This window comes from Liolophura sinensis, chromosome 5 (genome assembly GCF_032854445.1).
Source record: "Liolophura sinensis isolate JHLJ2023 chromosome 5, CUHK_Ljap_v2, whole genome shotgun sequence".
In the NCBI taxonomy this organism is placed as follows: domain Eukaryota; kingdom Metazoa; phylum Mollusca; class Polyplacophora; order Chitonida; family Chitonidae; genus Liolophura; species Liolophura sinensis.
Genome location: NC_088299.1, coordinates 13,106,661 through 13,250,839, shown reverse-complemented (window position 1 = coordinate 13,250,839; position 144,179 = coordinate 13,106,661). Strand labels below are relative to the sequence as shown.

General features: G+C 39.9%; 3 protein-coding genes across 3 annotated transcripts; 1 reads left to right on the top strand and 2 right to left on the bottom strand.

The window, feature by feature from the left end:
- The first annotated feature begins 35,548 nt into the window (after positions 1-35,548).
- LOC135465476 (tryptase-2-like) lies at positions 35,549-41,679 on the top strand. The gene is made up of 4 exons (XM_064742717.1): positions 35,549-35,633; positions 38,383-38,551; positions 40,252-40,400; positions 41,455-41,679. Exons 1-4 carry the CDS (start codon positions 35,598-35,600, stop codon positions 41,677-41,679), a joined length of 579 nt encoding a protein of 192 aa, XP_064598787.1. The 5' UTR covers positions 35,549-35,597.
- A 5,074-nt stretch (positions 41,680-46,753) lies between these two features.
- On the bottom strand, positions 46,754-60,772 carry LOC135465475 (aromatic-L-amino-acid decarboxylase-like). Its single transcript, XM_064742716.1, has 14 exons — positions 60,560-60,772; positions 58,428-58,541; positions 56,780-56,831; positions 56,062-56,126; positions 55,168-55,302; positions 54,161-54,271; positions 53,369-53,401; positions 52,834-52,995; positions 52,323-52,390; positions 50,262-50,332; positions 49,322-49,341; positions 48,964-49,062; positions 47,534-47,635; positions 46,754-47,227 (listed from the first exon to the last, which is right to left on the bottom strand). The coding sequence occupies exons 1-14, from the start codon at positions 60,758-60,760 to the stop codon at positions 46,754-46,756; spliced, it is 1,707 nt and encodes a 568-aa protein (XP_064598786.1). The 5' UTR covers positions 60,761-60,772.
- A 22,622-nt stretch (positions 60,773-83,394) lies between these two features.
- LOC135465474 (uncharacterized) lies at positions 83,395-127,041 on the bottom strand. The gene is made up of 13 exons (XM_064742715.1): positions 126,862-127,041; positions 111,136-111,258; positions 96,235-96,445; positions 95,054-95,266; positions 93,684-93,806; positions 92,358-92,564; positions 91,722-91,879; positions 90,541-90,671; positions 89,017-89,179; positions 88,227-88,431; positions 87,443-87,620; positions 86,465-86,654; positions 83,395-83,649 (listed from the first exon to the last, which is right to left on the bottom strand). Exons 1-13 carry the CDS (start codon positions 127,039-127,041, stop codon positions 83,395-83,397), a joined length of 2,337 nt encoding a protein of 778 aa, XP_064598785.1.
- Between the last annotated feature and the right edge of the window lie 17,138 nt (positions 127,042-144,179).

The window sequence follows — 144,179 nt, the reverse complement described above, 5'->3', positions numbered from 1 at the left end:
TCGTCTTCCAAAATATCTTGCCAAAGGGAGACTACTGATGTGGCAAGTCTGGACCAATCGTCGTTTATTTCCTGTTGTCTCGTGCGTATCGAAGCAACAAACACTTTCAAGCTGTTGATGCCGTCGTGAGTCAAAGCTCCATTAAATATTTTTGATAGTTCTAGTTTCGTCATATTGCCACCTTCCGTGTACACTACAGCCTTGTGGATTATTCCAGCGAAATAGCTCAGGACGGATTTTTCAATCAAATTCAAAGAGGCATTGAGCTTGAAAACGTTGTTTTGCATGTTGGCAATAATAACCACGGACTCCTTCCAATGCTGTCTAAATTTAGTCCTTCGACTTGAGATCACTTTTAACGGCCATTCCAGACTCTCGTACCAGTGAAACTTTGATAGCAGATATTCTTTTGACGACCTACTGACGGCTATTGACAATTGGTCCATTACGTCGTTGTCATAGTATCTCTCACCAAACGCCAATTGGCTCAGGTTAAGGTATTGCTCTAACTCGAATATTAGGGTGTCTAGAGTTTGTCCTGTGTCACCAAATATCTGAACATCCAGAGAGAAATTGTAGGCAGATTTCACCAGGTTTTTTGGCACAACAGCCTCGCCTTCGTCAAAAGAACGGTTATTATAGCGATATCGGAAACGCTGGGTCGCGTTTCCGTACGCATGCGCAAGCTCAGTGTAATTGTCCCTTGCCATTCTTGCAATGCGCAGTTTTTCGGAAATGGTGTTTACATTCAACAGATGCAGAGTTTCTCTGATACTGTCGTCAGGCCTCTGCGCCACCATGCGAATTCGGTTGGCTAGCTTTGAAGTAAACTCGAAAAAGTTTCCGACAACATGACCCATAGTTCTTTCCTCAATGGCGTCTCGGGCCCGCAGGAAATTTTTCCGCAGAACATATTCTTGGTAAGCAAAAATATCGTCTTTGATATCGTAATGCTTCTTCATTTCCTGAAATATTGTACCGAAATATGCGGCCAATTTTACGAGCAATGATCGCATTGTTACCAACAGCGCTTGTCTCAGCTCCGTGTAGGCTTGTTGTGTGATTTTGACGAAGGTTTTGGTCTCTGCCAGAAGGTCCTCCCTATATCTGTGAGATATCTCCATTGCCTTGGTAAATCGGCCACCCAAATCCTGAGACCAAGTACTCCTCTGGAATTTGTCTATCAGGAAATTCGATAGGGCTGCCTGCGAAATTTGCGGCTCAAACACAAGATAGGAACATGAGACAGGACAATCGCATCTGTCGGTAATAGAGGGGAATTCCTCTGAAATCAAGAAACAGACATTTCAACGCGATGTAATTTGTTACGCAATTTTCATCGCACTGATAATTTTCTTTCATTTACTAATTATAAATACAGGTTCAAAAATCATGCCTTTTGGTGCCGTATAAAACCACTGGACATACGAAAAATGTTTGTGTTTTCCCAGTATAATTCCCAGTATAACTGTAATCTATTCTTACTTCAAGGAAATTACAAATTACCAAAAACAGTCTTACATCCATGCTTATTTCACACAGTTATTGGCAAATAGCTTAAAACCTAGCGTTAATAGTTTACCGTTAGCCTGTTCCGAGCATTCAATATCTTGCTTTAGTGTGCAAACGGGAGGACTTTCTGAAATAACAAAAGACCGCAAAAATTTATAAGAGGTTTAGCGCATTTTCTCTTCAAGTTCTCAACCATAGAGCACGTCTATACATGTAACTTCCATTGCTTGGTCAGTTATATTATATACAGAATTTTTAGCATACACTGAACATGTACATGAAATCAACACTGTTTAGTATATATTTTGGTGAAATAAATGAAATGAAAATACATTATATGTTTAATTATTTCATGGGCGTCATTTTCAAGCCGTACTGAAGAATTTTCACTCAAGGCTGTCGGACTTATGGTTGGAGGAAAGGTGAGTGAGTGAGTGCTTGGGGTTTAACGTCGTACTCAATTGGAGGAAAGGCGGGGTGTCCTGGCGCAAAGCTGCAGCAATAATAGAAGTGGGTGGAGCTCATGGCAAAAAGGCTGATGTAAAACAACAATCAAGGAAAAAAATTAAATGAGCACATGGCTTTCAGCCGTGGATTTGAATAACCGTCCCGAAAATCAGAGTAAACATCAAGCCACCACATATGTAAGTAGACGTCACATCAAAGTCAGATGAGGTATATATGTGATGCCTACACTTTTCTCGTATTTGACACATTTTTTGAAACATCTGTATGGAATATTTCATTGACAAAAGTTAGGTTATGTTTCAATGGGCACTGGTGTCTGTTGAAAGAATATACAATGGTATATAAATGTGAACGAATGAGAACAGAGTTTGGTTGTTGATGAGGTGCCGTGATAAGCGTCCAAGCACACCCACTATCAGCTGCAACACCAATGCGGTCGCTGTGAGTTCAAGTCCAGCTCATGCTGGCTTCTTCTCCGGCCGTAAGTGGGAAGGTCCGCCAGCAACCTGCGGATGGTCGTCGGTTTTCCCCAGGGCTCTGCCTGGTTTCCTCCCACCATAATGCTGGCCGCCGTGTTATGGGTGAAATATTCTTGAGTACGACGTAAAAAACCAATCAAATAAATCAGCTGCAACAAGCGCCCTGCGTAACGTCCGTTGTAACATATAGTGAAGGAACACGTAACCATCCTCTTGACGTAGCATTATAAAACAAGTCGCAGGCCGTTTTACATGACATGCACTTGAATCTGGTTGGGCTGCAGTTCAAAATTTGTGCAGAAATGTGTGAGTCAGTTTGCATATATTTTTAGAGATTAAATCACAACTGAAGCTCGTCCTTCCCAAATTTCTTAGCGTTACAGATGGAACTGTTTTAAACATTCTCATTCAAGGTGCTGGATATTAAAAGCTACGTTGTATTTATATAGAATATATTAAAATATAATATATTGAATATTTTAATAGTTTCCGAGGAAAGATTAAAGATGACAAAATAACACGGCTAAACACACAGAGTGAAGCATGGTGTATAGTATCTAGTCGCGCGTAGCTTACCAGAATTGAAGGGCACATACGGTAGTCGGCAACCACACTGTTCGTGTATGTACTCAGATAGACATTCCAGCCAACATGCTGTTTTAGAGTAACTAGTGTAGTACTTCAACTTCCTTTCACCACATTCTCCGTAAGGACTGCCAAGGTTGTCCAGCTGAGAAATAGATGTTTTGTTTAGTATTAGCCGGTTTACACCTCAACAGGCTTGTAAACTAATCAAATGGGGGAACCTTTCCTGCCTAAAGTAATTCAAGTCTAAGTCCTGTAGTGGGTTGTTCATTCCTACCTTTGTTTTGGCGACTTGTGGGCAAACCGGTAACGTACTATGGTCAAGTACGTGTATATTACAAAAAAAAAAAAAAAAAAAAAAATAACTGCCAGTTCACCGTTACGCAGCAAAAGGTTCCTCATTGCGTACCAAATAGCCATGCTGTGGGCTCAGAATCTCCAGTCGGTTAAACCCATGGACTTACCGTAACAACTCATATGAGCAATTTATGCTGACTTAAGCCCTGACTGGCTAATGCTCTTACAGGACTTGCCAGATGTTCGAAATGCGGCTCTTCCGGGGTTGGGTTACTTTATGGTACCTGACACTTCTTATTGAAACACATGACATCATTGGTGTATATGCTGTATGACGTTAAAAAGAATGAAATGACTAATATAGAATTCAAGGTCAAACTCTGCATAACATTTCATGGAAATCCGCTCGTAACTTTTATAGTAAAGTTGCTGACAGACTTACTGACGGACAGACTGACAGACTGACGTGAAATGCATAACGAAATAAAAATAAATGAATAATGGAGCCATAAACCATGTATGCTTGCCACTTTGGCGTGTCAATGGTCACTGTTCCTAAACTCGTGATTATGGTCGTCCAGCGAATCTGTAATAGGAAACCCTACATACCCTTAGAACCTTGATGCCCATGAAGGTGTGAGATCCAGTGGAGACAGCCTGGCCGAGGTCCCTGACGAGGGGCGGGATGTGCAGATCATGGAGGAAGACTTTCATGCCCGCTCCGTCGTGAGGCCCCGGCATGTACTCGTACTGCTCAACATTCAGCGTCAGGCGTAGACCATGCACGGCACCTGTGTAGAACAACAATTGGGCCCAACCCATTTGACGTGAGAGAAATTCCTGGCCAGCTGTGATAATTTCCTCTCATGTTTCTGAGGCCTGCAGTGGCCTCCAGCATAAAGCGTTTTATTCTAACTGTTCATGTAGATGTTAAAATAGTAGTGAATTACACACCCTCTAGCACCATGTATTAAAGAGAATTAAGTACAACTAATATATATGCAGTGATGTCATTTGAGACACATTAGACGTCACTGGTCTAGAAGTACTCAAAATGATGTGTTGTCATCGCGTTTAACAAATAATCATGCTAATACTGAGGAACCTAATTTACACTTTCTCTTACAATGTTCCCGATAAGTTGTGCTGATGCAGTTGTTTCCAACTGAAGCTCATCACATCATTTTTCAACACACATCAAAGCCTATCCTCTGTCCACGCCAGAACAGAATGAAAGTATCAGAGTAAATAGCATCGTTGATTATGAATGCTAGATGACTCTTCTAATTTTGGTTGAACGGTTATAACGCCTAGTTGTTGGCCTATTTGGTCTTGTGACGTGCGCCATTCTTCACCGGTCAACCAGTGATTCAAGCTCTAGCTTCTTACCCCTCCCAAACACCCCCACCCCGGCTGCCATTCCGATGACAGACTCACCTGTACTGGACAAGTTAAGGCGGTCGGCTGGGGACGCCGTTGTAGGACCATTAAATGTAAAACACATGCCGTAATCCGTGATGTAAGATGTGAAGTTCTCCGGTCCACACGGTTGACCTGACCAGCGACAACTGCAGAACAATACGAATCATTCCATTTAATATATGATTTGAAAACTTTAACATTTACGAGAGCGACAGGGATTACGTAGATTTGCGGATAGAAAGCGGAGACAAGGTACGCCCCGACACCTCGTCAGGTAACTGGCGAATCTCCTGATTTAAACGTTTGCTGTGACGTCACGCCATTTTCTGCGCAGTTGATTATTTTTAAAGAATCCACACTTGTGAGTTAGTGGTTTGAGTGTTCAAGAGTGCCACCTGAGAGCGATTCGAGCAGCCCACAAACAGATAGCTTTAAAACATTCTAACATCCCACTGAGCTATCCGGATAGACGATATCACCGTATTCTTTAAGACAACTTTAAGCTTTTGTTGTGACGTCCATCCTTTGTTTAAAGGATCATAAAAATTTTATATATGAACGGTCCATTGGTTTCTGATCAATGTGAAATTTATTTTTTAACATTTTCATTCTTCGCCTTCACTTCAAATACTCCAACTGTTGCCAGTGTGAGAAACGGCAGAGTGACGTCATCAATTCTCTTAGGCACAAATACGAACAGCAAAACAGAGTTTGTACCAAGGCGAACTGGTGGGTCTAATTTGTAGCATTCTGATTACGAACATTTGGGATATCTCGAGGCATGGTTATGTCCACGTGACAAGGGTATAGTCTACTATCTGAGGTCCCCAGATTTTATGTCAGCTTAAATCAATTTAGATTTATTTTCCTGTAAAATTAATCTTAGACAGTCACTTTCCATTATCTTATACACCCAGTGTATACGTTACAGTTACCGTCTGGGGTTGAGGTATTCAAGCTAGATGATCACCCGTCAAGGCCGTCTTTTGTCATAGATGTCGAGCAGCGACCGAGGTGTACAAATGGCGAAGTAAGTCATTTTCAACAAAGGTTGCGCAACGTTTTTCCCCAGTCATATGACACAGTAGGACTGTTTTTACCTTTGACCACAAAGATTCCCAACTTGAAACTCCCCCAATCGTTTCACGTTAGTATGCATGTCGTGCACTGACTGCACTGATTGTTCTATAACTTATGGTTCGTGTATAAAGCTATTTTCAAACGTCACTTGGGACATCTGCCATCTGACAATGCTTAGCAGGGTTTCCTGTTGCACATATATTTCACTGATGCTGTAAATGGCAACTGTGTAAAACCAACTGATAAAATATCAGTTGTCAAATATAAATATCTGATAACAATAATTTGGACATACTCTACAATCATATCCTCTTTCCTGTGAGCGGCGGGAATCAAGAAGTCGTTTATCTTTGTGTCTGCCGCCCCATGGTCCCTCAATGCCCGCAGCTTCGTCTCTCTGTCATATCCACCGTACAGCTTCTCAATCAAACGGTAGTGCTTTAGCTCAGCAGCCTCGGTGGCCCTGCAGAATAAGAATGACTCACTGATTGACGGATTGATTGGTTAGTTGGCTGATGTATTTATTGAAGGGTTTATTAGCCGGTTAGCGGAGCAAATGACTGGTTTGTTCACTGATGCACGAATTTGCTTGTTTCTTAAGCAACCTACGGATGGTCGTCGGCTTCCCCCGGGCTCAGCCGGAGTACCTTCTATCAAAATCCCCCAGCGTCGCATACATGAATTATTCTTGAGTATAGGGTAAAACTCTAATCAAATAACTACATATTTATTGGATGATTGATTCAAACCAAAATGGTACTTTCCATTTTGATGGAGCTACAGATAGAAGACATAAAGTGACAGGTAGTGAGGGGAATGTCATCAAACCAAAATGGTACTTTCCATTTTGATGGAGCTACAGCTAGAAGACGTAAAGTGACAGGTAGTGAGGGGAATGTCATCAAACCAAAATGGTACTTTCCATTTTGATAGAGCTACAGCTGAAAGACGCAAAGCGACAGGTAGTGAGGTGTGTGTCATCAAACGAAAATGGTACTTCCCATTTTGATGGAGCTACAGATGGAAGACGTAAAGCGATAGGTAGTGAGGGGAATGTCATCAAACCAAAATGGTACTTTCCATTTTGATGAAGCTACAGATAGAAGACGTAAAGTGACAGGTAGTGAGGGGAATGTCATCAAACCAAAATGGTACTTTCCATTTTGATGGAGCTACAGCTAGAAGACGTAAAGTGACAGGTAGTGAGGGGAATGTCATCAAACCAAAATGGTACTTTCCATTTTGATAGAGCTACAGCTGAAACACGCATAGCGACAGGTAGTGAAGTGTGTGTCATCAAACCAAAATGGTACTTCCCATTTTGATGGAGCTACAGATGGAAGACGTAAAGCGACAGGTAGTGAGGGGAATGTCATCAAACCAAAATGGTACTTTCCATTTTGATGGAGCTACAGCTAGAAGACGTAAAGTGACAGGTAGTGAGGGGAATGTCATCAAACCAAAATGGTACTTTCCATTTTGATGGAGCTACAGCTGAAAGACGCAAAGCGACAGGTAGTGAGGTGTGTGTCATCAAACGAAAATGGCATTTCCCATTTTGATGGAGCTACAGATGGAAGACGTAAAGCGACAGGTAGTGAGGGGAATGTCATCAAACCAAAATGGTACTTTCCATTTTAATGGAGCTACAGCTAGAAGACGTAAAGTGACAGGTAGTGAGGGGAATGTCATCAAACCAAAATGGTACTTTCCATTTTGATGGAGCTACAGCTGAAAGACGCAAAGCGACAGGTAGTGAGGTGTGTGTCATCAAACGAAAATGGCATTTCCCATTTTGATGGAGCTACAGATGGAAGACGTAAAGCGACAGGTAGTGAGGGGAATGTCATCAAACCAAATGGGTTCTTCCCATTTTGATGGAGCTACAGCTAGAAGACGTAAAGTGACAGGTAGTGAGGGGAATGTCATCAAACCAAAATGGTACTTTCCATTTTGATAGAGCTACAGCTGAAAGACGCAAAGCGACAGGTAGTGAGGTGTGTGTCATCAAACGGATATGGTACTTCCCATTTTGATGGAGCTACAGATGGAAGACATAAAGCAACAGGTAGTGAGGGGAATGTCATCAAACCAAAATGGTACTTTCCATTTTGATGGAGCTACAGATAGAAGACATAAAGTGACAAGTAGTGAGGGGAATGTCATCAAACCAAAATGGCACTTCCCATTTTGATGGAGTTACAGCTGGAAGACGTAAAGCGACAGGTAGTGAGGTGAGTGTCATCAAACCAAAATGGTACTTCGCATTTTGATGGAGCTACAGATAGAAGACATAAAGTGACAAGTATTGAGGTGAGTGTCATCAAACCAAAAAGGGACTTTGCATTTTGAAGACACAAAGTGACAGGTAGTGAGGGGAATGTCATCAAACCAGAATGGCATTTCCCATTTTGATGGAGCTACAGATGGAAGAAGTAAAGTGACAAGTAGTGCGGCGAGTGTCCCGTGGAATACGTCAGCAAAGGTCGGTGAAGGTCACTGAGCTAACTGGACGATGAAAGTGTCGGTTTATTCTGATTGATGCTCTACGCCATACTCGCCATAATATTTAATTTTCTCGCCATAATATTTCGATCAGCTTGGCTGGTGGATTTGATTTCGTTTAATTGGAGTTTAATGGCGTGCTCACTTTTTCCCTTAAACAGCGAGAGCTGGGTTCTTACACGGCAACAACCTTATTGGTCTAGAGTCGGACAATCGCACCGAGCTAGCGCTTTAACCATCTGAGCCAGCGCTTTTATAATCTGAGTCATAATCTTAAAAGCAATCTCTTTAACCATCTGAACCAGCGCTTTAAACTTCTTGGGCAGGTTTTTAGTCATCCCAGCCATCCCTTTAAACATATTGCACTTTAACCATCTGAGCAAGTGAAGGTCAGTTGAGACCCATGGCCTACGTCCTTTGTTCACTTCGGTGATCATTTTTATAAAAACAGGCCTTGGAAGTTTCACACATCACGCCAATGCTTGTTAACATCAAAAAGCGCACCCTAGGTACAAGTACCGAAATTGTATCATTTGTTTCTGATTATCTATTTATAAACTTACATGGTGTTCTTCGCTTTACCCATCCTTAGGTCTGACTTGACGCTATTGAGGCTTTTTAAAGAAATGTCTGTTTACATTTAGAATGGGGGAAGTGGGCTTAATTATAACTCTCAAAGTCAACAACTATTAGTGATTGACACGCTTTATGACAAACGCATCTCTGTGCACTGGCGCTAACCAATAAACATTGGTATTTCTGCGTGCGCGAAAATTGTTACGCATCTGACATCTTCGGAGTCTCGTGTGCAGATGGCGTCAGGATATTCAGGGTCGATCAGAATTATTTGCCAACTGACCTTTTGTCTAATCTTTTGCGATAACTACATGCAGTTTAATCCGTCCAATTAACTTTTATAGGGTGATTAAACGTTTAGTGTTTACTAAGTCATGAAAAGTTCAATTTGCCCAATAACGAATGGAACCTATCTGTTATCAGGCAAGATAAAATCTATACGTTACGTGTATGGCATTCATTAAAGTAAATGTAGGGATGTCATGATCAAAACGGCCATACTGACTGTGCCATGCGTGTGGCTATTTACTTAGCAATGACACCCGTAATGTTCTACGTGCGCCATAAACCATCTGTAATGTTTGAGAACTGTTCTTGGTTATGTTTCGCGAAACTAACTGTAAAGCTAACGAGGACTGAACCATTATAAACATCGCCCCTCACAGCATGACCCGTCCGCCGAAGTCTTAGGAAGCATGTGTTACTAATCCCAAGGTAAATTAACTTCACGACCAAATGAGTTAACGTTCAACCACAGGAAAGTGACGCACTGCATAACCATCGAGACTACACACAGCTGGGCGCTCTCCCCGATGGACTACATTGGAGCTTCCTCAGCCAATCGCTTGTCAGAATATTCCGACTGAATACCATTGCAGGGAGGAGAGCGAATGTTAAAGGAAAAGACAACTGATAATATAACTCCAGTTATTTCAACAGAGGGATGAAAACAGAACTGAAAGGCGAGAGACATTTTCTTTCTGATCTGCTTAGTAACTTAGCAACTTTTAATCTAGAATTCTTACGAGACCATGGGAAGCCACATTTAAGAGCATCCGATAACACGATATCGCGTCACTCAAATTTCACGTTCATGCGACTAACAGGCAAAACAGTGTTCTGGTGACGTCAGCGGAAAGAGTGACTGCCTCTGCTTATTAAAATAACTCGTGTCTGATTGGTTAAAATTGATAACCATGGTGATGCTTTCGATTTCTCAATTTTCTCCATTGACAAACATAAAAAGGTATGTTTATAACATAATTAAAGCTAAGTTTATAATCTATGCCAACCTTTAAAATTTAAGACTGCTGGGCAGAACGTTTTGCTGTGTACCATGCTTGAGGTTGACATAAAGGTTCGGCAAGAATGACTCAAGGTGAATATTGCAATTCACACACGCCCGCGGATCATGCCATTTCCCTACTACACGACCCGAGTTATAAAACTGAGTTTACATATTTACCAAAAACCTGACTTGTCACTAATAAATTTCCTGCTAAAGTCACACCGATCTATTACGATTGATTAAATGTCATTAGTTATCGAGAAATAAATATAAAACTGCTGCGTAATTTATACAGTACTAAGGTCACAGCTGGGAATTTATGATTTCTTTTGCTTTGACCTGCTCTCTATGCTAAGGCACGCGTGACTATTCCTAGGCAATGATGGCTGTCCTTTTCCCTCTGACCTATGAGTACCCCTTTCTCATGAGCTTTCTGATGGTTCCTTAGCTACAATCCTGCTTGTTCCATTTGCTGTGGCCCAAGTGGCTATTAGTTTATCATTTGTTGTTAACTTTTATAATGATTTCTTTGCCACGACCCCGTTCCATTTGCTATGACTCGTACGTCTTAATTATATCGTACGGCTGTCCGTATGTGGCTGCTCAATTTGCCATGAACGTATGATTAGTCCTTATGGCTGTTTTCTTGCTATGATCCGATGACTGTTTCTTTTCCTGAGACCCGTACAATTGTTCTTGTAAGGGCCGTTATGTCAGTGACTGTTTCCTTGCTATGTCTTCTTATATCCCCAAGCCATATTGGTGTAAGGTTTCTCACATTACCAGCCGCTGCTCAAAGATGACTTATGAACAGTAATTCATCATGATTTATAATGTTACAGATCTTAAGAAGAACAGCACTCACTTGAATGAGTTTTGGTTACAGATAGTTATTGTAGGGAATGTCAGCGTCTCGTTGTAATTCACTCTGACGCTGGTAGCCATTGGTGAGCTGAGGAAGTGCAGCAGCCTATCACAGCATTGCCACGTCACCGCTGCGGTCCCACTTAGAACAGCTAAAATCCAGATCAACCTGTAAATACGAAAAAGAAAAGCCACCGTTTATGTTTCTCTTTTATTGGAATTTGACAGCACGTATCAGTCATTTGGTCATACGATTTTTCGAGTAGCAAAATGCCCCAGGAGAATCAGAAAAAATGGACTGAAAACATGATTGTTTTCTTTGACCACTGTATTTTTGTGGACGTAGATGAATCCGACTTTGCGTTAAAATGCTGATATTAGCTCATGTTTTGCTTCATTATTTTCGAAATGGTTCATCACTGAATTTGAATCATAATTTGATTAATAGTTGGGACGATTGCTTGTGCCTTTATTTGTGCATATTAAGTAGAAACGAACACATATCTGATTTACCAAACATAATGATCAGAAATATCTACAAAAGATGGCCCTTTAAAGGATTAAAAAACAAGTAGTAATGAAATCATCTAAAATAAAAATAGTCATTTTTATGCAACCTATCCACGAATGCACAAATAAGGCGGAATGGTATGGCCTTAACACTCTCCACTCTGATGTGGGAATATGGTAAAGTAAATTGTCATAGTCAGGTGTCTATTTTTCTCTGGTTTTACTATCAAAACATTGCCCTATGGCGTCATGGTTCGAATCCAGCTGTCACTTTTTGGCTGCGGTTTAGTTTAGACTGTTTGACAGGATCCTGGCGGCGGGCTTTTATTAACAATGGTTATAGTCGTTTTTTTTGTAAAATAAATAAATAAATGAATAAATAAATAAATAAATAAATAAATAAATATCAAGGCTTTATGCATCGTTCAGTGGTGCTAGTTGCTTTCAATAAATGGCCTCTGTAGGAACTTGACCTTGGTAACTGATATTTTTCACGCGAGGGACCAAGCTGTGATAGATCGCTTAAAATTCGACGTGTGATTTACAAATCTTTAATATCGTTTGTGTGGGCGGATATCCTTTTATGAAAACATATCGTCTCCATCATTATGTTTAGCCCGCGGTGGTTATGACGAAGGTACAAGTTACCACTGATAGTGAGACGCTTTCCCCTCCTACACACCACTTCCTCAGCGCTCTTGTGGGAGTCGTTAGTTTAATGAATGGTCTGCTGTGCTAAGTATACGAAGAAAACCTTCAACGCCGACAGCTTATCGGATACTCTGAGATTTCACATTAATCAACAATATAAACCCTGCCAAGATGCTATCGCCATGGATTGTGCTCGTTATATATGGGCCAGTGCGGGTGAGAGATTATGTGTTTCCTACGCTGGGCAATGGATTCTAACAGTTTTAGAGATAGTCTCTTTGCCATAGCGTGGAAGCTTTCTAACATTATGTATGCACCATGTGCATATATGAACCACATATTCGCATTCTTGGTAGTTCAAGAAATTGGTGGTTTGTTGGCCTACGTAAACAGACCTAAATTATGGAGGATAGCTTTCGTAATTTGTTCGTTGTTTGCTGGTTGCGAAATTTAGCATAATTACGACTACCTTCAACTGATATTAGTTAAACATCCTGAGTGACAAGTCTAGAGGAGGAACATGTTTATGAACCCAACATAACTTCTGTGCAGTTAAAATCATTTTGTACTTTCCTAGTTTTGCCCAGCATAATCAGTTAACTCCTTATTTTGAGCTTTGAGACAGAACTATCTTTGTATTTACCGCCCAGGATTTTCGCTAATGAATACGACAGCCATTATTGGGGTGCTCTCATTTCCGATTTACCATGGCATGAAATCATTTCGTATAGCACATTTTACTTCAGCTTAAATTCTTCAACAGAAGTGCCATCGATTAAAACCCTTTAATGAAATATGTCAAAAATAATGGAGGTTTTATGAATGTTGACTGAAGTGAGGAATGGCAAAGCACCAGCCATTTCTGGAATTAATGGTTTCGCTGTACCCGGAACGTGATGGTATCAAGCTTCCAGCAAAGATTTACGGCGAGCCATAACGTTTAAAATGCTCCTAATGTTTCGCTTGGGATTAATTTTAGCATGTCTTGAATTGCTTCAGGTGATTAGGCTTTAAACGGAATGCTGATGTTACATAGTTAATTTGAGACACACGTCCATCTGAGCTGCATTGTTGCGTTTTATTAATACTGTTGAATTTAAAAAAAATTATTAAGCAGTAAAAATCACATTTTGACATTAATAAAACAATCACCACTGTAAAGTTGTACATTAAATAAAAATTGAATGTTTCATAAAACAATGAAAAGTTTGACGAAAAGGTCATCGTAACCTCTTACACCTGTCTGTTAAGAACTTATAAAAGTGCATAGGAAATTAAACCACCAATTTAACGACTATCATTAATAACAATTCCTTACCTGTGTAACGTACATAATGTATAGTTGTTTAATATATTGCCTACAAATCATGGAGTAAAGGGAATGTAACGTTCATAATTTCAAAATTATATAAAGCTAGCATTTATTTATTGATTTATTTCATTAATTATTTATTTATCCGTTTGCTATTTAACGCGATGGCATCTCTATATTGGCGTCATAGCATCGATTATTGTGTATTTTAGTGAGTGCACATTTAATACCTACAGGGTCAGTTTGTTAAATTTATACTACCCAGCTTTTAAATGCTATTACTAAATAGCAAACAAGATATTACTTCAAAGTTTACCCAATACTGCAAAGGAGAAATTTTGACTTACCTTCTTAAGAAAGACCCTTTGGCAAAAATGAACCTTATGCCATGGAATGTTGTATACTGGGTGAAGTCGTGGAAATCGGACTTCAGTCGGGATGGCTTGGATTTTTTCGCGGACGGCCGTGTCAGGTTGCTTCCGTGACCGGAAACCGTGTGACCGTTGTCTGGAAACAGGAGATTTTGCATGCAAGGGAAGCTGTTGTCCGAAACATCAGGCGGTTTTCGTATACGTTCTGAAGCATCCATGGTTCTACACTCATACCCAAATTCTTTGTAATTAGCAGAAATATTAACAATCTCAAAGTTTTGTGAAAAAAAAATCAACAAAACAAACACAACCTAGAAGTCCCTCTCGCCGAATAATGTTTGAAATTTTACCAAAAGCTCGTGTGAATGGGACAAATTGAACAGCAGCCTGTCTTACACCAGGTGTTGAATGTTTATCCTACAGAACATTTGTACCGTCCATTCTGCTGCCCCGTGTACAAACCATGGCATAGCTTCAACCGACCAAAATGTCATCACATTTCACAAAAGTTTTCACAAACTTTTTCACAGAGAAATGAAAGTTTATACGTCTCACAGAACACTTGCAGCAGCGGCCATATTTATTCCAAACAGCACAGCCAAGGCTATCGACGAACCGTTCCGTTAGCCAGAGCTTCAAATTCTAACTCCCAACGGTACAAGCAAATGTGAACGGCTGTTCCCGCGAACGCGTATCCACATGTGTCTATAAACGTTCCGGTATTTCTTTGAGCATCGCAGCACTACATCCCTGTCATAATGATACAGCTTCTGGACTAGGTAGCTGCTGACCAGCGAGTTGTGCAGGATAGATCCCTATTATAAACACACTTGACCAGAAGCTCCTATGGGGCAGTTTCTAGCGGTTTGCCGTCTTAATGCGGTACTTCCCAAACGGCTGTAATTTGGTTCCGCACGAGTGTAGCTGTCCTCTACGGACGGGTTATATTGAGGTAAAAGCAAAACTGGATAGCAATATCCGGCGGTCCGACCAACAAATCTCTGCTAATATCGACTACGCTTAAGTGATAAACTGTCAAGAGGGAAGGTCAACTATAAAGCCAGCTAGCCCCATCACTGAGTAAAGTTAACAGTTTGTATCAGTGGTTGATCCCGTCAACAAGCTTATTTATGTTAAACTTCGTATCTGAGACAATAAAATAACGAATAATGCAAAACGGGTTTCATACTGCGACGTCGGGACACCCACTGACATATTACAATTATTGTTTTCACCCTGACCAACATTCAGTGGCAAAAGTAGGGTCAAAGAATGGCGACAGTTTGACACCTAAACAATCGAAATTGACCGCAGCAGTTGATAAAGCGAGATCACTGACTGTATAAAATAGACATGGCTGTACCCCATGTACTGGTATCCACAATAAAACAATTAGGTCAGCACTCGAGACAGGAATATTAATATACTGACCCGAAAGTTCCACACCCTGTACACTTTCCACAGGGTGCCGAGGGATTTCAGTTTCATCTTTAAAATTAGGACAGAATTTTCCTTACTGTCTGTGAAATATTTGGCTAAGTAAGAACGGTGTACTGGAGTTCTCAGTAATTGCATTAACTCGAAGCTCTTTATTTGGAAAGAACGGGCCCAGAAAATCTCCAAGCTTCATGCTACACATGGAGGAGAACTATCCTTTGGATTTCAGGAATTTAGTAATAGCTATAGATCGAGCTATTTAGGTATTGTGAGCATTTAACGAACAGTTAGAATACATTCCTGACTGAGGCTGGATGTGGTCATTGACCAACTATCACAAGGTCGCCGCCGTGGTTTTACTGTCCTTCATGTATTCTTTCATACTTTAATTTGGTCTCTCCCTAACTCGTGAGAGGGATGCTGTGTATCGTAAATGCAAGCAGTGTTTTACACACAGTTACATTTATTGCATAAATGCAATCATTTATGTAGCAAATTGCATGATTTTATTGCTGAAACGGAGTGATTTGAAGTTTTCAATGTACATGATCAACATTATAAAGCGGTCTTAATTATGTTAAATGCTACAATAATCTTAATTATGTGAATTATGTTACAATTAAGCATAAATAGTTTATTATCTGTTGCAAAGAGGTGTTCCTTATGCGTTTAAATTTTAAACATTTGCTTTTTTCAGTGTTGTAAGTGAATTAACTAAAAGCTTTTTATTTGGAAAGTGCGGGATAAGAAATCCGCAAGCTCTGATGATAACAAGTATACATGGCTAGTTAGCTATCTGAAGCATTTTCATGAACGGTTAGAATAAAACCTTAATTGAGGTAAATTAACAAGACACCGGTTAAATGTCGACCATTTGCCAACTACCACACTGTCGTCGACGCTATGGTTTTACTCTCCATGCTGTGGTCTTTCATATTTTAACCACAAGTCACGTGCAGTGGATGATGTGTATTGTGAGGTGTCACACCTGTTCAACTGCGTCAGAAAACTTGAATGATTACGTCACCGAGAAACAATGACGTCATTATAATGCATACACTCTACTTAAGCTGAACTTTGTTTAAGCCGTATGTCCTTTTTTTGCTTGTACAACTGGCCTTCACAGTAGAAATTTGCTACAGTACATTTGAGTGCATGTAAAAGTTTGTTTAGGTACCCGCTTCTAGAGGTCCGACATGCAGACACCGTCCTTCATGGTCGTTAAGTTGCTACTGCAGCGTTTGTAGTGGTGATGTTCTAACCAACACAGATCGTAAGGGTTGTCTAGCAGTGTTGGTTTACCATCATGCATAACTTACTGACAGCTGCAGTCAGGGACGTGCTGATGTTAAACCCCGCTCTCCCTCCCAACCCAACCACTGCGCCCGTCCATAAATGTTTCTTCTGTGAGAAACACAGGGATAATTCAATAACTGGGCACTTGTTTATTCATGGCATGTAGTCGTTAACGATATGTCGGGCTGCAGGGTTGTATACTCATGTTGTAGTATAACCGCAAGGCCCATGTAGGTGTCAGTAGGAAATTTCAGTAAGCTGACAGGAGGGTCTTAAGCAGAAGACCATCCAGGAATCCCAAACCAAAACAAACACCTTAGGGTACATGTCTCAATACAAGCTATCCCAGTTTATCCAAGGGAAGAAAAAAAACTGGAAGATTCCCAAAGTCTCGAATTGCAGACAGAAGGTGGAGAATTGGTTAGTGATAATGGTTTTGAAAAGTGACGCACGAACAGCAGTAACGGTCTTTTGATCAACGACAAGACGTGAGTATGACGTCACGGATCTGTGATCTCTGTGAAACTAATCATCACAATACATAACCCTTACAAACACTGGTCCGCACCCTTAAAAATAAATGTGAAATCCATTAATACAGACAACAGGGTTCTAAATGTTTGCCATACCAGAGACAGGAAGATACGGATAGATATGTTTCCGTAACGGGTTTTAACGGGTTTTCCGTAAAGGTTTTTGAATTTATCATTATTTGATAGCATGTTTCAAGCCGTGCTTTAGAATCTTTCACTAATATGACAGCAGTCGGGAATATATGTGGAGGAAACTGGAATACTCACCTTATTCTCCATCCCTTAAAGTCTTAAGTGTTTTTTAAAACATGTATTGCAATGAAATATACGAGTGTTCTTTCTTTTTGTTATCGATGGTATACATGGCGTGATAGTTATGCTATTAATTACTACTTAATGATGAAGAATGTAGTCTAGAATTTATCTGATGTTTCGTTTACCCATGAACCTAACCGACACCAAATGAATGGAACGCTAACATTCTTGACTTTGGCATTAACTACGAAAGATTACAGCATATAGGCGGTAAAACCAGAGCATAAAGCCGGTAAAACCAGAGCATATAGCCGGTAAAACCAGAGCATAAAGCCAGTAAAACCAGAGCATATAGCCGGTAAAACCAGTGCATATAGCCAGCATATAGCCAGTAAAACCAGAGCATACAGCCAGTAAAACCAGAGCATACAGCCAGTAAAACCAGAGCATACAGCCGGTAAAATCTATCGACAACTGTATATGATAGTTGGCAAATGGTCAAATGTAATCTCTCCAACTCCGTTTCAATAGTCTAGAATTGCTCAAAATGCCGTGTTGTTGTCAGATTTAATAAATATATACCTGAAAACGATGGTACATGGACCAAGAATCGCGGACTCTTAAATCACCGGCGGAATGTTGGTTGATGCAGGTGTGCAATACGCAAGACAACACCAATTTTATAGAATAAAAAGGGTCTGCTGCACTGAGTAATGATGTAGGTCATGCTAGGCATGATTTGGGCTACTCAAAAAAGAAAGCCATTCAGCTCTGAAAGTTAACGTAAAAATCAATAACACGACAGAAAAAATCTTCTCCAAAATACCAGCATAAAATGAAAGATATTCCTACCCACTTTTATTGAAAAACAAAAATTCATAACTGGTCTGAGCTCCACGGATTGTACACTAAGTATAATCGATACATATCATTAACAAAGGCTAAGTGCAAATAGCCGGACAGTGACAAAAGGCCACGAGAATATATCGATTACTTTAATAATATATACAAATCCCGTTTTCGTTGGCAAATATGAATGGCTACAGTTTCTAAATGGTGAACAGATCTAGGATCGCCTTCAACAGCGAACTGCCCTGGGTCAAATTTAATAACAACCCACCAGAGAATATTGGGAGTCAGGGCGATGGTTAACCTGCTAGTCGCTGGGCACATGATTGACAGCAGGGTAGGTCCATTGCCGTTATTTTCAAACACACTCTCTTTCATGTGAGAGTGCATGACCCGGCTATTGTTTCCAAAGTGAAATATGGGCCTGGCCGTTTTGCATTGTTTTCATGCTATTGTTTGCAAAATGGGACGGCAACACAGCATTCTGAGTTATTTTAGACCAGTGACTGAAGTAAATTTACTGCAGATTTTGTTTTACCTACATGAACTTCTGAAAGCGTATTTAAGTAATGGTGCAAAGGATATTCAGGTTGCTGCTGTATGCATTTTAGGTTAATATGTAAGCAACTACATTAATAGTTAGAATAAAAGCCCTGATTGCCAGCGACCTGCGGATGGTCGTGGGTTTCACCCGGGCTCTGCCCAGTTTCCACCCACCATAATGCTGGCCGCCGTGGTATAAGTGAAATATTCTTGAGTACGGCGTAAAACACCAATCAAATAAATAAATAAATAAATAAATAAGCCCTGATGTAAATTGACAAGAGGCCGTATTTCACAGGTTACGTGTGGCCTTTGTCTCCACTATTGATACAGTCCTTGTCAATATATGAGAGTATGATGAGAAATAGCCATTATAAGCATCACATCTGTTTATTGTCTATTTCTTTTAGAGAGTCGCCTATTTTCAACCAAGATTGCCTTTAGTCAGTGACACGTAACACCATAAGCTCAACACATTGACATGTTTGTAGTTCACATTATTGCACGGAAAATAAAGTTAGAGCACTTTTTCTAATTCATAATATTAAAGTCCATAATCTCCGTTTCGACGGCAAGAACCCATTGCCTCGAGTGACGTCATACTTATTAAAAAACCATTGGCATGCTGGATATTGGGCGGGGTTCAACATGTTTTGACGGAAGGCGACACCAGGTTCCTGACCTACTGTCGGTCTTACAGTAAGCCCTGTTTTTGTCTGTGCCATATTTGAAATTGTTTACACGTTTTAGTATAGTATAACCCTAATAAATGAAAATAATTTCATCTATTGTAGTAGATTGTCTTACGGCAGTATGGTTTTAAAGCTGGATGTTAGGAAATTGTAGTCTATTCGCTTAGAGTGTAGAGTAGGATGTGTTACTGCGTGAAGTTTGTTCTTAACGCATGTTGCTGCACCTATTGTAAAACAAATTACTCTCCACGCCCATACCCTAGCGTGCCACTGGTTTTTGAATAATTATGACGTCACCCGAGGCAATGAGTTTTTGGTGTCAAAACTAAGGTTATGGAGTTTAACATTATGAATTAGAAAATGTGTTCTAATTTGATTTTATTTGCAAGAATATGAACTTAGTGAGTATGACTGGTTTTACAGACAGCTGAATGTAGGCGACTCTCTAAGCAATAGACTCTAGCTGATATTGTACAATGCTACGTGTATAGAATAGCTTTGGAGTTGATGTACTGGCAGTGGATAGTATAGATTTTCTTTCAGGTCAACTGGAGGGAGCGGGAAGTGGCTAAATGGCTAAGTGGCTAAGGTGTTTCCCTTTCAATCTCTAAGACATGCAGATTGATTGTTCAATTCCGTCCTTGACAGGAAATTTGTTGACTCAGCGCTTTCACTGCTTATGTGATCTTGATGACAATAAGCTATCGCCATTTGCGCATTCTAACAGTCGTTGAAGACCATATATTTTTCACCAATATGATGTTAATATCTACACTTAACACGCGATAAAGTTCGTCAGTAACTTGCTGAAGGGCGGTGGTTAATTTACCCTAGGTACCCATGTTTACTTCACCCGTATGGGACTGACGGTCGAATTGTTGAGTCGTATGGGGTATGACTCAACAATCAAATAAATAAAGAAAAAATTTATCTCAAATAGTCAAGAGGGAAAGCGGTTCAGTTCCTCGCGTGACCAACGAAACAAATCTTCCATTCATTAGACGTGAACAGGAGCTCGTGGGCGAATATAAAAAGGTAGGAGCGACGAACAATAGTGTTTATTACTTTTAACTGAAAGTTTCGATTCTCTTTCTTAGTAGCTCAGTAAAGTTTTGCGGCTTTGAGCCGCACTCATCTACCGCTGTTCGTACGTAAAGGCTACATGAAACGCTTGGTTTTTATATCTTATTTATTTACTCATTTATTTATTTGATTGATGTTTCATGCCGTACTCAAGAATACTTCACTTATACGACGGCGGCCAGCATTATGTGTAGATCAAAACCAGGCAGAGCCCGAGGGAAATCTAAGGCCATCCGCAGGTTGCTGACAAACAGACTCTTCGTTTTATGGTACCTTTTCATGTATACTTTAAAGAAATACTGATAAATAATTGATAGCAGACAGATCGGAAAAATGATCTAGTAAACCAACATAACCAAGTATATATTAAGACGATGTCAGTGTCAACTCCTTTGTGTAATGCTTTACTGACCAACTGATGAGTGTCACAGGCCTACTATTATTAGACCTGATTAACAAAAGTACTCAAATAACAAAGGGACACTACATCACGAATTTAAATTATAAAAAGAACTGTATTTTTAAATAAAATTTGTGTAATTGAAGAAAAACAATCTGTGTTTTTTGATGGACTATATAGAAAGTTCCTCATCTTCCGACTTAAAAATAGCAATGTATATTGCCGATATTGTAACACATAAATAGATTTTTCCATAAACCACACTTTTTTCTGTCTATAAAGAGTAAGGATCACACAGAGCATTCCTTGTTTTCTACAGAAATCGGAAGATGAATCAAATTGTATACCGGTAATAAAATAGGTCACGTGTTTTATCGAAATAGATTTTTTACAGGTTACTATAAATCACAGTTTTACAAGCATATGTGAATGAAGCTACACTAAGTATCCATTAGATTGTTGTCCTGACTGAGTGTTTAATGCGTTGCTCGGGTTAAGAGTACGATAAACAGTTTCGTCCTGCGCACTGCACAGCTGTTACCAACATGAATCCACAGATTCTGAAAGGACTAGAGACCAGCACGCCGGTACTAACAGAACTGGTGTGCTATATCTATCCAGTTCACAACTCCGCTTTGTATTCGTGTTTTGTTTTTTTACCTACATATAGTAACCATTGCTCTTTGTGCACGTAACAGTAAAATGATTGATTTTTAACAAGTTTTTTGTCACACATTTTATGATAAGCTTATCAATAACTGGTTGAGACTCCCACACAAATTTCGGCCTTGATTTGTAAAAAAACCATGTATTTATGTAGTACGTGTACAATTTAAGGACTGAAATTGTGCTGATATAAAAATGCACCAAAACAATTATCCAGTGGGTAATTGGTAAGTAGCAGGTTTTGTTCACGCTAAAAATGAGTTCTATCCAGTTTCCCCGATGCTGGCCGCCGTCATATAAGTGAAATATTCTTGAGTACGGCGTAAAACACCAATCAAATAAATGAATAAATAAATAAATAAATAAATAAATAAATCAATAAATAAATAAATAAATAAATAAATAAATAAATAAATAAATAAATAAATTAATAAATAAATAAAAAATAAGAGAAAGGCCATTACAAAGTATACCTGAGAATACCTTCAATTCCTTTCTTAGATTCTCGATCTCGCTGTTCGACTGCGGCTTTAAATCAGGGGTTTTTCAGCTGCTGGTTCTCAGAAAGTTGCAGTGTTAACGGTCGGTGGTTTACTCGGGGTTTCCTTCACCCATAAACCTGAACACCATCGTAAAAGTGAGAAATGTCTCAGTTCGGTGTTGAACAACAATCGAGTAAAGAAATAAATGACGTTTAATAAAATGTAAACCGTAGAAATATTTATGACATAAGTATGATACATGTATCATATAAAATGCTATCAAGGTTCTGACATAAGCTTACTGTCTTTCTCCCTGGACAGTCATGACTTGGTATCAGTATGGTTGTAGCTTTATAACCTTTAGATACACGACATCTACCCTGAAGTCCGGAGAACCGAGATTAAACCGGGGTCTGCCATACCAAAGGCTTTAAAAATGGTACTTTTTAAAATAGCACTGAGAGGTTAGAACAAGGAAACACGACTGGTTGGTCCGGTGTCAGTATAATATAACTGGGTGGTCTCGTGTCTTCAGCTGTCTTCATAAGAAGACGCAGTATATGTACGCACATGTAATGACTCTTCGTCGTCATATGACTGAAACATTGGTAAGAACCCAAACATACGTACATACATACATACATACATACATACATACATACATACACACATACATACATCTAAATACGTTATTGTTCACAATCCTCAGGCCATGATAGAAATATACAACACATGTGAATCAAGAAGAAATCTGAAATGCCTTCACACAGACACATCATTTCCACTTATAACCGAAAGGCACGAAAGGACTTTCAGCACTGTCAGCATGCGTTCACATCACTTACTGATGCTTTGTCAACTGAAATTAGCCTAACTCAGCTTAAAAGTGATACAGCCTGTTTGAACGTGTATGTATTAAATGCTTTCCAGTCTTAAACAACAGCTTTGATTTGATGTTGTTTCCTATCAACTTTCTTAAAAGAGGTGTACATTTTGAAGTAATTTGTGTACTTATATTGGTTTTATTGTTGAGGAGATCCTTCGTTGCCATTGTACCCTCTACGAAATTTTGAAAAAAGGAGGAATTAAATTAATGCTGACATATTTCAAATGATGATCTGTTCATTGTGACAAACGTCATCTGTGTCCATCGCGGTGTAATTCAGTGTTTAGTGTAAGTAGCAAGATATATGATTGGTTAACACAATTGGTGCAGTTCACAAAGATGTCACAAGGCAGCGTCATGCGCATTTGCAACATGGTGACATGTTTCCACTGTATACAAATCTGCTTAAACACAGCATATGGTTTAACTAGCATTATATAGCGTACGAGCTTTAACCTAAGGGGAGATAATCTTAAGGGGGAGATAATCCATTCCTGTATTTGAATTGTCTAACTTGTTTTAATGGCTTATATAGCTAATCTTTGGAAAGGCTCAGAGATTAGCGCAACCAATGACGGCTTTGTTACCTGATTGCTATTAGGGATATTCGGTGTAGTGGGAACTCTAAAGCCCGCCAAATTTCAGTTGTTGGCGGGTAATAAGACGGACAGGACGTATTTAAACAATATTCTGGACTACCATAAGAACGTTCTATTAATTCAACTTCGGCTGGGAATTCAGTGAATCATCACAGGAGTTTTTAAGTAAGTCATGCTGCGAGCTCAACTGCCGAGGAAGTCTTCAAGTTCAAAGAAACGAGCCTCAGAAGTTAATTCTATCTCTGAGTTCTCAGTCCCGGTCCTTCCTTTTCGAAGAAAGAGGAGGAAGGAGTAAAACGAGTAGGGAAGAAACCTCGTCGATGTACCCCTACTGCTGCTACACAAGCTGAGGATGTTGGTGACACTGGTAACAGTGACACTGCGACCAGTTCATTTCAGACACCGATCGCCACGGCCACGGCGCCAGTCAGTGGCGGGAAGCAGCATACAGCCATGGCGGTGAACCCTGCCGCATCGTCGACAAATTAACCATTAACGGTTTCATCAACAGGTATTTGTCTTGGTCTTCTTTTCAGTAAGGCTGAGTACCTCAGTGCTAATCTGTTAAATAATCAGAACTTATTTTCTGGCAATTCTGTTGAGCCAAGCAACCAGTTGTGGTTTCAGGTTGGCTTAGACCTGGTGCCCGCTGCACTGCTGAGCCCAGCGCAGCATTGCGGTGATCCCCCGCTGAGCGGCTTGCACAACCCGCTTGATCAGTTTGAAGCCACAGGGTTTTGTCCTGCACTTGCATATCAGCCTCATCCGCAGGATAGTTCTTGTGACGCTTCAGATGCTCATTTACCTATCCAATTAAAGAAAAACATCTGGGGTGGGGAGTACGTGGATTTGGCACTCCTGTTAAAGACCGCCTGAATAAACAGGCTTGTTCTCTATCTTGAAGTGGGCAGCCAGGGGAGGCAGTACTTTTAAGGCCTAAAGCCCAGGTTAGGCAACTAGATTCAATTCATATGTGGACAAATGCTTTCTTGATATTTTCAAGTGTATACCTGGAGAGTCATCCTCAGAAAGTACGTCATCTGTTAAAATACATGAGTATAGTGCGGTCGCTTGCTGCTCGTATTGATGGCTTTGCCTGGCGGAGTTATGATGAGCAATTTGGGTTAAGAATGGCACAGAAGTCTGAGTCTTCGTGGGCAGTTATTGACGCAGAGCCCTGGCTGTTCTGTTTGCTACCCCGGGGAGGTTAAGTTTTTAGCTTATCTCCCGATTCGAAGACGGGATATCCGGGTTTTTTTATATCCGTGTTACTCATTAAATGAAAGCAGATTTTAGTATGTGGAAACAATTCCTGAACACCTGCAATGGCATTGGGCTGCTTCTGAATAACTACTGGCATGACACTGATGCCGTCGAACTCTTTACCGATTGGACTGGGGGGTTTGGTACGGGCACCTATTTTGGTTGTAGATGGGCATATGGAGCCTGGCCGCAATATTGGCTTGACACTAAACTGGTGAAAGATATAACATTTCTTGAACTCTTTCCGATTGTTGTATAGGTGACAATGGGGTGACAATTTGCAGAACAGCAGGATCCCATTTAGATCTGATAACAAGGCAGTTGTAGACACAGTTAATAAGCAGACTTCAAAGTCCATGCGGGTTTTGAAGTTAGTGCGTAACTTAGTGCTGGCTTGTCTAAAGCATAACATTTTATATGATTGGTTAACACAAGGGGTGCAGTTCACAAAGGTGTCACAAGGCAGCGTCATGCGCATTTGCAACATGGTGACATGTTTTCCACTGTATACAAATCTGCTTAAACACAGAATATGGTTTAACTAGCATTATACAGGTAAGCATATTCCAGGTGTGAATAACGGTATAGCGGACGGTATTTCACGTTTCAATGGATGCAGTTTCGGGAGTTGGCTCCTCATGCGGACTGACAACCAACCAACCCCAATACCGGAGTGGCTGTGGGCGCTTTGATGCGCGAAGCGGACTGGCTCTTAAGAGCGTCATATTCTCCGCAAACATGGAAGGCGTATGCTACAGGGGTCTCGTCATTGGAACAATTCAGACCTTCATTTGGGTACCTATTTGTTGGCTTGTGCCAATAAACCAATTAATACAGTTCGTGGCTCATTGTCTCAGGAGAAGGAAGGTGTGTAATGAATGTTTTTCTAAAACCGATCCGCTTCTGGAGGCGGTGGATCCAGGGTCAATCCTGGGTCGAGTCACACCTTAAAAGAGGAAGTTGTAACTTCCTCGCTTGGCGTTCAGCAGGAAGGGGATAGTGAATCGACTGGTTGACCCGTATCAATATAATGGATCGGGCCGGGCGACTCACTTGCCTTCGGTAAGTCGTCTCAGTGAAGCAGCACGAGATAAAAGAGCGGTGGAAATCCGTCCTGCAACAAGGAGTCACATTATATGTACTCTAAGCACTCCTTCGCTGGAAAAAAAAATGAAAAATTGAGTACGAACGTTAGACGTTAAAGTACGACGTTAAACCCCATGCACTCACTCACTCACCCTAAAACCGACCAAACTGGTCGTGGAACTACTCTTATTCTCAGGAAGAAAGTAAGTAACTCACTGTGCCCATTGATAGCTGTGCAAAGTTATTTGTCAGTTCGCCCATCCATTGGCTTTGGGCCTCTCGTTTGACGGTGGTTTTCACGGGCAATAGGTATCTGTAAAGGCACTGATGACGGTATGCTTGTCTGCGAAAACACCCAGTGAGCATTTGGGGTCTGCCAGAGTAATAACCCCGGGAACCGCTCTGTTGGAGTGTGTGCGTTGATTGTCTGTCTATGTAAAAAATCCAGAGGACGGTCGGTGCGCATAATCTAACTTATAAGGATCAGTTTGGTCTTTTGGTAATAATTTGAATTGTCCGCGCTCGTGTGGTCACCCGAGGTAGGGAATTCAAATGGGGAGTCCGCCGGAGTTAAACGACGCGGAATCCAGTAGGGCTGGCGCGTCAGGGCAATTTTTTCGACAGCTAGCAATAGCTTTTTGGTCTTACCCATGAAAGCCCAATGCCATCACAAACATGTTTATAAGTATACAGCAGTGGCCATTTTCTTCCATATCTGAAGTGTTTCGTGTTTTTTTTCTGTATTTAAACATGCAAGTTATCCGGATAAGTATCTGTAAATTACATTATTATCAGAGCCGATAAAGCAGACATGCGAATATTAGTTTTAGACCATTCAATAAAAAATCTTGATATTTATCCATATGGCTATGTTGCGGTGTATGACGAATGTCGACTTTCACCTTGAATCCACATAAATAAAGTCGGGATTTATCTTGCAAACAGACTTAACTATCTTGTAGTTCCACATATACTGTAGACCAATAACGGAGAGGCTTGCTTCTTGTTAGGCAATATTTGAAAACTAAGTCTAACACATCCACTGATTGGCTAACTACATGTGTACTGCAGTCAGTGATAGCTATGTCGAGGTCTGAGATAGTTCCACCAGTGGAAAGCTCGCATGTACATGTACTTGTGTGAAGACGATATTTGGAAGCAACAGGTTTTTGTCATTGGCTGATACCAAATCGACACTGCCATCACGCGATGCGAGATAAATGCTTTTATCTTTCTGGAATTAGCGAAAAGATTTGTTTCTTTCTGCTCATCCCGTAATTTCTAATTGTCTCAATATATTATAGCGTAAGGGTGATCTATACCATTCATGTTTGAAGCAAACTGGAATAGAGACCAGTTGTACGACTCTGACGTCATTTTATCGATGTCAACCGTTTTCCAGCTTAACAAGACGACGTCACTTTATAGACAGCACGACGATAAACTATAACTCTGTATACGTTGCGCTACAATCATTTGTTGACGTAACAATGACCCAAGGCCATTTTTCGCCACCTCACGGTATTAAAAAATATACCGCCTACCCAATAATACATCGAATTTATAATGCCGATATAATACGTTATAATTTCGCCGTTTTACCCAGTTAAATATACCTGTATTCTGTATGCTATATTCTTTAGCCCATTTAGTAGAGAAATTAAAGAAATGAGATGTACACAAGGCGTCAAAGATCCAACAAAACTCTGATGACGTCATATGGCAGCATTCTAAGAACAATGGATGAGGTCATAACCAATAACGTTGCTGAGACATGTACAGCAGCGATTCTAAACTGACGGGCATCAGCATCAAGTCACCCTTTCACCGCATCTCTCAACTTGACACTGACGACAGTGGCCACGTCTTCTTCTGACAACAAAACTCGCCAAGCATCGTTGCCAAGATCCGGTATGTCTGTCACTTTCAGAAGTTTAATAGTGTTGACAATTCTCAGCTATGACGACATACTTATGTGCTAAATGGGTCAGGGATTTTTATTCAACATAGCTCTTCGGATTAGTCTGATTCAGAATTTTATCTTTGACAGTATTCCTTTATATCCGTACTATATCTGTACAATCATCACGCAAAAGCAAATTAGAAAAACGTGGCGTGATACGTCAATCAAAACAGAACTGAATAAGGCAAATTGTCATGACAACAAAAGAAAGCTTACACGAAGAAAAATGTAACACTCTTAATATAGACATTATAGTGGAAGAAAACAAGACATAATCCAAACGGGTTAACCACCCTGACTGTGATGCCCTCATCTACTGGCTCAAAATATACCAATAAAGCACTGATACTAAATTAATTAATTATGTCAGCTATCATCAATCAGGTCGTAAATCGGTATAATACTGGCACAATATATACAGGAGAGACTCCATAGGAACATTGTGCTGGTAAAAGGCCGCCGCGCAAATACGGGTAATGTTGAATATATATATGCAAAATTTCGAATAATGGTGGATATTTTAGAGGATACAACGGAATCTTCGTTATGTTGCCATCCAAGCGTTTACCCGTATCCATGGTGACGTGCTGAAATCACACAAATATTTACAACATATACTGTTGTTACTAAATAGCCTACTGACATTCTTACAGGGAAGGAAAATGGCAAAATAGGGAAGTAAAAACTTACAAAACAGATAACAAAATTATTTGTTACAAGCTGGACAGATCTGAAGACGTCCTTGTGTGTAATTTGTAGGTGAATTGAAAGATGGTACATTTTAACGAGACTAACCTATATAAGAATGGAAGACTATAAATAGGATTATCTCCCGTTAATGTATTTCTCCTTTAAGAAAAAATAAATCATAATCTAGCTTTCGACGGTTTAACTGTGGATTTAAATCAGGAGATTTGTGAGGTGTATGGCAAATATGAAAGTAAAAATATAAAGATATAAATATAATAAATGTATTTTTCTTTCTCATTCCGAAGTTAATGACCATAGGATGTCAATCAAAGTGTAAATACATTAAAATTGTTTTGACTTCGCCCCATTAAACACCTTTTGAAGAAACAACACTTTCTTAACTCCAGGAGTTGACATTTCACTATCAGCATAGTGTTTATGAGCATTTCAGTGTAAAACCCTGTAGGACTGACAGCATTAGTGTTTCAACAGTTTGTAATGTTAAATATGGCCAACGACTCTTTTCTCTTTCATTTCAGATAAACTATGAACAACAATCACTATGTTCTCGTGACTCCAGAGTGGCCTAGGCCAAAAAACAAGTATGACGATCTAGAAGCCATTAAACAACGGGCTCGAGACCAGTACAGAGATCTTAAGGAGCATTATGACTGGTGGGTAAGAAGGCGACAAAATAGCAGTGGTAAAATGGTACATGAAAAATGTGTAGAGGAAGGCCGGTACTGTTGTCAGATATCACCAGAGCCTACGCCATCTCAGTGCAGTACTTCGCCCATTGGTAATCTACTGTCAAGACTGCCACTTCCGGTTTATTCAGGATCTCCGATCCCCGAGTACATCATTACGAGAAACGTGATTGGATCAGAGATGTCATGTGACGAACGACCATCGGCGCCGACTCCGCGCGGGACAGACAGGAACGAGCAGCCGCACAGTCAGAATTCTACAACGTCTAAAATTCCCAAACCCTCCCGAAAATCGAGAAGGACACCGCAGGCGGAAGGCCGAAAATGTATAATGCGAAGACATATACAAACATTTTGCCGATAAGGACGGGCCAAGAAAAAAACTGCATAACAGCATTTTTTGAAACTACATGTTACTGTTACTGCCACACCATCACATTACATCATGTACTTATACAATTTCAAATTTTTAAAAGTTTGTTGTTGTTCTTCTGTTGGTTGTGAGTATTATAAGGAGCATTCGCCTATTTCGTGTCATGCAATTCTCGTGCACTGATTGCAGACGATATTTAATGATAAGGTTCTTTTTTATTATAATATCAGACGCATTTTGATATGAAGATTTATAAAGCAACGCATTCCGGGTAAAGATTTCCAGACATGGTTTTTGCATCAGGTGTGGGGATACTATAAGCCTGTCTGTGTCCACAGAGCTCTTCTTATCTAGTAGACTCATCAAAATTTAAATCGGTTAGCAGGTTTTACTTATAAAACAGCTGTGGAAAGGTTTAAATATTTTACTGGAAGTGCCCACATTGTCGACTGTAACCGCGATCTGACGTTTCGGTGGTCAGTATATTCATAGATGGTATGGTCCAAAGAAAGATAATGTCGGTAACTTCCTTTCATTCACAAGAAAAAAGTAATTAACAATAAAATATTATCAAATTAGTGTTGACGGATTCATATCAAACTTAAATCAATACAAGTCAGCAAAAAATCAATAGTTTCCCGGAAAACAGTGCATTCATGTGTATGTTTCGTAGTCAATTAATAGTGGTATGTATGAAATTATCGAGTTACTAGCTACACAAAAGATACGAAAGACATGCCTGCAGTAAAGTATATTGGCCTCTCATTCTCAGCTGGTGCCGTAGCGCCCTTACCCAGAAATAGAGTCATCAGGTGGTCTGGACATTTAACATAAACATACAGATTTATGTTAAATGCTTTCCCCATGATGTTGGGGACCAATATGGTCATCAGTGACAAACTCAAAAATGATATACTGCAGTCTTGACAAAGGCTTTAAAATCTTTCCAGCTGAAACATTGCAAGAGAAACATTGTGAAACATTGCAAGAGAAGCCCATACAGCCATGTGTTTTGGACAACTGATGGACATGGGCTTTATTCAACGAAATACTTACCCATTTAAGACAAAAATTCCAATGCAGAACTGTTCCCACCGGGACAAGTCAGTAACTGCTTAAAACACTTCTTTCAGGCAATCAATATCCCCGTTGTAACGGGCTAAGAATTTTGGTTTCCTTGTTTGAAAATTGGATTGTTGCTTAATATGTTTAAATATTTCGACAACTTAAGAAATCACTTATTGGAATGGGCTATACACCTGCTAAATGCTCAATGCATGTAGCAAGTAGGTATGAACAATCAAACAGAAATCCAATCAGAAATGAATCCACAATCATTTAATCAATATATCAGTCAACCCACCAACCTCATCCATCCAACCTAACATACTAACCCTTAATCAATCAATCAAGTAGTCGGACTTCAGAATGTGGGGCTAGTGTTGAAAATAATATAGGTCCCATTTAGAAAATATAAGGCCTATCCAAGGGTATTCACATGGGGAATATATCAAGGGTTCCATTTTGATAATGTTTGTTTAGTGTAGAAAATGATATAGGCTATATTTGGGACACAAACTGATGGTTTACCATATGGAAATGGGTTACGAAAAAGGGTTCAGGCTTCATCGAGGTCAAACTAGCCATGAGGGTCCTGGTACAGTATCGGATGAAAACAGAGTGGAGCCACGAGGGCTCTGGTTCCGCCTCATCTGAGAACAAAGTGCCATGAGGGCTCTAGCTCCGCGTCAGACGAGAACAAATGGAGCCATGTCATGCGTCAGATGAGAAAAGACGTGGGGACATGAGGGCCCTGTTCCCACGTCATCTGAGAACAGAGTGGAGCCATGAGGGCCCTGTTCCCACGTCAGATGCGAATGTAGTGGAGTCATGAGGGCCCTCAAAGAACAGAATGGAGTCGTGTAGGTCATTGGTCCCGGGTCATCTGAGAACAGGGTGGAGATATGAAAGCCATGGTGTATGGCCGATTTGCCTACGTTATTCCATTGTGAGGCCTACAACCAATTGTTATCTAGGACTGGATGCAAAATGGGAAACTTTATTGGTTACCTTAAAATTGGGTTAATTTCCAATATATCTATGTACAATTTGCCATGTGCGTGCACATGTAGGATGTGATTTATAAGCATATATATAACTCGTAAATCATAAATCGCACAAATCATACAAACGTCGCTATAAACAACGAGATGCAAACAGTCGGTGTTCAAACGTATGCATAAAGATCACATTACAACATCATTTCTGAAAGAAAGGTAAAATAAAATAAACGAGTATCGAGATGCTATCTTTCAAATGTCGCCAATAATGGTAATAAAGCTTCTTAGCTGTTGGTTACAGCTTTCAGGTGATTTACGCACTGATAAGTCCTACGTATGGATGTTCTTATATGAATTCAGTGAAGAGAGAGGTCACAGTCGGCTATTGTCTGATTCCGGTGACACGGGTTTCCTATGGCAAGAACACCGTCCAGGATCTGTGACCAAGGATGTGCGTTTGTCAGAGATTGCTCGGTGCTTCTTGTGTTGCTAAGCTTTGCTCACTTTTACGGTAAGGTTTTATATTTCACCACTGTTTGAGAACAATTGTAACTGTAAATCAGATTAGATTATCAATCAGCTCTGTTGAGGGGAGAGGAATCACTGAATCAAGACGCAACCGGTAAATAAGAAAAATAAATTCTTTTTTTAGGAAAACTCTGAAATCTGTTCTGGACTTTCCAGAATGAGTGTGTATGTATGTATTCTTAAGGTTTTACGTCGTACCTAGCAATTTTTCAGTTATATGACGGGGAGTCATAAAGTGTGTGTACATATAATGTGCCTCCTTGTGGCAGGGCAGTCCGTGCCACCATTGTAGATTCCAGAATGAGTAAACTAGATTTAAAATAAGAACGTAACGAATACTTATATCAATGAAAACTCGTAGAAATATTATTTACACAGGAGTGAAATAAACAGCATTCTTTTCTATGGGAAAACCATCGCTGGCTAAGTCAGCCAACACGTTGTTCCCATCAAAACCAAGTAAACTCCTGGCCAATGAGGTCGCAGGCTCAAGTCCAGCGTTTGCTAGTTCAGATATTGTTTTAAGTCAGGAGGTTTGCCAGTTGGTGGGCAAGAGCATGGTTTGCTTCGGGCTCTACAGTTTGCTACATCGATAAACCTGACCCACGTCATATAAGTGAAAAATTAGTAATAACATTTTTAGTTCACGTAAACAAAATCAAATATGGACAGTGGAGGCTTAGGTAATTGTAGTAACTATTGATTGGTTTTAACTTCCCATGAGAGCCCAAAGCATTCAAAAATATGTACATGATATCCACGTTGTCAGTTTGATTCGATGTGGAACGTGGTTATTGCAGAAATTACTTTGGGGGACAGTTACCGACACGATGTTTTCATCAGTTCATCTTGATAAGTACCCCCATAATGGCCCAATCACGATACAATTTGTAAGACCAAAAGTATATCAAAAAACAACTTTTTATAGACCTCAGTGGAGGAGACGTTAGCCCATATATTAAACACAGCTCTGTTAGTCATGGGTTTTAACAAATGTTTTTAGCCGGCCAATTTCATTGGATATACCTGGTGTATAGCTTCAATTCCATACCCGGAAAGACTGATTGATTGAATAGGTTGGTAATCGGAATGAGCCACAGGGGGACAATTTCCAAATTGTTGCAAGGTTTCCCCATCTTTACTTCACATAGGTACAAAAACAGATGTACATGTATCAAATAAACCTTAATACTATCTACACATGTGGAAGTCTTTTGTACACAAGCACAAAATTAAGCGCATTTGGTAGGCCGCTACACATCATTTCGGTGTCCTCCACAGCAACAAGCCATCATAGCGGTCAGCTTTGCTGTTGATGACCAGGAATTCTCGTCCTAAAATCTCGCGTTGTCGTGCAATTCTTGTCAGAATGTTGCTTTCTGTACTCAGCACTTTCTTTCCAATCTTATGAGAAATAAGAAATGATAAATGTAACGTTAAGGGGGCTTGGTGAAACTGGGCCCAGGTCTGCTGGAAAAAACTGTGGATTTATCACTGACGCCGCGGTGATAACTTATCAGGGTAAATGTTTTAACTAAGGAACAGGCTATGTATACACAGCTGGGGCCTTTTCACAAAGCCCACGTAATGGTGACGTAATACCTACAATACTGGGGACGATTCCACAAAGCCTTTTCTTTAAGTCAAAATTCAACAATTCTGTACGAAGCTTAGTTTTTGGTACTTGAAAGGGAAATCTTGACACATTTGTCTTAAGATAACATTGATGAGGGGTAAAAAATTTTAATTTCTGTGTTAAAAACCTGTACGTGGGAAGGTCTACCAGCAACCTGCGGATGGTCGTGGGTTTCCCCAGGATTCTACCCGGATCCCTCCCACCCTCCCACCGTAATGCTGGCCACCGTCGTATAAGTGAAATATTTTTGAGTACGGCGTAAAACACCAATCAAATAAATAAATACATTTCTAAAACCCCAAAATTAGCTTTGAGATCGTATTTCCAATTTTGACTTAAGCCACAAATGGTTTTGTGGAATCGGCCCCTGGGGCTAGTTTCATGAAGCGCGCTTACCTAAGCAAGCACTTAAACCTCATGACAAAATATGTTGTAGAGATATGAAGCGCATATAGATAATTAGCCGACTAAGTACGCTTCATGAAGGTTACGTGTGATTTATAGGTTCGCATGGAACCAATTTATATAGAAAAGAATGTCCAGTGAACAGGCTATATATATATATATATATATATATATATATATATATATATATATATATATATATATATATATATATATATATATATATATATATATATATATATATATATATATATATATATATATATATATATCGGATATATAATGACCTTAACTGTTAGATAACATATTTTATTTTAACAATTATATTTGTTTATAAGTACGGAAAATGGTTGGTTTTTACGCCGTACTGAAGAATATTTCACTTATTCGATGGCAGCCAGCATTATGGTGGGAGGAAAATGGGCACAGCCTGGGGGAAACCCATTGCCATCCGCGGGTTAGTTAAAATTTATCAACATTTGTTTGTTTTGGACAGAACTGAAATCTTTTTGCTCACTGTTAGTACTCACCGCCCTGCACTGACCAGGTTGTTCAAAACTGTTTGAAGACTTCACCCCAGCTTTAATTAAGCTTTAAATCAAGCCTTCAGTTCGGTACTCAACTGCATAACAGTACATTAAATATAACTAAATCTGCTGCTGTTATAATTGACCTTGGACAACTGTATTGGCTGCTAAATTTGGAGTATAATCCTACATAGAAAGTATGACTTAATATCAGTATAAGCTAAAACACTTTCTAACAACTGGGCCCTGGTGGCTGCAAAGCTGACAAAATGCTTTGACTTCACTTCCAGCGACAAACAGTTCAAAACTGTTTATTATACTAGGTTGACTTTTTCACATAGTGTACAGAAAGTGCAAGCTGCATGTGGTGGAATGGCATGATGACACGCAAAAGTTACGGGATGTATATTTATGTTGTTGAAGCTGACAAAATTACTACATGAAAAGTAACAAAAATTAAAGCGTTCGTGTAACCTAAGGCCACTGGTGCCAACCTGTAATAATCGTCGTGTCAACGATGAAAGACACTGGTCTATTGCTGAGTCTAAATGTTTATAGGTGTCTCTGGTAGTCCAATTGCTTTTGACGAAACCTTACTTCTGCCTAGTGGAGGGGAAGCTAAACCGAACTCTTGGCCCTGGCAAGTTTCCATACAAAGGAAAAAGAACGGTGCTCTCCCCTTTCATCCAGTTTGCGGAGGGTCGCTTATCGCCCCTGAATGGGTCTTGACGGCCGCCCACTGCGTTCACAAAGAGTAAGTATAGAGACAGGAATCCATGTACACCCTACTTCTCAATAGCTATGAGATATATACATGTAATTCAAATATTCAAATGTAAAGTTCATCATCAATAGATTTAGCTCCAAATCCCGGTCACGTATCCACGTCTAAGCTGTATTTTTTATTTGTCTTATTTATTTATTTATATACATATATTTTACGCCGTGTTCAAAGGAGCATGTGTTTCATTTACATGACCTTCATCTAACCAGACATAGCCCGATGTAAAACACCGCACCTCATCAAATAGGCCTACTTGAGAAACTACGTGACGTTAAGCCTGTGTGCCCTCCACCTCTGAATTTACTTGTAACAATATGCACAAAACACCCACCGGTCAAAAGCAAAGTGGCAAGTGATAATGGAGGAGCAGCCCCACGACCTTGAAAAAAATGTCAAGGTCAGTGAAAAAGAACAGGATTCGTCTGTTAGGTACACACGACAGGCAACATTCCTGTCTGGATTTTACCACAACAAAAGGTTACAAAGCACTTGATTTATGTTAGCACGTGTTTATATTTGACCAGTGCTTAACCTTTTCTTGGACTCTTTTCTTGGATTGATTTATTTATTTGGTTGGTGATTTACGCTGTATTCAAGAATATTTCACTTATACGACGGCGGCTAGCATTATGGTCGGAGGAAACCGGGCAGAGCCGGATGGAAACCCACGACCATCCGTAGGTTGCTACCAGACCTTCCCGCGTACGGCTTTAGACTCGGACAGGACATCATCGATATTCTCCATTTTCCCCTGTTCTCGGGGCTTTCGGGACAAGACCGACTTTAGAGGTCAACTACATGTACCTTCCAGGAATATGGCATAGTCACTGAATCGTTCTGGGGGTAAATAACTGTGTGTTATAAGCGGGAAAGTTACTTGACAAATGTCGGCGATTTTCTCCTGGCACTGGTTTGATTCACCCATAAATATGACCACCATGAGTATAAAAATATTCTTTTGTACCAGGATGTAAGAATTGGAATATTTCTATTTATTTGACTAATACTTTATGTGGTCGTAAATTTATTTCACTTATGCGAAAAGCATTATGGTGGGAGGAAACCAGGCAGATCCCGGGGTACGAACTTGACTTTTAAAGACAAAGCAATCACTAAAGATAGGTCACAATTAAACGACAACAAATCACGTCTCGTCATTCTTGACCGTCGTTTCAGCACTTACCACCTTTTCTCAGAAATCTGATAAAAGAATCAGCTTGCATTAACCGAACAGAGGACACATAAACATCTTTACATATCAATCAATGCTGTAAGACAGTATTGCGAGAGCATTCTCATTAAAAAACAACAGCAGGGGCAGCTTTGAGAGGCTTGTCGGCTTTTGGAAAGATAACAAAAACAAAAACAAAGAGCATTACATGATTTAATAATTTAACGATATAACTGAAATTACCAGCCTGATGCATGACATGACTTATTACAAGTGACGTGACGTCTTGAATGGATATTGCGGATGCTGATAAATGGAATTTACAGTTAAATAAACTTCCCAGTAATCAGATCAATGTCATATCCCGATTGAATAATCCAGTTCAATCGCCCACACGGTTTTGATGTTGTGATATTTATGCTGTTAAAATATATATGTTAATCGATTCAGAACATTATGATTCTTTTTTTGTAACTTTCAGTCATAATTTAACAGACTACAAAATAGTTCTTGGAGAACACAGTATTAGTGAAATATCAGGAAAAGAACAAGTTCTAAAAATAGCTCAAATTATAGAGGTAAGCCTGTTTTCTTATTCTGAACAACAATTAAATAATAATTTAATAATTAAGTTCGTTTCTTGATTTAAGCTCCGTCCAGACTATCCAACATCACCCAACTTTTGTTGACTCAACAAGAGTCAACTTGAAGTTGTGTCAACAAGTTGACCCGTGTTGAGTAGTCTGGACGGGCTCTCCAACTCCGTTCATTAAACCATCCAACTTTGTTGAATCGGAAATATGCTTGTGTATTTTTTTTTGGTCAACAAGTTGGGTCAAGTTGACCGAATGTAGCCAAACAGCGGGCTTGTAGAAATAATGTGACCGTCTGAAGACACGTGATCTGGGAAAAATGGCGGACGCCAAAGGAGAAATAGAGAGACTGGTCTCAGGATGAGACAGTTTCGTTGATACAGGAGTGTGTCCATGGCAATAAGCGCTTCCCATAAACCGACGACACGATTCCTCCGGCTACTCGTCATTGTGTCTCGTGCATTGGAGGGAAAGATGGAAATTCCCCTCCAATTTATCGAAAGTTTAAAAAAACAAAGAAAAAAAAAACCAAAAAAACAAAACGGAGCTCAACACGGTTCAACACACATCAGTGTTGGACAACGTTGATCTATGTCATCTGTAGTGTGGACGGCCTGACATAGGCCTGCTACTAAAACTAAAAGTGAAAGTGAATCGTCCAACAATGTACAAAACTGAGAGAAAAGAGGCTTGTTCAAAAATTGAGCTCCTTAGAGTATTATTTTAAAACTTCATTTTTGTTTCGGATAGAGTAATTTGAAACTCAGTTTAAGTATTTTCTGTTCGTTATAATATTATAAACAGTTTACTATGACATAAAGATTAATTTGTGAGTGACCAGAATGAAGTTACTATTGCATTGAAAAGAGAGTTTGAGATGTTTAAATGCTTATCAAAATGTCTGTGAACACTCCGGTATGTACTAGCGCCGTAGCAACATTTTTATTTATTACAGAAGAAAAGTTGGAATGCCCGAAAAAGCGGAACTCCGGGTGATGTTTCTCTCTTACGACTTTCTCGTCCCGCTAGTCTTAATCGATATGTGCAACTGATTGATTTACCTACAAAAAACGAGGTCTTCATGTCCGATGAGTGCTGGATTACAGGCTGGGGAGCGAGTCACGGTAAGCATTTGGGGTCAGGTAGAATCACCGTAAGTCCTTACTCTTGGGGAGCGAGTCACGGTAAGTCCTGGAGATCGGGATAGAATCACCTTAAGTCCTTACTCTGAAGGAGCGAGTCACGGTAAGTTATGGAGATCGGGATAGAATGACCGTAACTCCTTACTTTGGGATGAGAAAGTCACGATAAGTCCTAGAGGTCGGAATAGAATACCTTAAGTCCTTACTTTGGGATGAGAAAGTCACGATAAGTCCTAGACGTCGGAATAGAATGACCGTAAGTTTTAGAGTCCTTACCCCGGGGGAGCGATTCACGCTAAAATTTGAATGTCGGGATAGAATCACGGTAGGACCTAACACCAGGAAAGCGAGTCAGGGCAAGTCCAGGATCTCGGAACAGAATCACTGTAAAATCTTAATCTGGGGAAGCGAGTTTCGTCACAACTTTGTTATGGGGAATCAGATGTTGAGTCGGGACAGAATCACTGTAAAATCTTAATCTGGGAAAGCGAGTTTCGTCAGAACTTTGTGAAGGGAAGTCAGATGTTGAGCCGGGACAGAATCACTGTAAAATCTTAATCTGGGGAAGAGAGTTTCGTCAGAACTTTGTGAAGGGGAGTCAGATGTTGAGTCGGGACAGGATCACAGTAAAATCTTAATCTGGGAAAGCGAGTTTCGGCAGAACTTTGTGAAGGGGAGTCAGATGTTGAGCCGGGACAGAATCACTGTAAAATCTTAATCTGGGGAAGCGAGTTTCGTCACAACTTTGTTAAGGGGAGTCAGATGTTGAGTCGGGACAGAATCACTGTAAAATCTTAATCTGGGGAAGAGAGTTTCGTCACAACTTTGTTAAGGGGAGTCAGTCACGCTAAGATGTTGAGTCGGGACAAAATTACTGTAACATCTGGTAGAGTGTGTGGTGAATTGCCTCTATTATCAAAATACATTATAAAGCCTTATTCTGGCGTGGTAGTCATGGTAACAGTGTGGCTAGGTCAGTTCTGTGGCGGTAGTGTAAAATATATTGATATGATATTAACCTTTTATTGATCATTCATTCTATCCTCTAGATGCAAGCATAAACGTCACTATTTATTCATATTTGTGCTCTTCAACCATATTGATGCTCTTCAACCATATTGATGCTCTTCAACAATATTAATGCTCTTCAACCATATTTGTGCTTTTCAACCATATTTATGCTCTTCAACCATATTTGTGCTCTTCAACCATATTTGTGCTCTTCAACCAAATTGATGCTCTTCAACAATATTTGTGCTCTTCAACCATATTTGTGCTCTTCAACAATATTGATGCTCTTCAACCATATTTGTGCTCTTCAACCATATTTGTGCTCTTCAACCATATTGATGCTCTTCAACAATATTTGTGCTCTTCAACCATATTTGTGCTCTTCAACCATATTGATGCTCTTCAACAATATTTGTGCTCTTCAACCATATTGATGCTCTTCAACCATATTGATGCTCTTCAACAATATTTGTGCTCTTCAACCATATTTGTGCTCTTCAACCATATTGATGCTCTTCAACAATATTTGTGCTCTTCAACCACATTTGTGCTCTTCAACCATATTGATGCTCTTCAACAATATTTGGGCTCTTCAACCATATTGATGCTCTTCAACCATATTGATGCTCTTCAACAATATTTGTGATCTTCAGTCATATTTGTGTTTTCAGTTGATCCCAAGAGGACGTTTCCAGACGTTTTAAACGAAGCCCAGATGACAGTGCTGAATAATCCCGACTGTGCCCGTCGGTTTTCCTCGCTCGGACATATATATGACAGTCATATATGTGTGTTCAGCGAGGAAGCCGTAGCCTGTTATGTGAGTAATGCTCTCTTAACATATTTATTTCTTTTTGAGAAATTATTAATTTATTGATATATGTACATATCTACTTATTTATTTGACTGGCGTTTGCCCTATTTAAGAACATTTAATTTCGTGTATCACTGCCGTCAGGTTTATGAGTGATGACAACCGACCATAGTTGGGAAAAAAATACAACCTTCCACCGAGCACTTGACAAACCTACAGACTTAAAACCGCACCGATGGCAAGTGCCTTCATTGGATCAGGGCGAGAGTGACACTCCAGCTGATTGATCCAGTCAGGGTCCAGTGAATGATGGCCCATACGTCTCTGATTTGTGTCTCAGTTTAATCCACACCATTGCAGTAGGTGACATCGTTGACTAGTTTACATACACCAAATTAAAATTATTCGAGTACTCGGCTCTACACTTCTTTAGTTCTTCGGATATATACCGTCTAGTGTGAAGTCGATCAGATGGAGGATTGTTCCAAAGACATCAAAGACAGTATAAAGAGTTATACAAACAGAAATGCCTTCCTTTGATGCCGATTGATAAGCGTTTCGTTGTATAATATTTGATTAGTAATGTTAAATGTTAGGTATATTTCCTGATGTCTGCAGTCAGATAAAGGTAAGTGAAGGACGACGCTGTACTCACGAAGTTCGTCCTGAAGAAATGCAGAACAGAAAGAACCGTTGGACGTTTGAAAATGAAAGAGAGCTGAAACTCTTGAATAGCCTCTATCTGACGTTTTTGTTTGTATCTTACTGATTCAAATTTGACTACTCGATCACTTAACTGTTCGATGTCGTTTAGTGCTGATGGCAGAGTGATTCTCCTTAGTCACGTGACATTATGACCAAGAAACATATATTGCTAACATGGCGCCAAATAATTGATTACATCGTTAGTAACAATCATAAGCTACTTATTATGTTGATAAGCGTTACAGAATGTTTAAAACCTTTTTAGAAAACACCTGGAAAACGTCTTTGGGAATTAAGGCAAATTAAAAAGGTGAGTATGCTCAATTTAACGTGTATATTATTGTGTGTTCTGCAGGGCGACAGCGGTGGACCGTTATCCTGCAGGAACCCGGATGGGACGTGGGTGGTGGCCGGTGTGACGTCATGGGGATCCAGCCTGTGTAAAGAGATGCCAGCGGTCTACACAAGAGTGTCAACGTACGTAGATTGGATATACGAACACATGAAGACTCCTTATGATACTCCGGAAACTACAGGGACATCATCACTCGATGAAGTAAAGCAATCCGAAAGAACTTAAATGTTAATTGATAGGTTTATGGTGTGACATCCACCGTATCTCTTCCTCATGGTGCTGTACAACATCATAATCCTCCTCCTCTGCGCATGTGCCGCTCCGTACACTAGCTTTACATTACAGTTACCGTTACTTATAGCAAACTTGATTCAGCAATCTTGAACAAGATCAAGGTTACTGATGTCATGAGGAGGAGACAGGAAGTGATGTGAGTGTTACGATTACGTAATAAAAACAGCCCTCCCGTGTGAGACAGGAATTAGGCGACTTTGATTAAATTGATAAATGAGATAAATTTTTACAAGCTGTAAAAGGAAAATTAACAACAGCCCCAGATGGACCAGTATAAAACAGTACATTTACATAATTCAAACACAGTTACCTAGAGTTGCCAGTTTTAACAGCACATGAGTGCATATAGCAAATAAAATAAACCTTAGTTACAAATATATTTACATGAAGATGTAAATGTTTAGTCGTACAGCAACGCGTTGTAGTAAGATCTACAATGTAAGCGCTTCAGTGATCTTAAATGTCCTGCCAGAAGTTAAAGTTACTGTCAGTTTGTCATATATTCTACACCTACTACTCGGGTTACAAATCCACATGCGAAGAACTGTCAAACATGCAAAACAGTTTCTTTAAAAGCAGATTATGCCCACATGGGACACCCGTTTGATAAAAATTCTAGTTTTTGATAAACATTGTAGGCTCATTATAATATAATCTTCTTGAAAACTTGATAAATTGATGTACCTTGCAACAAGCAATATCATTCACTGTTACTGTTTGCGAAACTCCTGTTTTACTTATTACTGTATTAAAAATTATATTATATTTATAAGGTCAAAGTTATAAGTTGTCTTCTGCAATTATATATATGTGTTAAAAGTTGTTTTGCTTGTGGAACTTGAAAAGGTACAAAAAAATCATTAGGAATGTGTAAAGGCAGAAATCAATGTTCCGCTAAAGGTACGTGACCTTCCACTAATTAAGGCAAATTTGTACAACATTTAGGTGAAGCTACACACGTGTCAATTTTCTAATTTTCTGACGAATCACGGGAGAAATATCAACATAAATATTTAGCAGATGCAACGTTACTTGTAAAGCTGAGAGAAGGAATGTCATTTTCTGTAAACCTGTGAGAAAGAGGACAAATATTAAAGGTCACAAATACGCCCTGTGTTAGCTGGTTTTCTGATGTCGTAATAGCATGTTGCTAAAAAACAAGCTAGGTAAACAAGAAGACGCTGCTTCCAGAAACCGAAAGCGGTGAATTATTTACTTAATTTTAACATTAATTTTACGCCATTCTCAGGATATTTTCACATGTACGATGTCGTCATTGTGTTTTGTATGGGAAACCGAAGCACCCTTAGCCATTTTTTTTAACACGCGTGACACACACATGGAAGTGGTCTTCATTGAACGTGAGAATGCTCGTCGACCGCTTATTTTCAAGAGCCCACGAACAGATATGTTGCGCCTGAAAGGCAAGTGGCTTAATCACTGGACCATAGCCTGCTAACCGTTTTCAGGGAAAATCTTGACATAGCTATATAGCGGTGTATGTTTAGCTTTTATAAATTGCTTCACATTTAAGGGGAATACGTTGCGCAATTTTTGAATACGGCGCAAAAAAAAAACAACAACAGCAAAAAAAAAAGAAAAAAGAAAAGCAACTCTCAAACAGTGTTTGTTCTGAAATGATTGAAATTTGAAACTTTTTCGTGATTGTGTATTTATTTATTTGAGTGTTGATTAACGTCGTACTCCGTGATTTTTTGCGATTATTTGTAAAGGGTAACTGTTCTCGAACCACAGTATAAACACAATATTAGAGCGATGCCTCGATGGCTCGGTTGCCGAAAAGCATTGGCTCGTTGTGACTATCGGGCCCTACACCAATAAGACATTTCGAACCCATGCATCCTTCGTTATTTCGGTTTTAAGTCAGTTGGTTTGTCATACCATCGTCATACCATCGTTCCGTAATCCGGCGATAGCAAGAAGCGATTTTACGAATTGTACGATGGCATGTAACGATGGTACGATGGTATGATGGCACGAAGCGATGGTACAGTGGCACGAAACGACGGCACGATGCTATCGTTGCACAATGGCTTCGTGCCACTGAGTACTTGCTCAGCTGGTACTTTAGATAGCTGAATAGCGAAGATAGCCATCTTCGGTTTGTTTACATTACAAACAAGCAGTCAGAGATGCACACCAAGGGAGGTAACTGCAGTAGACTAAAGGCACATGGTCGTTGGCCATTGTCTCGTGAGCATAGGATATTATTTTGTGAACATGACATTGCTTTGCTTGAGCGCGTGACCGTTGTACACGCATGTTGTGCGGAATATAAAGTGACCGCGTAATGACCAATTTAAACCAAAAATCACAATGATATATAATAATATGGTTAATGGAGCGGATGCAAGATTACATGCATTTCGTTTTTCGTAATCTCAGACATGGTTTGAGGTTGGCTAATACTGAGTGTTTGGATTCATATTGCGTGTATGTATATTTTTTTTACTTTGTGTGGAGCCTTAAGTGAGTGAGATTTCTATGAACATTTCAGAAGGGAAAACTGTAGCAAGTACCCAAAGTAATTGCAGCCTCAAAATATGGCCAACCCGAGAGAGGCACAGCTTTTGTTCTTCTCTCTTTCGTTGAAGTTTTCTAGTTTGGTGTGACAAAAAATCACCAAAATTGAAACATGTTAGAGATTATATGAATATATGACTGATTGCAGAATAACTCCATTTTCACCGTATATTGCAGGCATATTGCAGGAAACAGACTTTCACTAAAAATCTTTCTTTTAGATAAACACATCAATCAGTTAACAAATAAACCGCATTCGATTAGAAGCGAGTATTGGCCTTCTCCTATAAGCTAGACCTCAGTGGTTCCATAGATCGACTGTCCCTAAAACGAACTAGTTTATGTCAAGATTTAAAAACTGGAAGGGTCTTCCTTCTTCTGCATTTAGAACTCAACATATACAAGGAAACAGAGAGAGTTAATCTGGGTGACTTGGTGTCCCATGGGTTATTGGGTAGCCTATCCTCTTGACTGCTTAAGGTCTCGTTTCAATCGCTCGGAGATAGCTACTGTAATAGATATAGCAACTCAGGCCCTTAAGTTAAAAGTTACGATGTACGATGGTTTCACGAACCCATTCACCCTTCGGTAAGCCTCACGACTTAAGATTTAAGAAATAAGACATACTGATTAAATGATGTCCAGGAGTCCGTGCCATGTGTATTAGCGCCAAAGCGAGAAGGTAACTTCTAAACACAGAGACGTAACACCGTGTCGGCCGGTGACTAATGAATTCCATCAGAGGGAGGGAGGGGCGGTGGGGGTGGGGGGTGGGTGTAGTTTGATGGGTGGGGTGGGGGGGGGGGGAAATCGACGTGTAGAACGCACCCTAAAACCAAACGGAAGCTACACAGTTTTTAATCGACTTAATTCAAGCGGACAACTTTTTAACATGGCTGATTAGATATGCATATAATCTTCATAGCGGAGTAAAGAAGCAAACAAGTGATAAATTCATTGGTTCGCATCAGAAAGTGACGTAAAGCATTTATTTCCGTTGCTGAGACATTTAAAAATGATCGACTGGGATAAGTATGAGATCTGGAGTCTCTTCCTTGTCTCAACGGATTGGAGAGATCTCTATTTTCTGTTCCTTGTTTTCGCGCCTCCAACGAACAATCCACTTACAATAAGGGGTCATCATTTATTGTAAACCTTTGTTTAAAGGTTTTAATCTTAGGCAGTGTACTGTGGGTAAATGAAAGTAAAACCCTTTAAAATTAGAGTTTACATGCCGCTGGGTAAGCACTTGGTTAATATTCTCTCCATGCGCTACAGTTCATTTGATAAAACGCTTGCGTCGATTTTAACCAAGTGCTAGTGAAGTGCCGTATCTACCAGTAATAAATGTCTAATTTCTGTTATATCGCTTCTTCAAAAAAGACCAGAAAGTCCCATTATATAAGTTATATTTATTGCTTCCTATATCTACAAGCAGCTGTAACTCTGCATAATAGCTTACATGTAAAACGTATTACACAGTTGTCATTGACATACCTTCATTTGGATAATGCATAAGGCTATATTGTACCTAGTTTTGAAGGTCTAATCACCCAAGCACATACGTTACTTAGGGGCTAGAATATAAGATATCATATATTAACAAAATAAGGTAAGTTTTAATATATAAGTATCCAACATTTATGATACTATATTTATATATAATGACACAATGGCTAAATAATTTACCCTATGTGATTTCATTGGCATACATAAAACAGTGTTACCTCTCATAGCTCTTCTTTCTATGCTAAATTACCAGGTTAGCAAATGTACATGAATAAGTTAAATATTTATGATATAAGTATCAGACTTGTGTAACGGAAGTGTTGTGGTTCTAGGTCAAATATGAGGATCTATGAATAACATACATCTGCTAAATTTCAACCTTTACTATCATTAAATAATTGATCCATTCATTTAAATTGGACACTCTCCAGTCAAGGGGACTAATGTTTTCCACCGATAGTTGCTAAGCCCTTAAAGGTCGAGCGTTCGAATCTCGTTCTGGTCGATTACATTAGTCAGATACCTGATAAAGGGCAAGGGTTTTACCTCCTTCCAATCGTTTTCCTCCACTTCTTTATCCAGCCCTCTTCTTAAACTTGAAATAGTATTAAGCGTCTACAAAATCAATAAGTAAATAAATAGCATTGTTTATAAATTATCACATTTCAAAGAAAAAGAAATATCTTTGTAAAAACATGTATAAGATCAAAACTGTAGGATATGTTGATTGTACCCATTCATAAACATCGTAACATACACACACACACACACACATATATCACATATAATGCGTATTGCGGTTTATATAGGTTCGGTGCTGATGCTAGATTTATATACCACTGGCTTACGTGGTTTCGTATTGCACTGGTTATGCGGTCGACCTGTTCTACGATCGTTATTATTGGATATAGCGAGAGTTATCTTCGTGGTCTTCAGGTTTAATTCATCCCTGTTAGATAGGAGACCCGAAATAATAGTCCGGGGTGGATACATATTTCGACGAGTCGCTGCACCGTCGTTTCGAATCCATCGAGAGTGACTTCTGAACTTTGGGGTTGTAGCATTTCGGATCGGACACCATCTTCAAAAACAAACTACGTCTAAGTTTCGATCTGGACAGATTGCTCCTCTGGTTATCAAAGATGATGTCATTTTCAAAGTCCGAGAAGACCTCGTCTTCTTCCTCGCTCGTGTTCTCCGAATCCAACTTTACAGATTCTCTGTTACTGTCATTCCTGCTGAAGAGAACGCCAGCTGCACACGTTGAGATGACGTCCCAGGCAAAATCTATGTCTTCGTCGGCGGCATTCTGAGCGCAGATCGCAAATCTGATGACGTAGTGATCGTTGATGAGGGCCGGGACCATGTGTATCTTTCCATTCTCGTTAATAGAGCGCAGAAGCCTTTGTGTGAGCACATTGTGACCCTAAAGAGAGAGACGAAGTTTGACATTAGTTTTTTCCAGTGAATATACAATATAAGGCTGATCTATATTTTCTATCGTACAGGATAAGAATTTATATTGTTGCCTGCAAACGGATATTTATATTTTTTTATATGAGATTCTTACGATGGTGGCTGCATCATAAAGTAAATGTAAGACAAAAAGCGTGATCCTGCAAATATATTGCCCCAAATTGGGACGTGTTGGACAGCTAGTTGTTTATTTATTTATTTTAAACGCTATAAACAATACACAAAACTTGCCAAAGTGAAACATAGGTGAACGAACCTTTAGTCTGAAGCACACCAATCCCATTGTCACAGTACCCATCACTTCAAATCTGTCGTCCTTTCTCACCAGGCTCTCAAATAGCTTTGCTAGGCGGACATGCTGTAATAATAATAATAATAATAATAATTTATTACTAATAATCGTCGTAGTAAGAAAAAATAATAAAAATAATGAAAATTTTGAAGTTCGATTATGATGATTCAACTTCATTTCGGTCAGTTCTCAAAAAATGTCTTCTTATCGCATTGTCGTCAGATTTATAGTTCTTTTTTTCTTTTTGGAACGTCATGCCGAAAACCCCAGACGTGAACTTAGGCCAAACCAACCAGTATATGGGCTATTGTCTTCTCCTATGATGTGTGTACCAAAACGGAAGATTATATAGAAGACTGTAAGGTGTGACCGGACTGGAGAACAATAGGTATATTGCTGACTGAACAGAACTGCTTGAAATTATTCCTGTTTTCAGGCACAGTTGTGTAGTTTAAGGTTTAAATTTTTGTTACCTACATTTAGATGTCTAAAATATAGTAATAATTATTTTTAAAAAATCGCAAACCACGATATGGCACTTTTTTATGACTTATAATATCACAAAAAATTATGGTTCACTGTACTAAAGTTTTGATATAAGCTAATATTTGTGCCTCCGAAATTGAAATTGATTTACATGACCGGTGTTAAGCACTTTATTCAAAAACTTCTTTGGTAGGCCTACAAGTACACCACGTCACTAAGGTGTGTTGGATGGGGAAGCCGGTCAGGACTAAGTGCGTACAGCAGCCCACTGCCAGCTGGCTCAGCTAGCTGGATGACGTATGACGATGACGTATGACGATGATGCAGCACTCAGCGCCGGTCATGCCTACTTCCACAGTTCGAACTCAACATTACAGTTGGTATGCACTGATTCACCGAATTGTACAAAGTGTTCATATGTCACAGCCAGCATCGGTAATCCATCTATTAACAGTAATCCATTGAACTGAATAGCCAGCGGGTTCCATGCCCGGACTTGGTGGTAGTTCGAACTCAAAATATGGCAGGCTTTTGTTAGACTAGTTCGATTCAAAAGTTTAAACGGGTGGATTACTATAAAAAGATGGTTAGGCAATGCTGACTGTGACACATCTACACTTTGGTCAACTCGACGAATCAATGCATACCTAATGTAAGGTAGGGTCCGAGCTGTTACTTTTAGTGAAATTATCCGCGTTCCAGAATTAGGGGCCTAGTCTGACCAGCGCTGGCAGCTACATTATAGCAAGTAGGGTCCAGCCAGCTGAGCTAACTACCGTCAAAAAAAGTGTCACAATACAACTACTAGATTACTGATATCATTGACAGTTATACCCTTACTTTATATTATAATTTGGGTTTACGCTTGTAAACAAGCAGAGACGGAAGCGGAAGTGATGTGTTCTCACCTCGCGGATGTATTTCTGCAGCCCCTCCACTCCGTACGCCCTCAGAACGAACCACAGCTTCAGCGACCGGAAGCGTCGGCTCAGCGGAATCCCATAATGCTGCAAACCACAAAACGCAATCATTTATTTATCTGAACGGTGTTTAACGCTATGCTTAGGCATTCAGGTTTAATAGTCGAGGAAACCAGCGTATCCGGATTAAACCACGGACAGTCACCATATAACTGATGAGTTAAAGGACAATGAAATAAATAAAAGAATTAATATTGGATACCAATGTAAGACAAGTGCATTTGAATGTTGGTTAGTAATTTTAAACAAATGCTAAATACGAAATCTAAGACAAAAGGCCACTTACCCTGTAGTCTATAGCTTGATCTGAAAACAAGAAATGCACAGTATCGTAAGTGATGTGACATACCGGGATGAATAATTTGTTAAACTTAAAATTCGTTTCAAATTCTATAAATAATGGAAACATCATAATTGTGCACATCCTTATCATCGTCATCGTCATCGGACACACAGCTGAAAAAATTTACCTATTTTTCAACTTTTTCAAGAAAAATAAATGAATTTAAATGCATAGATCCTATTGATTTATTAAATATATTTATGTTGTTGATCACCGATTACGCCAAAGGAAACATTTCTATGTTTTTTTTTTATTTGGGGGGGGGGATACTGAGAAAATTCTTCAGACGTTCAGTACAAAGGTTTCCTCCCACCATAATGCAGGCCGCCGTCGAATAAGTGAAATATTCTTGAGCACGGCGTAAAACACTCATCAAATAAATAAATAAGTCATTTTACATGTGTATCGTCTTTTCAATATCGAGTGTTGCTTTGAAACGCTTATGCGGAATATCTCTTTCTCTAAGGTAACTTTCTTTTCATTTAACTTTTTGTCTATCTCAACAGACACAGCTCAAGAATAATCACAAATATTACACAGAAACCAACTCTCCACAGCATTTGAAGACAAAACGGGCCCGGAGTAGTCCGGAAAGTTGGCAACTTGCATATTGAAGGGCTAAACACCCTTACAATTATGTGTACACTACAATCTTGCGAGGTTTGCGGATGGTCTTGGGTTTCTCCCGGGATCTGCCCAGTTTCCTCCCACCAAAATGCTGGCTGCCGTCGTGTAAGTGAAATATTCTTGGGTACACCGTAAAACGTCAATCAAAAATATAAATAAATAAAGCGATTTTGTGAGTTTTCTAAAAGCCAGTCTCTCCCACCCTCCCTTGATTTTAAACCATTTTGCCGTCCACCACTGCTACCTTGTAACGTACCTTCGTGATGATGCTGAAGGTACAAGGGGTCCACGGTCAATGCTCCAGTAAGTGCTTCGCGATCCGTTACCCTGAAAGACATAAATACGGGTGAAATACATGATCCATCACATCAATAAAGGGACAAATACATATAAAATGCACTATCCGTCACTCTGAATAAAGGCACAAGTACGTGTAAAATACATCATCCTTAACCATGAATAAAGGCACAAATACACGTGAAATACTAGATCTCTAACCCCGATTGAAGAAACTAGTACACTGCATAATCCTTAACCATGCATAAGGACAAAAATACGTCTAAAATACATTATTCTGAAACCTGAAAAAATAAATACATAACCTTTAACCCTAAATAAAGAAACAAGGACGTGTGAAATACACGAACCTTAAAACTGAATAAAGAAAGAAGTGCGTGTAAAAACATGATCCTAGTTCTGAATAGCGAAACAAGTAGGCCCTACATATAAAATACGTTATCCTTAATAACCTCAAATGAAGAAACAAATACGTGTAACAGACATTCAAATATTTGAATTCTATGGTGGGTTTTATGAGCCACACTGACGACATCTAGGAACTCTGAAGTCACATCACCTTTTTTTCTTGATGTTCACCAGAAGGAAGGAATTTTTAAGAATATTATTTCAGTAATAATTTACTCATGGGTAAAGAGATCTATTCCAACATTCAGTGGCGTGATTAGAGTTGGAAAAACTTTCTGTGACGTCAGCCCTATCAGTTCCTAACCTCTGATAGTATGCTCCATAAAGTCCATCTTAGAATTCAAACGTTTGAACGCCTTTAACTCTCTTAACAAAAATCTAAAAAAATAAATGAAAGTATATTTATGCCTAATTTTAAGTGGTCTGTTAAAAGATGCCTACTTCTGTTTTAGAGGTCTTTTCCTTTAACACTGAATAGAGACACAAATACGCGTGAAATACATGACCTTAACACTCGATAAAGAAACAAGTACGTGTGAAACACTTTATTCTTAACCTTTTTATCCTAAAAAAACTGAATAAATATACAAGTAGCTAAATAAAGAAACAAGTATGTGTAAAATATATGACCCCAATGCTGAATAAATAAACAAATATGTGTGAAGTGCATGCCCCTTAACACTAAATAAAGAAACAAGTACGTGTGAAATATATGACCCTAAAGCCTGAATAAAGACACGAAAAAACGTGTGAAATAAATGATCCTATACCCTGAATAATCAAATAAATGGGTACAAAATACATCATTCTTAACAATCAATAAAAACACAAATACGAATAAAATACAAGATTCTTAACCCCGGAAAAAGAAACATGTATGTGTAAAATACATGAAACAGCTGATCGTTAACCCTGAATAAAAGAAACAAGTACGAGTGAAATACAACAAATTTGTGCGCAATACATAATCCCTCACTCTGAATAAAAAATGAATATGGAGAGTTACATAACCCTGAATTAAATAAAATGCCTGTATTTATATAATTTATTTATTTGATTTGTTACGCCGTACTCAAGAATATTTCACTTATACGACGGCTGCCAGCATTATGGTGGGAGAAAACCGGGCACAGCCCGGGGAAAATCACGACCATCCGCAGGTTGCTGGCTGACCTTCCTACGTACGACCGGAGAGGAAGCCAAAATGATAAAAGGCTTGTAAAATGAATGATCCTCAACCCTGAATAACAAATAGGTACAAAATAAAAACAAGATCTCTTATTCTGAATAGGAAAAAACAGTATAAAAATTCATAATCTTAAACTACGAATTCAGAAAATAACGTATAAAACAACACTTTTATCCTGAATAAAGATCCAACATGTGAAATATTGGCCTACATAACATTTAACACGGAATACAGAAAAAAACGTATAAAATACACGATCCTTAACCCTGAATAATGAGAAATACCTAAAAACGCAATTGAAAACTGCCAAAAATACGTAGTAACGATCAATAAAGTATATAGCATACTGGTATCGCAGCACGGCCTTGTATATATGTAAACCTGGCATTACAAACTCGTCACTCGTCAAGCCTGGAAACTTACCACATGAGTGAACAGTCAAAGTTCACCAGCATCCACTTGTTAGGGTTGAAATTGAAGGAGTCAGCTTTCTGAAGATAAAATCGGCAAGATGTAAAAAATTCCATTCTAATGAGTTGAATTATTACCCCTTCAAGCTTAGAGAGTTCTTCTGGTTGGCAGTTACAACCAGATAAAGCCGTATCCTGACCAAAGATTGTAGTTGCAGATTTTGATGACGTCCTTGCGCGCTGCCGAAGCAGTCAACACACTATTGGTTTTAGCTAAGAAAATAAAGCATGTAAGCTAAAGCATAGACAGAGCAGTTACAGGCACTGTTACAAAAATAAATGTTTGACTGAGTTGATTTGGATTTTGAAACAAAGTACGAGTTTGTTTGTTAGCCCTCGACATTAAGATAAAACTTAACCAGCTTGTAAACCGTTTCTGCAATCAAGACTGACACGCACCGGAGGCAACTTTATACAACGTATAAAAACTTTGCCGAGAGTGAGAACAGTCAAAGAGCACACACCTCGATTCCAGTCAGTAGGTGCTGGAATTCTGGGCAGATCAAAGCATTTCCGGCGTAAGCGGCGTCGACATGGAACCAGACGTTCTCTTTGGCGCACACTTCTCCCAGCTCCTTGACATTATCAAAGGAACAGCAAGCAGTTGTCCCTATAGTTCCACACACCTGCAGGGTTAAAGATATAAATCATATTTCAGAAGTTTTGATGCAAAGTAAACATTATAAAATAATTTTAAACCTGTGGTATTTAATGACATCTCATTGGTTTTTTCCCCAGTGTTTAACTTTCTGAGTTTCTCGTGATGTTCTAAGAGTAAATACCCAAATCATGGTTCAGCTAACTGGGCCGTCAATCAGAAAAACAACATCCAAAGTCAAATTTCCAAAGAACGAAATAACCGTCAAACAACGTCAAAGGTAAAATACCAGATATTTAATTCTTTGACATAAGTTATATTGACGGAAAATGCCGGTGAATGATCATAGTGAAGGAGTACTCCGTACTTGACTGAGGGAGAATTAAATAAATAAAACTTACAAAGAAAGGTATCAGTCCAAGCCGTCTGTCCTCCTGTTACAAAGACAATACACACACACTGATAACGCATATGTTACAATTTTGCTTATTTATTTGATGGGTGTTTTACTCCCACTCAGGAATATTACACTTATACGACGGCGGCCAGCATTATGGTGGGAGGAAACCGGGCAGAGCCCTGGAGGAAATCCACAACCATCTACTGGTTGCTGGCAAACCTTCCTACGAACAATCGGAGAGGAAGTCAGCACGAGCTGAACTTGAACTCACACCGACTGCATTATTGGGAGGTCTCTAGGTCATTGCACCGCGCTGGCGTGCTAAGCCTTTCGGCAACGGAAGCTCCCCCCTTCCCTATTATTACCATGTTATTCAGTTATACAGGTGTGTACATTTATGTATGCGTGTATGTATTCCAGGGTTTTAACGTCGTACTTCATAAATTTATGAATAGCATACATTTGTGGGATGTTTCAAAGAAGATAGATATTTATTTTAAAAAGAAATTAAAAATTTAAAAATAAATTCAAAAGAATTGGTGTAAGAATCGGGAATTATTGGCATCATGTGGTAGCCCGCATTAAGTTTTATTATTGTACCAAATATGATGTCTGTAGGTGCAGTATTAATGGAGATATAACCTAATATATAGTTTATAGTAAAAATGACTTGTCCCCTTGTAGCGCTGACCGCTAACTGCGAGCCGCAGCCTAACCTCACTCACGTTAATATATTCTACAATGTGACAGATGTTTACGTAAAACAACAACTGACACACGCCAAGATTCTCACCTCGATGGCTCTCTCAAGCACGTGACCTCTAAGGGCGTAGTTATCGTCCACGTCGAGTTGTCTCATCTTGACAAAGCCAATCATACCTGCCTTCTCTACACACGAATGGGCCTGGTATAAGAATAAGAATAGAGTGAGTGAGTGAGTGCTTGGGGTTTAACGTCGTACTCAACAATTTTTCAGTCATATGACGACGAAGGAATCATTAGGGTGCATGCACGTGTAATGTGCCTCCTTGTTGCAGGACGGATTTCCACCGCTCTTTTATTTAGTGCTGCATCACTGAGACGACTTACCGAAGGCAAGTAAGTCGCCCCGCCCGAGCCATTATACTGATACGGGTCAACCAGTCGTTGCACTGTCCCCTTCATGCTGAACGCCAAGCGAGGAAGTTACAACTTCCTCTTTTAAAGTCTTAGGTGTGACTCGACCAAGGATTGATCCTGGACCTACCGGTCCCGGAATAAGAATAGAACAATTACAAATGCTTTACACAAAGCAAATAATCCCACGAGTAACGTGAATGGCTACCTCGTACAAGTGACATATTCAGTTAGGTATCAATTAATCAACCAGTCAATATTCAGAGAACTACTGGCCTCTGTGCTCGTTTTAATCCTACCATGATACTGGCCGCCGTCGTATAAGTGAATCATTGTTGAGTTAGGCGTAAAACGCGAAATAAATAAATAAATAAATAAATAAATAAATAAATAAATAAATAAATTAATAAATAAATACAACTAAATAAGCGATGAAACCACGAGAAAAGAACTTTGCAGAAGGATACAATGACCCCTTTAGTGGGGTAATATAAGTTTGGCCTTAAGTCATGAGATTTGTATCTGGCGCAGGGTGGTTTTTGATCCTCGGGTTTCTACACTTACTGACATGACCGCATCCATACAAGTGATTGTTTCTTCATTACAGCGTAGAACACCGATTATATAAATTGAAAACTGAAGTCTACAAGCTGGAGTTCTGGTTAAAATCTAGATGTGACTTACCAGTTTGGATGAATAGGCAACGAGTTTGGCTAACAGCATGCCGTCCTCGACAAATGGGAAACGGTTCTTCAGCTGTCGGATGGCTGAATGTCGGGCAGCCAACAAGGCCACCAGGACGCATTCGCTCGCTGAGCCCTATAAACACAGAAACAGGGCTTAAAAAAACACTTTCAGGAAAGTCTAATATTAGGGGCACATCGCAAGGACACAAGAAAATATTAAAACCATTCATTTTGTTTAATATAGCGACCAACTCACACATCATCTCATGGCACCGAATGGATTCAGAAAACATATGACATATGTCAAACCTTTAGCGCATGTATTTTCTAAAAAATTCCGTATTTATTACACAATGCAACGCTCTGATCACCCAAGTCGAAACGTTGCATTTTGTCAAAATTCTGAAATTTGGAGACAAGAGATGATGTATGATGGTATTTGACTGAAATTTTTAAGAATAAAAGAGTTCATTACAAAATACAAATTGTAGATTTGGTAATCAGAAAGTTGCATTTGGAAATTTGGAGAAAAATGCAGAGAGTATGATCCAACTCTCTGTCATGTGGTGATGTATCATGGTATTTAATGCAAATTTGGACCAAAGGACATGTTGCATTTTGGGAGCGTTATTACAAATGTGGTTGTAACAAACGATATTCTATCTAAGTCAACAGTTCATTCAACACTTAAAATAAAGTTGTACACATTTCGATACAATAATTTACTCTCATTTTAAAACACAAAGTTGAAATAGAAACATCATGAATATAGAAGCCATGCAATTCATAATACATATAACCATGGTAAAAGAAGGTTAAGAAACAAATAAATTGATAAGTTAAATGAAGAAATACACCAATTATGAACAAATATACTATTGCAATTCGCTACCTGGATAACACCCCCACCCATTCCGTCCTCGTGTAGGAAAACACTTGGCAAACCAATCATTTTACCTAAAAAGACAAAAAATAAAAAGAAAGAAAGAAAAAAAAAACAACAATTATGAAAAAGCATGATAAATCGGCACCTAGTTTCCCCAGTAAAATACACTGAATTACTTTTGTGTCTTTGCAATTTAAGTAGGATAAGATTTTTCTGTTCAGGACTTTGATGAGAACTGACTTTACACGTGCAGTTGTATCAAAGAGCGGTGGGTTATTCAGAGTTAAAATACTGCCCTAAAATTTTAAAAAAGAAACCCAAAAGACAATTATGACAGAATTACTGGTTGTCTGTTCTTGATTTGATACGGATTATTTGTTTGGCGTTTACTGGCTCTATAATTGTTCATTCAATTAAATAACGGTAGTCATTTTACATTTACGGGTGGAAACTGGAGAAAGACGGGGATAACCACCGCCGCTCTTATAGCCGCAACCGATCAGCCTCTGGCTAATGGGGTCGCAAGCTCGAATACAGCTCTCGGTAATTTAGCTACGGCTTGATGTTAAGAAGTTTGTCAGGTACCTGACCAAAGCCGGTTGTTTACTAACGGACACTCTGCATTCGTCAACCAAAAACCTGATCGGCGTCGAAAAAGTGAAAATTCAGCATTAAACACCGACGAAATAAATAGATAAATTAATATATAACATGTTTTACTTACCAACCCAATCCAGTACTAAGGTCTCTAATTCAGTACAAGCTGGACTTGCAGCCTGAAGGGAAGCAATGTGAAATCGTCAACAGTTTATTTTGTCTGATTGATTTATTGGAGTAAATGCTACTTTTAAAAAAATTAACGACGCTTTTCAGCTTTAAAGATTTGATAACGGTTTCTAACTTCAAATGTGTTTTTATCCTTTTACCAAAGTTTATATATCTAACACTGAATCTTTACTCAATAATATTGCCAGAAAAGAGTTATAAAATATGCTAATTTAATTTGATTTGCTGTGAATGGGCAAGAAGTAGAAGCGGTAACATTGCGGGTAAGTTATTGACGTTACAAGAAGACAATTGCACCTCTCATCGTTTAGTGCATGTTTAATATGTTTTTTTTTTTGAGTTTCTTTATACATCGTGTTTTGTGTTATATTACTTCAGGCACAAAAAATGATTTAAGAAATCTTCATGCAATATTTCCAACTTCTTAAATGTATACAACACATGGCTTTACACTCTCCTCTACACAGGCCTAGTTGTCTGGCCACAGACGCCAGGTTCGATATATAGCATGTGGCATTCAATTTAGTCTAAGAGGTGAACAAACGAAGGATATTTTGGTCAAGCGTACTCGACTGCTGGTTTGCGGCATTATTCAACGATGTCTAAGAGGGACGTTTACTCCATGCAGTTTTATAGTGGACACGATCGATTTGTGCACAGTCAGCCGCAAAAGTCCCTTACAAAAGGCGGATTCAATTGGAGGGTGTTTAAAATTGGAGAAACACCGGAAACGGACTGATTACCAGATCATCGGATGAATAAGCTGTTGGTTTAATGTCAGGAGATGTAATCTCTGCAGATCCTCTTTTCGTCATTAAAATGCTTTCATGTCAACACCATTAATGACGTTAAATTCCATTAAGCTTCGAGGTGCCGTTTTGGGCCGAGGCGAAAATGGCCTTAGAGAGCTATAAATAGATCAGCTATTTTATTTTGAGGTGTTAAAGCGACCACGTTGCTTAGCACTATCCAAGAATAAATCTTCAAATGAAAGCCACATTAATGAGAACTGTAGTGATTTGCAAAGCTGTAAAATATTGTGATAATCCTTGACCAAGCTCACAAATCGCACACTTGATGCACCGCAACCGGTAATCAGGGCATGTGTTTGACGAGGCAACTGCTGATACTAGACCTTGAAAAGCTGTTCCTTTAGTAATACCGTTATCTTTGTGAACACTTTGAGGACGTGGGACCACCAGTTCAAATTAAATTCCCAGCGGTACATCAAAGATAGAAATCCATGAGTATTTAAAAAATATTATTCACAATTTTCTTCCGATACAAATGAGGCATAAGATACTAATTCATAAATACAACAATTTGATATCACTTAAAACGTTACTTTTATGTGGTGCATAAGTGACTTTGTATTGCAAATTATTCAAAGTCATAACTGAATTTGATACAAATGGGGAATCTTTCCCGAAGTACTTCAGGCGAAAGCTGTAGCCTGATGTTACCAGATGGCGATTTGCGCATGGGCAAAGTGGACACGTGGTTTTCAGGTATTACAAATAACAATGATCAACCCGGCTTGGACCCGAGTTACTTAAGTTACCCTTCTGATTACAAATGTGTCTTACCCAGGAGAATCCCACACAGCCTATAGCGTCAGAGAGCATGTCCCCCAGGATGGACGGGAAAGAGTTACCGGCAGGGAAGTAAGCGTGGAAATGAGGGTGCTGCCAGTGGGTCACCTACAATACATACCGTATACGATACCACACATTACAGAAATAAAACTTTTTTGTTTTTAGAATGATGTTATATTTCTGATCACCGAGAAATGAACAACAGAACATACGTATGTAAACGAACATTTTGCAATGTAGCTGAGGACTAAATGATTAGCGTATTTATTCATTTGATTGATGTATTACGACGTATTCAAAAATCTTTCATTTATACGGTGGCGGTGGCCAGGTGGAAACCAGCGACCATCCGAAGTTTGCTGGAAGGCCTTCCCACTTACAGCCGGAAAGGAAGACAGTATGAGCTGAACTAACAGCGACCGCACTGGTGAGAGGCTCCTGCGTCATTGCGAAGCGCTGGTGTGGCCTCGCGTATGTGCATTGAAACCTAAGCCAGAGGTGTGCATTGTATCATCAGGTCCAACCTTAATATATTACAAATGTTTAAATTTACAAGAATATTATTTTCTTGTTTATTGTTTAACACCATCAAGAATGTTTCACTTAATTGTACAATGGCGGTCAGTAAAATATTGGTGGAGGAAACCGGAGTTGGCAGAGGAAACGGGAGATGCATGGCGGCAGGAACCGCAGAGCTTTCGGCAGTTATACAGGCCATCTTTTCCACAGGAGACATATGTCATAGTGGATGAATGTAGATGATCTCTTGAGAACTTCATGTCTGACTACACGAGAGAGCACTGTCGACCGCTCACTACCACCAACACTCAAAAAATTAATCTGTTAAATTGAACAGAAAGTCTTATCTGAGTAATTCTAGAATGTATTCTGCTAAATATAACACACATATTCTCTTAATTCAACATGACCATTCTATTAGACTAATACAATATTATGTTGAATGCTGCACAATATTGTATTATGATAACATTATACATTCTAGCCTGACTCAGACTTTCTGTTGAATTTAACAGAATAATTTATGGAGTGAAGGCCCTGAGAAAACGGAAGTGTGGGAGTCTTGAAAATTCCAGAGGCGCCTGTGAACTCACGTCTAGCGTGGCCTACAGTCAGCATTCGACTTGTTTTTAAATAAATATTACGTTACCCGAGTAAAATCTTCACCTCGAAAGTAAGCTTATTGAGTATAACATTATGAACCGAATAAAGTAATATAACTACAGTTTCCTTGCAGTAACATGGACGTCCAACTTATGGGTGTGTACAGCTTAAGGTGTTCCGTGTCAGTAACGAACTTTTGTGGTAAGTATAAGTGATTTTACGGACAGATCAATATAGGTGACAAGGTGAAAAAACAGACTATGGTCACTGAAATTAAAGGCATACAGTTTAAAGTAAATATCAGATTTAACTCTGAACACACACTTGAACACCGGACCCTGGATTCTAAAGATGTAATATTTATTTATTTGACTGTTATTTAACCCCATATTCAAGAATATTTCATTTATTGGAAAGTGACCAGCATTATGGTCGAAGGGGGGAAACCGCTCAGAGCCCGGGCAAGCCAACGACCATCCTCACGCTGCTGGCAAAGCCTGGGGAAACCCATGACCAAACAACTGGTACCAGTAGAAATGATAGCGTCTGTGGTCAATGGCATTGGGGCTGCTGGCACAAAGGGATCTTCAGCCTACATGTAAACTGATTGTAAATCACTAAGACCACGATCGTAGCCCTAACTTCCAATCGACACCGTCTTGCACGAAGGGATTGTAAGCTACGATAATCGTAATTTATAATGGAAATTACAAAATGGTTTATCCTGTTGTATGTATATATATGTACAATTGCCTCAAAATTATGGTTAAGTTCAAATATTTGCCTAGTTAGTCGATTTGCACCCGGTTTACAGAATGATTGTCTCAAAGAGGCAAGAAAAAGTTATTTTCCATGTACGACGACCACCTTTACTCAATGGTAAACTCAGTTGTAGAACTTACAATCGATTATAGCTGCGATCTCTTTGTGCAAGCGGGTAGGAAAAAAACAGTAGGAAACAGTAGGAATATCAACATCAACAGACCGCTTTAACAACTTACCCCAGGCATTATGGCTTTTTCAACATCATTCATAATATCCTCAAAATCTTCTCCTTTCCTTGGAGCCCGTGTCGGAAGTAAGCCCCTTAAGTACCCAGGTTCGACTTCCGGTGTAACTTTCCTCCTGGTGATGGTCTCGAGATAGTTAGCGATATAATCCACCATTTCTTTGCCGCGTTTGCGAAACTCTGAGGAGTCCATTCTTATGGCTTTTCGTGATCTCAACCTACAAACGCATAGGCCAGAGGGCTATTCGTGAAGAATATTTTACATACTCATCTAATGTTAATCTAATGTATCCGCACGGTGAATTTTAATCTCTGCAGATTTTTAAAATTTCAATGACTAAGTGTTCTTGTCTACGGAAAGAGCAAAATGTTCTATGGTGAAAATTCGTGATGATTAGTTCACCAATCACTCTTACCTTAAGTGTCCAGATTTTACAAGTCAAGCATATATATGAAGCCGTATGTGTGCAGAGCCCTATAGCGTATGATGCTCAAGGTGCCGCGAAGAAAAACCAGTTTATAAGAGCTTTGTGTCTTGGTAAACGTTGGCTTACAGGCCTAATAAAATGTATGTGGTATTTTTTGTATTCCCATATAAAACTTGATTTCCTCCGTTGGTGTCACATTTCCTGACTTCAGCATATGCGTGTAAGACTGCAACATCTTCTCGATGAACTGCCGCATCTTAATTACAAAATAATTATAAATATACTGATTTAACGACAGGAGTTTGATGAATATGTGTATGTGATCCAGAGGTAGGTACTTTACACCACGTATTCGTAGGCTTCTTAATGGAAATGTTATTTCTGACGAAGGCCATATTTATGAAACAAAGCTGATGCATTTTATGTACTACGTATTAGTACTAGCGGGCATATCGGGGCGAGATTGAACAACCATTCTAACAAATGAATATTTCTTGAACTCTTAGCTAGAGCATTTTGTAGACTGCCTCATTTTGACCTCGTGGCTACTGTCTCTGTTTACATCACATTTGTCCAAATTATAAATGTATAAGCAGCATAGGGCGAACAATTGAGGGTACTATTACCCATAAAGATGTTGAGTTAATCCTGACAAACTCAGCTTATTTAGTCTCTTATAATCAATACACGGAATTCTTTAGACGATATATCATGATTGCTGAATTGTACATGGTTACAAATCTCATTTACAACAAAACTGGTCATTGTGGTTTGAAAAATGAACTATTGTTAATTTTAATATTTTAGGTCATAATTTTTAAATGCAGAAAAAACAGTTATGAAATAAATGAGGAGATCTGGGAACGTTTTGGTATGATTTATCTAACTTTATCTCAGTAAAAGTAAAAAAAATGGTTTCATTTGATGCTTTTGGGTACATTTATGCGTATTTGTACATTTAATGCCGAAAGTCGAATGTGAATAACAAAAAACATAATTGACTCGTATATAGATGAGATATACTTACCTTCAATATTAAATGCACTCGCTCTTTCTGAATTTTAAGTCACCTGTAGTCTTGTTGATCCAGAGGAAATCTGTAAAACAATATTTGGTACTCAGACCTTAAATCGTTGGTTTGAGAAAAATCTTCTCTTTCTTTCTGGAAGATTCGGCTTAATGTAATAACGCTGTTAGTGAGCTTTATATATTTACACCGATAAGCTCAAAACCAACCCAGTCCTCGTCTTTGTGGATTCTTGGCTAGGCGCACGCACTTTATCCTTTAAGTACCGCATAGACAGGACAACAGATAACTGGTATTATCTAATACGCAGATATTGGAACAGCCATCAAGCTTGACGGGCCTTAATAAAGTTCTTGCGTCCTGTTCGATGCAAAGGTGCAGTTGGGACAGTATTAAGACACCCGGAAGAGTCACGTGGATTAATCCGGGTACATTAATATAAATATGCACAGAAGTGGAAATTCAGAACTTACTTAATCGCCCCCTTAATCACACCCGTATATAACCCATCATCGGCCACGTCAATGACATATGATGTGGAGATGAACTCTCTGACCAATGACAGACCCCTGTGACTTTTAACATCATCTGCTCTGTTTAAAATAGATTTTGTTCAGTTTGCAGTGAAAACTGCTTCTGAGCAATCCCCCCCCCCCACTCCACAACAGCCCCCCCCCCCCAACCCTCGATTTTCCCCATAGCGATATCTGGTTTTGACATTTTAGTATTCCGGCCATTACTTCATTCTACTTCTGGCCCCCATCCACCAATGAAGTGCCAGCCGCGGCGAATTGCCCGGATGCGAGCCACACGTTTTACGTAAAGCCGTCTCTAGCGTTACACCGCTTTCATTGGCAGCTCTGATTGAAAATCAAACACAATCAATCGAAAGGCTCTTTGTCATTTAATTTCGGCTCGATATCTATGGAAATGAAGAGGCCCCCGACGATTAATTTCGTTCATTTTACAACCCTCTTCACGGTTAAATTACCAGCGGGCCGTTGACTTGAGCAATTTCGCCAATCAACTTCTCTTTAGTGCCTTGGTCTCACGAGTCACCAAGGTGACTCTTCGAGATGAATTAAACGCTAGCACATTACTCCGCTATTTATCACGTGACAACATACGGGCAACCTCTGTTTAAATGAATATGTTTTACTTGGAAATAACTAAATTCTCTTTCAATGAAACAAGACAAGAAAAACACCGGTGACAGGGAGTTTAATCAGGATGTGGGAAATAGACACCCCCACCCCCGCGCATGTAATAGGTTTTATAAATCATAGCGGGTAATCACCGCTGTAGGAGGGTATGATAGTAAAACTCCTCACTTGCAACCGCGGGATACGGGTTTAGGGGTCGCTGGATTGCAATACAAAAATTGCCCCTAAATAAATCACTTCCCGTTTATCAGGTATTTGACAATATTTCTGACTTAAAACCGCAACCAAACAGGACCCCATTGGCCAAGGATGTTGGACAACACAGTGAATTCTTGGAGATGCAAGTGTTCTAGTTGTGACTTATAGTCCAGTGATGTTTTGGAGCCGGCCAGTTAGTACAAGATTTTAGAGATGTATGCCTAACTCAATGAAGCGTCCCCACAACTCCCCTCGATGCCATATCGATACACACCTTCCGAGACCCACCATTATGGTCGTTCAGGGGTGTCTCCAAGTTAGGAATAACCCCAGGACTGGGTAAATGTTGTTAGTAGCTTCCGTGGATTTGATAGTCGTCAATTTTGAAATCTACGTTACGAAAACTCCCAGAGGAGTATGCCTAACACACATTGTTCCAGAATCAGCGGGTTCCCGAGAACCACGAGATTTTCCAAGAATGGCTAACGCTAACTTTAGTATGGATTTCTGGATTTGACAAGAGCAAACTTGTGAGTTATGAACTGACTTCAGGAGAGGAATCCTCTGTCTCCCTACCATATGTGTATGTAAATTATTCGATATATTTTTTATAGTGGAATTAATGTGTTCGTAGATCAGATAAAGTAAATAACAACCATAAAGTGTAATACCAAAAACCTGTTGCCGTCCTGAGATTTCCGTGGAAGTAGAATTCGACGTATTGCAGTATTGGGTTCAATCATGTTGCGTACGTGGACGCGTCTGTCGGCAACCTGGGTTTCCCTCAGGCTGTGCCTGGTTTCCTCCCACCATAATTCTGCCCGCGGCCGTATAAGTGAACTATTGTTGAGTACGGCGTAAAACAGAGATGAAATAATTAAATGAATAAAATCAATCATGGTGCCATTGTTCGGTAATTATATCGGAAAGTTTGATGGATGCATCTCGAGGATATATCTGTCGGTTTTGTTATCCCACATACATGTGTGATAACGCTGTCAAATTAGCGAAATGATCAAGTAACGTAACGAGATCACTACAGATCACGTGAATAAACAGGTGAAAATCATTAATTGAGCAGAAAAAAGCCATTGTTGTTCTTAGCGAACTGCAGAAGCCTGTTTTTCCCATCTTACGAAGATATTGTGCAATCATATAGGGAGTGTGACCGTAAAGAGTGAGATGACCATTATATATAATTATAGTGCAGCATAAGAGAGTAATATAATTATAACCGTACAGCATAAGAGGGTAATATAACTATAGTCGTACAGCATGAGAGGGTAATATAACTATAGTCGGACAGCATAAGAGAATAAGACCAGAGCAGCGACGACAGTGTATTAGTTGGCAAAAAGTCACACGTAAGCTCTTAAATTGGGTTTCTTGTCAATTTACCTGAGTTAGGGTTTTATTCTAATTGTTCACGTAAATACTTAAATCACCGTGGGTTAAGCACAATTCATTTGTATTTTGGATTTTCCTATTTCATGCAACGTTGAGTGGCAACGGGTCTAAAATCAGAGAAGCACGCTTCGGAACATACCCGCGTCACGATTCACGTCACAAAACTTCACCTTGGACAACACAATTTCAAAGTAGGGGGTTATCGCAGATGTTCACAGGCCACAAATTCATTGACGCAGACGACAAAGAACTCATGCTAACTGCTTTACCCCTCTGCTTTGTCTGCGTATGGTCTTTTCCATCACGTTCGCGAGCAGGTGATGGAACGAGAGCAGACGAGAAATTGCAGCAAAATGGGGGAGGAAGGTTGTGCTGTTTGCCAATTTTATGTCCAAAATATATGTATAAGTTTAAAGCAGGTACAATAAAATAAAAATAAAGACTTTTTATGGTGTCATTGTTGTTGATTTTAGACCGGTAAATGTGTATGAGTTAAAATTTTACACCTTTGACACCTGCGTCACCTCGGTCTAAAACTTGACCTCTTCCACATTTACTCTCTGAGATAAACAACAATGACTCGATAAGCAGTCATTATTTCTTAATAAGGTAAAAAAAAATCCGTGATGTTAATTGTAATTTATTATACCTTAATGGTCTAGACTTACTCAAAATGCTGTGTTTTCATCACATTTAACATACAATAATATTAAAACAATGCAAAGGGACCAGGCCTCGGGGATGCTTGGTCCACCAGCACAATTTATGCAGGAATACAATATAGTTAAGACGTACAGCATAGAGAGAAAGATCAGAGCAACAACGACAGTCGGGTAACTGGTCAATGGGCAGAAGTAACCGGTAAAATATGGCTTCTTGTCAGTTTACTTTATTCTAACGGCCCATGTAAACACATAAAGATTATATATATATATATATATATATTCTCACATTGTACATGTCCACAGCGGTGCACAGCTTGTCGTTATGGTGGGCATGTAGGTATATAGGCTTTGTAGATATGTCCTGGGTAGCAGTGTAGCCCAAAGCTTACATCTTGTATTTATTCTCATGGTAGCAATATCGGTAAGCTTTGCTATGTAGATATATGACTGGTTGCAGTATAGGCAAATGTTATCCCAGGTATGTAGTTGCATGATAACCATATAAGGTGGGTTTTACTCTACAACTACGGTAGTAGTATAGTCCAGGCCATTATTGTCTAGAGCCTATACTCTGTGCATATCCTTGTTGTGGTAGTATAATTAAGTCTTACTGTATCGTCTTTCAGCAACCTGTAGCTGGTCGTGGGTTTCCTTCCACCATAATTGTGGCGGCCGTCGTATAGGTGAAATATTCTTGAGTTCTGCGTAAAGCACTAATCAAATAAATAAATCTTACTGTATGGTTAAAAATCCCCTCTCTGCATATATATCCCAGTAGTACGTCTAGCCATAAAGGTATAGGCTTAGGGGTATACCCAAGACCTTGCGTTAAATAGTATCCAACACTTGCTCACTGGTTTTTAAACGTGCATCAAGAAGCAGAGGAGTCTAAGACTTCATTGGTTGTACATATCCCTTGTGTTAGCACTAAAGGTAGGTTTTACTCTTAAGACATGTCCTCACTCGCAGTATAGTCCAGAGTTTACACATTTATCCCTGCGGTAGAGATTCATCTCTGCAGAGCATAATAACTCCCATGTACATATCCCATGGGTATCCAGAGAGGTCTACTCTTGCTATACATGCAGAAGGCTGAAGCATCCAGTCTGGTAGGCTTTTTGTCAGAATAATATGACTGAATGATGGAGCTTGGTACTTCAGTTTCATAGTGCCATATAAAAGAACGATGGAAATCTAGCCTGCGGTATTGTCATAAGATTGAAATACAGTTAATTGTGGGTTTGGCCTCAAGCAATTTATCATTCATTATACAGACGCGTTCCGGGTGGCAGTATAGGTAGCCTTTACTCTATAGATATGCCCCTAGCAGCAGTGTAGGTAGGAGTTTATCCCCTATATATATCTTCATGGTAACAGTATAGGTATGCTTTACCCTATATTCATATCTCCGCTCGCATTATAGTCTAAAAATTATACCTTTTATATGGTAACAGTATAGGTATGCTTTACCCTATATTCATGTCTTCGCTGGCATTATAGTCTAAAAATTATACCTTTCATATGGTAACAGTATAGGTATGCTTTACCCTATATTCATGTCTCCGCTGGCATTATAGTCCAAAAATTATACCTTTCATATGGTAACAGTATAGAAATGTTTCTGGTGGTGGAGAGCTCGTACCCTATGTATATATCCACTGGGAGCAGTTTATGTAGGCTTTATATGTGTGTCCCTCTTAGCAGCATAGTTTGTAGCCGCATTTATCGCCTACACAGCGGTATGGATAGGCTTTAGTCTACAGATATGTTTCGGCTGATTAGCCTTAAGTGTATCCGTCATGTATTTGTCTAAGGTAACACTACAGCTAGGCTCTGCCCTATAGATGCGTAAATGGTAACGATATCCCTGGTGTGTTCCCATGGTACTGGTTATGACTGACCGTGAGGTAGCAGTATAGATCCACATTTACTTCGCATACATATGAATGGTAGCAAACTTTACTGCTAACAGTGAAATAGCGGGAATCTGGTAACTGATCCAGGACTAGAGATACATACAGCTGGCCATCAGCCTATCCTCAGAGCTACGCTGGGGCTGTAGTTACATGACCTGAGCGGGAATCTGGTAACTGATCCAGGACTAGAGATACATACAGCTGGCCATCAGCCTATCCTCAGAGTTACGCTGGGGCTGTAGTTACATGACGTGAGCGGGAATCTGGTACCAGATCCAGGACTAGAGATACACACAGCTGGCCATCAGCCTACCCTCAGAGTTACGCTGGGGCTGTAGTTACATGACCTTAGCGGGGATCTGGCACGTCCTGTCTCACCACCCATAATTATGACCGCCATCATGCGGGTGATGTTTTCTTGATTCATCCGTTATGTACAAATAGAACTGAATTAACATATTATTCATAAACTGTACACCTGCTGAAGTATTAAAGTTAAGGCAGTTAAAGACATTTTAGCCTTAACTTTCCTAGACACAAACGTGTGAGTTGAAAGCGTGCCTGTACGTTTATCCAAAACACTCAATACTTCAGGTGTTTTCCTTTCATGTTTTTTTTCTGTTGGTTTCTACCCGAATCTCTACGGTGGATTCTGGAGCGGAAGACGTTTGACAAAGCGGAGGAACTGATGCAGAAAATAGTTGGCTGGAATGATCTCCCGTATCCTAAAACGGCGGTAACGCATGTAGAGCCAGACCTGTTGTCGAAATACCCATCACATTCGTATACAAGTGACAGTGATGTAATCAGTGTTTCCTAATGAACGCTCAGTACAAGAAAAAAGCCTTCGCGGAAGACTACAAATTTTGATTGGTTGAAATGAGGGGTCTATCTTCATTAATATTAATCATCAAGCAAGAACTAAAAGGCAAAAGTAAGATGTCGACCAAAGGGCACGAATGGGAGAAAATTAATAGGGAAGCTGAGGCCCTTGTTTGTCAGAAAGGGTTGTAAGTAATTATATTTAAGGAAATAAAACTTACTCTAACATACAATAACAGGTTGCAGTACTGGAGCAGAACTGGTTGAAACATTTTCTTTCTCCGTCATGGGGTCGATAGCTCTAAATCTCTTCTTACTGCGGGGAGATGAACTTCCGACGGCCATTCGAGCCACTCTCTGTTTGTTCGTTTCCAATTGCTCTTTCATATCCTTGCACATATCCCCCTCTCTCGTTTGCAGGTTTCCTCTTTCCGTATAGCCTTTTCTAATTTATTTAATCTCGCGTAACATGGCATGGAGACATAACCCTCTCCTTTTACCACAACAACGTCAGGGAAGACGAAGTGAAAAGAGTCCAGGAGCTCCTTAGAAGTCCTTATTTTCCGTCGAAGAAACGTGCCTTTGGGCTGGTACAACACGATTGTTGCCTCAGGATACCAGCTGTGCTAAACAAATCCTACAGTATACTTTGAAATCCACACAACCTTGCCGTTGTTTTGGCATGGCCATCGAATCGCATGATTGTCGTATATAGAGCTATAGGTGTCTGCACATGTCAACTGTCATTTACTACTTACGAGTTCCCGCCAAGAGTCGTTTCATTTGGTCGGCCAGGATTATGTTAAATAACTATGTTTACGTCACCGTATGCGAGATGTGCAGGCTTTTCAGCAGAGGCTGAGTAGACTTATGGCAACGGTCCTCTGCATAAGGAGAGTACTGATGGCCGTGCGACTTGAAGATTCGTCGACATACACTTAACGACTGGGGTACAACTCCAGTTAAGCCGCGTCATTATTTCGCAACCATTAGTGCTTAGGTTGTGAAACAACAGTCGAGTTATGCCGAGTTGGGTCTTTCCCCAAGCTTTACGCCATTTTACCTGCACACCACTTTTATCTGTATACCAGCTTTATTTGAGGAAACAATAAATGATTGAGTTGAACGCCACATTGGAAGTATTTCGGCCATATCGAGAACAAGTTGGAAGTAGGAAACACTTGTTAACTTTTGGAAACCAACTCAAATAAACAAATTGAGATGAGCTTTGAACATCACATTAAATACAGTTCTTAAATGTATGGAAGCAGGATGACAACATCTCGCCCAGGGGTCCTCGAATAGCGGCCCGCGGCACGAGGACGGTGCCATTCGAACGCAATTTGCACCGCCCTCGTGCCGCGGGCCGAGATGTCCTCTTCCAGCTTCCATATATATACAGTTCTCGTGCAATATCTGCTTATTCTTAAAACATATTCTAAGCATTTCACTTCACAATTAAGGAACTATCATAAAGAGCTTGCTGTATAAAGCACACTTAGAGTAGATTACAGTGCTTACTGCTTTTGGCACCCCAATGAGCTGGAATCCGATGCACCTTGGTAAACCTTTGCCTTTGAAGTCGAGACTGACGGTATTGTCGCTAGTGAGACGACGTCGTCTGAACTCCACACACTATTTAACGTAATACGTTACGTGCAGTTTTCTTCCCCAACGGCCAGTCTTTATTTTCACAGTAGTTTCCGTTTCCTCGTGGTATATGTTCCGCACTGCAAGTTTTGTCATGAATATGGATGTTAAATGGTTCATAGGTAGACTGTAAATACCAATCTTCATTAACCAAGGGCAATAACTCTCCCAACAGAAGGCCGAAGCTAAACAAAAGGACATATGCTTTTCGGTGATTTTTGAGCTTGAAAAAACTGTAGTGAGTTGCTGGATTAAACTTTCTGTTTCGAGCAACGCGAAGTGTCCTGCATATCACGTGTACGTATCTCGCCTTGTAGCATTTGTTGGATCATGTGTATTATGCGACGATTTCAGTCAACGCCAGTTGTTCTTACTTCTAGCGTGTCAAGACTATTCCATCCAATATAATTGAAGATGTACAGCACAGAAAGTAAGACCGGGCCAGCGACGAAAGTGCTGGCAAATTGGTCACACCTAATCGGTGAAACACGGCTTCCTAACAACTTTTTACCTCAGTCAGGGTTTATTGTAACTGTTAGTGTAAATGCACAAATAGTAGCAAATAAATACGCTCCCCTAGTAGAATAAGGCAAGAAAAAATATGCAGTGATACTAAATGCAATTAATTAGACGTCACTGGTCTAGAAGTACTCAATATAGTACAACAAAATGTCCCGGTTTATACAGGTATACAATATAACTAAAGACGTAACTGTTCATGTAAATGCACAAATAGTAGCAATTTACACGCCATGTGGCACCATGGCTTAAGCAGAATTAGGTAAGACAAATTTAAAGTGATGTTAAATGCAATATATTAGACGTCACTGGTCTAGTATCATTCAAATGCTGTGTTGTCATCACAAAAAACATACAATCACATTAAAACAATGGTAAGGGAACAAACCTCGGGGATGTTTAATCCACCAGCAGAATCCTGGGTTATGTAGGAATACAATATAATTAGTTTTACAATGAGTATATTTCTTTTGTAAGTAGATATGGACAACCTGGAGCTAGGTGCTGTATGTTCATCGTGTTGAATTACGTTACCACGTTTGATATATGAAGATCATTCAAAGCGCAGCTGAGATACATTTTTTGTTATCGACAACTGATGTTATAGCATGGTACACGATTTGAATGCTGATTTCACTCGCTCACCTAGAGCCTACCTTGCGTATTCTAACATCATTGAAAACTATTGAATGCTTCGGTTTGCAAGATCCCGTCCCATTTTCTCATTTGATATACTTCCTTATACTTTCTGGCGCTTTGCGTTACATGTCGTATTGGAATATGACCTTGCGATTATGGATCTGAAATATTTATTTTGATTGACCGGTGATCACTGAATAATTCTGACGTCATCCGAGGCAATAAGTTTTTGGTGCCAAAACCAAAGTTATGAATTATAAAGGGTACTCTAACTGCATTTTCGTTACAGTAATATCGAAGTCCAACATATCAATATAAGAGCTTGAGGTGTTCCTTGTCACTGACGAAACGCGACTTCTATCGTGAACGTGTCTGATTTTACAGGAAACTGAATACTGTCAACAAGTTAAAAGAAACAGACAACAAAAATTAAATTTTTGACTTCCCGGCGTGAGGATTTTTAGAGTAAACACACGAAACCTGAGTAAAATAGAGTTAAATGTTCCTACAAAGTGAAGCGTTAACAACTGCCACACACACACACACAATGGCGCGGTCCATACAAGTAGGTCATTGAGTCTCTAGAGTCAAGAGATACCCGATATTTATTCAACATTAGAGCGACAAATCTTTGACTGTTAGGTAAGGCACAGACCAAAACTTCATTTTTGAAGCTTATTTTTTATCTTTTAACCCCTCAGCTGTATTCCATGCATATATTCGGTCAATGCATAGAGGAATAAATGGTATAGAGCTAATGAGGTATAGACATAAAATGGTGTATAGTGGTACAGACATAAAATGGTGTAGAGCTAAAAGGTGCAGACATGAAAAGAGTGTAAAAATGGTAAAGAGCTAAAATGGTACCGACATAAAATGGTACAGACATAAAAACGGCGTAAAGCTAAAATCGCATAGAGATGAAATGGTGTAGAGATAAAATGGTGTACAGCTAAATGGTGTAGAACTAATATATTTTAGAGCTAAAATGGTATTAAGATAAAAGGGTGTACAGCAGAGATAAGATGATTGTGAAATAAAAAAATAGTGTAGAGCCAATATGGTATAGACCAGATGGACATGACTGGCCAAGGCTTGCCCCGTCTCTGAGAGGATGTGCCTTTGCTAGCCTGAGTCAACGAGAAGCCGTGTGTAGTCGATAGCAGCTTAGGTAGCTGTTGTCAGAATCTGTCCAAAAATACTGAACTCAATACCCACCACACCACTGGTTTTTGAATAAAAAGGACGTCACACAAAGATTTCTTGATGTGGGAACCATGTCAACAGAAACACATTATAGAAACTAAATTTATGATCCCGGAGTGCGGAGTTTCAAAGTAATCACAAGAAACCTGAGTAAAATAATGTTAAATGTTTATCTTGCGAGGCGAACCGTGGCCTCATCAAATGCTACACGCACACAATGAGCCATTGCATACCTGTAGGTCACTGAGTCCAGAGCCCAAGGGATGGCTTAAATTTATTTGACATGGGAGCTACAAATCTTAGACTATTTGGTGATGTACAGAAGTTTCATATTTGAAGCATATCTCTTTTCATATCTCTTACCCCCTCTATATGATGCATATATTCGGTCAATCCTTTGTTACCTTTCCACTAAATAACCTGGTCAAGTATTGGTGATCATTCATGAAGACAAAAAACTTTCAGAACTGCTATGTCAATTAAAGTAGAATCAAAGGCCATTGGAACTAAACTAACCTTTCACCTGGTCTTTACTGACCATCCCACCACAAGAACCGGTCTAATCCCGATGATTATTGGTGAAGTAGAATGAAATAGCATTTGAAGCAAACTGACATTTGACCTTGTCGTAAGAGATGTTCCCACCACAAGAGCTGGTTCAAAGTGGATGATTATTGATGAAGAAATAATAACTCTGCATTTTCGAAATTTCTTTCCTCGACTGTTTTTTCGTGAATTAAATTAGAATTAAAGGTATTTCGAAGAAAATTGACCCCTGACCCTGTCTTACGTGACCTTAGCCGCTGCGACTCCCAAACCTCTGACACATATTATAGATTAACACATGAGTAGGATATCATAGAATATTAGAAAATTATCTCACAGATAAGTATAGCAAGTGGGCAAGTATTATGACACGTGCTCTAAACGTGACTTATTGTCACAGAGGAATAAGTTGTATAGAGCTAAAACTAAATGGTACAGACATTAAAATGGTGAAGAGCTAAAATGGTATAGTGATGAAAATGACGTAGAGGTAAAATGGTATGTCGATAAAATGGCGTGGAGGTAAAATGGTATAGTGATAAAGATGACGTAGAGGTAAAATGGTATGGCGATAAAATGGCACCCACTCTAGCCTTGGCATCATGCAAGACCATATAACATGGCAGCCTGGCAACACTTGACTTATCCTCTCTAGATCACGCAAGATATTGTATAAAAGTTCAACTGACTTTCTCTCAGCCAGATCATAAGCCCCCAGATGGATGATTACAATATCTGGAGTGGGCAAAAATGTCAAGTCCTTCATTAGGCTGGGCATTAGATCTCTCCACCTCATTCCCCTCTTGCCTACCCAACGTATGATGAAGTTGTCCTGCCACAAGGACTGTCCTCCTGACCGACACAGCATGCGTCAGCATGCCCAGTATACGAATGATGAACCATAAATGTTAACTTCACGCTTACGGCCTGAAACATACTAACACTAATTAACACACACAAAAAAGACTTAATACAATTTGTATTAGGTTCACAGTGTACAGAAACAAATTTGCATAGTGTAACTTGTTACACTCTTGTGTACGTCTGTACAGTCTCAGATTTCCACCGTCCCATTGATTTTATTTCACTTTCAGGCATTCGATTCGGAATGAATGTGAGGAATAAGTATCGCATGGGATGTTTGCAAAAGTTAGGGCTTTCTTCAACAACGAAGTGAATTGATCAAGTGTAACAGGGCTGTTATTCAAGAGACAAAGCAAGTATCGGCATGAAATCATTGGACTTCGAACGTTAAGGAATTCCCTCATTGCTGCGACGGGGCATAATTGTTTATTGTCCGATGGGTGAAGAATAAGATGGGCCTGGCTGCCATACTGGTCCGTCTTTGAAAATCTCAGTTGCAGTTGTAATCACAAACCTACACTTCTGTTGACAAAACTAACATCAGTGAACATCAGTGCTCTGAGGGAATCATCTGTGGCACTGTCGGAAACTATTTAAGAAACCGAAAAAGGCAAGCAGGTACGCTGCTCTGGACACTATAAATTCATAAATGTGCATATATGAGGAAGAGTCCCAGTTAATTTAATTAAAATATCAAATGTAATTGGAGAACGGATGTCACAGCGACCGAACTTACGCCTGAAACCTTCCAGTAACTTTCTCACATTAAAGCGCTAAGCAGGGTCGTCCCAATCCATTAATTTATGTTTATTTCCCATACCAGCTAGGTAAGTAGCTGCAGACGAGGGCGCAAACCCATTTGCTGACTGGTCTGCAATACACAAAATGACATGACTAACAGGTTCTGGCCATTGGAGCTGTGGGATATTCAGGCCCCTTCTGAAAGATATAAATGCATGAAGGCCAGAAAAATAAACTTGCCACGTTCGTGCTGCCAGAGCATCATTTAACAATTCCTCGGTCTCTACCCACAAATGTGCCATATTGCTGCGGTGACTGCCGGTGTTGCCCTGTCTGCCATAGGTGCAACTCTTCGGAATTTTGCTAACTGTAAACGAAAAAGAGAGTAAGCAATATTGTTCTCTACTCCACGGACATTAACAGCCTTCAGTACTATATTATGAATCATACACTACAATGTAATGAAGCGAACTAACTATGGGAAATATTTCTAGAAAAGTTATGTTAAAAAAAAGTTAAATCAACTGCATCGTCAATGCTGGAATACCGAACCCAAAACTTTTCCGGATCTATATAATCATTAAGTGATTCACCCTCTGAATATGATAAATGATGTATGAATCTAAATTCATACATCATGATTGGGGTGGAGGCCAGATCGAAGGGTTGCTTGCTGCTCTGGAGATTCCCCTTGGAGTTATTAGCTTTAAAACATCTTAGTTCGGGGTGACCTAATGAACCACAAAAATTTATATGCTTGCAAGTACATGCAGTTAGCATATTCGCATCTACCCTGGTTGTAGCTGAAGTACACTTTAGTGCTTTTTTGAAACGTCAACTGGGTGCTTTGTCCAACTGGACCTGTTACCGTCATAATCCATAACTCACTTTCTATCTCTGCCCACAACCTTAATGGAATCTTTGCCATTCTCCTGCAAAACTGTGCATCATATCTGGACCAGGCCAAATTACCATGTCGAGAAGCAATTGTCCTAACTGTACTCATGTATTTTAACATACTTCTGACCTTGGTGGGGTGCCTCTGGAGTTGACTTTGTATCCCAACTCAACAACATCAGGAGACCCTGACAACAATGGAACATTGGTCACCTGACACGGCGGGCTGACTATTTCTGAGGCTTTACTAACCGTGGCCGGTGTACACGTTTGCACAGGCGTTAGTGAATTCTTGCCACTACCCTGTCCCTCATCTGAAACGACTAGTGTTCGCAATTTTTCTACATGTGGCCGTGTTTCTTCAAGCATTTGAGTTACTTGTAGCATTACTACTGCCTGAAACTCTATCGGTACCTTGGATACCAGCCTTACCCAAGTCGAATGCGTTCAATTCACCCAGCAGGCCCTGTTGGCCCATTCCGGAATGCCGCTGAAGTTGTTGTTGTTCAGGCAAGGGTACCTCATGGGTACCCTCCGAAGGCTGGGTAGATGTCTTTCTCGGCCGTTTACCCTTAGCCCTTCCAGATCCGGACGCTGTATCCTTCTCACTGACCATTCTCTTCCGCGTACCTTTCCCGCAAGGCGTTGTACTAATTAAAGGAACCACTAAAAACTAGCCACTCTGAGCAAAGAAAAAATTTCCAGTGAACGATCGCTGCCTGTTGCGCGCTTTGATGATGGGAGAGAGGGGTCGTCAGATTACTCCAGCTGTCAATTACATGATCCCTAACTCGCGTCAAGTAGTGTAATTGTCTCCCTTTACTCAATAGCTATGGATATGTCTACTCTAGATAACACAATTAAGCTTTTATATGCAGAATTAATTTATTTAACATGGGAGCTATACAAATGCTTTACGTAAAACTGTACAGACATAAAAAATAGTGTGGAGCTTAAATGGCATAGAGAGAAAAATGTTGTGTTCCCAAAACAGTATGGAGTATGGTGTAGCTAAAATGGTGTAGAGCTGAACACTCACGAAGTCAAAGTTCGCTTTGGAGATATGCCTTTTTTAGACTTAGCCAATAGACACTATAACAGATATTTGGGGCAAAAAGTCGAACAGCACCATTTCAATCGCATTTTTCTGTTATTGTAGAATAGCCCAAATAATTTACCTTTCGCAAAATATCAGACGCGTGTTATCGTTTGGAATGTTTTATATTGAATTTCATAAAATTTATAATGCGGCTTGCAATGTAATTTTAAAACTAAGTACAGAAAATTTTAAAAATGAGAATATGTAGTTTTGTGTCAAAAGTCGCCGCTATAACCCCTGTAAACCCCACAGTGGTTTTCCCATTGAGAGAAACTGTGCCTCACGTGGTTTATTATTATTATTATTATTATAATAATATATATATATTACATGAACATGACGTGTGCTTTATTGTAATTAATCACACACGCGATCATGGCATTTACGCCTCAGACAGTTCCTGAATCCTTACCATAGTGGATCGGTCGATCAATATTACAAAACGCAATAGCTTGATTCCATGGAACTGCTGCTATGAGGAGATGGGACAAGGCGGTGGAAGTACGAGATGAAATGGGGCTATGCACAGGGAGAATTCGATGAGAAGATATGGTGATGCGATGGAGATAATCTGATCAGGAGATGGGGCGTTGTGAAGGGGTAATGCCATGAGGAGATGGGCTATGCGATGAGGAGATGGAACGATGGAATAGAGTTTTGCATTGAGGGGATTGGGCGTTTTAGAAGGAGCTATGCGACGAACAGATGGATCAATATGCGATAAGAACATGGGACGTTGCTATGGACCTATATGTTTACGTGATGGGGCGATGAGATGGGACGATGAGATGGGACGATGAGATGGGACGATGAGATGGGACGATGAGATGGGGCGATGAGATGGGGCTATGAGATGGAACGATGAGATGGGGCGATGAGATGGGACGATGAGATGAGACGATGAGATGAGACGATGAGATGGGACCATGGGATGGGACGATGACATGGAACTGTGTGATGATGAGATGGGACGTTGCCATGAACCTATGTGATGAGGAGATGGGGCTTTGCGATGGAACTACGAGATGAGGAGATGGGACGTTGCTCTGAACCTATATGATGAAGAGATGGAGCGATAAGACGGATCTACGAGATGAGGAGCTGGGACGATGAGATGGAACTGTGTGATGATGAGATGGGACGTTGCTATGAACCTATGTGATGAGGAGATGGGGCTTTGCGATGGAACTGCAAGATGAGGAGATGGGACGTTGCTATGAACCTATATGATGAAGAGATGGAGCGATGAGATGGATCTGCGAGATGAGAAGCTGGGACAATGAGATGGAACTGTGTGATGATGAGATGGGACGTTGCTATGAACCTATATGATGAGGAGATTGGGCTTTGCGATGAACCTGTGTGATGATGAGATAGGGCGTTGCTATGAACCTATATGATGAGGAGATGGGGCTTTGTGATGGAACTGTGTGATGATGAGATGGGACGATGAGATGGAACTGTGTGATGATGAGATGGGACGTTGCTATGAACCTATATGATGAGGAGATGGGGCTTTGCGATGGACCTGTGATGATGAGATGGGACGTTGCTATGAACCTATATGATGAGGAGATGGGGCTTTGAGATGGGACGATGAGATGGACCTATATGAGTATGAGATGGGGCGTTGCTATGAACCTATGTGATGAGGAGATGGGGCTTTGCGATGGAACTGCAAGATGAGGAGATGGGACGTTGCTTTGAACCTATATGATGAAGAGATGGAGCGATGAGACGGATCTACGAGATGAGGAGCTGGGACAATGAAATGGAACTGTGTGATGATGAGATGGGACGTTGCCGTGAACCTATTTGATGAGGAGATGGGGCTTTGCGATGGAACTACGAGATGAGGAGATGGGACGTTGCTATGAACCTATATGATGAAGAGATGGAGCGATGAGATGGATCCACGAGATGAGGAGATGGGACGATGACATGGAACTGTGTGATGATGAGATGGGACGTTGCTATGGACCTATATGATGAGGAGATAGGGCTTTGCGATGGAACTGCAAGATGAGGAGATGGGACGTTGCTATGAACCTATATGATGAAGAGATGGAGCGATGAGATGGATCTACGAGATGAGGAGCTGGGACAATGAGATGGAACTGTGTGATGATGAGATGGGAGGTTGCCATGAACCTATGTGATGAGGAGATTGGGCTTTGCGATGGAACTACGAGATGAGGAGATGGGACGATGAGATGGATCTATGTCATGAGGAGATGGGGCTTTGCGATGAAACTACGAGATGAAGAGATGGGACGATGAGATGGAGCTATGTGATGAGGAGATGGGGCGATGAGATGGATCTATGTGATGAGGTTATGGGACGTTGCCATGAACCTATGTGATGAGGAGATGGGGTGTTGCTATGAATCTATGTGATGAGGAGATGGGGCTTTGCGATGAAACTACGAGATGAAGAGATGGGACGATGAGATAGATCTATGTGATGATGAGATGGGACGATGAGATGGAGCTATGTGATGAGGAAATAGATCGATGTGATGGGACGATGAGATGGAGCTATGTGATGAGGAGATGGGAAGATGAGATGGATCTACGACATGAGGAGATGGGACGCTGCGATGGAACTTTGTGATGAGATAGGACGATGCGATAGAGGCAGTAGGGGTTGTCGCAGTCCGGTGTGTCTCTGCTGTATGTCAGCACCACCGAGAGGTCTCATAACGACTGACTGTCGAGAGAAACGTCGAAACCGTCGCGCTAATTATGCACTCGCCTCAACAAAGCTTTTCAAAAGTTTAGACACAGGTTTACTCTCGGTTAGAATACACTCCTTGTGTTCTGGTTGAATCAGGAAATGAAGTGTTTAACAGCAGTATAAATCGACAAGACTTCGATCTCGGAAGGTGGCCATAAGACGTTAAGGCCGCGGCGTTTCGAACGGAAGAATCTGCTGCTTGTCCTGACGGTAGATGCGGAGTGGTGATAAAAGTAGTAACTTATCAAGCAGCGCAGTTATGTTTCGGATTGACGGCAAGGAACATTTACCGCTGTTCACATGCACGCGCTTTAAATCTTCCCTTGTTTAAATCGATTTTAGCCGCATTTTCCTACAAATTAACTAACCTGTTCTAAGGTTGGCCTAACCAAAAGTAGTCCGTGACAATAGCACAAATTGGCAAGAAAGATCATTTCCAGGGTCTACTTTATACTGCTTACATATCTCCCCAGCTGCTATGGTATACGCTCGGAAAATGTGATTTTTCAGACCTGATTTCCATGAACCTTTTTCGTTCGGTGAGTCTCACAACAGGTTAGTTAATTGGAAAGACCACATAGTTCACGCCGATTTGTGCTTGGGAAGATTTAATGCGCCTGAGGATTAATGAACAGTAGGGAATAATTCTTACCGTCAATCCGACACATTTGGGGCTATTTCACACCGTAACTCACACAGCCTTTGCTCGATAAGAGTTACCCCACGCCGAAAATAGTCCTGACAGGTATCATCAGAAGCACATAAATAGAGAGAAGTTTGTCGCGACGTTACATGGTAGGTCGCACAGGCAGAACCTTAAAAGATTTCAAATACATCAACAACAATCAACAGTTCAAAACGATGCCATAAGTTAAGTGTGATTGGTTTACTGATTGATTTATTGCTTTCCACACCTGAACATTGTTTCATGGAGATTAGGAAAACTTGTAAGTGCAAGCCATGCGACCAAGAGTTTACTGCTGTCGTATATACGTTGTTGTTGTATTCGGGACTTTTTTCTTTACTGTTCGTTACACAAAACTACCTGTTGTACGCCAGGCATTACGGGGTTTTGCGGGACTAAAAATTTCAACTATTGACATTTATTCCCAGTCTAAAGAAGCATTTTCCGTGTGGTAGGTATCGAAGCATCTTTTTAGCTTACTATATCTTCATACAAGGCGACACGAACAGCATATTGGGCATCTTTATAACTACGGCTATTTCAGGGGCCACTATCGCTTATCTGGATACCTAAGGCTAAGATTAACTCATTGTTCTTTTTTACGCAACACCCAGGCGTTTTATTTACTTTAACCATGGCAGCCATTTTTATATATTAATTTATTTATTTGACTGGTGTTTTAAGCCGTAGTCAAGAATATTTCACTTATATGACAACCACCAGCATTATGGTGGGAAGAAACTGGGCAGAGCCCCAGAGAAACCTTCGACAATGCCCAAGTTTCTGGAAAACCTTTCTACAGCTGGAAGAAGCCAGAGTGACCTTGACTTTAACTCACAGCTACCGCACTGGTGAGAGACTCCTGGGTCATTTCACCGCGCTGGCACGCTAACCATTCCGACTATAGAGGTCCCCAATTTTATATATGGACAAAACAAGTCTCCGTGGTTATCTGCCGGCCCTTACACTTAATGAATGAATGAATGATTATGGCTTAACGCCACAAAGGCAATACTTGGAGCCATATTGTGGCGACTCTCACACTTAACTGATCGTTCAAGGTTCAAGCCGCAAAAATGAGAGGAAAATTAAAGCACTGAATGACAGGTATGATATATATACATGAGGACGCCATCACAAAGGTTGGAAGGTTGACAAGAATGAGTACTTTTTTCAAAGCCGCATTCACAGGATTCGATTTGTCGTATCAACTTGTCAAAATTGCATGGTCGAACGAAATTGTGACACTCTATTTTACACGCTCGTTTGCAAAGTGCAATTTTCCAGGATCTACAAATTGTATGGATTAGCATTTATCCTGTTTTCATTCAACTAATCTAGCTCGAATAGTTCATGTGACAAATGGAAGAGTGTGAACACGGCATTTTACGACGACAAAATGCTCTTTTTTTTCTTTTGTTTTTTCTTTTTCTAAATTCTTTTTATTACAAAGGCACGTATGGTCAACAAATTATTATTCACACGTACAAATTACATATAAGAATTTTCACTCTCACCTTCTCAGCTTGATGCGAGAATGATAACATATACAAAAAATGTCGTCAATTCTTAGAACAGAAATTATAAGCTTATCGACGGCTTCATGTGTCGTATATCTACCTTCACAATCCTGAAAACTCAAAGATGGGTTGCATTTTATTGTGATGGTTATCTGGTTTCACAAAATCTGTAATAAAGCCTTTTACTACATGCTTTTATTATTCGTTACGTTTCATGCTTATGTCAATTGGACTGTTGGATGAAACAGCACTTGGTGTCCAATAAAAGAACAACATTCAAAGTGTCTTAAACTGGCATTCATTTTTAAAAATATTTTCAGCAGAATCATTGGAATAATTGTTTATTGAAACGACGCCGTGGCACAGCACGTGAACATTATCGTAAACAGGCTATGTGTGACTTCACGATTACTGATGCTCTTTTACGTGGTAGGTACTTTAAGCATTGTCTTGCCTGGAGTTTGAATGCAAATTTCTGTTGGAGCTTTTGCTTAAAGAATGATCAACATTGTTGTGTAAATATGAAATGAAGTTGGCGTCATATGAACAGCCATCTCAAATTGCTTGAATACATTCTTTTTACCATTGTTTTTACTTAATTGGTGAAGGGGTATCTATTCATTGCTCCCTTGTTAATGAATTTTCGAAGGTTAAGCACTGCAGAGGCTATTTCAAGCGTTGCAAATCTAATGACTTGGATCTCAAATATGATATAAAATGAATAAATATGTTTGATTATCACCTGTCCTGTCTAATTATGATGGTCCTGAACCGCAGACGTAGTTCTCTCATCTAATCGTACACATAAAATAGGAGTCGACGTGCTGAGGTATCGCTAATCCTCACCATGACAATGTAAACGTAAGAGACTTGTTAATTGGTGGCTTACAGGACAGTTATCACCAGCATAAAAGCACGATAGTTTTATCATTGCTTTTGTCAAGGATAATTTTCATCTCTCAGACTCAGCTATGAATCCAGGTTGAAAGCTGCGCACCAACAAATTCATGCAGTCTTCACAAAACTTCACGACGGCCTTGAAAAAAGACCCATGAAGGTTTCAAACAACCGAACGAAGTTTTCTGAATAGTTTTCCACAACTCCACGGAAATTAAAAAACCTCCATGCACTTCTCTGTAAACTGCACGAGGGCTTCATACATCTCCGTGACTGCTTCAGAGAAATAATCCACCAAGACTAATCTGAAAACGCGTAGTCTTTAGAAAACTTCACGAAGACTTCAAGAGAACTACAAATAAACACAGGCAGGGAAATGGCTGTGGTTTTGTGCAAGTACGACGACATAAGTGACCAAAATATGTGCCAAGACAAAGATGGCATGCTTATTATGTATATTTACATGTACAAGAGAGCTTTTGTGCAATTTTCTTCTTTTGCCCAATGACGTGTCACATTTATTCTCAGTGTAATTCTAAGTGCCGAGAAGTATAGCTGGACGGCTCTCGTTAACTAGGTTATTCCAATGATTTGACGTCTTTCGAACAATTTCCCATTTAGAGACTCAAATATATAATCACTCAGATCATTATGCCCGATTCCTGTGAACCTTGTCACGCACAAACATGGCAGTAGAACATACATATTCGTTTTCGTTCCTTAACCATTTCGGTGGCTTAGAGCGTTCGCCTCGAAGCCGGGAGACCCAGGATCAAACCCGGCTCAGGTCATACAAAAAACTTCAAACATAGCTAATGACTCCCCGTCGTCATATGACTGAAAACTTATTATTTACGTTGTTAATCCTCAAGCATGAATTCATACATTCATGCGTTCTTGTCCCAACCAATTATCACAAAACTGAACACAGTTTGACAGCTTCTGTTTCCTCCTCGGTCATGTTTGATCGAGATGTACGAATGACGTGGTCGTCGCGTAATGTCATGACTACGTAGTATCCGGATCCTGTGATATCACATCTGTTTTGCATCCTGATCTAGACGAACTGATGACGTAGCAAATTTTGTTAATGTCATTGCTATGTAGCATCCGGATCGAGTCATACTGGTGATGTAACCAATTCTCGTGAAGTCATGACTACGTAGTACGCGGATGGAGGTGAAATGATGACACGGTGACGTCATGACTGCGTAGTGTCCGCTTCGAGTTGAACTGACGACGTGGTTAACTCTGTGTGTTTCGTTTTGGATGCTTCTGGGACTTCTGACTGCACGGTAATTGGTTGTTCTCTGGGGACAGAACTCTTTGGTCTTGATACGCTTGGCATAGGCTTGATTTCGTTCAGGGCTCGACGGATTTCTAAGCCTTCACTCACTAGCGGCATGATCACGATAAAGAGCGTAGCAAGGAATCCAAAGACTTCCGTCAGGTTTACCTATTTGGAACACAAAATTTAATTATTATCAACAGTTCTCTGTGTTTTCTTGACTCTTTTAGTGACTAGGTAGTTCCGAAAAACTAAAGCACATTTCCTTATACTGATCTGGCATTGTTGTAATCTCAAAGCTTATAATGTTGTTCGTACTCAACGGAGGTTTCAAACAGCCAGCTGTCGTTGATATCGGCTATTATTCACCTAAAATACACCAACTTTAATAAAACCTACTTTTCGCCCTGGCTTTACCGACACAATATAGCAGTTCTCGGCTTAGTATGGATGTATTTAAAGCCTTGAACGTGTCCACGGGAATGTGGGCTAACAACGCTAGATCAGTCAAAGAAAAGGAGTGGAAATAAACAAATATAAAATGTAAAATCAATCTCAATCAATATAACTAAATGAGCTTTGAAAATTTTGCACCCAGGATCAACTGTAAATAAACGACAGTTCACCGAACAATAATAGTTCGCCATACTCGTCACAACAGCGTATTTATTGTAAGTAACATGGTATTATTCCGGTGTACAAATATAGTCTATGTTTGATTGCTCCAGCTTTTCACTTCAGATGATATTCTCCGATTAATGAACACACATACGCTTGTATATGTGTATATATATATATACATATATATATATACGCTTGTGAATATAGAATGACGTCGCTTATAAAGGCAACGGAAACGGACTTTACTGTCATAGTGTCATAGTCGGGGCCTCCGTGGCCCCGTGGTTAGCGCGCTAGCGCAGCGTAATGACCCAGCAGCCTCTCACCAATGCGGTCGCTGTGAGTTCAAGTCCAGCTCATGATGGCTTTCTCTCCGGCCGTAAGTGAGAAGGTCTTCGGCAACCTGCGGATGGCCATGGATTTACCCCTGGGATGTGCTCGGTTTCCACCCACCATAATGCTGGCCGCCGTCGTATAAGTGAAATATTCTTGAGTATGGCATAAAACACCAATCAAATAAGTAAATAAATACTGGCATAGGCTTCTAAACCGAACGCAACATGAACTCCAAAATTATGGCGGGTCTACCATTTACCTTGCAACAAAAACTTGGCAGAGAATCTCTGGTTTCAGAGATCGCTTGATTACTTCGATAAATGAAAAAACATTTTTACTTTTCTCTCAGATTTAATCCCGACATTCATATCCCTGCAGTCATTCCACTGGCTCACGTATGTTAGCATCGTCAGGAAAGCTATGCGAGTTACTTCCCCTGATTTGATCCTATATTTCACGCCATGCTACAGGAGGGACAGAAACAATAAGATCGACAACATCCAGGAGGCCAATGCCCATCGGTTTTGTGTAAACATTTACCAACAATCGCACTACCGTCGTTACTCTGATTTTACTGTCTGCATTGTACCTTTTTATTTTAAAATATTAACATTATCTACAATTCCTACAAGCTCAAGCATTTCATAACCTAAATTCGCATTTCAGACAGCCGCCTTTTTTTTTCGGTGGAAATATCACGAAATCTGGTAGAACACAGGAGCTGGGTGTTAATTGGCTATCATACTCCTTACAGCGCATGTGCTACTATTTACACTCATCTTACATCACTGTCACCAATAGATCAGCTTGACCTATACACCTCGCGAGATGCACGCAGACTTGTACAGGATTAGCCTCACCACTTGTGTCCTCGCGAGGAACTATTTAATCAGCATTCATCAATAAAACTGTTCCAGGTTTTGGTTAGGACCATGTTGTTTGTACATAGTTAAGACACAGAGAATGCATGTGTATAACGTATTATTAGAAACAAAGGTTGAGACGGATTGCGTCATTTTTCTGACATCACCTCCAACCTCATCACCGTGACCCCAATGATCTCGGCGTTGTTCAAGATTTCTGTACAGGATAATTTGCTAGTGGTGTCAGTGACGCAAATCGAATGTTAGAGAGCGACGAGTGCGCTACAAGGTGTATGATTGGCTACACACAACAATTATCGCTTCCTTATCCCCACCTATTTTTAGATATATTTTCCTTTGTTCCTTTAAACTGTTTTTGCTTTCGTTTTCTGCTTGTTGGGTGGAATGGTTTTGTAGCAGAGGTTTCAAAGTTTCATTTTATGAATAAATTTGGGTGTTTGTCAGAAAATATAGGCGGATGCACATTGCGCAAAAGTAGTGGAAAGTTCCGGCTTCTGACTGGTTGAATTTGACCCCGATCAGCTGGAGTTGTCTCTAGGCACGAGGATTGTCAGGTCCAGCGATTTAGGGGCTCGCAGATTTAGGGACAAACGTTAACATATTAAGAAATGGAACATCAGTTGTAGAGTTTTGCCAGTCTCCACTTGGTGGCCCATCATTTAACCTGGCTTCAGCCTGTGCACTACATCAAATATCCAGTTCATTGTAACTCTGTATTGTAGGCTTATATCGTATTCTCATTCGCAGGAAAAAAATGAAAATAGTGGAAAGTGTTAATTTAAATTCTTGCCGTTTCACTCGCCGTCGAAAGCAGCTGACTGTGACTATGAGCTGATTTGATCACGGCTGTACTTATGGCGAGTGTAGTGGTACGCAGCCTGAAATGCAAATGTGACTTACACAAATCAATAAAAACACACAGACGTATAAGAGGATTCATCACATTCCAGTCTTTAGCGCATGGAGCGTTCTCTATACTGGGTATACATGGCTGCCATCAGAATTTATGTTTTACCCAGAAATCATGTACATCAAGACCAGAAATGACGTCAGAGAAAATTGTTCTCAACCATTGTTTCTGTATAGCTTGATGAACTGCGCATGCAATGTGGAGGAGTACATGGATGTAAGCAAGATCTCACCCATCCCGTGAACGTCTGGCGATCCATGACTTGAAGGGCCACTAAGATCAGAGGCCATATGATCACCAATATAACTGTCAGAGATATGGCACCTGCTGTCGCCACCAACCTCGCCACGCGGAAAGTCTTGTGTACTTCAGATAAGGATGGCCGATTGTCAATCTTTTGAACACCAGTCAAGTTCAGTTCTCTAAAAGTGAACAACAGGAATACTGCTAAGACAACGTCTATGTAGTAATACATGTATCTTACGGCTGTTATACGAATATTTGTCTCCATGCATAGATATTTAATATTAAAATGATACAAGGCTTTCACTAGCCCTTTCGCCTAAAGCCTTTTGCTGGTATCCGCTGAAGCGTTCCCGACCAGTGGTGTCATAGGTTCGAACCTGGGTCTCGTGGCTTCAACCGGGGCTTTTATTCAGGATGAGTTTCAGGTTGCACGCCCCGTTACAAGGTCAAATTTTACTTGACAACGTAAATTCTGGGTAAGTTATTGTACAACTAAGTTTAGTTAAAAAAACGGAAAGGAAAATACAAACTTTAATGATTTTATCGGAAAAACCCACGAAAGTAACAACAAACTAGTACTGGAAACTAGTACACTTGTGCAATTATAGTAACAGTAGAAATACATAAAGGAACTATAGAAATACTCGTAGAATAGCAGCTGTAGAAGTTGCGAGAGCAGTGAAAATGGCGGTTGAAGTAGGACCTACAAATGTACAAGTAGTTAGATATATATCATTTATAATATTTAGTGGCAGTGATATTTGTGCTGGAAGTGATCATGGTATTACCAGGTTATAGCGTTAAATAATAATGCTTTGGGAATTCGAAATTGTAGTGGCAGTAGTCGTGCTTATGGACGTGGAAGTTTTAGCGCTGGTCGTCTTCTTCCGTAAGGACCTGATTTTTCCAATTTTAGAAAAAGCTTTTTTTTGTAGGTACATGTAAGGTTTTAGTGAAGACTCACCTAGCGTACATCTCTGTCCATGGGCTGAGAGGGTTGTCGATGTCACGAGTGCTCTCCCATATCTCACTCTCCGCCTCAGGAATGTAGTTCCGGTTCGTAATTAGGCTTACCACAATGGATATAAATCCTCCGGACAAAATGGCCACCAGATTCCCATAAAGCATTGGTATCTCATTACCTGTAAGAACGCCAATCCTTATTACCACACAAAAAAGTTTACATCATACTAAAATAAAACGTCAGTTTAGGTTACAGGTGGAGAAAACCAGTATCTGAAATAATCCTTCGACTTTCGTAAGACGTTTTGGTATGTAGCCATATTGTTAGTAACAATCTACAGCACCGTCATTTTTATCAAGAATTTTGTTATTCTCGAGACCAATAAAGTTATTATGTCGTTTGATACTAACCAGTGCAGTAGTGGGTTTCCCCTAAGCTCTGTCCACTCACCTTCCACCATAATGCTGCCTGCCGTCGTATAAATGAAATATTCTTGAGTACCGCGTAAATGAACTAATCAAATCAAATCAGATCAAATAAAACCAGTCCAATGCAATTCATACATGACATCGTCGGTTATATACACGCGATTCAGTGATTCGCCACAAGATGACTGCGATATTGACAACAGCTTTTATATACACTAATCAGTTATAAATGAAGCTGTTCTGTGTTTTAAGAACCATGTATAACAGAACCACGAGTTGTGTAAATATAACTTTCCTTGAAAGTCAAACACAACTTGAGGCACTAGGTCGTTTATTGTTTCTTGTTCTATAATTACCTGTGTTTACCAGGAACAGTGACAATCCACCATCCAATGTTGAAGCCATGATTAACCACGTGCTGAGAGAACATACAGAGCCCCCTATAGCACCACTCATCATACCATAGCTGTTCATTCGTCCCCAAAACATCGCCAGGGTGATTGGCATGACGGCTGAACCAATCAGCACGCCCATGAATAGGTACACCCAACCCAGACTCAGCTGTGAGAGGAAAAGAATTATCTGAAAGATTAAAATTTGCTGGCAATCTGGGCTGCAGATCATTTCACGTATGAACCCAGGTACATGTAGTTACATAGGCGCAGTGCTGTAAAAGTACAACATCGTCAATCTAATAGACAGCAATATGATGTATAGTATAGCGAAAATGAGTGGATGGTAAATCAATTCCGTGAACCTAACTGAGGGTCTTGTATTTTACAGTACTTCTTCATTCCTCTTTGTCCAAAGTGCACAGCAGTATGCCTGTCGTGCAGTATGCGCATATACGCAGCCTAGGAAGGTTTTCCTGCCTATAGGCTTGCAAATGGACGTGAAATTAGCTTACAAAATCGTTAGCATACACATTTTCAGGCTCTCCACCCAATCCCTCTACCCTGTCCCTCTCCCCTCCCCAACCCACTCCATTTGATGTCTAGGCATACTTAACGGAGTGGAATGATCCTTTCCAAAAGTTAACAATATTTCAAGAATATTTTCCTGAATAGCAAGACTAAATGGACAGATTACTTCAGATGCCATCTGAAGCTTTCTGATTGGTAAAATAATTGAGGCACGTAAACTAACCTGCATCATGTTGAGTATCATGGTGAGTGGAAATATGGCCAGGGTTGACCAGAGGAGCCCCCAGCTCTTCAGTCGACCGAGGTAAACAGCATACAGCCTGTACGGGCCGTGCACCTTACACCGGAAGTCAGGCTTCACTGCCCTCTTGCAGATCTCACGCGTGCTGCAACATAATTCGTAAATCTGGTTTCAAGACTGGAAAAACTCTGTATTGTTGCCATTGTTCTCATATACCATAGTTTTTCTAAATTTTAGGACAGATATTAGTAGTGCTGAAAGCAAAGAATTACATCTATCTCTCATTTTTTTGGACAAGTGAATATGTTGCTCATAAGATGGACTAACCATATGAAAAAAAAAGAAAGTAAATATTCCTGCAAAAAGTACCTGTATATTGGCTAAAAAGAACAGACCAGGTGTCCCAAAAATAGAGTGAGTGAGTGAGTGCTTGGGGTTTAACGTCGTTCTTAACAATTTTTCAGTCATTTGACGACGAAGGAATCCTTACAGTGCATGTAATGTGCCTCCTTGTTGCAGGACGGATTTCCACCGCTCTTTTATATAGTGCTGCTTAACTGAGACGCCTTAACGAAGGCAAGTAAGTCGCCCCGCCCGAGCCATTATACTGATATGGGTCAACCGGCCTATGCACTATCTTCAGAACTTCTTCTTTTAAGGTCTTAGGTGTGACTCGACCCAGGATTGACCCCGGATCTACCGCCCCCGCCAAAAATTAGAAGAATTAAGGTAGTTCTCTACAATGTGACTGAAATATTAGGAAAAAATTCATTAAGAGGGTCGCCTGCTGGAAAGTAATGGGTAACGGACGCGGTACTCAAAGTATTCCACACCTTAGCCAAAATACACAGTTTTCTGGCCTAACGTTGCGGTGCTTGTGTACTACACAATATGTTATGAGGAAACATTAAGTGCTGCGTGATATAATAAAAGGGTACATGGAATTGGACTGATTTTTTAAATTGGATAAAGGATCGTTTGTAATTGGTTGGTGTCAGAGACAGACAAGTACAGGCTATACCGCGTAGGCATGGCAGATTTATTGAAGCCTGACCAAAGATACAGGGTTTAACCCGGGAATCCTTATCTCCACGCTCAGCCAAAAATTCGGTATCCCTTTAAAGCGGAAAGGAGTTTTACGGGTTCCTGATCACATGTTCAAGTATAGCTCAAGGCTTTCCGACAGGAATAAGTGGCACTGGTGGTCCTAAAATATTTTACCATTTTAAGGACCACCGTTAGCTTCGTTTTGAGATTGGTTTTTTTCCTTACTTAGCCATTCATCGCATTCTTAATTTTTCATTCGATGTTTCTTATTTTTCGAGTAGTTTGATTATAGTATAGTATAGTTTTTGCTATCCTGTTTATTTTACCATGGGATGCATTTAAGCTGTAGTATTCCCTTTCTATGTCCACGCTTAATGTGCACGCTTAGAACACGTGAAATTATCAGATTGAGGTAATGTTTAATCCAGCATTTCTTCCCCATCTCTTGATAAAACTCACTTGTCGTCCGAGGCGCAGTCGCCACAGTATGTCATACTGACGCATTCACATTTGTCACGTGGGTTGGCCATCCGACCACGTGCTTTGCCGCACAAAATGCACCCATTTGCGTCTGTCACGTGACGATAAGGCTGCAAAAATGAACAATGATATGCTTACGTACCATGGATCTACCAAAGGTCAGTCCATATACGCGTTTATAAAAAGTTTCACTTTCAGTGAAATGTGTCAAAATGTCTGCTAAAGAATTTCTTTTTATGGGCAGCTTTGTAAGTCCAGCTGTTTGTAAGTTTGTCGGTTTGTCGGTCAGTGTGTTAATCTGTCTGTATGTTTGTCGGTTTGTCGGTCAATCTTTTGATCTGTCTGTATGCTTGTCAGTTTGTCGGTCAATGTGTTGATCTGTTTGTATGTTTGTCTGTCAATCTGTTGATCTGTCTGTATGTTTGTCGGTCAATGTGTTGATGTGTTTGTACGCTTGTCGGTTTATCGGTCAATCTGTTAATCTGTATGTTTGTCGGTTTGTTGGTCATTCTGTTGATCTGTCTGTAAGTTTGTCGGTTTGTCGGCTAATATGTTGATCTGTCTGTATGTTTGTCGGTCAGTGTGTTGATGTGTCTGTATGTTTGTCGGTTAATGTGTTGATCTGTCTGTAAGTTTGTCGGTTTGTTGGTCAATCTCTTGATCCGTCTGTATGTTTGTTGGTTTATCAGTCGGGGTTTTTATATCCTACCTGACAACATTGGCAATTTATTCAGGGACGACCCTCGGCAAGTGGAGATCGACTTTTCGTAGCTATTCGCGCTTGTTTTATCTAGACTGTGCACAGCCAAAACGTAGGAAGTACAACAGGACATTAACCAAACATGAGCTGGACTTGATTTCACCGCATTGGTGAGAGGCTCCTGGGTACTTGCTCTACGCTATTAAGATAACCACCAGGCCACGAAAGTCCCGCAGTTGGATTACAACACATTGTTTTAGATTCAAGTGCAGATAATAGTCATTGAACTGAGTGCCGAGTGCGCGCAGTGAACTGTCGGTCAGGCACTTTACAATGGCGAGCCGAAGTAAAATGCATGACCAAAATCATGAATGTGTTATAAATACAAATAAATTTCTCACACTGTGTTTCTGAATTGAGGTCGAGTGGTGATGATGATGGAAAGAATTGCAGAACATACCCTAAGGTGAATCTGGTAGATATCATACACTAGTATTGACGTCACCGCAACGACTTCTGCGGCGCCCGTTGAAGTGATCGCCATGAGTATCATGAACATCATGAGTAGTTCCCCTTGTTTTCCCAGGAGCTGTTGCGCAACTACACATGGCACCAATCCTGAAGAAGACTCGTTTTGGTCAGATTAATGATATGAAATTACTTGAAATCACAAGCTTCTTTCCACTGCTTTTACTTTAAGGCAACTAATACATCTTATAAAAATTTATTTCTTTTGTGTGCATAAATATGATCAAATAAATAAATTAGGTAAATAATCTATTGCATATAAACTTTAGGGAATTTGAATTTTGACTTTGAAACTAACCGGATGTCAAGCAAACAACAGACTGCTCTGATCAGGTTGAGAGTGTTTTGATGAACAACAATAAGCCTGATGTACTCTTTTGGACACATACGTTGGTTATTTTGCTGTGAGACCAGTTTATGCGCTCTTGTTTGAAAAAAATCCCAGACATGAGAACTGAAAGCTTGTTAGAGAAAACAATGATCGAAAGATCGTTCTTAATTTATTAGACAAACTTTTAAATTCCAGTCGGTAAACTGGTTTAAGAAGATCCATGTGTAACGTCTTTACCTGAGTCAACCTGATCTGCGGTCAAGAGAGGTGACCCTTGACGTGTGCTGAGGGCGATGTAAGCTAGCCCCATCGTGGTAGCCAGGGAGAAGGGGACGGCAAACCAGGCTATGCCACCGCTGAGGAAACCCCAGACCCCTTCTTTAGGTTTGGCCGCCACACTGCTCTGCCAGTACGACTGATCAACAAACACAGTGCCGAAGTTACCTGAATGTAAAACATATCACCACATCAGTTACTAGCCTAATGTACAATTCGCTTGTTTGTATCTAAAAAAATACCTGCATAAAATCTCCTCTGCAGTGAATCAAAAGCTGAAAATCATTCGTCCTGACTGCTTGGACGCCGTGAAACTGCAGGCAGTTCTATTTGTTTTTAAAAATTATTTGATTGGTCTTTGTTGCTAAATTCAAAAATTTGTCTCCTATATGGCAGCGAACAAATTTAAGGGGTTGAAGCGATTTTGGTGTCCGGGAGTCAACCACCGCCTATAAACCTGACATCTACCTGATAACACTCCTGACTTAAAGCCCCATTTGAACCAGATGAAGCTAGATTTGAGCTTCTGTTCTTAATGTTCAAGGTCGATCTCCTGGGGCGAGGACAACGTTATATAGATGACTGAGTTATTGAGTGCCGTGTAGCTACTTTAATGTCAAAGTGCGCAATTCAAAGTTACTTTGTGCCACGGAGTACTGAAATACAATTTATGAACTAAAATACATATCTATTCCATAAAGCCGGTTTGACGGAAATGATGTTTAGCGACGTGTGTTTTTTCAGAGGTGTATTTCATGATAAGCAGACGTGTCTTTCATCATTACCAGAGGTGTCTTTCATCATTAAAACTGGCATCTGTCATCACCAAGAGAGCTGTCTTTCATCATCAAGATAGATGTCATTCATTATTAAAGCAGGCACTTCTCATCATTAACAAATTTATCTTTCCACATCAACAGGCGACATTCCATCGATTCTTCAAAAACTGATAAGTTTGTCTCCTTTGGAGTAGATTATTTGCATTCAAATCACAGTGTCTTGATGACTGAAGTGGTATATTGCAACTGATGATATAGATTTGTTTTTTCTGCTAAATTAGACTGAATTCACTTAATATTTCATGCACAAATGGTGTGTCGAAAGTGTGTCACTTTCAAGTACTTTGATTTTTCCACCCACCAACCTAATCGTTTTCACATAAGGGATATTGTCTTGATCGCCACATGTATATGTAGATAAACAATCAATGCCGACATCAACGTCTACATATAAATGTAGGTATATATCCAGAGAATAGTTGTTAAACGCTGAATCATTGAAACTGACCGACTATGTTGATCATTCCAAAAATAAGGCCGGAATTGGAAAGGATGGTCAGAAAACTCCGCTCTTGGTTTGATGCTGGACCTTCGCTACAACTGACAAGATTGTAGACTTTGTCAATGGAACCTGTGAACAAGAGAAATGTTGGAACAATAACATGTGGTTACACGGACCGATGCCGCCAAAGTTGTTGTGGAATCCCTGAGTTCAATAATGAGTCTTTTATCTCTGTACTAGACTGATATTTTTGTAAGTTTTCCAGAATATTTCACTTTTATGATGGTGACAAAATTTAAAGGAAAACCCTAAACAGAGCCCACAGGAAAAATACAGCGCAGCTCAACAGATGCCAAACTGTATAGATACGTCTTCGTGAGCTGGATTCGATCACACATGAACACTGGTCAAAAGATAATGTGGACTTTAGGAAGACCCCATTAGATAACTCCGCCAGTTAAGACCCATGAGTGTTTGAATCTACATTTCACTGCAAATGAGGCTACATCTAATTGCATATGTACTTCATGCTCATTAGGAACACGCATTTGAATAATCGCTATGGTGCAGTGGAAGAGTAAGAATTTCGCATTATTATTATTCAAGTGCAACGGCTTCTTTGCTGTTGGAGGAAAACGGAGTAAAAATGTCACAATCATGATTTTAAGAAAATATGTATCGGTAAGTATATACGGTTCTTTTGATGTCTTATATTTGGGAAATTCCTCTCTGGCTGCAAGTGGGAAGGTCTTCCAGCAACCTACGGATGGTCCCGAGTTTCTTCCAGGCTCTGCCCTGTTTCCTCCCACCATAATGCTGGCCACCGTCGCATAAGTGAAATATTCTTGAGTATGGCGTAAAACACCAATCCAATAAATAAATAAATAAACATATATTTGGTCAAGCAGACTTTTTCCGGATTAAAATCCTCAAGATGATAGCTCAGTACGGCTCTTATCTGTTTGAGTATATATGGACAAGTTTAATACATTTGCTTTACGAAGAGTATTAGAGAATTCTAGTCCAGTGGTGATTCACGGAATAGCTGCTCCCGTAGCTCTCAAAGGCCCTTTTCCCGGGTTTATCTCTCTTGTTATCCAAGGGTTTCCTTGGGAACTTTATTTTACGCTACAAACGCAATAGTACATTTTGCTTTGTTGCAAGATGCACTGACTTAGCATGTTTTCACTTTCTCACTTAACCAGAATTGGTCACTTACACGGCGGCAGTTAATTCTATGGGTGGAGGAAACCGGAGTGCCTGGTGTAAATCATCACCTTTCACCAGGTACCAGGCAGACATCATTGGAGATGCAGCCAAGGTAGGGAGTTTGATTTACCTGCGATCTCATTGGTGAAGTTTGCTTTTAGACTTACCTAAAGGGTTGTTTGGGTTCTCAGCGTTGTGATAGACTGCCATCATAAATATCAACATCGCAATGTATATTATGGCCGTATTGAAATAGGACACGTAAAATGTGGCGCCAAGACCACCTATCAGCGTGTAAGCTCCGATGACTGTCATCACAAGGGCTGTGGCATACTCCACGCTGAGGCCTCGCACCAGACTTGTCAATACAGCAGCTCCACCTGGCAACAAACAGAAAGTAAGACTGAAGGAATGTAAGATTCTAACATGCGACGCCTTTGGACAAGGACGTGCAGTTTAGACCAGTGAGCGCATTAGACACCCGAGCGAGGGCTTTTCTATCTAAGCCGGGGCTTTAACTGTCTGAGGTAGCACTATGCCGTCTAAGCGAGAATTCTGCAAAGCGCAACAGTCCATAAAATGCCTTGATTTGCCTCCTGTAAAGCAATAGGGAATGAAGACGGAAGACTGAGTTTATAAACTCAATTACAGTGTAGTCCTACATACTGAATCTACGTAAATACAGGCGTTTATTCTCAATAATGCTCACGATGTCGTAGACCGAATCAGTTATACGAAATAAAGCACACATGCTGCCTTTGAAGTGGCAACATCTGACGTGACAAACCTAATTCGCAGTGTGTACAGGAGCTCCCCTGTACAGACGGCATCTCATTAACTCTGATCAGATCTCTGCCATGGTTTTCTTTCCCAAAGGCTATCGAGATCACAAGTCTATCTACTCAACTGAGTGAGATAGCGGATTAATGACGCCATCGTCGTGTGCAGACTATGCAGGCATCCGTGTACCAGCCGTCAGTTATAAAGGATGCTCCCGTTCTATAATTACAAGACAACATTCGATAACAACGTTCAGTTCTGGAGCAACACGAGACTGGAAGTAAGACAAAAGCATGACTTTTAAAGCTTTAAAAATACTTTTGAACAAATGGCCCCTGGAAAATTTAAATACGATTATTTTACTTACAATAACTTAGGATCAAATAACTTAAGAAAAATAATTGTCAAAATACAGAAAAACTAAAAGAAACCTTTTCTGTAGTATCTTTAAGAAAATTAATACCGTTATCACCGCCTACATGTATATTACAGAATAAATGGTGTCATCTATCCAGATTGCCAGTTAATAATATGTTCGAATAATGGAGAGCCCCTTGGTGGTACTCACCCAGCATCAACATGGCTGTCACGATGATGTTAGTTAGCAGTGCGAAGACACAGAATACGCTGTGAGTTTTCAGACCAAAACGAGCCTTGATCACTTGTAGGAAGGTTTTCGCTCCAGGGGCTCGGATCTTCAGCTGAACGGATAGCATGGCAAATAGCAGGATTTGAATGGTTGCTCCAGCCGCGTACCAAAATGACCCGCTGATTCCATACTGAAAAACAAAAGATAATAACCACATAAGACATGACGAGGAATTGGCACATATAAGTCTCGTTATATAGTATGCCAACCCATGCATCTGCGTCATTTAATGTCATGGGCCAATACGCAGTTCCTCAGCTGCGACTCTTATTGAAAAGTGTGGCGCCCGCTGGTTGCAAGACATCGTCAATTTAAGGTACTGTGTACTTTAGTATACAGCTTGTGTCTATGGTCGTTGACGTTCGAGATGTGATGAGTGTCTCTTTGGTAGACTGAAGTGATACACAAAGAGCTTCCAAAGAACACATTTTTTTTAACGCCGCCGTGTTTGTGCATGTCTACTACGTAAGCGTTTTATGAGCACACATAATCCGAAAAACATATCCTACCACAGGCTAGAGCAAAAGAGTACATAGATTTGGACCCTTTTTTTATGGCGGAAAGTGGTTGCACGAGAAACGTATCTTACAAACGAATCACTATTCTGCTTAAAAAACATTAAGTAATTGACTGTATCGTTGTGATTCAAGGCTCAATTTGCAATGTGCATCAATACTTAAAAACAGCTTTTCTCACCGTTCTGTCATCGGTGACACCCATCACATGTCAATATAGTCCATAAAGGTAGTATGGAAGTTGTATTCATTTGAATGGTGTTTTACCCTGCACTCGAGAATATTTCACTTATACGAGGGCAGTTTGCATCACAGCATTATAGAGGAAACCGGGCAGAGCCGGGGGGAAACCCACGACCATTCGCAGGTTGCTGCAGATCTTCGCACGTACGGCCGCAGAAGAAAGTTTTAATAGAGATTTTACTGGTATGGCCGTTAGAAGTGGCTTTATTTTATGTTGTCTTTCCTTAAGTAGTTACTGATCCAGAGAAAGGAATTCTTGGCCGAATTTTAATCCGGGCACTCAGGAATTTTCCACCCATAAACCGGTCCACTCTCATATAAGTCAAAAAGCCTTGACCACGACATTAAACACCAATCTAGCAATGAAACAGTCCATTAATACACTATACCATTAAATTCTTTTGCTTGAAATCCAACAGGGCAGCATTTTCAAGAAATGTATCACGATTAATAATCTGGTGTCTTTGAATTAATCTTATCTTGAACTGTCAGAGATTTTACATTAGGAAAAGCTAACCGTGTAACTGGCAATATTTCGTGCTTTATGCCGATCTTTGAGCGATTTCTGTGACAAGTAAAACTGGCAATTTTTCGTGCTTTATTTTTCTGTACGATTTCTGCGACGGATAAACCGGGCAATTTTTCGGGCTTTGTGTCAAGGTCTGTACGATTCTTACACAAGTATAGGTAGTTGTGACCTTGAGGTTAAATAATGGGGTCCATATAATTAATATCTTTGAAGCCTTGATACTTGCGATAGTAATGGACACTGACTGCCAGAATAGATATCCTGACATCTGCGTCGGGGCATTCAATAAATTTTAATAGATCAAGGGACAGGTGAATTATGGATAAGAAAAGACAGCTCGAGAGGTTTAAGTTTAAGGGATATTTGATCCCCAAAACAGCTCGAGGATGTATGATATGTGGGTCTCTTAAGCCTCTACCTCGACGAAATCCTGTACGCCACCAGCTCCTTGCATAAAGTAAACCGTAATTTTCTCTACTGGTATATTGCCTTGGGCTATTAAATGAGTAAGAAGTCTCAAAGGAATAATTCCAGCTTCGGAAATTACAGACTCTCTTTCCTTTGTAACAGACACCTTTGGGATTAATGTAGACGGAAGGCATGCCTTCAGGAATTATCAGATGACAAGAATATTCACCTAGTCAAAAGGGATCTACAGTTAAACTGCTCTATTCCAGTTCAATAACAGCCAGACTCAATTTTTCTACTTGTAAAGCTGAGACACGGAGATAAGGTACTAAATGGGCTACCTTTTCTCGCTTAATGGCGTTTCAGGCCAAGCGGGAATGGCCGCTGTTTTAAATTACATGTCTACTATGGTATACAAATTAGCCTACAAATCGTCATCGCAACTGCAGGAATTAAAACAGGCTACACAGACTGGACACGAATAAAGAATGGTTTGCCATATCTGGTTCAACTGCGCTTTGCTGGCTCGATCTGTGACAAAGAAGTTGCAGGCCAAAGCCCAGCTCCCGCTAGTTCCAGTGCAGATTTTTGGTACAGAGTTATGAGGTTTAGGGTGAGGAGGGAGGTTTACTCCAAGACTTTCGATTTCCTCTACTCATTTACCGATCCGCAGTCATGCAAGTGAAAAGTACTGGAGTGCTAGAGCCTGATCCCATTACACTGGGTACTTATAAAATCATGTAAATTGTGAAAGAGAAAACTACCGTTCGGAACTTCCTCTTTCTGCTGAACAAATGGTTTTCTTATTCCCTTAGTAGTGCATAAGATCGTCTTTATCATATGTATCTATGACTTGTACATTTCCAGTCGATATTCGAAGGATTCAAAACTTTCGTCAGTGGCCTCCATCTAAGGCTATAAGTTATACCAGCGTGTTGTGTGGGTATACTAACTCATACTTCGTCAAAATGATCAACATTTTCGCGAGCTTGCAGGGCGAGTGGAAATATTAATGTTTGAAATGAAGAGCATTACGAACAAGTTTTCTTGAATTGACAACCAACGCTCCCCGCGTTTTCATGGATGCGTTGCTGTTGTGCTGCCGACAGCACACAGAATGAGAGAAGCATGAGAGCACTAGGAAACTTGGGCGGGCTAAGAGAAAATTTTTTTGCCAAACGTGAATTCCCAGTTGTATGAAAACAATAAAAGTTATTGACTGATACATTGTCAGCGAGTTTTACTATCTTCTGGCACGCGGATATCTCATGTTCTGAAAGAATACGCGTGGGCCTGCGTGGCTCAGTTGGTTAGCGCGCTAGCGCAGCGTAATCACCCGGAAGCCATCAGTTCGTCCAGCTGAAGCTGGCTTCCTCTCCGGCCGTAAGTGGGAAGGTTTGTCAGCAACTTATAGAAATTGTCTTGGGTTTCCCCCTGGCTCTGTCCGCTTTCTTCCCATCATAATGCTGGCCGCCGTCGTATAAGTGAAATATTCCTGAGTACGGCGAAAAACTCTAATCAAATAAATACATAAAAATGCGCGTCCATGTCTGCCTATAAAAGCAGCCTCAGGCTATACCTACCTGAAACGACGGCTTTATAGTCTGTAAATATTATTCTTGTTATATTCTACTGACAGTTGCAATGTATTGTCTTAATATTTTTCATTTTCACCTTACCTAGAGTTTCATTCACAAAAGTATTGGAAAAAAAAAATTCCACCCGTGATAGATCAAGTCCCAAGGGGATTCATTCTTAGATTTTAAACCGCAGTGTCACATAAATATGTTAGAAAAATACAAAATCAACTGGAATCTAAATGAAAACACAACAGAATGTAACCATCACAAAGACTAAAGATTAGAAATAACAGTTGCCATGAGGACAAAAGATCAGGGATAATTAATGTGTGTTAAAAAGCTGACAATGAAAGGCTGATGCCACACACGACTGCTTCTACGTATTCGCCGTTCGTCTGCTGCCTAGCTACCATCTCCTTTATTTACTGTTATAAGTTTGTTGATTGTTATCTGTTAAACATATGCCTCTTGAAACGGAATATTTTTATGCGTGAAATATTATGCGTGATTTATCATTCATTCAGGGAAAGAAAAGACAGGTTTAAAGGTACGCTTCTCTTTGAAGACAATGTTTTTAAAGATATAGGAGGTCACACTTTGTATATATTTGCTTTCATCAGTACAAGTGTTTTGTCGGAAGCAGGTACACAGCCGGACAGCATACATCATTAGTTTTACGGATGTCACTAAGTTACTACTTGCAGTATATTCTTTGTTTTCAGATACACGGTTTTTTTGTCCCTTCTCCTCGTTTATTATTCATTTACTAAAAAAAAAACAATGGGCCAGAGATGATTTGCAAATGTAAACGGTATGAAAACACGTAAAGCACAGAGGAAAACGATTTGAATTATTTTGACACGCTGAATATTAAAAGCAGCATTGTGCATTTCTACCTCTGTGCAATCCATAGAAAATCCCTCATGATGATCACTTTCCAACATGAAGCGTTGATTGGTTCAGTTTGGTCACGCGATTAGTTGGTAAGCCGTAAAAAAAACGGCTGAAACGGGAAGCTTTTCTCTTCTTGGCACCTAGCTCCCCTTCTCCTCTTTATTACCCGTATTACCTGTATCGGCTTAAAAGTAACAAAACATTTCCATGATATCTGGGATTAAAAGCACACTATCAGTTCCACCCTCACTGACATAGCTGGTAAGCTCCTGAATAAATATAACTGTTAGGAAATGTATGTAATCCCAGGTGTAAACGTTGACGAGTGCGAAGGCCACATCATTACTAATCACATAGTCAATATTGTTAGTGAATATCAAATAGCATGGATAATTTTGAGTACTCTGAGTAGGTTCGTTAATAGGAGGAAAAGAGTTTTTTTGCCCATAAACGCATAATGCATGTAAACCTCATTTTTAGTGCATTGTCGTGATAGTACTTTTCCCAGTCCGCACATTTATAATTAAAATCCCCACAATTACAAGTTTTCACCCAGTGTCCAATCGACAGAAGTCTCTAGGTTAGTAAAGAATAGCTCTGATACTGCTACAGTTTGACTAGAAAACTGGCTTCATACACAGAATAGAACGTGTTTATTTGATTGTTCTACTGCTGTCCACGGCAACCGAGTCCAGTATTGTGCGTATTTTGAATGGCTATCATCTTGTGTCAACAGGCTTGTAGCGATTGCATGACAGCCATTCAAGTTGTGCTGACTAAATGATCCAAGGTTGCCATGGATATCAGTGCACCTTTATAACAGTAACCTACCACTCCACTGTTGGGGTAATGGCAATTAAAAAGGTTGGCGTTAAATAATAACGCGGCGGTCCAAAGGAAGGAGAAAATAATGATACCACTTGACAACATCGTCGAAAGACTTTCAATATTCCGGCACACAGCAGGGTTTGGTGATGGAATATTAAATTAGACCATGTCTAATTTCCAGGTTGTGTATACATCTGACTAAAACTCTTACTCACTACTCAAAAATATTTCAATTATACAACGGCAGTCAGCATTATGGTGAGAAGAAACCGGACTCGGAGACAACCCACGACCATCCGCACGTTCCTGGTAGATCTTGTCATGTACGGGAGGCGGTGTGTGTGTGTAAAGTGGGGTGGGGGTGGGGGGTGGGGGGTGGCGGGAGGAGAACCCGAATTCGGGGTGCAAAGCTGCTCCCACCTTCCCGGAATTTCATCAATGACATTATACAGGAATATTCCGACCATCGGTGAAATATATGCATGAAATAGAAGAGCTATTAAAATTATTATACCTCATTGAGTAATTCTCGGTTTTCATTGGTCGAGAGACGGTTACATGATACTCAGCAAAAAATGTATGTACAACAATCTCAACAAGTTGTATTCAACTCGGGTATCGCCCACGTTGAATATCACTTCTCTCGAGCTGACAATTCCTGATGTCCCACCCCACAGCATGCACTATCTGTATAAATTATTAGTCGAAAATTATTTTTTGTCCAATTCTTTTGCCATATGTTTCTTTATTCCCCCTAAAGCCATGCTCTGTATTTTATCGAGACTTTTCACGTATCCTTTGAATGTGATGATGACTCAGCGTTTTGAGTAATTCTAAATGACTGACGTTTAACAAATTATATTTTACATCACTGTATTTTTTTACCCAATCCTTCCTAGGCCATGACGTTACGGTGCGTGTAAGTTGCTACTTTTAAAGCTTTTACATAAACAGAACATAAGAAGCCGCGTTTCACCGTTTACACGCGGCCATGATATCATTCTGTCGCCTCTGCTCTTGTGTTATTCTCCATGCTGATGTAGTTTGCACAGGGATCGATAATCAAGTCTCAACATTCGATGACAATTGCATTCTTTAGACGAGACACTCTAACTGTATATCTATACCATCGTCTGCTGCTTCCATATCTTGTGTAAATAAAACAATGATTTCGTCACTACGCAAATGGCTGTAAATTAAAATTTGTAATTTTGTAACATGGCATTTATTACGTCAGAGCTCTCACTGCTAGTTAATTGAACATAGTCTATATTACTGTTACAATTATTGAAAGTTTCACTAGCCAGTCGAACAACATATTCAGCTATTTTTCACCTATTTCTTCATTGGATATACAAATTAAAGGCTTTCCAAACATGGAGATATTGTCTTGTATATTTATTTGATTGGTGCTTGTTAAACGTCAAACTATTTAATCACGTAATTTTTCACATGTATGGGGCATATAGACATGCACACCATATTGGTCGTCTTCAAATACCGTTAAACTGCATCTTGTCATGTACAAATTTCCTGTCTGAGGTCGAGTTTGAATCCACACCTCGTGCGTCCTAGTCACTGAAGAAAAAATTCCGTTCACGACTCGGTTAGAACCCTCTCCCGGTTCTTTCATTTGCCGCATTTCATTTGAGTAAACATTGCAATAAAGGAATGAGACAGTGACGCTTCCCCCTGCTTTCGCTTTAAAATACCCTGCCCAATGAACAATACTGACAAAACAGAGCATAATAAAAGATAGTGCTATCAAATACGTACTTAACAAATGACAATGTGCATGCACTAGGGATAATCAGATAAAACTGAATATTTTTTTCAATAAATATTAATGAGGCAAATCAACAGCTTTCGAAACAAAAAAAAAACATATATCAACATATCACTGCCGATTTTTCTCCAGGACGCTTCCTCTGTATGAATAAATTTATGATTAGTGCTTAACCCCACATCGTCGATATAATTCGGCTATTTCGTGGCGATGGATGCTTGTGTCAGTCTTTGTGTCATTGTATGTTAAATGTGATGACCACACAGCATTTTCAGTAACTCCACACCAGTGAGGTCTTATAAATTGCAATTAATACCACTGCGTTTTCTGACCTAGTTCTGCTTTATCTATGGTGCTAGGGAAAGTGTAATTTGCTAATATCTGTGCATTTACATGAACAATTAGAATAAAACCGTAACTGAGGTAAATTGAGACCCTGTTTCACGGGTTACGTGTGACCCTGTGCCAGTTATCACACTGTCGTCGCTGCTCTGGTTTTACTCTCTATGATGTCAGTACGTCTATCACACTGTCGTCACTGCTCTGGTTTTACTCTCTATGCTGTCAGTACGTCTATCATACCGTCGTCGCTGCTCTGATTTTACTCTCTATGCTGTACGACCGGCCCGGATAGCACAGTTGGTAGAGCTTTCGCTTCGGGACCGGTAGATCCAGGATCAATCCTTGATCGAGTCACACCTAAGACTTTAAAAGAGGAAGTTGTAACTTCCTCGCTTGGCGTTCAGCATGAAAGCACGACTGCTTGCACTATCAGTATAATGGCTCGGGCGGGGAGGCTTACTTGACTTCGTTAAGTCGTCTCAATGAAGCAGCTTTAAATAAAAGTGCGGTGGAAATCCGTCCTGCAACAAGGAGGCACATTACACGTACGTGCACCCTAATGATTCCTTCGTCGTCATATGACTGAAAAATTGTTGAGTACGACGTTAAACCCCAAGCACTCACTCACTCACTCACTCTATGCTGTATGTCTACCATCCTGTCGTTGCTGCTCTGATTTTATTCTCTATGCTGTACATCTTTAATTATACGTCAATCAAACTTATCTCTTTTAATCTCCCCTAAAGATTTGGTGTTAGTTTTACAACGTATGTATTAGTAAATCGCTGCACATTTTACACCTAGTAGTTTGGTATATACTTGAACTTTAGTTACTAATGTATTGCCCAAATAAATAAAAATTCAGGATGAATAACTGTTCAGTCATGCGCAGTGACATCTCATATTTCATAAGCGGAGGAGTAATTTCATACGAATTATTCGTGCACAAAATAAGTATACTATCCAAAAAAAGAAACGCATAACCCGGTTTTTTGCGGAGGTGATGCAGTCTTTTCAATTATGCATAACTAAATAAGAATTGCTATTCTGCAAATATTTTTTTACACAGATTAAGGAACGGTCCATATCTAGACAACAAGGCCATCAACTTGAGGTAAGACACTCACAATGAGTCTCCTACTTGAGTGGAATGTCAGTATCTGTTGTGACCACCACGGGCACGAATAACAGTTCTGACACGCCTTGTCATGGACTGGATGAGACGCTGGATAGAGGCCTGGAGAATGTTCTGCCACTCCTCCTGCAAACATGCAACTTGCTCTTGAAGCGTTTAGGGTTGAGGTTGACGTTGGCGTAGACGTCGATCAAGTTCATCCCACAGATGCTCAATTGGGTTAAGATCCGGGGAACGGGACGGCCAGGGTAGCACATTTACATTGTTTTCGGCGAGGAAGTCCCTTGTGACACGGGCCGTGTGCGGTCTGGCGTTGTCCTGCTGGAACAACTCCCGCTGAACGTCAATGACAGGTAAGAGGTGTGGCTGCAGGATGGTGTCTCGGTAGCGTACGGCCGTAAGATTTCCCTGAACGTGGACAAGATTTGTACGACCAGTATACGATATTGCTGCCCACATCATCACACTCCCTCCACCAAATCTGTCCACTTGGCGTACGCAGTTAGGGGCATAACGTTCGTGAGCACGTCTGTAAACCCAGTTTCTACCATCACGTCTCTGCAATAGGAATCTGGACTCATCACTGAACCAAATGCGTCGCCAGTTGCGTAGATTCCATGCAGTCACGTTGTTACACAATCGGAGGCGATTGGCGCTATGGTGAGGACGCAGCACGATCCCAACATAGGGCCTCCTGGCTCTCAGTCCATGTTCCCTCAGCCTGTTCCGCACTGTCTGACCTGATATCCTCCTCAGTCCCGGTATGCTGGCTGCTGTGCTTTCAGCTGTAGCACAACGGTCACGCAAATGGAGGACCCTTATGTAGCGATCTTGGGCTGCTGTAGTGACACGTGGTCGACCTGAACGCCGACGGTCATTTGTTGTCCCAGTATTGTTGTAGCGGGCAGCAAGCCGTGAAATCGTGCTCTGGCTGACGTGTAGACGCCTAGAAATGGACGATTGGGACTCTCCAGCTTGAAGTCTTCCAATGGCAATATTTCTTGTGACAGTGTCAAGACGTGGCATGTTGAATCAGCTTGAAAACACCACTTGAAAGACGCCGATTTCCGGCCCGAAGTTGCTGTTTTATAGTCACACACTGCATGCTTTCCATGCGTAAGTTCGGCGTGTAAGACTGCACGTGATGCAGTGTGGTGCTGTATTTTTTACTTCTTCCAAAAACGGCCTCCAAACTCAACATTTTCAACCAAGAAATGTTTTGAGGAATAAAATGTGTGCTAACTGTGACTATTAACAGTATTAAAACACATTTTGCTCATGAAATGAAGACAAAATGTATTTATTTCATTTTAAAATAAAACAAAACACCTATGCGTTTCTTTTTTTGGATAGTATACATGTAGTTTCCGTATACTGGCCTCACAGCTATTCATTAATCATTTATTAGCTTGGACCAGTAGATACAGCTTGATTTCCTGGTTCCATCAGGCTGAAAGAGATTCCATGATATACACATCTGTTTGTCTGTTGACACGAGATGGGCCTTCAAGGCGAGCGCATTTAAATGGGTCAGTCAGCAACATGAAAAAACTACTACTCAGGTCTCATTTGTATCTGTTTTCGCATATTGATATTGTGTACAGTCAGGTTAGCATGTTTTTGTAGCCTGATTCATTGTACAAGCCTTCATACTGAGTGAAGTCCGGCTATCGTACTTTTGATCATAAAGCGACAAGAGTACATAACACAACAAACAGTTCGAATGAGTCTAAAGCCTTGTTCACACCCCCCCCCCCCCCCGGCACAGGCTGGTTCCAGTTTGATCTTACGCTGCAATTCGTCCTACGTCACGAACAGAACTATACAGAAACAAATAGTATGGCTATCTTAAAATACGGACAAATTTCTAATTAAAATAATATGGATGAGATTTGCAGACTGATCTTGATAAGGTATGATAGCTGTCGTTTCTGTAGGTAAATTATCTCTGATGCACTGGAGCTTTTAATATTTAAGGTAAATTAAGTGGGTTGTGCCAACATTGATAGGAATCAGGACGTTATTATCACTTCAGTTTTTCGGGACGAATGCAGTGGGGAATTCGTAAAACTCCTATCCGCCTGTCCAAAGCTGTGAACTCATTTGTTCTTTCCTTTATTACGTCAAAATTATATGGGCTCATGAATGAAGTACACACGCAGTGCAAGGTGACAGAAGAAAACACTTTTTGCTGCCATTAGGCCTTCTGTGCGGCTCGGGGTGTAAAGTCTTTTGTCATAGCCTACAGGCCATTTTTGGTGTACGGGTGCATGTTTGGTATGGAAATAATGGAAATTGTCTAAGCTTTGGACATGTTTGAGCTTCACTGAGCAAAAATTCAGATTCGTGGCGAGATGTCTCATGTTGTCAGGTAGTGATGGTGCTGCGAGTGTCGTTCCCTTGGCATTGTTAGTTACCTCTTCCAGATGTTGACATAAGAAGATCCAGATTTTGACTGTCTAGATTTTGTATTGCTGCTTTCGTACAGATTGGTCAATATAGGAACCAATGTTTAATTATGGCCATGGAATAATTGTGACTGATTGTCGCTTATGGACAATTAATAGGGGTCCGAGAATTTAAAGCAAATAGGAAACACAAATATATGCTATCATCTGAAACATGCATGCCCATCTATATTCAGACCTCGTTAAATGTGATGACAATACAGCATTTTGAATACTTCCACACCAGTGACGTCTAATACATTACAATAAACATCAATGCATTTTCTTACCTAGTTCTGGTAAAGCCATGCTGCCGGGGAGAGGGGGAAATTTGCTACTATCTATGCATTTACATGAAGAGTTAGAATAATACTTTGACTGACTTAAACTGACACGAGACCATATTTGAATACTATTTACTTTATTATCGGTCGAAATAAAGGCTTCCTCTTCAGCAAACAACTGAGAAAATGTTATTTTTGAATAATTCATAGCCGAAATGCTTTTGTAGCATTTTCCTAGAAAGGTAAACAGAACTTGTTGTTTTGCGATGCATACAAGTTAGGGTAGTTGGGTAGACGTAATACAACCATGTACATCTAGTCTATATGCAAAAGGTATACACACTCACGTTTGACAAAGGCCTGGGCTGTAACCAAATGCATCCATTCTCTAGTGTTGGTCAATAAACGCCAGTGGCATAAAGTGGGTGATGTGTAAAAAGTACAAGGATTCTTTAATCAAACGCCCTTACAAAACGTGTCCATGAATGCAGTGTGTGTGTGTCTTCACTTACTCAAGGACTTATAAGGCATGTTTGACGTTGGCTATGGTTTTCAGGCATTAAAAGGCAAAAAAAAAAAAAAACTTACAGAGGAGAGAGTAAAACCACAGCTACATGTATGACGACAGTGTGATGATTGGCTAATGGCCACACGCATTAACGGTGTAACCCAGCTACTTATCATTTACCTCAGGTAGAGTTTTAGTCTGACTGTTCATGTATAGGCTAAAAAGTAGAAACGTACATGTTCCTACCACCATGCCTTAAACAGAATTAGGTAAAAACAATTGTCTCGATGATAGCTGCAGCTTATTAGATGTCACTGGTCTAGAAATATATTGTTTTCATACCGTTTTTATCATGTGTTACAGGAAACCATATATAAAGTAAAAAGACACCTGATAAAAGTTAGATATAAAGTCGAATCATAAAACACAACCAACCGTCAATAAATTGTTGGAGCCCTCATGAACGGGGAAACCTTTATCCGGTTTTTACCACCAATAAAATTGGCCGTCGTCGTATTGTAGAAATACTCATGAGTATCACATTATAAACAATTAGTTAAACTAAATAACTAAATATGTAGACCGATAACACCGGCGGCGCGGCTTTGTTTCATATTACTTTGATATGCGGTTTAGCCTTGAGGGTTGTCTGCCCGTGTCATAAAGCACGTGTTCAGATTTATTTATTTATTTGACTGGTATTTTACGCCGTACACAAGAATATTTCACTTATACGACGGCGATCAGTATTATGGTGAGAGGAAACCGGGCAGAGCCCAGTGGAAACAAACGACCATCCGCAGGTTGCTGACAGACCTTCCCACGTATGGCCAGAAAGGAAGCCAGCATGAGCTGAACTTGAACTCAAAGCGACAGCATTGGTGATAAGCTCCTGCGTTATTACGCTACCCTAGCGCGCTAACCAACTGAGCCACGATAAGCCTATACAAAAATGCCAGAAAGGGCCAACGCATGCCACAAAGGTGTGTGATCAAAACGACGGCATGAAGAGGTCAGTGGAAAAACGCATAAAATCGATTGATTTGATATCGCTTAATGAGGGGTGGAAAACTTTCCTCACCATGTGTGTCATTAACTATGTTTGCAAAACACATTATTTATGAACCTAGTTTTACCTTTTATCCTTCCCCAGTGGTCCCCCGCCCTCCCCCTCCCATTTCTTTTTATTGTGGCAATCTCTTTACTTCTAACGGTTAGAATCCGATAATCCCAACCAGTGGCCTTTTTCGTTGCGTCTGTAATGGCGGGTGTGCTGCCAGCGATGCGTCAGTGGGAGAAAAAAAAAACAGACTGAAGCACTTTCACGTCAGAAGAATGCTGCGTTCTTGACTATCAGGCTTTGAACTCAGATCAGGCTATATAAATATCACACATCCCAAGGGCAGCGCCAGAAGCATCGACAGGATGATGTCTACAACGCGAAGCAGCCAATATGGATTTAACTACGTTCATGCCTGATAATCAGATTAAAGACACTGCTGGGATGCTAAGCGCACACAGTTCGTCTACAGTGGGATGATTTATGCTTGATGTTTGTCTTATCAGCATCAGCTTCAACTGGATGAAAAAAATGTATTGTATAAAGAGAGGACCACAATATAGAATTGAACTGAAGTACTCTCCCAAAATCTTACCAGACAGCGTTATATTCAAAGGTCGTATCAAGTCTTGGATGTTAATATTAGGGAGACTCAACGGGGGAATTTCTGTATTGTAGTTTATTATGTGTCTTTCTTTAATAACGCAGCTTTGCGTGCCCCAGGATTAAATATAAATATTTCAAATCAAAATTAGATTAGAAAATCGTGTTCCCCTGCAACTGACTGCCATGAGACGATGATAATAGAATACAATGTCAATGGATTCATAAACATTCAACTGTCACTCAAGAACACCAAATGATAATCTATATTTCATGCAGATCAACCGGACGTCCCAAATACTGGTTACATATGTTTAATCCTTTGTGTGATGGTTTCGCCGCGAATTAAATGAAACGTTTATGTCCATTTTGCGCTTTTCGATATCCAAATATGGCAATGGTCAATAATTTTCATGCACACATTAACTGTCGTTATTTGGGTCTGATTGAAACTATAAAACATTAATTATTACGTGAAGACAGAAAATGGCATTTTTAAATGTAGGCATTTTCTGGAACTGCATTAATTTGGCTATCAGAAGAAAAAATACACAAAAATCAGTTCTGAAACGCCCAAACCAAAAATTTACGATCAATCTGAAGTACAGCCTCTTAATGGGCAGACACTTTCATTTCATACCCAAGTCCACCCCATACCCAAGAAGCTATTGCACACGCCCGAAGTACTTCAGTCACATAAAATTTGAAATAGAAGCCATGCAATTTCTCAGGCAGACTCAAATTTACGTTTGACTTCATACTGGAGACGATGTCCTTATACACAATACTACAGTATATCTCCGCACTGGAGAGAGCAACGTCGTCTTACGCTGTACTACAATACATGCCTACAATACATGTTGAGAGTACAATGCCATCTAATACTGTAGTTCTGTACATATCCGCGTTTTGGGGGTGCTTTGTAATAATACACAATACTAAAGTATATGCCCACCTTTAAAAGTGCATTGACGAGGCAGATTACACGTACATGCACTCCGAATACTCCTTCGTTGTCATATGACTGAAAATTTGTTATGTTCGACGTTAACCCCTAAACAATCGATTGAAAGTTCAAGGTCCTCTTAGCACAATACTGCAGTACATCTCCACATTGGAGACAGCAATGTCATCTTACGGTATACTACAGTACATGCCTACGTTTGAGAGTGCAATGTCCTCTTATCACAATACTACAGTACATCTCCACGTTTGGGACGACAATCGATTTGTGCGCATCTGTACAATAGGGGCCTACAGCCATTGTAATCTATATAATAACCACGTAACCACAGCCAAAATAAAGCAATGATCAACTGACTATCGAGCTTGGATTGCTTGAACTTCACGGAATACCTGCTAATTTCTTTCATTGTGATCAGCTCTCTTCAATACAAGCTGTGGCCGAATCCACCTATTGGTCGATATAATGACTGTAATCACTGAATGTGGAAGTGTTCCGAACAACGGAACGATTATACCTTTGTACTCAAACACCAAAAGGTTGACGGAAGAACTTCAAAGTGAAGTATGCATTTGTATACTTGATGTGTTAGTATGGCATCGTGATTGACAGTTGTCCCTGATAGTCTGGGAGTATTGGGTTCAGTTTATTGTGACAGCAGATGTCAACAGAATGAAATTAGCTTGAGAGTTACCTTGCTTGCCACAGTGGAGGACTGGAGTAAAGTTGCCGCCCATGTCCACTGCGATACGATGGTGGACGCTGTCAGCCCGATGCTCACCTTTCCACCAGCGTCAAAGGCTATGTCCAAATTATCCTACAAGCAGAAGAGACAAATTAACCGTTACAATCTTTCCAGGCAGCGCTGCAATAAAGACAAACAACGACATAGCATCTTAGTACTTTGTTTTCCATTATGAATGAATGCATGGTTACCCATACACGCCGCTATGAGCAGTAGTGCGTATCGTGGCAATTTTCTGTAATGAACGAAATTGTTACATTGTTTATTTAACGAAATTCTACTTTTGCAACACATTAACATGGAACCAAAACTAAGCATGGATGTTCCCTGGATTGGATTTAGTGGATGCAGGTTCAATCTGTGAAGCAATACGTTACATTTTGCAGTTGTACTCAGACAATCAGTGATTTTCACCATATGTGCCTACCAGCAAGAAGAGACAATATGGCTTAACAGCTCTGATGTGGAGAAAGCCAATCTACTTTGACATTATTTATCTTTTGGATCAGTGTTTTACACTGTTCTGACATGCGAAATGACAACAGTGAGTGCCTGAAGTGTATCAAATGTTTTGATTTGTCGAGCGTGATAAGTCAATGGGAGAGCAATGAGCGCGAGTTTTATAGTATTTGGTTTGTCACGCGTGGTACGTCTTGAGGCCGGTCTTGAGTCTGAGGTGTATAAGATTTGATAAGTCAAGCGTGATACGTCTTGAAGCCGGTCTTGAGTCCGAGGTGTATAAGATTTGATATGTCCAGCGTGATACCCCAAGCTGCCAGGATTCAATGGGTAGTGCGTAATGTTATGGTGAGGTTTAAAGTTTGATTGTCATTTACGTTCAGAGTAAAACGAATAGTGCGACCAGAAGAATTAGTACATTTAAATCTCCACCTGCCCTCTTCGGCTTACACCGTGATGAAAATATGTATGTACACTCATAATATCATGTTAGTATTCACTTGAAACAGGAAAATCAGAATATTGTTTATTCACCTATTAAAGCTCTTAGATGACATTTTCATAAAATTGTCATGGCCACTCATTATCTTCATTCCTGGAATATTTATAAAGCTGAACTGCTAAATGAACCGTAAATCATGCTGGAATAAACCTAACAAAGATTGGTGCTAAAGGCATAAAATCTGGCAAAGCTTTTTTGTCTTTTTCTTTTGCTCATGAAAAAATCATGTTACAAGTTGCAAATCACTGAGGCAAGATTCACTGTTCATGAAAGGACATTTTGGGCTTTACAATTAAACCCCAAGAGATGACGTATTGAATGGTTTCTCGCCTGACTGTTTACTCTTTTGTATGGTGTACAGTTAACACAAATTAATTAAAATACCTATAAATAAGTAAATAAATGAATAAATAAATAAATAAATAAATGAATAAAAGTCGACAGATTTGTGGCGGGACCTGAGTTCAATGAGTTAACTACTGTCCTTCGCCATGCCTACGACATCAATAGCCAAGCACCGACGAGGATTGGGCATTATAAATAAGCTATAGTTGGAATAAGAGGCGGAAGTTATACCTATGTCTTAACAGGCTCGGAGAGAAAGTACAGGTCTAACATTACACTATAAAAACATGCCTTAAGCAATTAGGGAACATTATAAATAGGCTATAGTTGGAATAAGAGATGAAAGTAAAACCTACGTCTTGACAGGCTCTGAAAGAAAGCACCGGTTTAAAGGCAAAGAAAGCACTAAAATAAAGTATGTAAAACCATTAAAAACTGTCCCGGAAAATAGTTGGATTTATTTTTTTTACAATACGTTTAACCTACTAAAATGCATTTGAATATTTTATTCCATGATGACCTTTCCTGATCACAATGGAAGTAATGATGTCACATAGGGTTTTGCTTGACACTCATTAGACTGCCACGTTTCATCATTCCAAATGATGTACATATAGATCTTTGAATGTATTTGTTTATTCGACCTTGAAATGAATTATTTCAGGCAAAAAGTACAGATGTGACGTAACTGATACCTTCTGGGCCACAACAGACCACCGCAGAATCTGATTCCAAAAAGAAAAACAAAAAAAAAAAAAAAATTCAATTATTTTCCCGCACAGTTTATAATGGTCTTTCGTCTGATATATACATCATTTTAGATTGGTCTTTCCGATCAGAAATTCAGAAATTGTCCACCAAGGAAAGGTAGATACATGTGTAGGCCCAGCGACAATTAGTACTAAGAGCTACATATAAAAGACACCTTATGGGTATGAATCTATTATCACCGTAGTACAAATGCTCTTTGTCAGGTGGATAATGGTTGTCCACGCTTGACACGAGCCCAGATTCTGTGGTGTATTCATCCACAGATCGATTCTAGATCGATATCACCTGAAGAAAAGGATACATTCAGCACTGGACAAGAACACACCTGATGTCAGCTGTCAGCTGTCAGGCCATGCGTTATCAGATGAACCACTGCATCGAGTCCTCGGAGAATTATATATCTAAACAACGCATATTTACTCCTTAACCTGTCAGAATTGTTCCGGAAATTGAGGATAATCTGATCGAGTGGAAAGTCATTTGGAATGTAAGCAAACAAAACATTTGTTGGCCCCTGGCCTGATGCGGGCTTGCAGCCCAAAGATGAACACTCACGGTGATCCATGTCCTTACATAACCGTGGCAGGTTCGTCTCCGAACATGCGTAGAATACCGCAAGAATTCTCCATAGGATGATGACGGTGTTCACGAGTCTGATAAGATGTCGGCTTGAATCTGGATGCCGTTAATTCACACGCTAGTGTCTTCCGGCCATAAACGGACGCATCCTCAGACCAGATAGAAGATGTCTGAATATATATATACAGTTTATCTGTAACGGCCTGTTTACAGTTTCTTGTACTTTATAGAAAGAGAAGCATTTGTAGCTATATTTTTAACAGTTGTATTAACAGTATTATAAGAATTTTATTCATCTAGAAAATATCAATATTATGGCGTACACGTGAATCTACGTTTTACATATTGTTGAAGATGTAATCATTGGATTTTGAGCTTATGATTGTACAAATGATATTTTCTTTCACTATCTTCTACAGACGGCTAAAGTTATGTAGAGTTTGCACTATTTGAAGTCATGGTATTTTAACCACGACTCTTCTCTCACTAACTGTTAAACTGAATACAAATCTTAGATAAAACTGGCCCTCGCAGTGGAAATAAATCTATCGAAACATGCATATTTCCTCTATACTTGTGTAACGCTACCAATTTAAATGAAGTTAAAATAAAATCCTTTTTCAGAGGTAATTAGCGTTCGATAGATTTGTTTTCTTTTACTTTATTTCCAGACGATATATGCTGTTGGATTACACATTGTTTTGAGTAACTTGTGTTTTGTTTTGCACACATTTTTGACTTCGAAATACCACTTGTAAATGGCGCGACAAAGAACTGTCTGATTATTTAAAAGGTACTGTCTCTATGGTGACATGTTTATGGAAAACGACAAATGATGAAAAGTAGGGAAGGGTTTTGAAGTGTTTCTGTAAACACGGTGATGATGTGCCTACACAGCCCAATAGGTCATCTCCAACTCTTCGAGGACCCGTCCTGACCTCAAACGAACCTAGGGTTCAATCTAAGGTACAAACGAAAGTCTTCATAGCATTCATAAGACCACCCCAATGAAGGTCAAAAGGTCGTGTGGTCGAATCTGTCTCTCGCTGCAACAATAAACCACATGGTCGGTCGGGTACCTGTCGTTGGGCAGTGGTTTGTGACGAATCGGCAATTCAGTCTCTATGAGTTATTCTTGAAATAAAACGCCAGGGCCCGTTTGCACAAAGCAGTTTTAGTTCCAATCAATTGTAGACCCTACAGTTGAGTATACAGTTGATTGAAATAATAATTTACGCTGCTTACGCCAAGAAATTATAAGGCGATTGTAAGTTTTTTGAAGTTACAATCGCGATCGTAGACCAAACTTGACCCGTACATTACGGTGGCAAGGGTAAATAAACAATGTACCGGTTAATAACTTTTCTTGCCTTCATTTTCAAAAGAGTTCTACATCATAATGATCCAGCAGTTAGTAACAACAACATGTCTTTTTAAGACAACTGCAATGTACATTTTTGCAAACCGAGTCGAAAAGTACGAACTAACAGCCTATCTTAAGCAAGTATTTGTGCTTAACATTAATTTTGGAGCGATTGTAAATATTTACAACAGTCACCTTATTATATTGTTTGATGGTAAGAACTGCACTATCTTACAATCCCTTGGGGGGTCAGTTGTTAGCTATAGCTACGATCGACATCTTGGTGATTTACAATCATTTGATTTACAATCATTTCCCGTAAAGTAGCCATGCTCATTACATCTGCATGATGCCTTTAAGAACAGTTGCAATTAAAGCGCGACTGAGATACTTGTTTAAATGTTATTTGACCTGGAACTCATTCACGGACTACGAATTTGAACTTTGATATGGAATTCATGTCTGGAATATTCATTGTCTGCCGGCATCATTGAAAACTGATGACCGCTTTTCTGTTGTGTGTTACCGGCTTTATTTCTTATTTGTATAATTTCTTACAAACCTTTGTCTTTGGGAGCTAGTGTTAAACGTTGTTTTGGAAATGGATCTTGCGATTATTGACTTGGAACGCCTTTTACGGACTACGAATGGTATATGAATGTCGGACTTGACGCTTATATTTACGAATCCTTTGTACAAGCGACTGTCATACTTTATTGACGATGAACTTATTAAACTCAAGAGCACTTTGCCGCATCTATAAGAGTTCACGTGTCATTGTAATTGCTTTCATTGCTGCCGTGAACTGATCAGAAACTGTCAGTATTCTTTATTGTCAGGGTGGTGCTACATCAGCTTCTCTTTGATCCAAGTAAATTGTAAAGAATGATAAAGGATAGTAAATAGTTCACAATTGATCCTCAGACGCTCATCAATTGACCCAATTGATGGTCCATTAAACAGCTCATTAAAACAGGTCTGTAATACATCAGCAAATCGGCTAGAAAACAAGCGTTATCCATGTAATAAATTCATTTATATATTTCGTGCGCCTGATTTAATCTGAACTTAAAGTTCCCCGCAGAGTCTGTTCGAACTACGACAACACTTTTATCGCCTTACCGTCTGTACGGACCATCTCACCGGATTACTCTACACTAGAAACCGCACAGGAGCTTTTAGCTAATGGCTGAGTGCTGAATGTTCATTGTACAATAAGTTGACATGTCCAGCAGTCGAACTGTGTGATCTCATGATGGAGACGACAGATAATAAGCCCCCCACTAAGCACTGGTCATCCTCAGATAGCGGATCATTATTATATTTAACTACATACTCATGAATTTTTTACTTAAATGATGGCTGTCAGTTTTATGGGTGGAGACAATAGAACTTCCCGAGGTAAACTTTCGACCTTTGGCAAGTAAGTCACGATGGTGGCTAAATGGTGTTCATCCAAAGTCAGACTGCGCGAACTGCCACGCGAGCGTCATCTGCCATTTTTGTCACCAGCTGATGCACAAATTCTGTGTCCATTGCCGGGCCTGACCCTACACCTCATGTGTTCTTGTGATTGGATGATAAGTACCTTTGACAACGAGCACGACCAACTTCACAAGCGGATAGCATATAAATGTTGTTTTGTACGTAATTTGTAAATTATAAAGCCAACAACCTGGCATATTGACCTTTGAACCCCGTTTTATATCATTGCGAGAAGAGTATACATATAGATGAAATTAAAAACTGAACACCACACTGACGGCTTTTAATGCTAGTAATACTATCCTCGTATAAAACTTGAGACTCGGGCTCATTTGACCTCTTATTGATACTATATATATATATATATATATATATATATATATATATATATATATATATATATATATATATATATATATATATATATATATATATATATATATATATATCCCCACGCACAGTCATAGCACGAAATCCGAAATCCCTTGTCCAAGGCCGGGATTGAACCCGCGTGTTGTGTTTCAAGACAATAGAAAGACAAGTTACCTACACTCAAAAAATATTCTGTTAATTTTAACAGAACATCTGTTGTCTGAGTGATGTCAGAATGTATTCCCTTATTATAACATAATACTGCGTCACATTCAACATAATATCCTCTTAGTCTGACAGGAATCTTTATGTTGAATTAATAGGACATGTGTGTATATTTAACAGAATAATCTGTTGAAATAGCAGAATAAATTCCAGCATCACCCAGACAACAGTTTTTATATTAAAATTAAGAGATTAATTGTTTCAGTGTTGCTTCCACAGTAGATGTAACGTGTCTTTCATGTGCATTTTACGCCAACACTATCCCCTGTAGCAAAATGGTTACACAGGAGTGAAATAAAGAGCATTAGTTGGTCTACCTGCCGACAAATTTCTGCTTGAGACCAACAGTGATTTTCGGCCTTCAAAAATGACATCACATTTTTTCGTGGTTTAATTGCAATTTACAGTATAACAATACATCGCCAAAAAATGCAACCAGTTAGGAGTTAGGCAGGCCCCACTACGTATAACAGCCTACTTGTAACTTTAAAATAAAAAAATGTGTCATTTTTTGAAGTCACAAGACCTGGGATAAGCTGGTTTTATTCGGTTTATTAAGGTGTCGTCACGGACAACCTATTGTAAGGCCCTTGCATTAAAATACTTGAGACCAATAGTGATCGATACGGTATTACAAAGAGCTTGCCAGACAAACGATTTAACACACAGGTACACTGATTGCAATGGCATACAAAGTGTGCATAGACGCTGGATGTGACAATATTTACAACCAACTAACATGTTCGCTACGCCCACAATAGGTCGACGCATAGTAATTAAATTCTCATTTTATAAGCCGATATTATGTGAATGCATCCATGGGCTATTTTTTTTTAAACGAAGAGTATAGCCGTATGGCCATGCGTCCTATAGAAAGCGTACCACACAAACACCTCACAGGCGTGTAACATGGTCAACAGCACGGAATATACACAGGAGCTCCACTACTGACTTGCTTATGTCATTATTATTGTTATTATTATTATTATTATTATTATTACAATAGTCATGGATCGCGAATTCTAATTAACTCGCAGTGAAGTTGTAGTTAAAATGTACCAAACTTAGATGTATACAATTTAACTGTATGAAATTTAAACACACGATGTTTTAAAACCGAGATACAGCTGATCAAATTATTGATTGGAAGTTGACTTTTTGACGTGATACCACCACAACTGACAGCAATTAGCGATTTACAAAATGAATAGGTGCAAATTATAAGCATACATCGTTCAAATGCTGGAGTTGAAGTTAAAAGATTTTTTCAGTATTATGGACAGGAAGAAAATAAACTTGGTTATAAACATTGGTCACTCAAAATTCACGTTATGTGTAAGAAGATACATGGTGTCACACCAGTGCATCATCTTTTTGACTAAAATAGCAGCTTACAGACTCAAGTTGATAGGCCAGTTAGGTGGATTTTCAAGGTTTCAATTCTAATCTCGAGTTCTCTTCTATTAATTTTTATATCCTTGTCCAAATTCTGACGGAATCAATCGCATTTACTTTTTAATTATAATGAAATAATCCAAAAAGGTCAAAAGTCATGATCATTACAGTGCCATCTGATAGGACAATGCCGTAAGAAGCAAGATAATGTTGACGAAAGTTTTTTACGACAACATCCTGTAATTAAGTAATAAGAATATTGCTGATTTACGCTTGTTCTTATAGATCACGTAGATTAGCAGCCTGAATCATGGGTGTCATGCGATGGGTAACGTTTATCATGTCTCACTCATGACCATCATGCAGCCATGGGTAACGTTTATCATGTCTCATTCATGACCATCATGCAGCCATGGGTAACGTTCATGTCTCACTCATGATCATCATGTAGCTATGGATAACGTTATCATGTCTCATTCATGACCATCATGCAGCCATTGGTAACGTTTATCATGTCTCACTCATGACCATCATGTAGCTATGGATAACGTTATCATGTCTCATCCATGACCATCATGCAGCCATTGGTAACGTTTATCATGTCTCACTCATGACCATCATGTAGCTATGGATAACGTTATCATGTCTCATTCATGACCATCATGCAGCCATGGGTAACGTTTATCATGTCTCACTCATGACCATCATGCAGCCATGGGTAACGTTTATCATGTCTCATTCATGACCATCATGCAGCCATGGGTAACGTTCATGTCTCACTCATGACCATCATGTAGCCATGGATAATGTTTATCATGTCTCACTCATGACCATCATGCAGCCATGGGTAACGTTTATCATGTCTCATTCATGACCATCATGTAACTGTGGGTAACGTTTATCATGTCTCATTCATGACCATAATGTAGCTATGGGTAACGTTTAACATGTCTCACTCATGACCATCATGGAGCTATGGGTAACGTCTATCATATCTCATTCATAACCATAATGTAGCTATGGGTAACGTTTATCACGTCTCGCTCATGACCATCATGTAGCCATGGGTAACGTTTATCATGTCTCACTCATGACTATCATGTAGCCATTTGTAACGTTTATCATGTCTCATTCATGACCATCATGCAGCCATGGGTAACGTTCATGTCTCACTCATGACCATCATGTAGCTATGGATAACGTTATCATGTCTCATTCATGACCATCATGCAGCCATGGGTAACGTTTATCACGTCTCACTCATGACCATCATGTAGCTATGGATAACGTTATCATGTCTCACTCATGACCATCATGGAGCTATGGGTAACGTTCATGTCTCACTCATGACCATCATGTAGCTATGGATAACGTTATCATGTCTCATTCATGACCATCATGCAGCCATGGGTAACGTTCATGTCTCACTCATGACCATCATGTAGCTATGGATAACCTTTATCATGCCTCATTCATGACCATCATGCAGCCATGGGTAACGTTTATCATGTCTCACTCATGACCATCATGTAACTGTGGGTAACGTTTATCATGTCTCATTCATGACCATAATGTAGCTATGGGTAACGTTTAACATGTCTCAGTCATGACCATCATGGAGCTATGGGTAACGTCTATCATATGTCATTCATAACCATAATGTAGCTATGGGTAACATTTATCATGTCTCACTCATGACCATCATGCAGCCATGGGTAACGTTTATCATGTCTCGCTCATGAACATCATGTAGCCATGGGTAACGTTTATCATGTCTCATTCATGACCATAATGTAGCTATGGGTAACGTTTAACATGTCTCACTCATGACCATCATGGAGCTATGGGTAACGTCTATCATATCTCATTCATAACCATAATGTAGCTATGGGTAACGTTTATCACGTCTCGCTCATGACCATCATGTAGCGATGGGCAACGTTTATCACGTCTCGCTCATGACCATCATATAGCCATGGGTAACGTTTATCATGTCTCACTCATGACTATCATGTAGCCATTGGTAACGTTTATCATGTCTCACATGTCTTGATTCAAAACTGGACTGAAAATCTTGAAAATTTGGGACTTTCGTTTCGTATCACTGTATCTGTTTTAGATGAAATGTTAGTCAGAAGACGTTTAGCATCCAGTAAAGTATCCACTGAGGTGTCCGTTGTGTGGCTGAGGTTTGATTTAAATATCCTATAACTAAAAATCCGAATGGAATCAAGCCACAAAAAAGTCCATTGATTTCTACGTTAAGATGAAAATCCCATAAAATCCATCTGAGAAAGATATGTTTACGAATTCATGAATATTTTATGCGGCTGTCTATTTTTATTCTGCATTTTGTTCGCAGTGTTTATATCACCTAGTCCGACATGGGTTTAAAACTCAGCTGTTTACTGTATTTTGCTGTCTTGCCTTTAGTCTTCCAACGAAGAGTCTGGGGCCACAACGCTTGGCTGCTTGACTTGGCTGACAAGCGTGTCTGTCACGGGGCTTACATTGTATAACATCGCTGTAATTGTCTTGGCATATAAATGTAAAGTACACAAATGTCGATAGTAATAAGGAAAGCCTTCGAACAGCTCTTTTAAAGGCATTCAGCTTTCAGTCTATACAAACCATTTGGAACAAAAATATTGGTTATGTTTAACTGTTTAAGGTTGTCGTGAGTTATTGGGCATCGGTTGGTGTGATTTTCTATTACTGACTGTCCAGAGTTGCCATGGAGATCAATACATTTAGCTATACAATTTCGTGTAAAAGATTTTGAGTCGGTTTTGAAGTCATTTACTGTTTTAATATTGTTACTGTTTTAATATTTAATGTTTAACACTGTTATTTTTTTAATAAGTTACAGCTTTGTGGTAAAAAAATATGCTTTATTACTGACATGTTGAAGGATAATTTCTGTGAAAAACCCATAATAAGGCTATCAATGCCTGTTATAGGCCGTTCGACACGAACATTCGGTGACTTGATACCTGTACTGGCAATCTTAAAACTGGCAATGTTGTTGGCTAGATACTCGGATTATTACACCATGGACGGTTATCTTTGACGTCATTTTCTCCCCTAATTTACAGGGGAAAAGAATACCTTAATGCTCATAGGGAAATAACGAATCCATCAAAATGAATGAGACATAAATGAGAAGAAAGGCACAAAATATACCGATATATTTATCCAAAAAATGTTTGATTTATGAGGCATTATTAGGGACCCATTCCTCGAACGCAAGTGAGATTTACTGTCGTAGTTTAAACAATGGACTCACTTCAGTAAGCAGGCCTACTGCTCACTTTCGCCTGGTTGGCTTAATGGTTAGAGCGTCCGTCTCGAAGTCGAGTCCCTGGAATCAAAACCGTCTCGGGTTAAAGCAAAAACTTCAAAAATGATATTTCTTGATACTGAGAGGGTAACGCCAAAGGAAAAAGAACTTTGCCCAGGTTTACCCAGTGTTAGCGCAACGTTAATGGGTGGCCTGATACTGCAGTGGCGGCATTACTTTGGCGGCATGAACTCGTATATATACACACATTTAATAACTCCTCCTCGTTATATGGCTGAAAAATGGTTAAGTACGATGTAGCTTAAACGCTCATTTGGGTACAGTAAAATACCATCCCCCTCCTCCTCCGAAGTTGATTTGACGCAAAGGTATGTCAGTTTTTCATGCTAACGAACGAACTTTAAGAATGTGGGTTGTTCCATATGAGAGAATACTAGATGCACAGATCGCCAATGGCAAGGAGCGTGCTAGTCTGCTCGTGACTTATGGTTTCACACCAATCGGGCAATTGATTTGTCTTCGGACTGAAGCGTAAAGGAGCTCTGATTGAGTAATACTACCGCACAGACATTTTAGGTTGTTGATACACGATAAATGTCTGCAGTGTTATATTGCACCTACACAAAATATATCAGAACTTTGTTTGTTTTGCACAGAACTGAAAACATTTTTGCCAGTGTTACTTCCCATCACCTCTTGAGGTTACAAAGGTAACAAAATGCTATGACCTCACTTCCTGCAACCACAACTGAAACAAATGGTGGTCATGCTAGGTTGATTTCTTAATATGTTGTAGAGCCCTATACTGTGGTATGGCATTGTACGCGAAAGTTAGGAGATATATAGTTTTGAGGTTGAAGTTGACAAATTCGCTGCAGAAATAGTAAGGAAAATCATTGCGCTCACGTAACCTTAGTGTCCATGCGGGTCTGTGTGAACTTTTTTAAAAAAAAAATCCAGGTCATGTTAGCCTTGGCATCACCGATTACTATATCTCAACGATGACGTTTTTATTAATTTTACTCGGTACTTATTTTCGTTTTGGGCATGTTTATGGCTGGGGCATTTATCCAGGGCTGAGCTGAAAATCCCCAGGTATAGTGCACGACAAACCGCCTAACGTACACAAAATACGATTTTAGCTCTGCAGGAGAGAGAACAATGTTTCGCAGGAGTTGCCACATGCCATCCTTCGGTAGACGCACTCAGATGTTGTGAAGAAAGCCCAGGTATTTCTATGTGTATATTAAGTTGGCTGCACCATCTGTCAAGTCCACGGAACAGCTGTTAATTACAGAGCTGTCAACGGAATATCCGTCAAACGGAAAAGCTGTCAACGAAAGAGCCGTCAGCACAATTTAGCGATTGGCAGTGAAGGCTGCAGCTGACTCGATGTTAATTAATCTAAGCACTATATAGTGACGCAGATATTTTTTTAAGGTCATGTCACTGCTCATTTCATGGAAACGCAGGTTAACACTGTTAGAACACTTACAGTCTACGGCGCAAACATCAACACATTCTTCCATTCCGTGATAATGTTACTGACTGGATTTCGTTAGGTTTTCCGGATGCTGGTCCAGTGTCTTTCGGTTATTTTAGTCGCTTTCTGTTCAAAGCGTGTTGTCGACGGATATTCTCGTATCAGTTACACATGCACAATTCGAAAAAGTGACACATGAGACTGAAAATAACATGTAAAAGATGGTCAAAATATAAATTTCTGGAGCACAAATGTAAGACATACTTCAAACTTTTACTTCAGTCAAAATTTGGCGAAATCGGCGTTCGAAAGATTAATTTTGTAACACAGGCTTCATAAGTCACTGTTACACCATACACATTTTCTTGAGTTATTTTGTAGGTAGTCAGAATACGACATAGGTTTGCCTTTAACTTTTGGCTAAGAATAAAACCCTGTAGGGGTTGCCATCGTGACTAAAATGATGGCCCTAATTACGGCAGCAATATTTGAAATAATGATGGTCGAAATAATCATGACTGTGGTAATTCATCCTTTGGCCAAGTCCCTTGCTGTTATCTAGCCTCCGGTGACGCACGTGTCAGGAAAACGTTGGTATTTTTATACATCCTCGTACCCAGATCGTCACGTGTATCATTCTTGCAAACCCTTGCCTCTAGCTTTGTGTTCTGGACAGTGCAGACCTTTGCATCGCCAAGACAAGCTAACTAATTTCAGACATATTTTGTGGTAGGGATTGTCATTTTTCAGATAGAATGTCATTAGAAACTGTTCAAGTAACAGAGGTGTCGTGATTTGGGATTAAAATTTACGATGACTATATAGCACAGGTTATACAATGCTGGAAACTGATAAAATACAGAGATCTGTTGGTCGAATGGCCTATAAAACTAGACATGAATTGATGGCGAAAAGGTGCCTGACGCAGAGATCGCCAGTTTGAAAACTGCTCGAGTAGTCTAAACAAACCGTCATTTACGGTTTACACCACGACATGTTGTGCTCTATAGAAGAGTGTTAGCGTAACCATACAGTTTGGAATTTCAGCAGCGTTAACGGCAGGTATTTACAGGTACATGCCGATGCGGAGTGTCTTTGACATAGCACTAGCCGTATAGTTACACGGTGACACCTATTACCTGGAGTTCACGACCTTTGTTGGACGAGTGATCTATAATGGGTTGTTCTGGCAGCCAGGTCGCGTGTTCGAATCCAGCCTTGGCTGGTTTGCTATAAATATGGAGATTTGTCGGGAGGGTTACGAAGTGAGGGGAAATCCTGTAGGCTGTATTATATCTAGAAAGACGTAAATTGACAATCAAATGAATATAGAGGTGTTCATTTCAGTGTTTAGATCATTGGCAAATGGCCACACAGAACCTGTGAAATACAGCCTTTGCATGCTCAATTTACCCCGGATAGGGTTTAACTCTAATGCATGTATGTATATAGTTTCCGGTATCTTCATGTCAGACCGCTTAAGTGTTTTTATGTTTGAACACACATTCTCATAGAAACTTGATATTATATTTATTTATTTATTTATTTATTTATTTATTTCAAGTACGCGTGTATTATAAGTAGAGGAATGTAACACGTTTAAATACTTCTCATTAATGTCAGTGATCCGTGACACGGACATGGATGAACAACGCAACGCACTTTATGATCGCCTCTTTTTAAAACACTTCTTTGTACGTGGGCAGGTATCTACCCAATTTCCTCCAAACATAATGCTGTACGCCGTCGTATAAGTGAAGTACTCTTGAGTACGGCGTAAAACACCCGTCAAATAAATAAACACCTCTTCGAAAGACACATTGATTGCAAAACCGATTTACCTTATGATTCAAACGACTAAATGCAGCATAGAGAGTAAAAGCAGAGCAGTGACGACAATGCTGACACATAACCGCTGGAATACAGTCACATTACTCAGGGTTTCTTCGAACTGTTCAGGTGTACACTTAAAAAGTAACAATGTGCTACTTGATGGTAGTTGTGTAAACACAAAACGTCACGCCCTTCAACAATGCGGACGTTGTGAGTTCAAGTCCAGCTTATGCTCCGGCCGTACGTGGGAAGGTCTGCTGCAACCTTTGGATGGTCGTGGGTTTCCCTCGGGCTCATCCCACCATATTGCTGGCCGGCCGTCATATATGTGAAATATTCTTACAGCGTAAAACACCAATCAAATAAATAAATGTAAGGCGTCACGGTTTTCTTCAAAACGGGGAGAAATGCAGGTGTGACGGAAGGATTTGTATAGTTTTAATCATAAAACAAGAATGACCATAAATTGCGCGACTCTCTACACCAGCAGACAGGGATTCAATGTGAGTACCCGTATTGACCGAGAATTTGTAGATTCCCCTTGTTTTCACCGTTCATTTGCACATTCTTTCCTTACACCCTTGGAACTGACTGCTATGGAACAAGTGAATAATTGGTGTGTATTGCATCAAACAGCAGTCAAATAGGCATATTTGTTTCTCAATCAGTCTAGGCCAGTGCTGATTTAGATCAGTTATGTCAACGATCATGAATGCTAAATCTACAGATTGACGGAGATGGATCCATGTCTTGCACTTAACTATAACATAACATACATATATGAATGGTACATGTAGCTTAAACCTTTGGTGTTTATACTTTTATTCCCATTCACTAAAAAATAATCTGTTAAATTTAACAGAAAGACTGTTGCTAAGTGATGCTAGAATGCACTGTGCTATTGCAGCACATTATTCCGTTAAATATAACATATTCTATAAATTTAAAACAGATATTCTACCACTCTAGCGTAACATTACGTTGAATATGACAGAATATTGTGTTATATAATAACAGAATACATGTTATCATCACTCAGACAATAGACTTTCTGTTAAAATTAACAGATTAATTTTTGAGTGTGAGCTAAATTCCTGCGCTATAAAGGATTTCAATCTAGTGACGTCTTTTACACATCAGTCTTCTACGCCCTGTGATGTATCTATCAATTTATCCACACAACACTATATAACACTTGTGTATACGTTTGGCTTTTCATTTGACAGAGACTGAAATGACGGGCTTTTTGGAATCTTGGATTATTTTTTATTTAACTGCTTTTATGCTATGGCACTTAAAGAAGCTAGTCAAAAAACTATATTATTTTTCACTAATTCGCAATACAGAGTATTATTACTAATTCTAGGTTTTCCTTAAAATGACTTCATTCCTTACATCGCTGAATAAAGGTTCGCCGCATTAGCCATATTGACTGATACTCCACCACACGCGTTCCTAAGTTTTTTTTTTCAACAATGAGTAACAGACAAGTTGGGAAATATGAACGGAGCGTACTGGATCTCCATACACAATGACTAAACACCTTAGCGTAATCAACTCACCTTATCATGGTAAACCTTTTTCCGCACTTGGGTAAATCCATAAGCCAGCAAACATGCAAACAATCCAAAGCCAAAAATCATCAACAGAGCCTCCCAGATTTCTACTGAAGGCACAATACCGATAGACACCACTACATTGTCACTTGAAATATTCTGACAACTAGTTCTGTTTTTAAACATTATGGCTGCTGGATGGGAGTATGCACAGAGATCTTGTGGAAATACGATGAGAACAACGAAGTTATCAGTAAAAGTTTGCTTATTAGTTGTCCTTTAAAGCCTGGTGTCACTTTTGATCCGTCCCTGTCCGAATTATCGGTGTCAGCCTCCCGAGCGAATCGCCTTCTAACAGAACGCACGTCCGCACTTCACAACGGCGAGTCTGTGGTTCCTTTCCGGCCGCTGTGGATCATATGATATCCGGGTGTACTGATGTGACAAGACTATCGATCGCTCCACCAGAATTCAGATGCCACTGGACAGCCTCTTACATGCACTATTCCAGTCAGACAACGCATCATAGGCGCCCCGCCGTCAGGGAGGCATCAGCTTTCCACATTTTCTCACGCAGTGACTAGGTATTACAATATTTCGCCTTCAGTCATAAATCAATGCTTTTAGACAGAATGTGGCGCAGCATAAACAGATGCTCTGCGTAAAGCACTTGACGTCCAGTGTTGAACTCTCGACTGCGCCTTTCATCAGAATTGCTCACACCTACGCTTTTAACGGACCTTTAACGCACACCCTCCTCGCACAAGAACACTTACACATAGCACAACAGCATTTGTGACTACGTGCATCATTTGTATTTAGAGACGGCGGCGTGTTGAAGATGAACATTATTGCTTATTTTTGCCTGAGGATGAAGTACAATTTATCATTTATTGATATAGTGACATGTTTCGTTCGTGTAGTGAAAATCACTTATACGGCTACTTTTAAGGGCAAGTAGGAATCTTTCTGCTACACATACTTTCAGAGTACTTGAAATATTTGTATATCTGGGAATTTGGTTAGTTATGAAAGGATAAACGTTTAACATTTACCAGAAAATAATTACTGAAGATGAACCGAAAATGAGAAGAAATAAACACCAAAATATAACAAAACCTGTAATCAACATGGACAGCAAAGAAATGTTACCCGCAGTAACGTGTTTCGTTAGATAGGCCTGCTCAAAAACCTCTGGACAAAATCTCTATATGCAACATAGCGTCTCTCCCGAAGGTATAATCTTCAACGCGCTCATCACAAGATGTAGTATCACAAGACATGTCAAAAAATGTAGCCGAGATCAGAATCGGCACACAGCGAATGGAGATGAGAGGAGGTCATTGTTGATCTGTGACTTTCCTTCATAAAGGTTGTATGAAATCGGATTCGAAGAAGAGAGCTGATATTTGTCGAATATCGAGGACGTATTTTTGTTTCTTAAAAATGCACCGAAATTTGTCCTTTTATACGTGAAAGGGTATAGAAAATGTTTCAAGTAACAACATTTAATGACCTGTCATATGATTGGTAAATTCTGAGAGAAGCTTTTTTTTAGAGTAAAGACTTTGCGTCTTCAGTTCAGATCTGTTTCGCGATGCAAATACAACATGCTATCTTAAGTTGTCGTGGCGTAAAACAAGAACCATTCATTATATAATGGCAGTCAAATATATGGTTAAAGGAATATCCCGCTATACCTGGCGTTGTTGTAATGGTGAACAACCTATAGTTCGACTAAAATATGAATACGAGGCAAGCCATCACCAACAACAAACTGTTCCAGGTTGGAGCCTTACTAATGATCCTGCATGAGCGGGAATAACCTTTTGCTCTCTGCCTAACTGGTATGATTTACTTTGTTCACGCAATTATCCTGTGTCAGAGAGAGGTAACATGGTTGTTTGGTAATTTCAAAGGACGTTAGCGTGATAATGAAACCAGTTGCAATGTTTCGCGTCAATTTAAGGGTAAGTTCAATATTCATATACCGCCTGTAAATAATGAAGTGGTGTTGCATGGCAACCCAGAACACCCGTTCCAATGGAATATGTAGTAGAGCAACGACGAGCAACAGTTGATTCTTGAACAAGAATCGACAAAGGGTCTTCTCAAGAATCAAGAATCAGGTTTCTCCTGTTTAAACGTGTTTGTAATAATGTAACAAATATGAATTCTTTTTCAACAATCGCGCGGTGTCCTTTCAAGGAAATAATAAAAATTAAAAAGAAAAACGTTGTATCACAATTAGTGTGAATGAATGTTCATTCGTGTCGGCTGAGCCGCATTATTTACATAGTGGAATATAATGAAGTTTTAGATCAACAGCGTTAGAACTTTTAGCCAATAGGAGTCGGTTGTACTCCACATCGGTTCTGCATGAGCATACACTGGGTGTGTAAAATTATGGACAGTTTGACCGCTGATGCACGTATCTCTGTTTTCATGCCTAGATTTATACTCACTGCAGAATTTAAATTTATGTATTTATTTGAATGGTATTTTACGCTGTACACGAGAATATTTCGCTAGCATTATGGTGGTAGGAAACGAAACAGAGCCCGGGGGAAACCCACGACCATCCTCATGCTGTCAGACATTCCCGAGTACGGCCGGAGAGGAAGCCAGCATGAGGACTTGAACTCACAAAGACCGCATTGGTAGGAGGCTCATGGGTCAGTGCGCCGCGCTGGATGGCACACTAATAACCTCGGCCACGGAGGCACCCCTTCACCCATTAGTTTCTCAGCCAGTAATCAGTGACATAGATTAAAATAATAACATTTACGCAAGGTCAAACAAATGCTGCATGACAGTCCATCCATTCTTTTGTTAGAGACTATGTTAGAGTGATGGGACAGTGAGGTCGGTGCAAAGGTCGGTTTTATTATTATACTTAGAATTGCGGCATTATTAACATGACAATAGCCCGTTACACAATACGCCAGTATTACTTGGCGTGAGAGACGATCTACACACGTTTATATTTATTTATTTTTTTATTTATTTTTTTGATTGGTGTTTTACGCCGTCCTCAAGAATACTTCACTTATACGCCGAAGACCAGCATTATGTGGGAAGAAACAGGGTAGAACCCAACGGAAACCCACCACCATCCGCAGGTTGCTGGAAGACCTTCTAGTGCACGGCCGTCAAACGTCTATATCAGAAAATCGCATGGTTGTGTGGCACTGTCTACTCCTGGAAAAGCTCTTGTGGGGTTTGTTTTACCCATGAACCCTCACTGAAGATGCGGCTAACTGTTTGAAAATTTGTGCATAACGTATCCATATATTTCAACTAGTTCTTCTCCTTTTAATTGCTTTCTTTTTTTGTTCTTTTTTTTGCATGGATGTTCTTGTATACCCTCTGTGAACCATTATTATTAGTCTACGGTGTGAGTCTATTGTTACTGCACCATATTTTTCTATTCTACCCTGGGCGAGAGTAGCAAAGAATCGGAAGCTACTATCTGGTGTAACGACAACGCATTGAAAAATCTGCTTTTCGCATTAAAAAAAACACCCAAACATTTCACACTTCTTTACAACTAACACATGGCCTTCGTCTTGGTGGGAGGAAAACGGGCAGTGCCCTGAGGAAACCCACGACCATCCGCACCCTACAGTAGGAAAGCCTACTGGAAATGTAAAATCGGTAAACAAAACAAAATAAGGCCTTAGGAGCACAGGTGCCGTTGTGTTCTATGGAGATGATATTCTTGTGTTCAGTAATAGAAAAAAACCTCCAAAGTGAATTAACAGTATTGTTGACCGTAACGAACACCCCTCTGGCACGAATACCATCAGTTATGATTGCTCCTGGTCAGCATACTTAAGTCCAGGAAGACAGTTAATAAATAATGGAGATAGTGTTCCTCAGATATTAGTAGTCTTGCTGTTTTTTGCTGGTGTTTTTTTATCGACCACTACTTTAACCTTGTGTGTGGTTAGGAAAGCTTCATTATGATTTGCTTTTCTAGCACACAAAGCCAAAAAAGAGTGATCAAGCCAGTAGGCCTTTTCACGGTGGACAGTCTAACTTCCACAATGACGGATTATCATTCACTGAGAAAGCTCACTGGGATAGATCTGATGATTATGGCAAGGATGATGATGGTGGGCTGGTTTTATAACGCGAATCGAGGACAATGCTGACTGTTGGCTATGGTAATTTTTCACACTTGGATTTGTTGTCATGCTGCCTTGATCGCTGACGAATAAAGTCTTGGACATGTGTTACGAACCCCGTCTTTGAACATTGTATTATGTTTTCTTTATTTTTTTTATATGTCATTGTTTGACTTGCATTTTCCCCTCTTTGTATGTTATAGCCTGCGCTGTAATTATTAGTATAGTGTCATTGTAAACAGAGTGTACATTCTGGAAATATGTATCAGTGTTGTAAACATGTTTACGATCAGACCATCCAAAATTTTCTTTACATTAGTCTATACATATGAGCGACAGAGTTGTGAAGCTGGCAGTCATTCAATGAAGTCCACTCGTAAGCAGTCATTGAAGTCCACTTGTAAGAAGTCATTTATTGAAGTCTACCTGTAACCAGTCATTTATTGAAGTTCACTTGAAATTTGTCTATTTGTCTATTTTTCTATGCATTATTTGTTTATTTTGGTAAGATATATGTATTTCTGTATTGAACTTATTCTCGCGTCTTCGTGTTTCTTTGTTGGATCTTGTGTAAGGCCTATCGCTGTTCTAAGAGTTAAACAAACCAGTTGTTTCTCGTCTTTACTTTCCGATTGTGGTACCCTTACACAAGTGAGACCAAATTCCAAGGTAAGAGAGATCATTTTCCTGTTTCTGCTATCTTAGCGCCCCACTTCATTGTGTACAAGTGGTATGTGAAAGATAGAAATAGATTCCGTTATTTGATTGAAGAGTGGAGCAGACTAGACAAAAGTCTCTGCTTTATTTGACAAGGATGCTGGCATACTTTCAGTCACTTAATCTGCTTTCTAGATCTTAATCTGCTATCTAGATCATCATGGGAGCCCCTCCCCCCCCCCCCCACCCCCGGATCACGGAACAGTCTTACTCTTAAGTCAGTCATTGTCTTAATTTGTTCATTATTCCTGAATTTACATTTGAATTGAATCTTAATTTCATTTTAGTCATGTAGGCATAAAACAACTCTTAGTATTAAAATAAAACCCCTTAGGATGAGTTTGAATTTAACGCAGAAAACAGGTTTGAAGATAAGACTAGATCTGTCTAAAACCTTTAGAGAGCTTCGTGATCTTAAACACATCGTCGAATATAAATAAAAGTAAGGCTTTCGCTCAACGCACAATCAAACGGAGCCATGAAACACCTGAAAGAATATTGTTCAGACATAAACATTTCGTCTCCATAAATGTCGACGTAGATATGGGCCAAGGCAGTAACTGGTAAACGTGAACGTCCTGTTATACCTATGCATTGTGAACCGGCACGTCAGCAGTACGCGTAATGTGATGCTCACAGTAAGCAAGCTTTTAATTACATCAATGAGGTGAATTTCTAAGAACTGATCATAAATTTAAAACATCATCAGATGGAACAGGGAAGCATGGATTTTCAATTCTAGCAAAATACTGCTGCTATTATCGTCGGTACATAATTACAACAACTACTGCAATATTACATATTCTCTAATGCTCTATAATATGTAGAAACTATTTAAACCAAAGAGTAATCTTAACTCATGATATCTAACTGTAAACAATCCATGTGTAACAAAGGTTGTGGAAAGATATATATCCACCTTCGCTGGATTTAAAGGTAACTAGAGACTCTGCAGATGGTACATTTTATCCGTATTTGTACAAGATCAAAGCGGTTTCCTGTCTCACAGACTTTACGGAACGCCCATTTTGGTTGACGGCTGGTGTCTGTTTCCACTCATATATTTAAGGCATATACTTCATGCATATTCCTTTAAAATTTCGGAATCCCACATCACGCCGAGACATCATTTCACAAATATATCTCTTGATTGTTTGATTGATAACCAGGATCCCCATATTTACCTGTTCTGCCGCAAACTAAAAATATACATAAAAGGCTGTACTGCTCTATTTATCATGTCCATTATAATCTACTACTGCGGCAGTCTGAAGGAACAGAAGCCTTTCATTTGAAAGGTAACATATAGTTTTTCAGTGAGTACATCACCAATATGAATATACTTGACGTAGCGTTAAGACCGCTCTGTACGGTCTCTGGTTGTAAATCAACCATTTGTGGCGTCTGCTGTGGATTTGATTCCTTGCTATTAATGAACATCAAATAAAGCCTACCTTTATTTCTATTTGAGTCAGCCATTATTCAGGGATTTCGAACTTAATTAGGTTTTGGATCGCCGAATATCGGCTGCGGTATATATGCTGGAAATCTATGAGAACTCACATTTAACAAGCTCATCATGGTCGTGTTTTACACGGTTGCTATAGAAATAGCTGTAGAGCATGTCGTCTGTGACAGCAGCCTTATTGCCACATCTCACCTTGACGGTTCAGAGCTTCATCTATCGATGTGCATTATGGTCCACTAAAGCTTTCTTAGCGCTGTCATCGACGGGCTCCTGAACTGTAAGGTAGCAGGCTCGAATATAACTCTTGTTATGCACGTTGAGACTTTAAGTTTTTATTTGCTAGCGCAGCGTAATGACTCAAGAGCCTCTGACCAATGCAATCGATGTGAGTTCAAGTTCAGCTCATGTTGGCTTCCTTTCCAGTCGTACATGGAAAGGTATGTCAGGAACCTGCGGATGGCCGTGGGTTCCCACGGGTTCTGCCCGGTTTCCTCCCAATGCTGGCCACCGTCGTATAAGTGAAATATTCTTGAGTACGGCGTAAAACACCAATGAAATAAATAAATAACTAAGTTGTCATTTGTCGCATACTCGAAGGATGGTGGTGGTTTATTCCTGGTTTCTAACATCTACATACACCAGACAGGCATAGTAAAAGTGAAGCATTCTTGATTCAGTAACAACCATTCTTGTCATCAATAGCATCATCAATTCATCATCTGCTTTTCAAAACGGGTATTTGGCAGATTCATTTTCCTGGTAACAATTTAGCGAAAAGATAACGCAAATGGATTGTCCTGCACAATTCATGACATGAGAAAAAGGCAGATGGCAGTGTTTCCATAAATGTACATATCCGTGTAGACCTAAAAATAGCAGGAATTGTTTATAAAATAAAAAAATGAGAAGACCAGATGGTTTGATGTTTCTCTTGAGACAAGATGGCGTCCCTTCCGAAGGTGGTTGTCTCTCTCGCTTAGTGAAATGGAGACTTGGTCAGAACCGCTGTATGGAGAATGAAGTTAGGAGAATTGCTGAGAATCGGAATCGGAGAAAAAAACCAATGTCTGTGATGTTTATCGAACTGAAAAACGTGTGCGAAAGGGTGTGCGTAGTTTGCTGTGATTTTTTCCTGGTATTGTAGAGGTTTTCCCAGTGTAACGCGAATACGATTCGGATCAAGTGACCATTACTCAAGTTCCATTTATCTGCTTCTCAAACAGGTGCTTTTGTATAGTCAGTTTCTTGGAATTCAACGATCACGCTAAGGAACGACGCACGTTGCTCTATAAATACAAGACATTTACAAGACGAATAAAAGACAATTACTTATTTATGTGGACAAATGACATCAGGATTACACAAGTTCTGAAGCAAGGTTAGTCATCGAAAGTATGCGTAAATAGCTGGCAAAATGTAACGTGACATACACTGTCTCTGAGAACTCTGTCGGTAGTGAAGCCTGCAAAATGCAGTTCATGTTTCATGCATCTTAAAATGCATGTGCATGTTCAGCTTTCTTATTGCCTTAAAGGATTAGTGTCCAGATTTAGATACTTCCCCTAAGTATAAAGATTATAACCTTTCTAACAGTATGTTACCAGGAGGACCTCTGAGAAACACAGTTATGACTTTAAATTCACCAAAACAAAACATTTACTACCCTAGTCCATCTCCAGCCGGCCACCCCGTGTAGAAAGCTCAGCGGGTGACGTCATAACCAGTCAAAGTATATATGTGTGGCAGCCTCAGCACATTATTTGGACGTCACCGATATCCATGACGGGCTATTCAAGATGTTCGGACTGCCTCCACAAACCGTGCAACAGAGCAACAGAGCATTCATCGAGTCGCACTAGATAACCTTTGTACAAAAACTGTTATTCGGAATAAGAAATGCACAATGTCCTCTACATTATGTACGTTTCTGGATGTTTCTCTCGGGGCCAGTTTGTAATTCACATGTACTGATAATTACTTAGTTTATGTTGAAAGTTGCCTTGGAAAATGCACGGTTATTCGCTTGGGACGTCCAATATGTCTCTTACGCTTTCTAGTGCAACACCGAAGTATAGACCTGTCATCAAGCACATTGGCAGCCGGTTACCACCTCGCTTACACACTCGTTATGCCAAGTGACCAGAGCCAACGGATAAAACCCATTTGTTCAAATCAAAGAAAGATTGTACAATGTTAACCTGAAAAACCTGTAAGTCCCAAACAATGTAGATGAATGCTGGATTTGAGCCTACGGCCCAATGGATCCAGATGTGATAAGGATCGGCGGGGATAGGGCCGATAGTGGAATGAATTAATAATTCAAGTGAATATTAAATGAATCGAGTACCACATAAATGCATGTTTAATATATTTGATCTATTTGTATGCATATAAATCACACGCTAGTCGTACTGCCGGGATATTGTTCGTTCTAAACACAAATGGTACCTTAAAGAGAAGAAACTCTAATCAAACCATGAGTGGCACTTGTAATTGTCTTGACTGTAAAAGTTTGTTGTACAATTGTTGTGACTTGTTACTTTGGTGGAAATATTTACTGATGTGCTTTCCCACTGGAATCTGCTCATCGGGTTTTACACATCTGCTCAACTCTGATATTGTATTTCCGTATAAATCAGGATTTTGCTGGTTGACAAAGCATCCCAATGGTCTGGTCCCTTTTGCACTGTGAATGTTAGATGTGATAAAACAACATTTTGAGTAATTCGGATGTGTGATTTGCTACTATTTAAGCATTTACAATAATAGTTAGAATGAATACCCTAATCGAGATAAAATGACAAGAGGACGTATTTTATTTACAGGTTACCATTCCCCAAGAACACAGTGTCGTCGTTGCTCTGATTTTACTCTCTATGATGCAAGTCTTTTATTAATATGTATATTCTGTAAATCTTGTAATCGTCCATTAATTACACTTATAGCGTCATCTCAGTTGTAATTATGTAACCGTTGACTACATCACGATTTTCAGACCCCCACTTTCAAACTTCATACTATTTATAGCCATATTTCAAGCTACATGTAAGGGGCCTCCGTGGCTCAGTCGGTTAGCGCGCTAGCGCAGCGTAATGACCCAGGAGCCTCTCACCAATGCGGCTCATGCTGGCTTCCTCTCCGGCCGTAAGTGGGAAGGTCTGCCAGCAACCTGCGGATGGTCGTGGGTTTCCCCCGGGCTCTGCCCGGTTTCCACCCACCATAATGCTGGCCGCCGTCGTATAAGTGAAATATTCTTGAGTACGGCGTAAAACACCAAAAAAAAAAAAGAAAAAAAAAAAGCTACATGTATCCTAGGGCGCAGTAACGAACACTTCCAGTTACATGTCAACTGGTGTTTGCTACATGATTTCATTAGAGAGAATTTATGGCACATACTCCTTAGGCACAAGTATATAGGCTAGCAAACGTGTCACAGTAATTCATCCGTGTAACAAATGTGAGTATCAGAAGAGTGCTTGTCAGCAGATAGCAGGAGGTAGTTACACCAGCGTGTTACTTGGGTATATGGCCTGATGTTTCGTTGAGAACTTGTTTCAAGAGCTTGAGTGGAAACAGAGTAAAACGAGCATTACGCTGGGCGAAACTGGGTAGAGCCCGGCGAAAAGTCAAGGCTATCGGCAGGTTGGTGGCAGACCTTCTCGTGTGCTGCCAAAATGTTTGTTATTATCACATTTAATAAACAATTGTATGAAAATATTGCAAAGCGACCAGGCCTGGGAGATCAGGCCTAGGAAAATCCCTCAGCAGAGCCCTACTTCATGCCGGAATACAATATACAGAAGTACTGCATGTAGAGAGTAAAACCATTGAGGACAGTGTGATATATAAATGGCAAATGGTCGATCACAATACTGGTGAAACCCTTTTCTTTTTTTAAAGTTACCACGGTTTCATTCAAAATCATCCTGTACATGTATAGAAAACAGCCTTATGTACACCCCTAGCACCATGGCTTAGGTAGAATTATAAAAAAAAGAATGTAGCACGTGGTGTTAATTGCAATTTATCGTCCTTCGTTTGTTTATCATTACTGAAGATGCTGCGTTAATAACATGTTTTGTTATCGACAACTGATACTCTTGTATGGTACAGGATTTGAATACTGACTTCACTCAGTCGCTGAGAACATACCTTGTGTCTTTCCAACATGATTGAGAACTGTGAACTTCTTCTCTTTGAATGATTGACTTAGCGATTATTGACCTGGACCGTCCTTACTGGTTGATGGCAGGTATACAAATGTCTGTTTTGACGCGTAGATCCATCATATCTAATAAACACATTTAGAAAAACACTACTAATGGACCAGGCTTCGTGGATGGTTAGTCTACGTGTACCAACAGAAATCTGATCTTTGCAGGGACACACTATAAAAGACACTTCTCTTTGTGTGTTTTGAAATGAATGAATGATTGCTTAGGTTTTAACGTCGAACTTGACAATTTTCCAGTCATGTGTGGTATCGGGAGTGAGTAGGTGCTTAGGTTTTAACGTCGAACTTAGCAATTTTCCAGTCATGTGTGGTATCGCGAGTGAGTGGGTGCTTAGGTTTTAACGTCGAACTTGACAATTTTCCCGTCATGTGTGGTATCGGGAGTGAGTGGGTGCTTAGGTTTTAACGTCGAACTTAACAATTTTCCCGTCATACGTGGTCTGGCGAGTGAGTGGGTGCTTAGGTTTTAACGTCGAACTTAACAATTTTCCAGTCATGTGTGGTATCGCGAGTGAGTGGGTGCTTAGGTTTTAACGTCGAACTTGACAATTTTCCCGTCATGTGTGGTATCGCGAGTGAGTGGGTGCTTAGGTTTTAACGTCGAACTTGACAATTTTCCCGTCATGTGTGGTATCGGGAGTGAGTGGGTGCTTAGGTTTTAACGTCGAACTTAACAATTTTCCCGTCATACGTGGTCTGGCGAGTGAGTGGGTGCTTAGGTTTTAACGTCGAACTTAACAATTTTCCAGTCATGTGTGGTATCGCGAGTGAGTGGGTGCTTAGGTTTTAACGTCGAACAACAATTTTCCCGTCATGTGTGGTCTGGCGAGTGAGTGGGTGCTTAGGTTTTAACGTCGAACTTAACAATTTTCCCGTCATGTGTGGTATCGCGAGTGAGTGGGTGCTTAGGTTTTAACGTCGAACTTAACAATTTTCCCGTCATACGTGGTCTGGCGAGTGAGTGGGTGCTTAGGTTTTAACGTCGAACTTGACAATTTTCCCGTCATGTGTGGTATCGCGAGTGAGTGGGTGCTTAGGTTTTAACGTCGAACTTAACAATTTTCCCGTCATACGTGGTCTGGCGAGTGAGTGGGTGCTTAGGTTTTAACGTCGAACTTGACAATTTTCCCGTCATGTGTGGTATCGCGAGTGAGTGGGTGCTTAGGTTTTAACGTCGAACTTGACTATTTTCCACTTTAACCATTTTTGAAATACAAGCGCCTTAAACCATGTGATCGTGTGGAAGTGATATAACGAAAACAATTCCCCGTTAGTGTCTACATTGCTAGAGAAATGCTTCAATAAAACCAGGACAGGCTTCGACGCACATGTCTTCAAAGATATTTCGTCTTTGAAGCTTAATATTTAGGACAAATTCCGGAAACTGAAAGTTCCTGCAGAGACGATTCTGTGTGATAATTAGATTACTAGAAATCTGGTCAAAGCCCAAGTGGAGATAATTACACACGTTTGAATCATGGTTTCCTATATATCGAAATCCCACCTCAGATAATTGAGTTGACTTACCTAAAGGGAAAGTGTGCCGTGCGAAGACAATATGGGTAAATGTATGTGTACGGTTTCAGTGTAGGCATATATGCTTCACACAGCTTGTGCAAAGAGAACATGGAGTGTTAAACGAAGCTCTGTTTGCCTGTAATGAGCTATTGGTAACATGAGCTGCGTTGTATTATATTATGAGAAAGAAGAAAGAAAAAGCTTCACGTTTATCTTTGTGAAGGGTTTTTAGACTAAGCTCAGGGGATAATTTGTACTTTCTGGACGTACTGTTAGACTCATCACTATTTTACCTTTATCCTCACCATGTTAAAACTGTGGACATAACTGCAGGATCCCAGCACAGTGAAGGCAATGGCTTAAATGCGGTGATGCATTTCTAATTTGCGCAGCAGGCCTACTTCAATTGTCTCCATGTTGCCATCCAATATGTAGTCTTCCTGACTATTTATAAGTACAGTCCTCTGGCATCAGGTATACAAATCTTATCACCTCATCGTCGTATTTCAAAGCATCGATCTGACCTAATACTGTGTGCATTATTGTACTGGTGTTGCGCTTTGGTGACTTCAGAACAATATCGTTTCAAGTCTTCGATTTTGACCGAGGCAGTAGTGAATTGAAATGTGGTCATGATCGACTTCCTGATAACTGTACCTGGGTTCTAAAGACATTTTCTCATCACTTCTCGGTGGTCGCCGTGGTTAGCACATCAGCACGACGCAGTGACCCAGGAGACCCTCACCAATGCGGTCGATGTGAGCTCAAGTTCAGGTCATGCTGGCTTCCTCTCCGGCCGCGTTAAACCTCCAAGCACTCACTCACTCGCCGCCCGTACGTGGAAAGGTCTAACAGCCACCTGCGGGTGGTCGTGGGTTCCCACGGGGGCCTTCCAGGTTTCCTCCGACCATAATGCCGGCCGCCGTCGTATAAGTGAAATGCTCTTGAGTACGGCGTAAAACATCAATCAGTTTCTTGTACTGAAAACGCAATGTCATTGTCGTTGGCCCTTTAAAAACAGATCTGACTGCATGGAAGAAAACTTTCCACTTGTACATGTTTTTACTACCTCAGTGGTTTCGTCTTCCTCATATTTCTTCGCTGTCGGTATAGCAATATCCGTCCACTTTCTAATTTCCAATGACGGGATGTGCTTTTCAGAACAATACCTTAATTCGTTTTGTCCTTCGTGACTTAATTTCACCTCATACAATTTTATTCTTTATTTATCTGAATGTTGCCTAATTCTCAAGAATATTTCACTGACACGTTGACAGCTTTTGGGTGGAGGAAGTGCCTGGCATGAACCATCTGACCTTTGGCAAGTTACTGTCGAACTCTCCCACAAGTTACGTACAGATGTGCATAGCACAATAGTGGAAGGCACGTGGTCCTTAATAAACTTTAAACTTGACGAACGGCCACATGAATATCGTTGATTGCTCATTCTCAGCTAGGCTCTACAAGCAGCGAGGGTGTCCTCTCATTTCACAGGAAGATTGCTCATTCTCAGCTAGACTCTACAAGCAGCGAGGGTGTCCTCTCATTTCACAGGAAGATTGCTCATTCTCAGCTAGACTCTACAAGCAGCGAGGGTGTCCTCTCATTTCACAGGAAGATTGCTCATTCTCAGCTAGGCTCTACAAGCAGCGAGGGTGTCCTCTCATTTCACAGGAAGATTGCTCATTCTCAGCTAGGCTCTACAAGCAGCGAGGGTGTCCTCTCATTTCACAGGAAGATTGCTCATTCTCAGCTAGGCTCTACAAGCAGCGAGGGTGTCCTCTCAGTTCACAGGAAGATTCACAGTTTCGTTCTTGACCATTAACAGTAATGTGGAAATCAAGGAATCATTTCTGATAATCTTGGTCACAATACACAAAAATAAATACACATTTGTGTAAGGTATTATAACGAACCTTTAACTCTTGATTTTTTGATTACCCATTCCTACTGTTATTTAAGCTTTATTGACAACAAGTCGTCCAGGACACACGTGGGCCGTTCGTTCCGCCTTATGTTAGTTAAAGGTCACGTGTCTTCCAGCAGGATATATGTGCATCGGGTTTTACGTCGTGCTCTTCCATTTAAATGGCGACGAGGAGTCATTAGGTGTGTGTGTATATAATGTGCCTCCTCCGTGCTCCCATCACTGAAGTATCATCTCGCAGATACATCTCTACATATACCATACTGACACCGGGCCACCCAGTCCTGTTTCCTTGTTGTAACCCTCGTGTGTTACAGAGATTACACAAAGCGAGGCATGCCAAGTACGATTTTTAAAATCTGTGATATGCCCCAACCTGTGGGTTTGATTCGTCAGAATACCCAATAAACATTTTCAACATGGAAACTGTCAGTATTCATGAAGTGTAGTTAATCTAACTACTGAAGATATCATTTTTATCAGTGAGGGAAATACTGGAATTTAACTCATGTATAAACAATAAATTGCTTTAATGTATTAGGGCTAACCACGGTATAGCGTTATCATGGATCATTAGGTGTTATATCCCGAGGTGCTATCACCGATATGCCAAGATCTTTGACATATAATTAATAAGCAGTAATTTCCGTGTCACTTTGACCCCTAATATCTTTGTTTGCGTCCATGGACAATGATTGGAGTAGTGTGGCTCTTGATGCTGAACTCACGAAAGGTTGGGATATCTATTATTTTTTTTAATTTTATTTGATTGGTGTTTTACGCCGTACTCGAGAATATTTCACTTATACGAGTACGGCCAGCATTATGGTGGGAGGAAACCGGGCAGTGCCCGGGGGATACCCACGACCATCCGAAGGTTGCTGGAAGCCCTTCCCACATAGGGCCGGAGGGGAAGCCAGCATGAGCTGGACTTGAACTCACAGCGACTTCATTGGTGAGAGGCTTCTGGGCCATTACGCTGCGATAGCGCGCTTTTTGAGCTATGGAGGCCTAGGATACATATTAACTTTCACTGCTAGCTTCCTCAACAATTAAACTAGGGTGATATTATAATGCGATTTCTTATTGATTGTAGGCATTTTGGGACTTGACTGTTGATATCACCCGGGTCGGATCATACCAAAGACTTGTTGTTGCCTCGCTTGGGGTTCAACACTGAGAGGTTAGATGAAGGAGGCAGGACTGGTTGGCTCGGTGTCAGTATAATGTGACTGAATGGGCTAGCAGCGAAGTTAGCAGTGTCATGTCTCGTGTCTTTGTCATGATACTTCAGTCTTGGCTGCACATAGGAAGCCTGAACTTGCCCTGCTAACGGAAAACACAATATATATACACACACTGAAAACGACACAAAACCCCAGACATACATACATACATACATACATACATACATACATACATACATACATAAAGCTGAGATAGTACACAAAATTTTGCCCTGAATTTTGGAATAATAAATGTTCTGTTGATTAAACTTCCTGGATGGTTAACAAGCCAAACGCATATAAAATAACTTCTATCTATCCTGTTGACAAAAAAAAAAACTATACCAAAATAAGAAGAAACTGAAGTAACTTATAAGTTGACTAAATACTGCAACATGTATTGAAGACGATCCTGTATTTTGTTCAAGGCTACTCAATGAGGTTTCAAAGTGTTCGCTATTGTTTGCGCCTTGCGGACAGTACGTCATTTATGTGGTCGCACATGACGTGTCTTTGGTGTCACTCGTCTCCCACTGTCATGGCATGTTCATTAAGATGGGCATCGATTAAATTTCATCTGAAAGGTAACCTAGCAACCAACTGGAAAAGTTTTAAGAAGATATGGGTGAATTATGAAATCGCCAACGGATTGGTTCGTCAGGAAATGAATCAGACAACAGGTATCTATTTGACATGGGATCTTTCACTACTTGGAACAAACCAGTGAAACTTACGAGCGCTACTGTTTCAACAAACGAGCTCAGGAACCTGCTGAAAACATGACAGTTATGCAGCTACTTTACGTACATTAGCTAAAACCTGCAACTGCTGTACCCTGGAAGATGATTTAATCAGGGATAGGATTGTCGTCGGTATCGTGGATAATACTACTAGGCGAAAACGGCTTCAACAAACAGATCTCACACTACAAAGGTGCATAGGTATATGCCAAGCAAGTGAAAAAAGTCTCCAGGTTTAGGAAAAGACCCAAGAGGAAGTACAATTTGTTAGCTAGTGTTACAACCCAAACTGTCTGTATTATAAAGAGATGGCTTGTTCGAAATACACGACAGTTTAGCCGCACAAAAAGGTAACCAAAACCAGCAGATTTTATTTTACAACAATTTATTAGCTTTAACAAGAACAGATAACAAGATTTATACAAATACTAAAGTACTTAAGTTTAACAAGAAAGGATAGCAGTATCTATACAAATACTAAAGTACTTACATGTACAACGGTGTCAAGTCCAAACGGACGCATATATTCCACAATGCGGAAAACCATACAGGCATAAATGCAGAAATAAGAGGGAAAATCCACATTATAACTGAGTGTATAACGAAATATACACAAAATTACACAGACAGAGTCCGTGTACTAATAAGCACTGTGTACACAAGAGCACAAATTAAATATACAAGTTCAGACTGAACAAGTGCTCGGTGGAGATATGATATAACAAAGCCAGAGGCTATAAAGACACCAAAATTCAGCACAAAAGGCCTACTAAAGTAATACACAGCGAAAGCATGCAAAACTCTCAATAACTCTCCCTTTGACCTGCTTTCATAGGTCTTATATAGCCTGGTGGAATTGTCTAGAATAAGAAAATTCCTGAACACTTGATGTAAACAAACAGGTACCGAACTGAGCGTATTCTGGAACATTCTAAGGCAGAGGCAGACAGCAGGCCCTGAACTTAGCATATGTAAACAGTGGCAAACTAAATTTAGAAGCTGACGGCAGTTGTGCACATAACAGCTAGAAAACAAAGCCCAACCAGCATTGAAACAAACTGGCCCCAGAAATAAACAAAGGTAAAGAAAACTGCTTACATGTAAGTTGTGTGGATTGAAACATATCGGAAAACAGGAATTCTGTCCAGCGTGGGGGAAATCTTTGAGAATTGTGGTGGTGAAAATCACTTAAGAGTAAAATGCTAGGCAAAAGAAATCGACATCGTAAAGTCCACGCTGTAGACGACGAGTATTCTACAGATGAAGAATTTTTTTCTTTCAGTAGAACAAGTTAACTCACTGGGGCTCACAAGAGAACAGCTCAGAGGTACATTTTAGCTGTCATGAAAGTGGAAAAAGAACAC

Bases quoted from the DNA above. Each gene is read 5' to 3' on its own strand.
- LOC135465476 (XM_064742717.1), top strand. From the start codon at position 35,598: ATGGGTCTTGACGGCCGCCCACTGCGTTCACAAAGA. The intron at 35,634-38,382 runs GTAAGTATAGAG...TATTTATTACAG, and splicing joins GCCCACTGCGTTCACAAAGA to AAGAAAAGTTGGAATGCCCG. The intron at 38,552-40,251 runs GTAAGCATTTGG...TTGTGTTTTCAG, and splicing joins AGGCTGGGGAGCGAGTCACG to TTGATCCCAAGAGGACGTTT.
- LOC135465475 (XM_064742716.1), bottom strand. From the start codon at position 60,760: ATGGACTCCTCAGAGTTTCGCAAACGCGGCAAAGAAATGGTGGATTAT. The intron at 54,272-55,167 runs GTAAGTCACATC...TTCTTATACCAG, and splicing joins TTGCCTATTCATCCAAACTG to GCCCATTCGTGTGTAGAGAA. The intron at 49,063-49,321 runs GTAAGTGGCCTT...TGTGGTTTGCAG, and splicing joins ATCAAGCTATAGACTACAGG to CATTATGGGATTCCGCTGAG.
- LOC135465474 (XM_064742715.1), bottom strand. From the start codon at position 127,041: ATGTTTAAAAACAGAACTAGTTGTCAGAATATTTCAAGTGACAATGTA. The intron at 92,565-93,683 runs GTCAGTTTCAAT...TTTTACATTCAG, and splicing joins TGGAATGATCAACATAGTCG to GTAACTTCGGCACTGTGTTT. The intron at 89,180-90,540 runs GTGAGTTTTATC...ATTATGTTGCAG, and splicing joins GACTGCGCCTCGGACGACAA to CACGCGTGAGATCTGCAAGA.